At 41.3% G+C, this 144,179-nt stretch overlaps 3 protein-coding genes across 5 annotated transcripts; 1 reads left to right on the forward strand and 2 right to left on the reverse strand.

The window, feature by feature from the left end:
• Positions 1-21,512: 21,512 nt before the first annotated feature.
• LOC122049712 (protein HOTHEAD-like) lies at positions 21,513-23,515 on the reverse strand. The gene is made up of 3 exons (XM_042611069.1): positions 23,386-23,515; positions 21,771-23,265; positions 21,513-21,634 (listed from the first exon to the last, which is right to left on the reverse strand). The coding sequence occupies exons 1-3, from the start codon at positions 23,480-23,482 to the stop codon at positions 21,598-21,600; spliced, it is 1,629 nt and encodes a 542-aa protein (XP_042467003.1). The 5' UTR covers positions 23,483-23,515; the 3' UTR covers positions 21,513-21,597.
• Positions 23,516-50,726: 27,211 nt separating this feature from the next.
• On the reverse strand, positions 50,727-97,634 carry LOC122048027 (protein HOTHEAD-like). 3 transcript variants are annotated; one of them, XM_042609630.1, is made up of 3 exons: positions 97,506-97,634; positions 95,891-97,385; positions 50,727-50,935 (listed from the first exon to the last, which is right to left on the reverse strand). In XM_042609630.1, the coding sequence occupies exons 1-3, from the start codon at positions 97,600-97,602 to the stop codon at positions 50,899-50,901; spliced, it is 1,629 nt and encodes a 542-aa protein (XP_042465564.1). In that variant the 5' UTR covers positions 97,603-97,634; the 3' UTR covers positions 50,727-50,898. The 3 variants fall into 3 exon arrangements, with proteins under 3 accessions (XP_042465564.1, XP_042465565.1, XP_042465563.1); XM_042609631.1 differs by lacking the exons at positions 95,891-97,385; positions 97,506-97,634 and adding exons at positions 51,047-52,541; positions 52,662-52,805; XM_042609629.1 differs by lacking the exon at positions 50,727-50,935 and adding an exon at positions 95,642-95,784.
• A 35,579-nt stretch (positions 97,635-133,213) lies between these two features.
• On the forward strand, positions 133,214-135,297 carry LOC122048028 (protein HOTHEAD-like). Its single transcript, XM_042609632.1, has 3 exons — positions 133,214-133,358; positions 133,479-134,973; positions 135,102-135,297. The coding sequence occupies exons 1-3, from the start codon at positions 133,265-133,267 to the stop codon at positions 135,136-135,138; spliced, it is 1,626 nt and encodes a 541-aa protein (XP_042465566.1). The 5' UTR covers positions 133,214-133,264; the 3' UTR covers positions 135,139-135,297.
• The last annotated feature ends 8,882 nt before the right edge of the window (positions 135,298-144,179 follow it).

Below are 144,179 nucleotides of genomic sequence, written 5' to 3' on the forward strand. Positions count from 1 at the left end.
GAATTCACTGAGAGCTGGTCGCCCCAACAGACGGCGCCAAATTGATCCTGTCCGAAAGCTGAATCAACGGACGCTGGGCACGTGGCGCTCCCCGAGTCACTGACGTGGATCTCCGACCGGTCGTACGGTCCTCCGGCGAACCTGTACAGAAGTCGTGCCGGGAAGGGGTTCCCAGCGGCGACCCTCCGACACTCAAGTCAGGCAAAGCTCTACAAGAAAGTGGCTCCAGGAATCGTAGAATGCGTACCTCCGTCGAAGGATGAGAGCCTTTATATAGGGCTGTGGAGAAGCGGGTGCACACATACCGAGGTGTACACGTGTCTTCAGCCCATACCTGAGTAAAGGCCAGTCAGTGAGCTTACCTGATCCCATACTGCTACAGTCCAAGCACGTCTTCGATGGGACATCGGAACCTCTGGTCGTAAGATTTGGAGTATGGCCGAATTATAGAGCATGCCCGTTGTCAGAAGATGTCCCTTGTCCTTTTCTCCTTACTCCCTGCCGGGTGTCCGACCGGCCAGCATTCGCCTTACGTCCGGCCGGTCATATATAGTGGTCTACTTGGGAGATTCTTGATAACGTGTTCTGTGGAGACTGTTAGCAGTATGCTACCTTACGTCTTTGGCCAAGCGTGACATCCGCTCAGCCCTGCGATCCTGTTTAATGAGCGTCAGAACCCCGACTCCTGCCGGGGCGCCTTTTGTCATCAGTCAGACACCGGTCGACCGGTCAGTCGGTCGGTCCACCCTTATCCGGTCGGCCTATCGATCCACCCTTTTCTTGGACTTCTGGTCGAGCCATCCTTCTCCGGTCGGCCACCTGGCCTTTTGACTTCCACGTGGCATTGACTCCCCAGAACGGGGGTCCCCTGCTCTTACCGCCGGATCAGTACCCATGCTTGGACCACCTTTCTATTTGTTCTGTGTACAAGTGATAAATACGATCTATACTTCTTTTTAGGCTTGAATCAAATTCCGGATCTGTTGTATACAGCCTTTTGTTTTCCAAGAATCAGGTCAAGATTCTTGGAACCCAAAGTGAGCCATTCCAACGCGGTCTTTAAATCCTTGACTTGAATTTTCAGATTAGAATTCTCTTCCTCAAGCTTTTGGACTTGAGTTGAGGTTCCAGTCTGAACGGATTCAGACAAGGATTTGGGGTTGGTCACTTCTTTAAGGGTTGTTACCTCTTTCAGAAGTGACTTGATCCGAATATTGGATTTTGCTAATTTACATAATAAATAATTAACCAAATTGTTTAAACGCGAAATACTCACAGTGGGGTCAGGCCCTTCGGAAACGGATACAGATCCGTGGCTTCTTTCCGATTCAGCTTCCGATTCACTGTCGCTCTCAGACATATTGATCTGGTCCAGGGCCATCAGTGCAAGGAGACTCGTCTGATCGAGTTCGTCGTCATCGTCTTCTGAGGAAGATTCTTCGAATGTTGCCTTCAAGACCTTTTTCTTTCTTTGTTTCTTTACCTCCTTTTAGTTGGGACAGTTGGCCTTAATGTGTCCCTTCTGGTTGCAGTCATAACATGTCACCTCAAATTTTACCTTCGAGCTTAATTGGGCTTCCTTGGACTGAACTGCCTTCTTGAGGTCCTTCTTGTTGAACCCCTTCTTCTTCTTGTAGAGCTTCTTTACAAGGTTGATGAGTTCAGTCGTTAGCTCGTCGTCTTCATCGTCTGAGTCAAGTTCTTCATATGATTCTGGTTCGGTTCTACGCCTTGGTCTTGGTTCGCATGTTCTGCTTATACCTGCAACCAAAGCAATGCCCTTCTCGGTTGGCTATGCATTAGTCTGCTCATATAATTCAAACTCAGAGAATAACTCATCTAATTTTATAGAAGATAAATCCTTGGAGACTTTGTAGGCATCTACCATTGATGCCCACAATGTACTCCTCGGAAACGCGTTGAGAGCGTACCTTATTATATCTCTGTTCTCGGCCTTTTGCCCGATCGCGTGGAGGGAATTGAGAATGTCTTGAATACGTGCGTGGAGTTGACTTACTGTCTCTCCTTCCTACATTTTGAGATTATATAATTTATTAAACAATAAATCTCTCTTGCTTACCTTGGTGTCGAAGGTGTCATCGTGCAGTTCGATAAGCTTCTCCCATAGCTCTTTTGCGGTTGAAAATGGACCAACTCTGTTGAGCTCCTCCTTGGTCAGTCCACATTGGAGGGTGCAGGTTGCTCTGGCATTGGCTTCCACCTTCTTAATTAGGGTTGGTTCCCAGTTCTCGCAGGGTGTAGGCTTGCCTTCTCTGTCGGTTGGCAGTTGGAATCCAGTCCTGACAATCATCCACATCTCGAACTGGATCTTTAGGAAATTTTTCATTCGTCCCTTCCAGTACCCAAAATCTTCTCTGGTGAAGAGCGGCGGACGAACAGTGTTGTATCCTTCTTGCTGGGCCATTTAGTTAATATGCAAGTACAAAATAGAACGAGATGTCCCAAGACTAGGTCTTGGATTAGTAGTGTGGGAATAAAGATAAAATAACGAGCTCGAGTGATGTTGCACCAATTTCGAGCAAAAAAATTATTCGAAAAAAGAATTAGAATGTAGCTATTAAGCTAATTCTAATTGACTCCGTAAAACTGAAAATAACCACACAAAAAATGCTTGATTGGTGGTTGCACCAAATCGAAGCAACCCCGCTCTGATATCAATTGTTGGATCGAGAAGCGCTAGAGGGGGGGGGGGGGGTGAATAGCGCTCGTGGCTATTTCATTCAATTTAAAATGTATCGAGTAGATACACGTAACGGAAAGGAAAAGAACAAACGCTAACTCAAGATGGTTACTTGGTTCGGAGCCTGTGACGACTCCTACTCTAAGGCCCACGATCATTGATTGCTTCCGATGGGCAACAACTATAATATCGAAAGTTTGGTACAATAAAGAATTTACAATTAAGTGTACTAAAAATAAATTATACCGACAACAAGATTAGCAAAATTAACGCTCCGGGTCGTCGGGGTGTTGCTACAACACTTCTGAGCATCTCTTGAGCAGTAGGATGTAGAAAGGTTCCTTTTTAATCGAATGATTAACTTGCTGCTCGAGAGCTTCTTTTATACAATGCTGGAGGCGCCTCCAACACCATCCAAGGTGCCTCTAATAAGCCGAGTCAGCCGCGTGGATCAGCGCTGAAAGCTTCTTCTCTTATCCTTCTTGAGGCGCCTCCATGGCCACTCAAGGCGCCTCCAAGTCCTGGTCCAAGGCGCCTCAAGCTCCGTTTGAGGTGCCTCCAAGCTTGTTGCGCAGCTACCTTCAACCTTGCACCTGAGATGCCTCCAAGCTCCCTGGAGGTGCCTCGGGCACTGTTCATCCGAGGCTTAAGGTTGCTTCTTTGTTCCTGCAAAATGTGTTAGTCCCAAACATATACCTTGCAAAACAAAGTTAGCACATAATAGTTATAAATAAAATATTGACAGTGTCCGGACTGTTAGGGTCTGACTTCGGATTTCCTACCGGAAACCCTAGGTCGACCCGACACCTACTGTTCCCTCTGTAAGGAACGCGTCCTCACCTACTCCTCTCAGGAGAGTTACCTGTTGCCAGTATGATCCTCCAGATTGACTGAACTTTTGCTCAGCGCTCGATGCTTCCGAACTTTCTGTTGGATGCCCGCTCCCCGTCCAGTCTTCCACCTGGTTCGCGACACAAGGACTTTCCACCTAGCGTTACCACCCCCGAGGACTTTTTCCTGAAGCCCTCGACCTGCCAAGACTTTCCACATAGGGTTACCACCCCCTATGACCTAGGGTTACCACCCCCTAGGGTTTTCACCTTGCCTAACCGCAGCTAGGACTTTTGCCTAAGAACACTTAGGTCTTTCCTGCAAACTCATTCAAACTGTTAGATAACAAGATAACTTAACTTTGAACCCTTTGTCATTATCAAAACACGGGTTCGATCGTCGGATGCTTCCCGCACCAACACTCGGTGCATCTGAGGGACGAGGTGCTGCGAAAGAGTACACGGGCGGACGAGAAGGAGGCGTGCGAGGTTTCCGAGGGACGAGAAGTCAAAGCGGAAGGTTGCTCAAGAAGGCTGGAAATTGGGTTCAGGTGAGCCCTATTATGGATGGCCGAAATCACCCAAAGTAGTGGAGCCGAAGCGGAAGACCAGGACCGAAGCGAGCAACACTGGAGTAGAGGGCCCGGATCGAAAAAAGTCAACATTGTTAACTTTAAGGGTCCGGGCGCCCGAAACCCTTCCGGGCGCCCAGAATGCGATATTATCCAGATCACATTTTGATCACGATCCATTGCGAAGGGGATAAAGTTGAATCCCCTTTCAGGCGCCTGGAACCCTTGTAGGCACCTCGACCAAGGCTATAAACATAGTCTTGGTCCAAGAAGCTAGATACAACAAGCAATTCTTGATACAACACTTGTGAGTTTTTCTATTTTTGTTTAGCTTCTTCCTTTTTGAGCTTTCATTGCTGTAAAGAGGCTTCTCTGCCTAAAGGATAAATTAGTGCGCATCATTTCCCTGCAAACTCATTCAAACTGTTAGATCACAAAACAACTTAACTTTAAACCCTTTGCCATTATCAAAACTTGGATTCGATCGTCGGATGCTTCCCGCACCAACACTCGATGCATCTGAGGGAAAAGGTGCTGCGAAAGAGTACGCGGGCGGATGAGAAGGAGGTGAGTGAGGTTTCCGAGGGACGAGAAGCCGGAGCGGAAGGTTGCTCAAGAAGGCCGGAAGTTGGGTTCAGGTGAGCCCTATTCTGGATGGCCGAAATCACCCAAAGGAGCGGAGCCGGAGCGGAAGACCAAGACCAAAGCAAGCAACACTGGAGTAGAGGGTCCGGATCGAAAAAAGTCAACATTGTTAACTTTAAGGGTCCGGGCGCCCAGAATGTGATATTATCCAGATCACATTTTGATCGCAATCCATTGTGAAGGGGATAAAGTTTTATCCCCTTTCAGGCGCCTGGAACCCTTCCAGGCGCCTCGACCAAGACTATAAATATAGTCTTGGTCCAAGAAGCTAAATACAACAAGCAATTCTTGATACAACACTTGTGAGTTTTTCTATTTTTGTTTAGCTTCTTCCTTTTTGAGCTTTCATTGCTGTAAAGAGGCTTCTCTGCCTAAAGGATAAATTAGTGCGCATCATTTCCTTGGATTAACAACCTCCACGGTTGTAACCAAGTAAAACTCTCCGAGTCTCTGTCTTTTAGTTTCTTTTATTTATTGTTTATGCAAGTGTTCTTTTAAGTCCGAGAATGATTGTTTTGTTTTTGTGTAGGGCTATTCAACCCCCTTCTAGCCAGCCAACAGATCCTAACAAGTGGTATCAGAGTCAGGACGCTTCAGGAGGACTAACCGTCGATCGAAGCACCGAATCAATGGTCAGACCAAGCATATACCCACCAAAGTTTGAGAGGAAGTTCGCTAGCTGGAAAAAGCGAATGCAGGTATTGTTTAAAATTGACTTTGAATTACTTTTAATAATTAAGTTCGGTTTTGTAGCACCCGAGGGTAAGGAAGAATACTAGTGGATGAAGAAGGAGCAGGTCGATTACGTGGTGAATGACAAAGCAGAATTCCATCTGCTGAACGTCCTTCCGCCATAAGAAGTCAACCAGATCGGCACCTACAACTCAGCAAAAGAGATTTGGGAGAAGTTTCTTGAGCTACACGAAGGGACGTCCGAAGCCAAACTCACGAGACAGGACTTACTTCGCAACCAGCTCACCAACCTGCAATTCGAAGAAGACGAAACGATTGCACAACTTCACTCGAGGATTAAGCAGCTCATCACCGGACTTTTGAATCTCGGAGAAAAGGTAAGCAACCGAGATTCGCTAAGGTACGCTCTTAATGCATTCCCTAGAAATACAAAATGTGCATCACTAGTAGATGCCTTCTATATCTCTAAGGACTTAGAGAATCTATTACCTTAGAAGAATTATTTTCAACTTTTGAAGTGCATGAATTGAGATGTGCAGGTATGAAGGAGCCAAAGCACAATATCGCCTTCAAGGCAACGAGAGACGAACATGAGTCAGAATCCTCTCTCGACGATGAAGAAATGGTAATAATGGTAAGACATTTTAAAAAGCTATTTAAATCAAGAAAAACTAACCATCCGCAGGGTAGAAAGAAAAGAACAATCAGATGCTACCACTACAACGAAGATGTAGGACCGTTAGATTCGATAGAGGGGGGGTGAATATCGCTTCGAAAAACAACGAGTATAAACGCAGCGGAAAAGTAAAATAGACACAAATGTTTCACTTCGTTCGGAGCCTGTGACGACTCCTACTCGAAGGCCCGTGGTCCTTGACCACTTTCGTTGGGCAATCACTAGCAATTCGAAATGATGATTACAAAAGAACCGTACAGTGAATGCTAATGAAAACTGAAAACAAATACCGACAAGAAGGGAAAAGAATGGAGCGTAGTGTCGGAGCTTTGTTGGCGTCGCACTGAACGTTGAGCAGCAAGACCAGCAGTAGAAGAATTCTCAGCTTAATTGATTGATCTGAAGCTCCTGTCTGGGGCTTCTTTTATATGTTGTTCCAGGCGCCTGAAATGTGACGTAGCTGCACAAACCATGATGCTCCACGTGGCGACGACTCGGCTGGATAGAATTCGCCTTCCGGGCGCCCGGACCACCTTGTTCCAGAAAACTCCCTTTTCCTGCAAAACAAAGTTAGTCCGAGGCAAATATATATCCTGTAAAATAGATTGTCAGCACAGTTAAAGTTCAACGGATAAATAAATAAAAAAGAGTATAACTTAGATTCCGTCTTTCCGAGACCGGAATCTAGTCACGATCTCGACTTAGATATCCGAAATGGATCTAAGCCGGATTGACGCCTAATGTTCCCTTCAGGAACGTCTCCTCACTCTCCTCCAGTGACTTACCTTACTTACCTGCCAGACGTCCGGTCAGCCCGTCGACCCGTCTGGACTTCTCGCCAAGCGTCCGGTCAGCCCGTCGACCCGTCTGGACTTCTCGCCAGCTATCCGGTCAGCCCGTCGACCTAGCTGGACTTCTCGCCAAGCGTCCGGTCAGCCCGTCGACCCACTTGGACTTCTCGCTAGCTATCCGGTCAGCCCGTCGACCTAGCTGGACTTCGTGCCAGACATTCGGTCAGCCCGTCGACCTGTCTGGACTTCTCCTGCACACTCGATCAAAGTGTCAGACGACAACACAACCAACTTAACCTATTTGTCATTCATCAAAACCTGGGTTAGACCGTTAGTGCTACCCGCACCAACAATCTCCCCCTTTTTGATGGAATGACAACTTGGTTAAGTTAGTGAAAAAATGAAAAAGCCAGGTACATTGGTTTTACAGTTAGTTTCAGTGTTTTCAATTTGGTTTATCTAACTTAACCACCTAACCCTCCCCCTTTGGCATTCATCAAAAAACAAGGGTAAACAATCATAGTGTAGAGTTTCTTTAAAAAATAATCATAGCTAATCTTGAAGAAATCTGAGTTTGGTTTAAGAAAACAAAATTTTTTAAATCCAAGGAAAAAAAATCAAGTTGGCTTGGGGGAGACAAGTTGAATTTTGAAAAGTATTAAAGTTTTAACTTCTCAAGCGTGAAAAAAATTTTTAAATTAGGTTGTTCAACTTTTCAAAAGGTAAATTTTTCTTTTCAGGTTTGAGTAACATTTACTTCAATTTTTCAAAACAAAGCAAAAGTTAAACGAGTAAGATTAAATTTTCCAAAATAATTTTTAAGGCTAATTTGATAAGGGCTAAATTTGGAAAATTTTAATTTTCAATAGTCAACATTTTAAATCAGGTTTGAAAATTAGGTGGGATTAAACTTTCAAGTTTTTCAAACACTTAGTTAAATTTAACCGTTTTTGTAAATTAATGTTCAAACATAAGCTAGTTTTTAAAAAGCATTTGTCAAACACATAAAATTTTGATTAATTTCTCCCCCTGAACTTGACATTTAAAATTAAACAGCTGTCTAACCAATTAGGTACTAACTAACTATCAGAAGATAGTAGCTTTCACTTGGTTAGTCAGATTAAGGTCAGTGTATGACTTGACTGATGATCTTTAATCTGATTACTGTCTGATTTGTATTTAACGTCCAGACTTATGCTGATGCACTGAAATAAGCATCTTAAGTCCAGACAGTTGGCCTATGCATCTCACCCCTTTCTATGTTTGTCAAACACAAGCAAGGTAAACCTAAGGTGTTGGTGAGATGCTCAAAAACTAGTCCTATGGGTACATGCTTTCTAAGGATTCAAAACTAGTCTAAGGCCAAAACTGTTTTTGAAAATCTAAAAATGGAAGGTTTTGAAAACAAATAAATTTGACTTATAATTTGATAAAACCATTTTTGAAAGTATTTTTGAAAGATCCTAGTCTATTGAGCACATCCCTAATTTTCGTCGTAAGTTGCTAAATTCACTTTCAGGGAGTGGTTTTGTAAAAATGTCAGCTAAATTTGATTTGGACTCAATGTACTTGAGTTCAATATCACCTTTAGTAACATGATCCCTGATGAAGTGGTGCCTAATTTCAATATGTTTGGTTCTTGAATGATGCACAGGATTCTTGGTTAAGTTAATTGAACTTATATTGTCAATTAATACTTTTACATTTGTGATATTTAAGTTTAAATCTTTTAGAGTATGCATCATCCATAATAATTGTGCAACACATTCGCCTATAGCTATGTATTCTGACTCAGTTGTAGACAGAGCAACACAATGTTGCTTTCTACTGAACCAGCTAACAAGTGATGAACCTAATAATTGGCATCCACCACTTGTGCTTTTGCGGTCTAATTTGCATCCAGCATAATCTGAGTCAGAATACCCTATTAGTTCAAAATTATTTATCCTAGGATACCAGATTCCTACATTTGTTGTTCCTTTAAGATATCTAAAAATTCTTTTAACTTGTGTCAAATGGGATTCCTTAGCACAAGTTTGGTATCTAGCACACATACTAACTGCAAATAAAATATCAGGTCGGCTTGCAGTTAAGTACAGTAGGCTACCTATTGCACTTCTATAATGTTTTAAATCAATTGATTTTCCATTTGGGTCACTGTCTAAGTTTGTGTTTACTGCCATCGGTATTTTTATTTCTTTTGTATTTTCCATTCCGAATTTTTTAAGTAATTCTTTGGTGTATTTATGTTGATAAATATAATTTCCTTCATTTGTCTGTTTGATTTGTAATCCTAAGAAATAGGTTAATTTTCCCACTAAGCTCATTTCAAATTCTTTTTCCATTAGATTAATAAATTCTTCTAAAAATTCTGAATTTGTTGAGCCAAATATTATATCATCTACGTATATTTGTGCAATAAATATGTCTGTATTTAATGATTTAACAAACAAGGTTGGGTCAATTTGACCTTGTTTGAATCCTTTAGATGTTAGGTAAGATGTTAGCCTCTCATACCATGCCCTGGATGCTTGTTTAAGTCCATATAGTGCTTTCTTTAATTTAAAAACATAATCAGGGTGTTCTAGACTTTCAAAATCAGGAGGCTGACCTACATAAACTTCTTCTTTGATTAGTCCATTAAGAAATGCAGACTTAACATCCATTTGGTATAGTTTGAATCTCTTATGGGCTGCATAACTTAGTAACATTCTAATGGATTCTAATCTGGCTACTAGGGTATATGTTTCATCATAGTCAAGTCCTTCAACTTGACTAAATCCTTTGGCAACCAGCCTATCCTTATTTCTAGTAATTTCCCCAGTTTCACTTAGTTTGTTTTTGAATACCCATTTTGTTTCTATTATTTTCTTATTCTTAGGTGGTGGGACTAGGTCCCAGACCTCATTACGCTCAAATTGGGCTAGTTCTTCTTGCATGGCTATAATCCAATCTGGGTCTAGTAGGGATTCATCCACAGTTTTGGGTTCAATTTTTGAAATTAAGGAAATTTGACTTAGGTTTCTAAAAGATGATCTGGTTTGAACTCTTAAGTCTGGGTCACCAATTATTTGATCAGTTGGATGATTTGGGTTTACCCTTATTGTTTTAGGAGGTTGATTCTCTTGATGTTGTTCCTCTTCTTCATGACTTAGAGTTTGGTTGGATTCTGGAACAAACTCAGGTGGTTGTGTAGGTTCTATGTCTTGTTTAGTTTCTTTAAATTTTACATTAGTAGTTTCTTCAATTTTTAAGGTAACCTTATTATAAATTCTGTAGCCTCTACTATTTAGGGAATATCCTACAAAAATTCCATTTTCAATTTTAGAGGTGAATTTTCCTAAGTGTTCTCTTGTATTTAAGATAAAAACTGGGCACCCAAATACCTTAAAATATTTTATGTTTGGTTGTTTATTATAAAACATTTCGAAGAAAGTTTTGTTATGAGTTTTATTTATTGTTGTTCTGTTCTGTACATAGCAGGCTGTACTAACGGCTTATGCCCAAAAGTATTTAGGTAGGTTATACTCATTTAACATTGTTCTAGAAGCTTCAAGTAAGGTTCTATTTTTTCTTTCTACAATTCCATTTTGTTGGGGGGTTTTAGGGCATGAGAACTCATGATGGTAACCGTTTTCTAGACAAAAACTGTTAAAGTTGTGATTTTTAAATTCTCCCCCGTTGTCACTCCTAATTCTTTTAATTTTAATATCTTTTTCGTTTTCAATCTGTTTGCAAAAATTTGTAAAAATTTCAAAAGTTTCATCTTTATGTTTTAAGAATTTTACCCAAGTAAACCTAGAATAATCGTCTATAATTACTAAACAATATAAGTTTCCATTTATGGATTTGACTCCATGGGAATCAAAAAGGTCTAAATGTAGAAGTTCTAAGATTGAGTTAGTTTGTGGTTGATTTGTTTGTTTGTGAGTTGATTTAGTTTGTTTGCCTTGTTGACAAGCATTACATATGGTTGAATCTAAGTTAGGTAACTTTGGTAAGCCTTTTACAAGTCCATTTAGTTTACTTATATTTCTAAAGTTGGTGTGAGACATCCTCCTATGCCATAACCAAGTTTCTTCTTTTTGTGTTAAATAACACTTAATGGAAGAAATGGTTAAGTTGATGACATAGATGTTGTCTTTTCTAAAACCTTTTAGGCTTATGGTAGGATTATCTAGATGTTTGATTGAGCATTATGTAGATAGAAATTTGACCTTATACCTAGTATCACACAATTGACTTATACTTAGAAGATTATATTTAAAGTTTTCAACAAGTAAGACATTTGTAATTATAAAGTCTAATTTTAATTCAATATTACCTATACCAATTACCTTGAGTTTGCCGTTGTTTCCAAAGGCAACTGTTCCTAGGCTTTTGTAAGTGAGTTGAGTGAACTTAGTGTGATCTCCAGTCATATGTTTGGAGCAACCACTGTCCAAAATCCATTTGGTTTCCTACAGTAAGTAGGATTTAAAGTTAGTCTTTTGAGCATGCATTAATTTAAGTTTAAAATTAAGATTTTGAGATTAATTTTTTAAATTTAAAATTAAAATTTTGAAAATAATTTTTTAAGTTTTAAAATTAAAATTTTGAAGATAATTTTTTAAGTTTAAAATTAGAATTTTGAAAATAATTTTTTAAGTTTAAAATTAAAATTTTGAAATTAATTTTTTAAGTTTAAAATTAAAATTTTGAAATTTATTTTTTAAGTTTAAAATTAAAATTTTGAAATTAATTTTTAAGTTTAAAATTAGAATTTTGAAAATAATTTTTTAAGTTTAAAATTAAAATTTTGAAATTAATTTTTAAGTTTAAAATTAGAATTTTGAAATTTATTTTTTAAGTTTAAAATTAAAATTTTGAAATTAATTTTTAAGTTTAAAATTAAAATTTTGAAAATAATTTTTTAAGTTTAAAATTAAAATTTTGAAATTAATTTTTAAGCTTAAAATTAGAATTTTGAAATTAATTTTAAACCTTATTCATCTCACCCGATCTATATTATCAATCAGGGAATCCTATGATTTTGTGAGATGAAATTAGATTTTTTTTTTTTTTTTACTTATTGGAGTTTTGGTTTAACTTGTGTTAGATTCAGATTTAGCTTTGGTCTCCACAAATAGTCATTCTTCGGATAAATTTCTAAGCTTGGTGAGTCACATGGACGTCATTAGAAGTAACCAACCTTTCGAGATTTTCCGAATAGTCCTATCCACGGAGCTTAGTACTAAATCTTGGTCTAACTGATTAGGATCCATTTAAGGGTAGCTTCGGTCAGTTCCACTTGGCCAAATGCACCAGATCGAAGCCATATCTTTCTAGACATGCGATGCCCAAGCTTCCCTAACGTACTATCATCCAAAAATTTCACCAGTACCATGATTCAAGTTAAACTTGGTCTCTAATCCTAATTACCCTGTCGGGTTAGTTTGTTTTGGGTTACCCTGTCGGGTAAGTTAGCTTTTGGAGGTGCCAGCTAATCTGGAGCCTCCCCCTGAATTGTTGGCCATTAATTTAAATTTTGGTTTTAGGTTTGTGTCGATTCTTTTTATAGTTATGGTTAACTTGGTGATAATTTTGTTGATTTTTAAGGTGTTTAGATTTTGAATTTGGTTTAGGTTTGTATTTTGGATTTTGGTTTGGTTTATTCGATTTTATATAATGTATTTTTTCTTTAGGCATATAATATTGATTAATTCCTACTTGCGTGGTCAGACACGCTTTCGGGACCCAAGCTTGATTAGTTGATTTGTATTGAGTTATTAACGACTTAAAAGTTTTATTTGAGTTTGACTTGTATCCGAGTCCGGTTTTATTATAACATGCTTTTTGATTATTTAGGATTAAGTCTAAATTTTTTGATCTTGTTGTGAACTTTTCTAATATTTCCTTTAAATTGTTAATTTCATTTTTTACTGATAAATTTTCTTCCTCAAGTGTTAGATCTTGAGTTGGATTTGAATTTATGATTTGTTCCTTGAGGTTTTGATTTTCCTCAAGAAGTGATTTGTTTTCATTTTCTAATTTAGTTAATTTACTATTTAAACAGGAAATAATTCTAAAAAAAAATTTGTTTAAATTAAAGTATACCTCATTCGGGCCTTCGGAAACGAGTACGGACTCGTGGCTTGTTTCGGGTTCAAACCCGTCTTCATCTTCCGACTCGTTTTCTGTTTCGGCTTCGCGGGCCATCAGTGCGAGGTGGCTCTGATGTTTCTGCTCTTCTTCCTCCGATTCGTCCGAGGAGTCGTCCCACGTTGCTTTGAGTGCCTTCTTTTTGGTTGGCTTTGGTTTGTCGAACTTCAGTTTTGGGCATTCGTTCTTGTAGTGTCCCTTTTTATTGCAGCCGTAGCAAGTCACGTTCTTTTGTTCTGAGGGAGAGCTGATCTTTTGAAGGTCCTTTTTGCTGAAGCTCCTCTTTCTCCTGGTGAACATTTTTCTTACCAAGTTCACCAGGTATTCTTCGTCTTTGGAGTCTTGGTCAGATTCTTCTTCAAATTCAGGCTTGCTTTTCTTTTCTTTGGAGGAACCTGCAAATAGAGTTATACCTTTCTCGGCTCCAGCATTAGTTTGTTCGTGTAATTCTAATTCACAGAAAAGCTCATCTAATTTTAATTTAGAAAGATTCTTAGAAATTTTGTAGGCATCCACTATTGATGCCCACAAACTATTACGTGGAAAGGCGTTTAATGTGTACCATATTAAGTCTCTGTTCTCCATCTGGTGGCCTATCACATGAAGCCCGTTGAGAATGTCCTTGATCCTCGCGTGGAGTTGATTCGCTGTTTCTCCTTCCTGCATTTTTATATTAAAAATTTTATTTAAAAGCAGGTCTCGTTTTGTTACCTTAGCGTCGCTCGTTCCCTCGTGCAGCTCGATCAATTTGTCCCACAGTTCTTTAGCGTTTTTCTGTGGACCGACTCTGTTTAGTTCTTCTCTTGTTAGTCCGCACTGTAGAGTGTTGATCGCTTTGTTTTCTATTGACGCCTTCTTCTTCAAGTCAGCTGTCCAGTCTTCAGGGTCCAGTAGTGTCTGCCGGAATTTTGTAAGGTCTCGTAATGCTCATCCACCGGTCAAGTCTTTTTGAGGTAGACCTCCATGCGCTTCTTCCGGTATGGAAAGTCGTCCCCGATGAAGAGTGGAGGTCGACTTGTGCTGAATCCTTCTTGTTGGGACATTATGTAGGTAAATAACCAAAAATATCCCAAGACTTGGTCTTGGATTAGTAAGGCGGGAGAAAAATAGAAAAAATCTAGATTCGTGTTGCACTAATTTAAATTGATTAGAGAAATATTAAGTTAACGAAACACCGTTTTAAAATTAATTATCGAACCAAAAAAAATTCATCCCTTTCCGATTGATGGTTGCACCAAATCGGAGCCTGACTCGATACCACTTGTAGGACCGTTAGATTCGATAGAGGGGTGAATATCGCTCGAAAAACCGAGTAAACGCAGCAGAAAAGTAAAATAGACACAAATGTTTTACTTCTCAAGCCCGTGACGACTCCTACTCAAGGCCGTGGTCCTTGACCACTTTCGTTGGGCAATCACTAGCAATTGAAATGATGATTACAAAAGAACCGCACGGTGAATGCTAATGGAAAACCGAAAACAAATACCGACAAGAAGGGAAAAGAATGGGCGTAGTGTCGAGCTTTGTTGGCGTCGACCGACGCGTTGAGCGCAAGACCAGCGAGAAGAATTCTCGGCAATTGATTGATCCAAGCTCCGGGGCTTCTTTTATATCTTGTTCGGCGCTGGATCCTCCGGCGCACGGAATGACGTGTTGCACAAACCATGATGCTCCACGTGGCGACGACTCGGCTGGATGAAATTTGCCTTCCGGGCGCCCGGACCTCCGGGCGCCAGAAAACTCCCTTTTCCTGCAAAACAAAGTTAGTCCGAGGCAAATATATATCCTGTAAAACAGATTGTCAGCACAGTTAAAGTTCAACAGATAAATAAATAAAAAAGAGTATAACTTAGATTCCGTCTTTCCGAGACCGGAATCTAGTCACGATCTCGACTTAGATATCCGAAATGGATCTAAGCCGGATCGACGCCTAATGTTCCCTTCCCGGGAACGCGTCCTCACAGTAACTCCCTTCCAGTGACTTACCTTACTTACCTGCCAGACGTCCGGTCAGCCCGTCGACCCGTCTGGACTTCTCGCCAAGCGTCCGGTCAGCCCGTCGACCCGTCTGGACTTCTCGCCAGCTATCCGGTCAGCCCGTCGACCTAGCTGGACTTCTTGCCAAGCGTCCGGTCAGCCCGTCGACCTGCTTGGACTTCTCGCCAGCTATCCGGTCAGCCCGTCGACCTAGCTGGACTTCGTGCCAGACATCCGGTCAGCCCGTCGACCTGTCTGGACTTCTCCTGCACACTCGATCAAAGTGTCAGACGACAACACAACTAACTTAACCTATTTGTCATTCATCAAAACCTGGGTTAGACCGTTAGTGCTACCCGCACCAACAGAAGAAGGGCACGTTAAAGACAACTGCCCTAAGTTAAGGAACAAGGATAAGGACAAAGGAAGAAGCCTGTCTAGACGAACAAGTACAAGACTTTAAAGGCGGCGTGAGACAAAACGTCGTCCGAATCGGAAGTTGAGGCTTTCTCCGGGCTTGCGTTGATGGCAAGTCATCAAGACAAACACGAAGAAAGCTCTTCCGAAATCAGCATCGAGAGCATCAATGAAGGGGGAGCGACATCAGAAGACAACAGCAGTTCAGGAGGGGCCACAGACAACAAGATCGATAAGGTAAGTCAGGTACGATCTATTCCTCCCGATAAAATATTTAAATTTGTTAAATTATTATCTAAAGATTGTTGTAAATTAGAAAAAGAAATTAAAGAATTAAAAGTAATTCTAGCAAAATCTTGTCCATTAGAATATTTTGATAAATTAAAGCTAGAAAATGACAACTTACAAAAAGAAATTAAAAACTTGAAAAATCATACATGCATATACAGTACAAGTATTAGAAGATAAAATTTGAACTGGTATTTTAAATATCACAAAGGACAAATTAGAAAAATTTTAAAGAAATATGTTCCTAAAAAATATTTAATTAATCCAATTGGCAGGAACCTATATTGGGTTCCAAAGTCTTATCTATCTTGAACCTGAATTAGACTTAATAGTTTTCAGTGAGAAAAATAAACGTTTAAATTTCTTTAAAAGACTTTGTCTAGAAGTGGTTGATGATTCAATAACCAAGAACACCTAGTGCCTCGCCACAGCTTGGAAGCCAAATATTGAAATAAGATGTTTAATTGACTAACTGATAGAGAATTAAAATTAAAATTAAAATTAGATAATGCTTTAAATAGTTACTCAAATTTTTAAAAAAAAAACTCTCAAATTTTTCTCCGCAAATTTGTTTAAATTAGAAAATTTTCTCAAATTTTTTTTCTTAACTTAAAGTTTTAAGTTATTTTATAAACTTTGCTTTGCACAATTTTTTTTAAACTAAGAATATTTTTTTTACTGCTTGAAATTTTCTTACTTAGAAATTTTTTTAAGACTTAAAGTTTCTTTTGTAAGTAGCAAATTTACTTTACCAAAATTTCTACAAAATTATTTTTGAAAATTTATTTAATTGAGGGAATTATTGACTGTTTTTTTAAAAAAAAAATCTTAGAAAATTTTTCTAAAATTATTGTATTTTTATTACCCTTAGATTTTTTTTTGGTATCCCATTTTTTATGTGATCAAAGGGGGAGAATGGAGAATTAAGTCTAGGGAGAGGTAGCTTAAAATCTTTTTTACTTTTTGCACTTTATTGCAAAATTTATTGTTCTAAATTTATAGTTGTTTATCCTAGCTTAACTTGGGTTGCTCACATCAAAAATAGGGAGATTGTTAGTACTCCAAGGTTGTTTTAATGTGATCAAACAAGTTAAATTAGGTCCTGTTGTGTTTAACCTTATGTCTAAGTGTGCAGGAGCTTATGAGCACAAGAAGTCGAGAAAAAGACACAGCTAGCGAGAAGGACGACACGGGAGAGAGTCGACGGGCTCAATGCGTCTGAGGGACGAGGTGCTGCGGAAGACTACGCGGGCAGATGAGAAGGAGGCGCGTGACATTTCCAAGGGACGAGAAGCCGAAGCGGAAGGTTGCTCGAGAAGGCCGGAAGTTGGATTCAGGTGAGCCTTATTTCGGATGGCCGAAATCACCCAAGCGAGCGGAGCCAGAGAGGAAGACCCGGACCGAGGCGAGCAACACCGAAGTAGAGGGCTCGGACCGAAAAAAGTCAACATCATTGACTTTAAGGGTTTGGGCACCCGAAATCAATCTAGGCACCCAAAACCCTTCCGGGCGCCCGAAATGCGATATTATCCAAATCACATTTTGACCGCGATCCGTTGTGAAGGGGATAAAGTTTTATCCCCTTCCAGGTACTTGGAACTCTTCCAGGCGCCCCGACCAAGGCTATGAATATAGTCTTGGTCCAAGAAGCTAGATACAACAAGCAATTCTTGATACAACACTTGTGAGATTTTCTACTTTGTTTAGCTTCTTTCTTTCTAAGCTTTCATTGCTATAAAGAGGCTTCTCTGCCTGAAGGAGAAATTAGTGCGCATCATTTATTTGGATTAACAACCTCCTCGGTTGTAACCAAGTAAAACTCTCTGAGTCTCTGTCTTTCAGTTTCCTTTATTTATTGTTTATGCTAGTGTTCTTTTAAGTCAGAGAAGGGTTGTTTTGTTTTTGTGTAGGGTTATTCAACCCCCCCTTCTAGCCGACCAACGGATCCGAACAAACTCTCTATGGGTAAGGTACGTGTTGGAGCAATCTAGGTGCCCTAAGTTTTGATGTTTGGACAAAAGTTTAAGTTAGGCTTATTGTTGTATTTGATATGTGCTTATGAGTGTGCAGGATGCAGGTACAACTAGGAAAAGTCCAAGTGTAATCTTGGCAATGGTGAAAGTTCAAGTGGAATCTTGGTGGTGTAAGTCTAAATATGTCATCTTGGCAACATAAGTCTAAATGTGACTTGGCAAGGTTGAAATCCCGGAGGGGAGGAGTCTCTTGCCAATGGAAGACCCAACAACAAAGGACAAGGCTGAAGGAAGATCTTGAAGGTAAGTCATGAAGGATGGGGAAGTATATGAGGAATGCAAGGCTGATGGAGGAGGCTAGAAGGTAAGGTCGGGGTTGTGCAGGCAAGGATGAGTGCATGAGAAATTGTACTCAGTGTAAAATTTTAGGTTTAGAATTTTACTAGTCGACTAGGCCATGGCATAGAATGTTTCTGTGCCCGGCGGCTATGAAAACCAGTCAACTAGTCTGTAGCAGTCAACCAGTACTATAGCAATCAACGGGTATTATAGCAATTACCATAGCAGCCGACTGGTAATTATGGCAGTCGACTGATATTAAGTCATTTGACTCTAACGGTCGAATTTCACTTAGAACCAATTGACTAGTGTTTTTACCAGTCGACTAGTGGCGGAAAACACAACTAGGTGTTTCCTCCTGAGCTATATTTAAGAGAGCTTGGGGTGTTTGATCAAGGTTGACAAAATAGACTTGGTTAAAGTCTATCAGAAGTCTCATAAGTGCTCCAAGCTCTTCTTGTGATCTAAGGGTTTTTGGATCAAAGTTATGGTGAGGTTTCTCCACCGAGAAGGAGATTGAGCTAGCCAGAGTTTTTTGGGGAGTCATCCATTGACGGATCGGGATCGTCCATCTTATGGATAAGCCGTGGAGTAGGAGTAAGTTATCTCTGAACCCTGTTACATAAACGTGTTAGACTGAGAAGTTAAATGCCCTGCTTATATATAAAAAATCCCTAACATGTTTGATGAACCGGTCGAATTTGTATACCCGAGCGAAATTAAACATATATAATATAAATGTTCCTTTGAACTTTCTCCGACTGTTTAATAGACAGGCAGGATTTGTATGCCTGAGCGAAATTAAACATCTATAATATAAATGCTCATTTGAGATTTTCCCGACTGTATAATAGACCGGTCGGATTTGTATGCCCGAGTGAAATTAAACATTTGTAATATAAATGATCCTTTGAACTTTCCTCGACTGTGTAATAGACCGATCGAATTGGTATGTCCGAACGAAATTAAACATATGTAATATAAATGCTCCTTTGAGCTTTCCCCGACTGTATAATAGACCGGTTGGATTTGTATGCCCGAGCGAAATTGAACATTTGTAATATAAATGCTCCTTTGGGCTTTACTGAATTGCATGAGGGACCGGTCGAATTTATATGCCCGGGCGAGATTAAACATCTGCATAATAAGTAATGTTGATGCTAAAACTCATGATTGATCTTAGATAAGGTTTAAAGTCTTTGGTTCCCCTTAAGAGAGCCTGTCTGGTCACTCCTTAAGGTCCCCGATCGACTGTTATAGTTTAAAGTCTCTGGTTCCCTCTAAGGATGTCTGTCCAGTCACTCCTTAATGTCCTCTATCAACTGTTATGGTTTAAAGTTTCCGGTTCCCCCTAAGGAAGCATGAGCGATAATAGAGTGAAGTCGGGGGGAGTATGAGCGATAATGGAGTGTTTAATTTGTGGGAATGTCAAAACATACCTATGCCTTTGGGGGAGAGACTTTTTAGAATACTTTATAATCTCCGTATTAATTAGAGGTCATATCTGTAATAAAGAATATGTCACGTAACAGATGTCAGAGGGTTATATTACCCATGTCTTGTACTGTGGAGATCTTATGGGAGTCACACTATGATACCCATACCACATCACATGTTTGGATAATCCACGTGTTCTGACAACCCACATGAGGCCCACATGCTACTTAGTCAGCTGGAATAACTAGCGAGTCGGTAATTATTGGGAAAACTGGCACGTAGGAAGACTGGCAGGTCGACTCTAGCTAGTGAGTCGGCCTTTGAAGACAAGTAGGTCAGCTCTAACGGGTTAGCCTTGGAAGACTGGTAGATCGACTCTAGCGGACAGACCTTAAAAGACTAGCAAATCGGCTATGACAAATCAACTCTAGAATGTTGGCCTTGGAAGACTCGCAGTCGATTCTAGCAAATCAGTCCTAGCGGGTCGGCCTTGGAAGACTGACAGATTGACTCTAGCGGGTCGGCCTTGGAAGATTAGCATATCGTCTCTAGCTAGGAAAAGATGGTCCTGTTGACACCCTTAACTTTAGCCCAGCTCCCCATTCTATTGACCCTTGTTTGCATTCATGGTAGCTTTTTAATATTCTTCATACCACAATTGATCTTTGTTTGCATTCGTGACAGTTTTTTAATATTCTCCGTATCATAATTGGCCCATATTTGTATTCATGGCGGCTTTTTAATATTCTTTATATCACAAGTCTTCCCTTCAAATTTAGTCGAAGAAGATGTTAGTTTGACTGACTAAACAACCTATCATAAAGTTGAATCGTTCCCCGATTGAGGGGGTTAGGACGAGTTGAGCGGAAGCATAGCCCGGAGTCGGCTAGAACAGAGCTTAGCTGACTAGATTATATGTATGAGGAGGTTCGTCCAAGAAGGCCTTGGGAGAATTCCGATGGAGAAGAACGTAAGATAGATCGTGCCATTGATAACTGATTGGAAATTTATCCATTTGTATTGGATTGAAATTTTGCGTTGGTAATTTGGATTGGATTTGTGAATTTGATTGGATTGTGACTGATTATAGCTGATCGGATTTCGATTGGAAGTTGCCTAAATATGCTGATCGGCTAAAATTTTGAATTGCCAAACTGAATTTGATTTGCCGATTGGCATACCACTTGCATTTTACCAACCAGAATTTGCTAATTGGATGGCCGACTGAAGTTCTTAATTGGAATTGAAAGGAATTTTGCCAATTGGAATTTAATGGGAATGTACCGATCGAATTTTTCCATTTGAAGCTTCGAGATGCCGATCGACAATGCCACTTTTTGCTAATTTTGACTCTCAATTTTAATGGGAACTGGCCGATTGGCTACGTTACTTGAATTTTTGCCCATCAGAATTTGTCAATTGGATGGCCGATTGATTGAACGTTCTTAATTAGAATGACCACTTGGAATTTTGGATTGATTTGGCCAATTGTAAGTTCTTATTTGAAATGGCCACAGATTGCATGGCCGATCGGCATTCAGACCTCTAGTCTAACCGTGACCCTTAGTTGAGATTGGCCGAGATATCGATCTACTCATCTACACGAGACCTTTTTGGCCAAAACGAACCTCTTCTTAATTAGTCGAGACCTCTACTCAGGCTGAATTACGTACGCTAGTAAAGGAATATAATCTAGTTTCATTAGGACTATATATAGTCTATATATGAAAAAGAATAGTTGAATTGGCTAATATAATGGATTCGATCCCGATAATACCTGACCCATGCAAGAGATAATATATCATAGGGATGACGCTTGCAATTAATTATTAATATATATTGCTTATTAAAAATGATAAATTAATAATATTATATTAAGATTGGGTTTTTAAAGCTAGCATCTTATATATCATATGAACTTTAAAGATGAAGATGGAAATGCTACATATATAAAATGAAAAGGTCTAAATGAACATTATTCGTTTTATCTTAATAATACTACATAAGCATATATCGATCACAGCACATTAATTTATTGTGAAAATAAAAAAGTTAAGAATAAATCGGCTGCGCATGCATTTTTTGATGTCAGCAATAATAATTAAGATGAATCATGATCACTTGCGGCCGTTCCTTATCAGAAGTCCCATGTACCTACAAAAATCATTAATTAAAATGATTAGCATTAGATTAGATGCCATGTATAGTAAAGTATAATTTAATCATGCATGCATCAGTACTGAACTGAAATTCGATCGATCGATCGGTTGATTATTATTTTCGTAGGTACCTGCCCAACATCATGAGAGTAGCTTGAGGATTTGCTCCTGGGGAGAAACTGAAGGTGGATCCATCGATGACCCTGAGCCCGTCGACGCCGATCACTCTGTAGTCATGGTCGACCACCTTCCCTACTTCACAGCCGCCGTGGAAATGATAGAAGGTGAGCACGAGGTCCTTGCAGTATTGCTCCAGCGAAGTGGCGTCCTGCGGACTTCTCCCTCTGTTGTTCACCATTAAGCTCGCGGTGAGACCCTGCAAGTACTCCACCGTTTGATTCGGGTATCTGAATTCCGACATCGCTTCCGTATCCACCGTCCTCATGATCGTCTGCATTGCCTCCACGCATGTTCTCAGATCCTCAGGCTCCGCGAAGTAGTTGTAGGTTACTGATGGATTATCCTCCGGGTCCAGATTCTTGAGACGAAGAAATCCTCGGGACAGAGGCTTTGCCAATTTCTCGACTACTACGCCGATTTGGAATGACGAATTGCTGGCTCCCAAGTTGAACCCCGTCAGAGACTCTATGTAGTAGCCCGGCCGGATTCCGACGACTTGAATCGAGGTGAGAGCCAGTCGCTCCGGCGAAGGCACCACCAAGACGTTCATCGGGTTGTCGGAAATGCCCTGGCCCAACATCGGCTGGTCCAGGACCACCTCGATGCCCAAAGACCGGAGGTGGTCCGCCGGGCCCACGCCGCTCAGCATGAGCAACTGCGGGCTGCCGAGAGCGCCGGCTGACACTATGATTTCCCCTGCAGAGATTGAGCCCTGCTTCAGGCGGGCCTCGTGGATGTTGCCGTCTAAGTCCTTGTACACCACGCCGTACGCCTGCGGCTGGTTCTTACGGTGGCCGCCGGCAGTAACGTTCCTGAACAAGATCCTCTGCGCCGTGGCGCGCACGAGGACGGTGATCCTGGCTGGGTCGGCGTACTTGAGGAGATCGGCGGCGGTGTGGCGATGGCCGGCCGGGTCGAAGATGGTCCCTCCGACCTTGGTGCCGTCCAAGTGATCATAGGTGAAGCCGTTATCAGGGGTGACTCCGGCCTCCAGAAGCCCTGCTCTCAGGGCTGAAGTCCACTCCGTCAGCTGAGGCCGGAAGACCACCTCTCGCTCCACCCACCGGAACGACTGGTCGACCAGCTTCGGGTTCAGTCCCATATCCATCACCTCCTGGCGGCTGGCGCGCGAGTAGAAGCCGGCGTTGATGCAGGTGCCGCCTCCGAGGCAGCGAGCTCGTCTATTGATGACGCCGTCCTCGGAGACGAAACTCTGCGCCGGCGAGGTCGGGGTGATGTAGGCGAGGATGTCGTTTTGAGAGGCGAGGTTGGAAATGTTTGGATTCCCGTAAGCCGAACCGCCTCTTTCCAGCAGCAGCACGTCGAACCTCTCCGAGAGGGTGGCGGCCAAGGGGCAGCCGGCTGTCCCGCCGCCGACGATGATGTAGTCGTGGTAGGACACCCGTGGCGCATATGACGCATTCTTCACGAAGCCATAAGGTGGCGCTGTTCACAGAATTAAACCAAACCATGCATAAATTAACAACTAATTAATTAATTACGATAGTTAACATATATATATATATATATATATAAAAGAGAAGATCTAAAGAGGAGAAACATTACAGTCGAGAGCATAGCAGAAGCCATGGAAGCCCAAGAAGAAGATTAGAGTTGCAACAGCAGAAATAAAAATGAGCATTCTTTGACTTTCCCACCCCATGATTTACTAATTACCAACTTCCTTCTGCGCTGCGTGGAATATGGAATATGGATTGAATCCATCCTTCAACCTTATATAAGCTAAGGGTGATGCTGACTGATTAAGAACAAAATAGTTAAAATATTTTACTTCCAATAAAATATGCATGATCAAATAAAATATACGTTGGTTATATTTGACACGCATAATATTTAGACAACTTCTAAACCAAGAAATAAGAAATATAGATGATCCCGTCTAAAAACCGCGTCAGACGGAGGTCGGTCGTGTTGTCTTTAGTATTGACTAAAAGTCGTTGGAGTACCTGGATGATCTGGCACTGCACGAAAGGACTCCCACGGGCGGGTGACGAGGATGACGACGGGAATGACGGGACAAAGCTCCTACGCACACTCAGACGATCGCACGGGCGTTAGAGGCCAAAAACCAGGGGAAAAGTCCCCGGAGCAGGTCCTCCGACGCTCAAGTTAGGTACTTTTTCCTATAAGAACAGTGAAAGGACGAAAGTAAAAGACTGGTGAGAAAAAGATGAGCGAGCGTACCCGCGTAAGGACGAAGCCTCCCTTTTTATACTGCTGTGGGTAGAGTCTGACAAGTGTCAGGGAATGTCGGGTATCAGGCTTTGTCTAGCAGTGATTGACACGTGGCTTCCTCCTATAGGTCGGAGGAGGAATCAGGGGACAACGAGCCCTAAACCGTTAGCATATTCCCTGACATGTGGTGATTATTCTCTGACAGGTTGTTATGATTCCCTTACTTTGTTGTCGTATAGTGCTTAGCCAACTTGCGTGTGTCCTCGGGTAAATCCTGACCTGCACGTCTATCTAGCTCTATAAATTCTGACCTATAACCTCTGGCCTTTGCATGTAGGCTTGCAAACCATGACCTGTCATCTTGCGAGTCCCGACCTGTAACTTCCGATCTTCACGTGTAGGCCCGCAAACTGTGTGATTCCCGACCTATTGATCCTGGCCTTCGCGTGTAGGCCCACAACCTGTGTGATTCCCAACCTGTCAATCCTGGCCTTCGCATGTAGGCCCGCAACCTGTGTGATTCCCGACCTGTCGATCCTGGCCTTCGTATGTAGGCCCGCAACCTGTGTAATTCCCGACTTGTCAATCCTGGCCTTCGCGTGTAGGCCCGCAACCTGTGTAATTCCCGACCTATACGCCTTACCTCATCCTTCCTTTATCCGTAGTCGTTCTACCCTGTCATTCCCGACCTGTACACCTTACCTCGTCCTGCCTTTATCCGTAGCCGTTCTATTGGATCGAAAGCGCTAGAGGGGGGGTGAATAGCGCTCGTGGCTTTCACGTTTCGAAATCAGAAATTGTTCTAGAGTTAAAGCAGCGGAAACAGAAAAGACAATCACACACAAGTACACGAGGAGTTACTTGGTTCGGAGCCTGTGGCGACTTCTACTCCAAGGCCCGCGATCGTTGATCGCTTCTGGTGGACAACAACTATAAGCTCGTTAATATGTTTACAAAGTCAAGTACAATAGTTAAAAAGAAGTAACTAAATTATACCAACGACAGTAGGAAAAACTTAAGATTCGGAGCTCCGGGTCGTCGGTGTCAATTTGCAGCACTTCTAGGTCGTCTCGTTCGCAGCACGTTGAGGAAAGGAATCTTAGAACTTGATTATGTGAGCTCTGCCTCGAGACCTTCTTTTATACTGTGCTGAAGGCGCCTCCAAGCCTGTGCAAGGCGCCTCCAAGCCTGTCCAAGGCGCCTCCAGGTCGTCGAGTCGCACGCGTGGATCAACACAGAAGTGGTCGCAACTTATCTGGTTTAAGGCGCCTTCAAGCCTCTTCAAGGCGCCTTCAAGCCTTGGTCCAAGGCGACTTTAGTCCCCATGAAGGCGCCTCCAGCTCCTCTGGACAGCTAGCTTCGGCTTACACCCGAGGCGCCTCCAAGCTCCATGGAGGCGCCTCGGATATTGATCATCCGAGGCTTAAGGTGCTCTTTTGTACCTGCAAAGTATGTTAGTCCCAAAAATACCCAGCAAAACAAAGTCAGCACAAAACAATAATATAAATAGAATATTTTGACAGTCTACAGACTGTCCGGTTTTAACTTCGGATTTCCGTCTGAAAACCCTAGGTCGAACCGACGCCTACTGTTCCCTCCGCGGGGAACGCGCCCTCACCTACTCCACTCGGGAGAGCATACCTGATGTCAGTCCGGTCTTCCAAACCGACTGGACTTTCTGCCTAGGGTTACCACCCCCTAGGGTTTTTCTCCACCTAGGGTTACCACCCCCTAGCATCTAAGGTTACCCCCCCCCCCTCCTTAGGATTTTCCTCCACCTAGGGTTACCACCGCCTAGGACCTAAGGTTACCGCCCCTTAGGGTTTTCCTTCACCTAGGGTTACCACCCCCTAGGACCTGAGGTTGCCGCCCCTTAGGGTTTTCCTTCACCTAGGGTTACCACCCCCTAGGACCTAAGGTTGCTATCTCTTAGGATTTTCCTTCACCTAGGGTTTCCACCCCCTAGGATCTAGGGTTACCACCCCCTAGGGTTTTCACCTTGCCTAACCGCAGCTAGGACTTTTGCCTAAGTATCACTTAGGACTTTCCTGTAAGCTCCATGAACCTTGTTAGATAACACCACAGCTTAACTTTGAATCCTTTGTCATAATCAAAACTCAGGTTCGATCATCTGGTGCTCACTGCACCAACACGTTCTGCCCTGTCACGTATCTGTCCTGCCCTGTCGTTTATCCGTCCTACCCTGTCGTTCCCGACCTGTATGCCTTACCTCGTCCTACCTTTATCCGTATCAATTCTGCCCTGTCGTTCCCGACCTGTAAGCCTTACCTCGTCTTGCCTTTATCCGTAGTCGTTTTGCCTTGTCATTCCCGACCTATACGTCTTACCTTGTCCTGCCTTTATCCGTAGCCGTTCTGCCCTGTCGTTCCTGACCTGTACGCCTTACCTCGTCCTACCTTTATTCGTAACCGTTCTGCCCTGTCGTTCCCGACCTGTACGCCTTACCTCATCCTGCCTCTATGCTTTACCCCGAATTTCCCGATCCAACCATCCTATTCTGTATGTTCCAACCTGTGCTTCCTGCCTAGTCAATTCTGACCGGTAGATGCTGACCGGTAGGCCTTATCGAGATTACGACCCTAGTAGGCCCTGTTTTCCCTGGCTTGCAACCGCCACCTCCTCCTGACTTCCGTTGGCCATATCACCCTAACTTCTGACCATCACGTCACCTTGACTTCTGACTGTCATGTCAGCTTGACTTCTGACTACCACGTTACCTTGATTTTTGGACTTCTGACTGCCACGTTACCTTGACTTTTAGACTTCTGATTGCCACGTAAGCTTGACTTCTGACTGTCATGTTAGCTTGACTTCTGACTACCACGTTACCTTGACTTTTAACCTCCCCATTACCTTGACCCTTGACTACCATCTCCTCTCCATCCGGGGCCCCACTATCATGCACCGTATCACAAGCCTCCCCTACAAGTCTAGTCGAAGGAGGCCCAAGTCCGACTGACTAGACCCCAACCTGCTTCCTTGTTCTTCCTGCTGCAATAAACGCGACACATTCCTCTATGCCCTGCCTCTTAGGGTACTCCATCTACTTAATTGCTTCATTAGTCTGGGAATAACGACCTCATTAGCCTAGGGAACTGTATCTCTTTAATTCGGGTGTCAGTAAGTTCCATTATCCTGGTCCTTTAAAAAGGCACTGAGATAATATGTCCTCATTGTATCTTCCCTCTGTCGGCATGATGCCTTCACCCTCTCCTGACGGGGATGACAAATCACCCCTCCAACTGCGACTAGATCAGCTTGTTCAACAGCTTGCTCAGAAAGAAACAGAGCTAGATGAGATGACACGAGACCGGGACCTTCAAATTACTCTTTGTTGGGATATGGAAGCTCTTTGGCATACCGCTAAGTCCCGAGCCAGGGCTGGAATAGCGTTGAAACACAAAGCATGCTCCAACTTGCAGAGCCAAATCAATTACCAGGCTTATCTGAAGCTCAGTCATGAGGACGACTTAGCTCTACTTTATGAACAAATAAGTATCAAGGACGCCACTATCGCTCAACAGCAAAACCATATCCAACTCCTCAGAGCTGAGTTAGAAAAAGCCCAAACTACCTCCGTACCCCCTAACCTGAGAAGAAACTTTAACCAGAGGAATGCTCCCTCCACCAACACTGCTCATATCCCTTAACTATCTCATATAGCTTTCGAAAGAAATAACATATATGTACGAAGTAAATAAGAAATTTGTAAGGGATGTTTTAAATTATTGGGTCCTGAAGTTATACCTGCATACTGTTAGTAACATATGAATTATACGAACGAACCTGTTCTGAGCTTTGTGTTGAAACTAACTCTCGGGACCTTGTAAAGGCTTGCTCCTAGTAAGAGAGGAGTTAGATAAGACTGACCAGGGGTGCGGTAAGAACGTGGGGGTGTGTCAATCGAAAGAGTCATTGAGCGTGAGAGCCTTGCTCACTTATAACTCGCACTGGGGCGAGAGTCTGGGACGCCGACCGGGAAGGTCGTTGGGCGTGAGAACCGTGCTCACTTATAACTCGCACTGGGGCGAGAGTCTGGGACGCCGACCGGGAAAGTCGTTGGGCGTGAGAGCCTTGCTCACTTATAACTCGCTCTGGGGCGAGAGTTTGGGACGCCGACCGGGAAGGTCGTTGGGCGTGAGAGCCTTGCTCACTTATAACTCGCACTGGGCAAGAGTCTAGGACGCCGACCGGGAAGGTCGTTGGTGTTGGTTGCTACTCGGAAAACCTAATGGTTCCACTGTACAAAAATTTTTATACAAAGGTCTGAACCTTTTCCTAGCTACCATGTGTTCTTTTAAATTAAACTTGAATCGCTTGCGGAACTTAACATGTTTGATCCAAAGTTTAATTTATTTGTTCTTTTAGGTTTAGACTTGGATCTCCTACGGAACTTAACGCGTTCGATCCAAATCACCTAGGTTATTAATTCCATTAAATATTAATTTCCAAAATTGACTTCCAAGACTGCATGGCGAGGCGCATGGCCTTCTTAGATATGGGAACAACCACCACCGCCTAGACAAAGTCATTTAAGGAAAGCTAATATTTAATTTCCTTAAATAACTTTAGGTCAACCAAAAAGAACAATCAAATCACAAGGAAAAGAAAAATAAAAGAACACAACATCGAAAACAAATTCGAAATACTAGAATCGCGTGCCTCTTGTATTTGGCATTTTTACAAAGAAATAAAACTAGTATGATGCGGAAATTAAATACTAGTATACATTTTCTTTTGCAAGCAAAAACCTCTAGGTCTTCTACCGTATTCCTCTTCTAACCTCGGACGTTGTGTGGGCAACGATCTTCCGAGATAAGAAACCACCAAAGCACCTTCTTCTCTTCCTTGCAAGGTTCGGCCACAACAAGAGCACCTCCAAGGATGAAGAGAAACCACCACCAATGCTCCAAGGGATGCAAGCTTTCTCTCCTTCTTCTCCAAGCTAGAATCCGGCCACACCTTGATCTCCAAGAGAGAAGAGAGTTTCGGCCACAAGGATAGAGAGAAGAGAAAGGGAAGAGTCGGCTACACCAAGGAAGAAAAGAGGGAGAAAATAATAGAGGTTGTACACCTTGAAGGCACCCAAATCCCCCTCTTTTATAATCTTTAGCTTTGGCAAATAAGGAAATTTAATTATAATAAAATTTCCTTAACTTTCCTTGACATGAATTAATTAAGAAAAATTAAATAAAATTTCCTAATTGATCATATCATGGTCGGCCACCTCATGGAGAGCAAACAAGACAATTTTCAATCAACAATTAAAATTCTTTATTTGTCTTCAGAAATTTTAAAAAATAAAATTTCCCTTTAAAATCTCTTCATGGTTGATAAAAAGAAATCTCTATAATTTTAATTTTTCAACATGTGAATAATTTACAAAGAAGAAAAATAAAATATCTTTCCAATCTACAAATAAGGAAAGAGATTTAATCTCTTTCTTTAATCTTTTGTAGAACCTTATAAAAGAGATATTTTAATTTTTAATCTCTCCAATAAATTATATCTTTCACATAAGAAAATTTTAAAATTATAATTCTTTTTTAATTTAATAGGGTCGGCCACCTAAGCTTGGGTTCAAGCTAGGGTCGGCCACCCATGGACCAAGGCTTGGCCGGCCCTAGCTTGATCCACAAGCTAGCTTGGCCGGCCCCTACAACATAGGTATGAAGGTGGGTATAGGTGGATATAGTACTCTATAAATAAGAGGCTACGATAGGGACCGCGAGGAGGAATTGGTTTTGGTCTCCCGATAAAATTAAGCATCCCGTGTTCGCCCCGAACACACAACTTAATTTTATCAATAATAATTCATTCCACTAGAGAACTATTATTGAACTACCGCACCAATCCTAAATTATATTTTTGGGCTCTTTCTTATTATGAGTGTGTTAGTCTCCCTGTGTTTAAGATGTCGAATGTCCACTAATTAAGTGAGTTACTGACAACTCATTTAATTAATATCTTAGTCCAAGAATAGTACCACTCAACTTTATCGTCCTGTCGGATTAAGTCCACATGCAGGGTTTAACATGACAATCCTTATGAGCTCTTCTTGGGGGCATTATCAACCTAGATCACTAGGCCACAGTTTCCTTCTATAATCAACAACACACACTATAAGTGATATCATTTCCCAACTTATCGGGCTTATTGATTTATCAAACTAAATCTCACCCATTGATAAATTAAAGAAATAAATATCAAATATATGTGCTTGTTATTATATTAGGATTAAGAGTACACACTTCCATAATAACTGAGGTATTTGTTCCTTTATAAAGTCAGTATAAAAGAAACGACCTCTGATGGTCCTACTCAATACACTCTAAGTGTACTAGTGTAATTATATAGTTAAGATAAACTAATACCTAATTACACTACGACCTTCCAATGGTTTGTTCCTTTCCATTTTGGTCGTGAGCTACTGTTTATAATTTATAAGGTACTGATAATATTATCTTCTGTATGTGACACCACATACTATGTTATCTACAATATAAATTAATTGAACAACTACAAACAAATGTAGATAATTTGACCAAATGTGATTCTTTATTCAAAATAAATGTTTACAAAAGCTTAGACTTTCAGTATACACTCTAACAGTTGGGCGTGAGAGTCTTGCTCACTTATAACTCGCTCTGGGCGAGAGTCTGGGATGCCGACGGGAAAGGTCGTTGGGCAAGAGAGTCATGCTCACTTATAACTCGCATTGAGGCGAGAGTCTGGGATGCCGACCGGGAAAGTCGTTGGGCGTGAGAGTCTTGCTCACTTATAATTTGCACTGAGACGAGAGTCTGGGACCCGACCGGGAAGTTCGTTGGGCGTGAGAGCCTTGCTCACTTATAACTCGCACTGGGGCGAGAGTCTGGGACCCGACCGGGAAGGTCGTTCGGCGTGAGAGTCGTGCTCACTTATAACTCGCACTGGAGCGAGAGTCTGGGATGCCGACCGGGAAGGTCGTTGGGCGCGAGAGTCTTGCTCACTTATAACTCGCTCTAGGGTGAGAGTCTGGGATGCCAATTGGAAGGTCGTTGGATGTGAGAGTCGTGCTCACTTATAACTCGCACTGGGGCGAGAGTCTGGGACGCCGACCGGGAAGGTCGTTGGGCGTGAGAGTCGTGCTCACTTATAACTCGCACTAGGGCGAGAGTCTGGGACGCCGACCGGGAAGGTCGTTGGGCGTGAGAGCTTTGCTCACTTATAACTCGCACTGGGACGAGAGTCTGGGACGCCGACCAAGAAGGTCGTTAGGCGTGAGAGCCTTGCCTCCTTTGGGAAGCCTGCCCGGGGAAAGATTTTGCCGACCTGATGGTGATTTCCCCACCAGGGATTATTTGTTGGGAATATCCCGCCCTCTCTTTGCAGTCGCGAGATATATAATATCAGACCTAAATGAAGATAAAAAATATTTAAATCTTACTCATCATTAGAGAAAATGATGCAAAGTAGTGTTGTAGCATTCAAATCGTTTCCCTCCATTTCCTTTGCCGCTTCCCAAGAGGATCGTGTGGCCGCTTCAGTTTTCTTGGCTTAGTCTTCCAGAATAAGGTGTTTCCGTACACATATCCCCTTTTCATGATTTTCTTGTCACGTCCATCATTAATACGCTTCCTAGGGGCCTAACACGTGTCCTCGGCCTTTATTGCTTACGCCGCATGACTCCTCCTGATTAACCCTTTTTGTACACAACTCCCGATGCGCGCATGCCTTTTCGATCTGACGGCAATCAGGCACCTTACCCAAAGAGTTACCCGACTTATTTTTCGATACTTCCTAGGAATTCCCATCTTTATAAACTCTAAAGGTCGTCCACCGTCCTCTTCCTACCGCTTCGACTGCTTGCGACTCTTCCTCTTCTTCCAACTTTCGTGCTTTGAGTCCTTCTCCTAGTTCTTGCTGGCTGTTAGTGTCTCTTTTCCTTTTGTCTGCCTCTTCCTCTTCAACCTCTTTGCTCCGATCATGGATGATGGTAAGGAAACGTCCTAGTATTCTTACTATATTTCTGACCTAGACAATCACAACCTGTCCCTGATCTAGTCTAGTTTAGAACATAACAAAGATTATGAACTTCGACTCCCCATGCCAAACTAACATCCTTTTTCCCCTCCGGAAGGTTTCATGACGGTCTTTAAGGACCAGCTTCTTGGTGGCCTTCGCTTTCCCCTTCATCCATTCTTCTCTTCACTAAGTCGATATTTTGGTATCTGCCTCTCTCAATTCGCTCCCAATGTATTCAGGGCTGTATGTGGAACCATCATTCTCTGCCGAGTTTACCAAATCCCCTTAACTGTTCAATTGTTTCACCATTTTAATTCCTTTAAGAGATCTGAGCCAGGAGTGTTCATGGTGCAAGCCAAAGTAGGCTATAAGTTCTTCTCGGATATGCCTTATTCCAATAAAGGTTGGAAGTCCCGTTTCTTCTTCATTAGGTTACCTGAACCCCTGATCGGGCCAACCCAATGGCACTCCGATCTTCCTCCCAATCTTTCGGTGCACAAACATCAATCCCTCTGTGATGTCGCTTCTAAAAAGCTAAACGGAGTGCGCGTTCTTTTGTCTGTGCTATTGCGGGATGGCTTCTTGTACTCTTTTGGGCTTAGCCCGGTTTATACAGAGATAGGAGCTCCGCTTGGTAAGATCCTACTTCCCTTTCTACTATTCTTCGTTAACTGAGGTATTTCTTTCCAACTTCGCAGAGGCTGCTATGCTCCGGGCCTATTCATCAGAGACAAACCAACAGTCTGTCGACATTCTGAAAGCCCTGAGTGTAGAGATTAAGCAGAATTTGGCCGCTTCTTCGAAGACCATCTCAAGCTCGAGTGCGGCAGCCCGGGCTGAGACTTCCACTCCTCTTTCCCTAGAGGCTGCCACTCTAGAAACTGACCCGGCCATACCAGAACAGATTGAGGAGCGAGCTCCTTCTCCTCCCCCAGACAAACGCTTGCACCTCCAACGCAAGAGGAAAAGGGTCACTCCATCGGTCCAGTCATCTCCTCCTCCTCCTCCTCCTCCTGCGGGTCGGCCCTCTTCTGAAGCCTCCAAATCTTCCACATCTAAGGCAGCAACCCCCGCCCGGGACCCTACTCCTGTCGCGGAGGTTCCTGCCCTGCCTTCGGTAATACCCGCGCCTACTCCCGTTCGAGCCCTGGCCCCTGAGCAGACCACTTCACCCGTTGGGGACCGACCCGAGAGTTTAGAAACCCTTGCAGTTCTACCTCCTGCCACCACTTCAACATCTGTCGCTCGTGTCGGGGAGCGATCTTCACAGAAATATGCATTCACGACCTCTTGGAGCCTACCTTCCGCAACCGGACCATTTGCCCTTCCCCCCCCCCGTTTGCTGAAGACACCCCTCCTGTCAGTGGCTTGGTTCAGCTGTACGGCGACTTAGCCACCGCTTGGCGATCAGCCAATCGGAAATTCTGGAGGAGTCCACCGATAGAGGGGCTAGACTTGGCTGCACAACACATAATATCAGTGAGTCTTTCTTTTTCTGACTTAACCATTTATCCTTACTTTTGACCCTTCATTCTGTCTTTTTGCAGGCCTGCTCTGCGAGTCTGAGCGCAGTCCAATGTGTCATCGACCTGTTGCAGGAGAACGAGCTACTAAAGGCTCATATTCAGGAATTAGAGCCGTCACTTACTCCTCGCGACACTCGCAACTCCCCCACTGATGATCTGGCTTCATATCTTCAAACGATAGGGGAGTCCTCCCAAGTCGCCCGGAGAATAGCCCACGCTGCTTTTGACAAAATAAAGTCCCTGGAGGCCGCCCTGCAAACAAGCGAGTCCAAGTTAGAATCTTAGGGGAAACATCGCCTGCAAATCTTGGTCGGGCTAGATGAAAAGGATGCTGAGATAGCAATCTATCCACCCAACTGAAAACCCTACAAGAAGCCCATGACATTCTTAAGAAGGATCTGGCTGCTAGTTCTGCCTAGGAGAAAACTCTCCAGAGCCAATGGGAGGAAGGGCAAGCCACCATTAGGTCTCTACAGGCTGATCTTCTGAAAGCTCAAGAAACCGCTTCCCAAACCCAACGAGAGTTGTCTCTGTCCTGGAGTGCTGCTGATGAACTAAAGACAGAGATGGTGGACTACCAGGCCGGCGAGACCAGTCACCTTAGAGCATATAAATTATCCTACGTCACGTCTCCCTTCTTCTTGAAGAAGATTGGGGGTCTGATGAACACAATGTTGTGCTATGGAGTTGCTGGCGGCGCGCACTAACTATTTGAACAGAATCTTCTCTACTCCACACCTTCAGAGGACTTTCTGGACAGGGCTCGTCTGATGAAAGAACTTCCGGCGGAGGCTTACCCTTCTTTTAAAAAAGATGATGACCTTTTTCTTGCTTCTTTACCTCCCCCTGAGGCCCAATCCTGATGTAAAAAAGGTTAACAAACCTTGGTTGCTGCTATTATGTTTGTAATGATCAAGTCTATTTTTAGTCTAAGACTATTTTAGTGAACTCCCTACACATCTGTCGTAAGCGCTTCTCCATTCCAATTTGCCTTCGCTTAACCCAGTTGTAGTTCGAATTGATATCCTCGCCCGAGATCTCTATCTGCTACCGGCACGACCTGTACCTTCAGGACTCCCGACCTGCGCCTTCAGAGCATTTCCTGACCTGTGCGACTTGTGCCTGCGCCTCCAGAAATCTCAAGGGACTTGTGCTATAGTAATGCTTTTTCCCAAGGTGCCCCCGCCTCACTCCAGCCCTCGTTTTCCCGGCCATTAAGTTTCCCAAAATACCCTTCTGGCTTTGCTTTCGCTGATAATCCAACGATCACCTTCACTTAAGCCACTTTTTGTGAACCGTTGGGTGGTAATTGAGTATATTGCCCTTCCGCCCAGCGGCTATAAATACTTTCCCCTCTCTTCCGCTTCCGAACTTTTCACAGCCTTCACCTTCCTCTAGCCCGAATCTGCTGCTGTGTTTAAGCCTTTTTTCCTCCGCGGGTAACTCCTTGCTTGACTCTTTCCCTATTAACTTCCTTCAGGATGACATCTTCCTCTCATCTGGCTTCTCTTGCCTCGATTTACTTTCCTGGCTCATCCACGTTTGACGAACTCGACCTGGATGATCTGTGCTATAATTACGGAGTCCCTGCCAATATTCATGCAATCATCCCGATCGGAATCCACCAATTTTCATCTCCTCGCACCGGCTATAGTACCTTCTTTAAGGAACAAATTGCCACCGGCCTTCGTTTTCCCATTCACCGCTTATTCTCTAAAGTGTGTCGATACTTCAAAATTTCTCTGGGCCAGCGGACGCCCAACTCTATAAGGCTCATCTGCAGCTTTGTGATACTCTATGAAGTCTGTGAGTTATCTTGGTCCGCCCACTTGCTCCACTGTTTCTATGTCCTTGGTCGGGAGGATGAAGGTTTCTTTTACTTTCAAGCCCGCATTCACACTACTTTCTTCTCCCCTCTTCCGCCCTCAGAAGCGACCTGGAAGAGCAAATTCTTCTTCATTCAATTTCCCCATGAGGTCCAGCCTTACTCTTGCATATGCAACCGCTACCCTAACCCGTGCCTCGGAAGTCCAGCCCCTTCCTTTAAGCGATCCGGAGATAATTCGACCAGGTCGAGTCATCTTAGAGAGGAGGTCACTCCCCCATTCAGCTTCAGCTCAGGTCGTGACCGCTGCTCGGACCACTTCGCGACCCAGCCTTCCTCCGAGAGCTCCATCTACTTCCCGGCCAGCTCGCTCAATTCCTACCCAACCTGCTTCTAGACCTGGTCGCAGGTCAGCAAATGTAACTTATACCAATCTTGCCTTCAGGGAAGCCTCTCAGGCGGCTTGTTGTGCACGCTCTGGGGCGGACCGCTTGAGTCGAGGTGCTTCGAGTCGAGGTGCTCCATCTTCCTCTGGGTGTCGGTCCCACTCCCTGTCTGAAGACTCTGACTCAGATAATCAGCCTCCAACACACAGATTCCACCGCAGGCCTGCCAATATGGCCCCAGTCTCCGGCCCTTCCTTTACTCCTCAACCTTCACCTTCTGTTGCAGCCGCCATTCCAAACCTGAACATATTTGATGCTCCTACTCCTTCGGAGGTTCCAGCCAGGCCTTCACAAGGAGAGCCTTCGACATCCCAGCCGCCCAGGAGTACCGAGGCTGGCACTTCAAATCGCCCTCCACCTGCTGCATCACAACCTGGGCCTTCCCGTGTGCCTCCTTCTGCTCCCTCGGGCTCAGCCGCCGGGACTTCACAACCTCATTCTTCTACTCCTCAATATTATCGAACAACTGCCCCCTCTGAGGTAATGCTGAGAGACAAGCGGGTTGTCCCCACTAGCATCCTATCTATGAAAGGTCGTCTGGCTACACTGTGGTTAGAAAGTATGACTCATATGGAACACTTGCCAGGACCCGCCCAGATGGATAGATTTTTCGAGTTGTATACCAAGGTAAGCTTTAGTTATTCCTATATTTGCTACTTTTTATTCCCTATTAAATGCTCACTTTCTTGCCCAAGCTCATGCAGAGTCCCTGATGATAAACTAATCTTTCCATGCCACTTACCATCATAATAAGATGCTGAGGGACAGGGTAGCAGAGTTAGAACTTCAACTAAATGATCCAGCAACAGCCAGCTATGCTTTGCGAGCTGAGATAAAGGCTCTGACAAGACAAAATACTCAACAAAAGCTGTCCCTGGCGAAGACCCAACATGAGCTTAAAAGCCTTCAAGGGGAGAAGAGACAAACTGAGGTCTCGTACCAACAACATATAGATCAGCAGGCTCTGATGCACCAACAGGCCATGGACCAGTTAACCCAAGAGATACATTCTAAGGAGGTCCTACTGCAGGAGCAGAACAAAAGGTTGGAGTCTCAGACAGCACAACTAGAATCCCAACCAGCAGAACTCCTAGCCGTCAAGGCAGAACTGTCTCAGGCCCGTGCTGCTATAGCTGGAGTGTCCACAGCTCTAACAGTGTACAGAGAAGGGGAAGACGAACGATGTAGGCAGAGCCGCGAACTATACTTGCGATCTTAGGAGTTCAACATCCAAGTAGGAAACCACATTTCAACAGCTGTCACTTATGGCACAGTGGGGGCTCTGCGACAACTGTATAAGCAAGGGTTCCTGACCTCTGCCCCTCCCGCAGATTTCTTGGACCATCGCCGAATTATCCGAGAGATACCTGACGAGCTCTTTGCCCCTCTTAGATAATCTGTACTTGTTGCCTAAGCGAACTGTGATCCAGCCATGTTGTACTGAATGTTTTACTCCTTGAGTGACTATTTGAACTTTTTAGTTTTTGACTTACTGAAATGCCTTAGTTTGCTGAAAGAAAGGTTAAGACATGAAAAACTCCTGCCCAAGCGTATCTTTCTATTGCCTGGTCGGGTCCACATCTCCGACATGACCTGCTATCCCTCCGTCATTCCAACTATCCCTTAGACTTTAAAACTTACAAGAGTAAAGACCTCCTACATCCGGGTCGGAGGTAGTTAGCACTCCAAGGCCTATCTAGTTTCCTACCCCAATCATCTTGCAGATAGTAGGCTACGGACGTCAATTTTTTAATAACTTTGTAAGGTCTGTCACATTGCGGTGCTAGCTTGGTCACGTCCCCTACGGGCTTCACTTGCTTCCAAACCATGTCGCCTTCCCCAAAGAACCGAGGGATCACTCTTTTATTGTAATTCTGCCTCTTCTCTGTCGGTAGGCCTCCAATCTAGCTATTGTCCGTTCGCGGACTTCACTAATGAGATCTAACTCAGCCAATCGTCGCTCGACATTTCCCTCATCATATATCATTCTCCTAACTGACGGCACTTCGATCTCTATATGTACTATTGCTTCATTACCAAAAACTAGATGGAATGGTGTCAGTCCTGTGCTTTCTTGGGGTGTTGTACGATAGGCCCATAGGATGCTCGGTAGCTCTTCCACCCAGTTGCCTCCGACATGGTCCAGCTTAACTTTCAAGCCATGCACTATTTCCCGATTGACCACCTCACTCTGACCGTTGCTTTGAGGATATGCTACTGAAGTGAAGGCTTGAGTTATGTCGAACCCCTTACACCAGGCCTAGATATTTCGACCTTGAAATTGCCTTCCATTGTCAGATACCAATTTGTGCGGTATACTAAATCTACAAAGAATGTTCCTCCACAAAAACTAAATGATAGCCTCTTCCGTAATCTTGACCAGGGCCTCAGCCTCTACCCATTTAGAGAAATAGTCTACTGCCACTAACAAAAAGTGTCTTTGGCCTAGAGCTGTAGGAAAGGGTCCTACTATATCCATGCCTCACTGATTAAAAGGGCATGAAACTAAGGATGTTTTCAAAAAATCAGTGGGATGATGCGTTAGGTTCTGATGCTTTTGACAGGATGGGCAAGTATTTACTAATCGTTGGGTATCCCTTTGCAACGTTGGCCAGAAATAACCAACCAGTAACACTCGTCGAGCCAATGTTCTGCCTCCAGCATGACTACCACAGCATTCAAGGTGTATTTCGTGCAAGGCTTGATCCGCATCTTCCATACTTTTACATTTGAGCAATGGTCTAGAAAATGTCCTCTTGTATAGCTGATCTCCGCTCATAGTGTAAGCATGGGCATGTCTCCTGACCCGCCGCGCTTCCTCCAGGTCAGAGGGTATGACACCTTGTTGGAGAAAGCTGACCATTGGTGCTCGTCAATCAATCAACTCTTCTCTGTTGTTCTGCAAATCTATCTGAGCGATGAGGATGGTCTGGGCTATGGATTTATCTAACACCCAGGTGGTCAAAGAACTAGCCATTTTAGCTAACTCGTCCGCTCTTTCATTCTCAGCCCTGGGAATCTTGGTCACTGTGATTTCCTTAAACTCCTCTTTCATCTTCTCATAAGCCTCTCGATATACTTGCAACTCATCACTGTTTACTTCAAAATGACCGGCTACTTGCTGAGTCACTAATTGGAAATCTGAATAAATTATGATCCGAGTAGCACCTACATGCTGAGCTGCTTGCAGACCTGCCAACAAAGCCTTGTATTCTTCCTCATTATTAGTGGCTCAGAAATTCAATCGAACGGCCAACTGTAGTATATCCCCCTGAGGAGATATCAAGAGTATTCCCATGTCACTCCCTTGTTGAGTGGCTGACCCATCTACATAAATTTTTCAAATTTCTCCGGAGTCAGTCTGATGAATTTCTGTTAAGAAGTTCGATAGGGCTTGCGCTTTGATGGTCGTGCGTGGCTGATATTGTATATCATACTCTTCCAGCTCAGTTGCCCACTTGATAAGCCGGCCTGCTACTTCCACATTAGTGAGGGCTCTGCCCATGGTGTTGTTCGTCAGGACCGTGATAGGGTGCGCCAGAAAGTATGGCCTCAAACGCCGAGCCATGAGAACCAGTCCATAAACCAATTTTTCTAGGGATGTGTACCGAGATTCAACCCTTTTTAATAAATGATTGAAGAAATACACCGGTCGTTGTACATTATGTTGTTCCTTAACCAGCACCGCCTCCACAGCCCCAGGGGTGGCCGACAAGTAAACCCAAAGTGGTTCTCCAGTGACAGGCTTGAACAACGATGGCAAAGCCTCCAGATACTTCTTCAATACTTCAAAAGCTTGTGTGCACTCCTCAGTCCATTGGAATTTGGAGGCTTTCCTGAGCACTTTGAAGAAAGGGGCAGCCCGGTCTGTAGACCTGGAAATAAACCTTGACAGGCCTGTTATTCTGCCTACTAGCTTCTGCGTTTCCTTTAGATTTTGAGGAGCTTGCATATCTTGGAGTGCCTGAACTTTCTCTGGATTAGCTTCTATTCCTCGTTCAATCACGAGATAACCCAAGAATTTCCCTCCCTTGGCTCCAAATAAGCACTTTAATGGGCCCATACTGTCGGAGAGTCCCACAGGTTTCCTTCACATCAGCTATCAGATTTGATGATAGGGGCGACTTAATGAGAATGTCATCAACATAAATCTCCACATTGCGCCCGATCTGCTCCTGGAAGATCTTGTCCATCATCCTCTGATAGGTTGCTCCTGCATTCTTGAGTCCAAAGAGCATGACAGTATAACAAAAAGTACCGTCTGCCGTAATAAAACCAACCTTTTCCTGATCGTCCACAGTTAAGGGAATCTGATGATACCCTTGGTAAGCGTCCAACATACAGATTCTCTCACATCCAGCAGTTGAATCGACCATTTAATCAATCCGAGGAAGAGGATAACAATCCTTCGGAGTGGCAAGGTTGAGATCTCGAAAGTCTATGCACACCCTCCACTTATTATTGGGCTTCTTCACTAAGACCACGTTGGAAAGCCAGGACGGGAATTGCACCTCCCGAACATGACCTTCCTTCCGGAGCTGATCCACTTCAGCTCGGATTATCTTGTTCTGGTCGACCGAGAAATTCCTCTTCTTCTGCTTGACCGGCCGGCAGTCAGGCAGGAGATGTAACTTGTGCTCTGCTACTTCAGGCTTAACTCCTGGTAATTCTTCTAGTGACCAGACAAAAACATCTTTGTTACGGACTAGGCATTGGGTCAACGCTTCTTTAAGGCCAAGGGCAAATCACTAGCGATGCGAGTTAGGCTTTCTGGTCGGTCAAAATGCAATTGCACCTCTTCCCAAGGGATGGACTCCTCAGCTATAGGTAAGGGCTTCTCTTGAATAGCATGAACCCCACCATCTTGGGTTCTTTGGTTCTTTCGAGCCTCTACTCTGACCTTGTCAATATAGCATCTACGGGAGACCCTTTGCTCCCCTTTGACTTCTCTGACCTGCTCACCAATAGGGAATTTAAACTTTTGGTGGAAAGTAGAAACTGCAGCTCTGAACTCATGCAGAGCTGGCCTTCCCAGGATAACATTGTAAGAAGAAGGGGAATCCACCACTATGAAGGTGCTTCTCCAAGTGCGCACCAACGGCTCGCTGCCCAGGGATATGACCAGCTTGATATAACCCATGGGCTTCACTTCGTTGCCTGTGAACCCGTACAGAGAGGTGGTCACGGGCTGTAGTTCATTGGCGTGAATTTGCATTTCCTCGAATGTAGATCTGAACAAAATATTAACCGAGCTGCCGGTGTCAACGAAAACCCAGGCCACTCGGCTATTGGCGATGATAGCTTTGATAATGAGAGCATCATCGTGGGGTAACTCCAGACCCTCCAGATCATGTGGGCCAAAGCTGATAACGGGGCCAGCAGCCTGCTCCTGGCTGCATCCAACGGTGTGGACCTTCAAGCGACGCACATGAGACTTGCGCTCTCTCCCCGAATCGCCATCAGTCGACCCTCCTAAGATCATGCCTATCTCTCGAACGGTGGCATTGCCATGATTTTCAGCTTCCCGAGCTTCTCCCGGTTCACCAGCCCGACCAGTCGGCTGAGCACTTGGTCCCGACAAGTCAGGACGGGGCCTATTCACTTGTTCATCTACGGTGTGCCGTTCCTCCATCATTTTTAATACTTGAGGAGCCAACTCCGGCGGTGGTAATCCTAGTTTGGCGGCGCGACGAGAATCTCGAGTGAATTGAAAACAATTGTTAGTGTCGTGAGTACGGGATATATGATAGGTGTAGTATTGAGCATCTCACGGTCCAGGTCGGGGGGCATGAACTGCGGCGACTCGTGGGGCCGGTTGAACTTCCTGACCAGGCTGAAAGAAAGACTTGATCTCCCGAACTCTGGGAAGGGGTTGGGCCGGCTGTTGAGGTGCGCGCCTTTCTGGCTCATTAATAGCAACGGGCGTCCGATCAGCCTTCCTTCGAGCAGCCTGGGCCTCCTCCACGTTGATGTAGCTGGCCGCCCTTTCCAGCATGCTATCAAAATTCTTGACTGGATCTCGGATGAGATCCCGAAAAAATTCTCCCTCGCCCAATCCATGAGAGAAGGCGCTCATCAGTATCTCCAAAGTGGCTGATGGAACATCCTGAGCCACTTGGTTGAATCGCTTAATATAGCTTCTAAGGGGCTCGGTCGACCCCTGCTTGAGGGCGAAGAGACAGTGGTCTGTCTTTTGGTACTTCTGACTGCTGGATAAGTGGCGCAGGAAGACGGTCTTGAAGTCCTGAAAGCAAGTAATGTACCCGTGCGACAATCCATCAAACCACTTTTGTGCCGAGCCGGACAGGGTGTTCAGGAATACCGGGCACTTAACAGCGTCGTTGTACTAATGTAGTAACGCCGCGTTCCTAAATTTGCGAAGATGATCTTCAAGATCCTTACTACTATCGTATTTTCCAATAGCTGGGGGTCGGTACCCCTTATGTAGCTTTTCCTCCAATATCCTCCTAGAGAAGGGTACTTTCTCCTCGAGCTCTATATGGGACTCTTCCCTTAGAACTATAGATTTTCCTTTTCTTGAGTCCTTAGGGAGAGAGCTCTCGGCCATCGATACTTGCAGTTGTTCTTTCTTGAAGCTGGAGCCATGGGGCCCTGGCTGATAATATCCTCGGCCAGGTTCACGATAGGGAGCCTGGGGAAGCTCCTCAGGCTGTTTCCTTTTGGAGCCCCGATCTGAGACGAGGATAGGCCCCCTAGAGGCTTCAGGCCCCTTACGTGGTTGGGAAACAGTCACTTGCTTTTCAGAGGCAGCCCGCCTCTTGACTTCTTTGAAGTGCTCATATTCTCCGGCTGTCATGGTGACGTTGATCCGACCAGACTCCTCCATCTTCACGTTCCGGAACAGGTAGTTGTGTTCCCACAGACGGCGCCAAATTGATCCCGTCCGGAAGCTGCGTCAGACGGAGGTCGGTCGCGCTGTCCTCAGTGTTGACTGAAAGTCGTTCGAGTACCTGGATGATCTGGCACCGCACGAAAGGACTCCCACGGGCAGGTGACGAGGATGACTACTGGAATGACGAGACAAAGCTCTTGCGCACACTTAGATGATTGCACAGGCGTTAGAGGCCAGAAACCAGGAAAAAAGTCCCCGGAGCAGGCCCTCCGACGCTCAAGTCAGGTACTTTTTACCCAGAAGAACAGTGAAAGGATGAAAGTAAAAGACTGGTGAGAAAAAGATGAGTGAGCGTACCCGCGTAAGGACGAAGCCACCCTTTTTATACTGCTGTGGGTGTTTCTGGAGTCTGACGAGTGTCAGGGAATGTTGGGTGTCAGGCTTTGTCTGGCAGTGATTGACACGTGGCTTCCTCCTATAGGTCGGAGGAGGAATCAGGGGGCAACGAGCCCTAAACCGTTAGCATATTCCCTGATATGTGGTGATTATTCTCTGACAGGTTGTTATGATTCCCTTGCTTTGTTGTCGTATAGTGCTTAGCCAACTTGTGTGTGCCCTCTGGTAAATCCTGACCTGCACGTCTATCTAGCTCTATAAATTCCGACCTGTAACCTCTGACCTTTGCACGTAGGCCTGCAAACCATGACCTGTCATCCTGCGAGTCCCGACCTGTAACTTTCAGTCTTCACGTGTAGGCACGCAAACTGTGTGATTCCCGACCTGTCGATCCTGGCCTTCGCGTGTAGGCCCACAACCTGTGTGATTCCCAACCTGTCAATCCTGGCCTTCACATGTAGGCCCGCAACCTGTGTGATTCCCGACCTGTCGATCCTAGCCTTTGCGTGTAGGCCCGCAACCTGTAATTCCCGACCTGTCGATCTTGGCCTTCGTGTGTAGGTCCGCAACCTGTGTGATTCCCAACCTGTATGCCTTACCTCGTCCTGCATTTATACATCCTTTATCCGTAGCCGTTCTGCCTTGTTGTTCCCGACCTGTACACCTTACCTCGTCCTGCCTTTATCCATAGCCGTTATGCCCTGTCACGTATCCGTCCTGCCCTGTCGTGTATCTGTCCTGCCCTGTCGTTCCCGACCTGTACGCCTTACCTCGTCCTGCCTTTATCCGTATCTGTTCTGCCCTGTCGTTCCCGACCTGTACGCCTTACCTCGTCCTGCCTTTATCCGTAACCGTTCTGCCCTGTCGTTCCCGACCTGTACGCCTTACCTTGTCCTGCCTTTATCCGTAGTCGTTCTGCCCTGTCGTTCCTGACCTATACGCCTTACCTCGTTCTGCCTTTATCCGTAGCCGTTCTGCTCTATTGTTCCCGACTTGTACGCCTTACCTCGTCCTGCCTCTATGCTTTACCCCAAATTTCCCGATTCGACCATCCTGTTCTGTATGTTCCCACCTGTGCTTCCTGACTAGTCAATTCTGACCGGTAGATGCTGACCGGTAGGCCTTATCGAGATTACGACCCTGATAGGCCCTGTTTTCCCTGGCTTGCAACCGCCACCTCCTCTTGACTTCCGTCGGCCATATCACCCTAACTTCTGATCGTCACGTCACCTTGACTTCTGGCTGTCATATCAGCTTGACTTCTGACTGATACGTTACCTTGACTTTTGGACTTCTGACTGCCACGTTACCTTGACTTTTGTTACCTTGACTTTTGGACTTCTGACTGCCACGTAAACTTGACTTCTGACTGCCATGTAAGCTTGACTTCTGACTACCACGTTATTTGTTACTTTGACTTTTGACCTCCCCATTACCTTGACCGCTGACTACCATCTCCTCTCCATCCAGGGCCCCACTATCATACATCGTATTAATATAAAAATAAATAGGCCAATAAGATTAAAAAAAAACAAAAATAATACTGGTGGTTGAACCTTAATTATCTACATTACGAATCTGGATGTGCTCCCGTTTTAAAAATTCTCAAACTTTGACTTTGTCGTCGAAATAAGAAATATAGAAAACGTAATAAATCAATAAGATTAAAAAAAAGAAGAAGAAAAAGTCAGGTCAATAATAACCATGCACCATACTGGTTGTTGAAACGTTCTATATATTACGACGGTGTCGGTCTAATCTTAAAAAGGTCTCCGTTGATAAATATTTTAAAGGATATTTATTTGTAAATCTTTGACTCCTTAACGAGACCCGACTGAAAAATTATTAAAGATCACATAGTTTTCAATGACTTAAAGGCATAGCTTACCCGACAGATCCAAGAGGGGTTTCGAAGATCCGAAAGTCAGTGTGGGCTTAGCAAGAAATTGCCTCAAGCTTGTGAGAGAGAATCCTGGGATCAGAATTGACCAATTAAATGTTGGAAGTTCATTGTAGCGAGATAGATCGATGGACCTTCGGTGAAGCCGAATTGACCAATAAAATGGCAGCTAAGTCTGGACCTATTTTCAACGAGGCTTTGAGGGAGCTATAAAATAATTTTAAAAAACCGAAAAAAAGGTAGATCAATAAAAACCACCCTACTAGTTGTTGAAACTTCTATGTATTACGGCTGTGTTGGTCTAATGTTATAAAAGTCTCAGTTGATAAAGATTTTAAAGTATATTTATTTGTAAATTTTTTACTCTTAAGGAGATACGACTGTGTTGGTCTAATCTTATAAAAGTCTCAGTTGATAAAGATTTTAAAATATATTTATTTGTAAATTTTTTACTCTTAAGGAGATACGACTGGAAAAAAAAATTATTAAAAATCACAAAGTTTTCAATGTTGATGCGTTGATCCTCTTCCTAGTGAACTATATGTATAAATTTTTATCTTTAAGAGATTGTTCTATATTCCATATTGCGTGGGATTGATATAATGTCTAATTATTTCTTAGAAAGGGAATAATATATGATTTTTTACTTATTTCTTAAAAGATATTGAACTAATGTTAGATTGTTCCCTAAAAGTAACGCGTTATAGGGTGTAACTGTAACGTCTCAATAATGACTACTATATCTTCACATATTTAAAATTCATCGTAAATTTTACCATGAAATTATAATCTAAATTTTTCCATGAAACTGAAATTCATCGCAAGTTTTTCTACGAAACTGAAATTCATGGCATATTTTGTGATGAAAGCGAAATTTGTGCCAAATTTTACTATAAAATTGAAAATCTTCATAAATTTTGCCACAAATTTAAATTTTGTCACAAAGATTAGTGACAAAATTGAAATTCGTAGTAAAAAGTTGTAACAAAATTGAAATTCATAGTAAAAATTTCCCACGAAAGTTAAATCGTTGCAAATTTTATAATAAAACTAAAATTCATTTAAAAATTTACCATGAAAATTAAATTGGTTGTACATTTGCAACAAAACTAAAATTCATCATAAAAATTTGAGAAAATAACATTGTTAACTTGCATCATTTTCAATTTTAATCTTGTTATAAGTCAATTTACGTTTTTAGTTCTGTAACTTATAATATTTTCTAATTTCAATCATTTTTCCTCCAAAATTAAAATTTTTTAACAGAAAATGTCCCGTTTGTGGTTGGAATATAAAAAACACATGGGTCATAAAAAATCAAAATCCCCAAATTCAATTTACAACTCAGTATTTTATGTTGAAAAATTTCAATTTTAGTGGAAAAAAGACTGAAATTGAAAAATATTACAAGTTAGAGGACTAAGAATGTAAATTGACTCATAATAGGACTAAAATTAAAAAAAATGTACAAGTTACCAGACTGAAAACATAATTTTCCCTAAAAATTTAGCCCGAAAGTTACATTGCCTCGGGCACCACAATTATGGAACTCTCCACGGTCAGGCCATGGAGTGATATGTGAACGCTTGTTCTATCGGTTGTTGGCACACGGCGGTGGGGAATTCCATAGGTAGAGTTGTGCAATTGGTTTAAACTGAACCGACCAAACAGATAAGCCCTAAATCAAATCGGCTGAACCTTTTCGAGCAGACCGAACTTTTCAAAAAAATCAAACCAACCGAACCGATAAAACATTGGTTAATTCAGTTTTCGACCGAAATAATCAAAATTTTCTATCCGATTTGGAAAGTCCAACATTGCAACAGCCAAGTCATGGTTCTCACCATGATCATGCTGTGGTGCGATCATGTACCGGTTCCGGTCTAGCCGTGGTGAGCAGTGAGCACCATCATCACCATATCACTCTTTAGAGATGCAACCTTCATACTCTTCCACGTTCTAAGCTAAGTGCGATCATGTCAGGTTCTGTTGCGTGCTTTCTATTTTTATTTTTTTTGTTATTTTTTTTGGTAATATTATAATCTTTATCTTTATCCTCACTTAGAAATGTGAGAACAATTATTCAAGGTGTTTGGAAATCCTAGTCCTAAGGGTCTGGTGATGACGATTAGCACGGATGCCGATCGCAGAAGCAAAGAAGACAAGATAAAAAAGACAAGATATTAGTTTAATAGTTTGAGATGGGTTTACAAGAGTGGACAGTGGGCACGGAAAGAGTTGTAAAAATAAAATCTGCAAGAACTGTCACAGTTTAATAAATTATAAAAAAAAAAAATCAAAATAACTCCTCTATACTCAAAGAATTAATTTTTCTGTACATACACAAAATTAACTCAATAAAATACCTAAAAACTATTAATATATTTGCATATCACAAAATTAACAAAGCAAATAACATTTTTACAATCAACCATTAAAGTGCTACATGTTCCAATCAAGAAGTTAAAATAGCTATTTACCATCTAAACCAGATAATTAATTTAAATAAAATATAACATTTAAAATATACCATTGATTATTATGTCATCATCTATGTATCGAAGAAGACGAATCCATTATAATTTTGAGAATTCTGGGAAAAAAAAAAAAAAACAAGTTAAATACATAAATATTTTGTAAGTTTACAATTATATATAAAAATCTAATTATATTTTTCTTAAAAAGAAAAAACTTACCTTTCAAATGTCACTACAATTTCAAAGTTCAAAATTAGGAAATTACAAGTTTTGCCAAATGTCAATTGATCCAGTCCATGAGTCGAGGCGATGGATGTTAGGAGATGTGGCGTTCATGTTGACCGTGCGTGGACTCCGAATAAGGCGAACCTGCAACCACAGCAACGTCAGTGCCGAGCCAGAGAGTCGTTCCCCGGCGATGGCCCTCCGACGCTCAAGTCAGTCACCGGCGATGTACGTGGAAGCAAGGAAGAAAAGGAGTGGAGCAAAAAAAGCAGAGTAACAGTAGCAACAGTAATCTTGGCATACCTCCATTGAAGCTTGGGGCTCGTTATATAGGGTTTCGAGGGCGTGCGTGCATGCTTCTCAAAGCTTTTCCTGAAAAGACATGTCAGGAAAGTATCCCTGATACTATATCTTAACAATCCGAGCATATCTCTGACGTGACAGTGGAAGTTTCCATCGTACGATCCTCTGCCTGATCCTGCCGCCAACCGTGTTGTCTGTCGATGGCACGGGCTCCCAAAAGGATATTGTCTGATCCTCCGTTTGTCCGTTACTGGGCCGAGCGTGAGAGCCGCTTGGCCAACCATCCGCCATCCGGATGATCTTGTCCTTGGGCCGAGCGGAGTCACCGCTCGGCCAACATTCCACTGTCCAAGCTCCACTGTTGTGCCGAGTGGAGGAACTATGTTTGAATGCAGTCTGCACGGTCATGATCCTTCTTTGCCGATTCTGACGCTCGATGTAAGTCTGAGCGAGTAGGTTGTTTGGCGCATGCTTCGCCGGTACATGGTTTTCTGAGCATCACAAACTCGGTACGTGGCCGAACTATGATAACGTCGAATTCATATCGACAACAGATTGTGCAACATTATCAATGGAATAGGGCATGCATCCACATTAATTTTTTCCTTTATTCGATGAGGAACAAATTATGATTCTTCCTCTTTCTTGAAGTTTAATTCATTAGTGAATGTAACAAACACTTGTAATGCATCATGACGATAAGTTGCAATGAGATTCATAGAATCACACTCCGTAAAAAGAACAATTTGCTCTAACATTAAGCCCCGCAATCACACAATAATACCGTTTTAGAATTAGCTTCCCTTTATTTTTTCCCTGGTGTTGGCCACACAGTCACTAACATACAGTAAACTTGCAAGTGCTGCAGAAAGGCTTCTTCTTTATAGTGAAGTTGGCAAAATGTTCCCAAAGAGAACCCACCAGTGAGCTGGCTTGAAGGTGGAGTGCTGACTGAAAGAGGACCTCGAATAAGAAGTGCATGTGAAGACATGGAGAAGAGAGGAAGAAGAATGTAGGTCCCTAGCATAACTACTCCAACGCTGATCCTAGTGAAGTTAAGGGAGTGTGACCGATACTGGAGTGTTTAATTTGCGTGTGGATGTCAAAACAGACCTGTGCCTTTGAGGGACAGATTTTTTTATAATACTTTGTAATCTCCGTATTAATTAGATGTCCCATGCTACTTAGTTGGAATAACAAGCAAGTCAGGCTTTACTAGGAAAACTGGCACGAGACAGACTGGCAGGTTAGCTCTAGTGGGTCGGCCTTGGAAGATTGGCAAATCGGCTCTAGATAGGAATAGATGGTCTCATTGACCCCCTTAATTTTAACCTAGCGCACCATTCGATTGACCCTCGTTTGCATTCGTGATAGCTTTTTAATATTCTTCATATCACATTTGACCCTCGTTTACATTTGTGGCAGCTTTTTAATATTCTCTGTATCATAATTGTCTCTCATTTGCATTCATGAAGGCTTTTTAATATTTTCCGTATCATACGTCTTCCTTTCAAGTCTAATCGAAGAAGATGCTAGTCCGACTAATTAGATAGCCTATCGTAAAACTGAATTGCTCTCCGACTGAGGGGTCAGGAAAAGTCGAGCGGGAGTAGAGCCCAGAGTCGACTGGAGCAGAGCTCAACTGACTGGATGATGTGTTTGAGGAGGTTGTCCGAGAGACCTTTGGGAGAATTTCGATGGAGAAGCTCATAGATCGTGCCATTGATAACTGACTGGAAATTTATCCATTTGTATTGGATTGAAATTTTGCCTTGGTAATTTGGATTGGATTTGTGAATTTGATTGGATTGTGACTGATTTTAGCTGATCGGATTTTGATTGGAATTTGTCTAAATACGCTGATCGGCTAAATTTTTGAATTGCCAAACTGAATTTGATTTGCCGATTGGCTGTTGCCTGTTGTGGATGCTGCCACTTGCATTTTGCCAACCAGAATTTGCTAATTGGATGGTCGAGTGAAGTTCTTAATTGGAATTGAAGGGAATTTTGCCAATTGGAATCTAATGGGAATGTACCGATGGAATTTTTTCATATGAAGCTTCCAGATGCCGATCGGCTTTGCCACTGTTTGCTAATTTTTAATGGGAACTTGCCGATTGGATTTGCTTGGAGCTGCCGATTGGCTTTGTTACTTGAATTTTTGCCAATCAGAATTTGTCAATATATTGGATGGCCGATTGATTGAACGATCTTAATTAATTAATTAGAATGGCCACTTGGAATTTTGGATTGATTTGGCCAATTGTAATTTCTTACTTATTTGAAATGTTAGTTAAGATTGGCCGAGATCTCGATCTAAATGAGACCTTTTTCGCCAAAACGAACCTCTTCTTAGTCGAGATCTCTACTCTGGCTGAATTATATACCTACGCTAGCTAGTCAAGGAATCTAATCTAGTTAATTACATTCGGACTAAATATGAAAAAGCCTAGCTGAATTGGCTCCGATAATACCTAACCCATGCAAGAGATAACATATTAGATGAGGCTGCCAATTAATTATTAATATATATTGCTTATTAAAAATGATAAAATAATAATTACATATTAAGATTGGGCTTTTAAATTAAAGCTAGCATCTTATATATCATATGAACTTTACAGATGAAGATGAAGATGAAAATGCTATATATAACATTTTTTTTAAAAAAAAAAAATTGAGCTGAATAGCAGCAAATTAATTACTTAATTCACTCGAAATGAGCCAAATGAAAAGGTCTAAATGAACATTATTTGTTTTTATCTTAGTAATAAATAAAATAGTACATAAGCATATATCGATCACAGCACATTAATTTATTGTGAAAATAAATAAATTAAGAATCGATCGGCTGCGCATGCATTTTTTTATATCAGCAATAATAATTAAGATCGTCAATCATGATCACTTGCCGCCCCTTCCTATCAGAAGTCCCATGTACCTACAAAAATCATTAAAATGATCAAAATTAGAATAAATGCCATATATAGTATAATATAATTTTATCAAAATTAAATTCGATCGATCGGCTGATTATTATTTACGTATATACCTGCCCAACATCATGAGAGTAGCTTGAGGATTGGTTCCTGGGGAGAAACTGAAGGTGGATCCATCGATGACCCTGAGCCCGTCGACGCCGATCACTCTGTAGTCATGGTCGACCACCTTCCCTACTTCACAGCCGCCGTGGAAATGATAGATGGTGTTCACCAGGTCATTGCAGTATTGCTCCAGCGAAGTGGCGTCCTGCGGACTTCTTGCTCTGTTATTGACGACTAAGCTTGCAGTGAGATTCTGCAAGTACTCCACCGTTTGATTCGGGTATCTGAATTCGGAAAACGCTTCTGTATCCACCGTTCTCATGATCGTCTGCATTGCCTCCACGCATGTTCTCAGATCCTCAGCCTCCGTGAAGTAGTTGTAGGTCACTGATGGATTGTCCTCTGGGTCCACATTCTTGAGACGAAGATATCCTCGGGACAGAGGCTTTGCCAATTTCTCAACTATTACGCCGGTATGGGATGAGGAATTGCCAACTCCGAAGCTGAACCCCGTCAAAGACTCTATGTAGTAGCCCGGCCGGATTCCGACAACTTGAAGCGAAGTGGGACTCAGTGGCTCCGGCGAAGGCACCACCAAGACGTTCATCGGGTTGTCGGCGATGCCCTGGCCGACCATCGGCTGGTCCAGGACCACCTCGATGCCCAAAGACCGGAGGTGGTCCGCCGGGCCCACGCCGCTCAGCATGAGCAACTGCGGGCTGCCGAGGGCGCCGGCTGACACTATGATTTCCCCTGCAGAGATTGAGCCCTGCTTTAGGCGGGCCTCGTGGATGTTGCCGTCTAAGTCCTTGTACACCACGCCGTACGCCTGCGGCTGCTTCTTACGGTGGCCGCCGGCAGTAACGTTCCTGAACAAGATCCTCTGCGCCGTGGCGCGCACGAGAACGGTGATCCTGGCTGGGTCGGCGTACTTGAGGAGATCGGCGGCGGTGTGGCGATGGCCGGCCGGGTCGAAAATCGTCCCTCCGACCTTGGTTCCGTCCAAGTGATCATAGGTGAAGCCGTTATCAGGGGTGACTCCGGCCTCCAGAAGCCCTGCTCTCAGGGCCGAAGTCCAATCCGTCAGCTGAGGCCGGAAGACCACCTCTCGCTCCACCCACCGGAACGACTGGTCGACCAGCTTCGGGTTCAATCCCATGTCCATCACCTCCTGGCGGCTGGCGCGCGAGTAGAACCCGGCGTTGATGCAGGTGCCGCCTCCGAGGCAGCGAGCTCGTCTCATGATGACGCCATCCTCGGAGACGAAACTCTGCGCCGGCGAGGTCGGGGTGATGTAGGCGAGGTTGTTGGTTTGAGAGGCGAGGTTGGAAATGTTGGGATTCCCGTAGGGCGAACCGCCTCTTTCCAGCAGCAGCACGTCGAACCTCTCCGAGAGGGTGGCGGCCAAGGGGCAGCCGGCTGTCCCGCCGCCGACGATGATGTAGTCGTGGTATGAGACCCGTGGCGCATGTGTCGCATTCTTCACGAAGCCATACGGTGGCGCTGTTCACAGAATTAAACCAAATTAAACCATGCATAAATTAACAACTAATTAATTAATTACGAAAGTTAACATGGCTTAATCATATATATAATTAAAAGATCGAAGAGGAGAAACATTACAGTTGAGAGCATAGCAGAAGCCATGGAAGCAGAAGAAGAAGAGAGTTGCAACAGCAGAAGCAGAAATGAGCATTCTTCGACTTTCCAACCCCATGATTTACTAATTACGTAATATACTAATATGGATATGGAATATGGATTGGATCCATCCTTCAACCTTATATAAGCTAAGGGTGATGCGCATAATGTTACTTCGAATAAAATATGATCAAATATACGTTAGTTATACTTGGCACGCATATATAATATTTAGACAACTTCTAAGCGAAGAAATAAGAAATAAGAAACTTAATTATCAGGTCAATAATAGCCACCTACTGGTTGTTGAAACTTAATTATCTTCATTAAGACACTGTAGACGTGCTCCCATTTTAAAAATTCTCAAACTTTGAGTTGGTCGTCGAAATAAGAAATATAGAAAAAGAAATAGATCAATAAGATATAAAAAAAAAAGAAGAAAAAGTCAGGTCAATAATAACCACTCTACTGGTTGTTTTCTATATACTACGACCGCGTTGGTCTAATCTTAAAAAAGTCTCAGTTGAAGAATTATTGATCATCTAGATGGCTTGATCCTCTTCCAAGTTAGTGAAGGTCAACTATATGGATAAATTTTTATTTATCATTGTCCACATTCAATATTGCGTGGGGCTAATATAATTGAAAACTTGAGAATGATTGATCATCCAGATGTGTTGATCCTCTTCACTAAGGTCAACTATATGAATAAATTTTTATTTATCTTTATGAGATTGTCCAAAATTTCATATTGCATGGGGATTAACATAATATTTTTTTATTTCTTAGAAAGGGAATAATATATGTTTTAAATATGGCGACAATATTTTTTATAGCAGAATTTAAAATATTTAGATGGGGCTTTTATCCATCGTATCTTTAACCTCTATGTAAGGCAGACAATTATTGTATTAATTACCCTTTAAACATTCTTTATATATATATATATATATAAAGTTAATATTTTAATTTGAGATTCGGTATGCGTTTTGAATTTGTGATTAGTGGATAGCAAATATATTAATAACAAATAACTCCTTGCTGCCGGTCCCAAACTTAGATGAGAAAGGAGGACTGTATTAGGTTGTCATGATCAGTGTTAAACTTCGACAAATCTCAATAAATTAATTCATCAAGATATTGAGTTAATATTATATTATATTGTTTCTAGGAAAGAATGTTGTAGGGTCAACATCTCATAAATGACTACTACATCTTAACAAATTTAAAATTCATCACAAATTTTACCACAAAATTATAATTCGTAGCAAATTTTTCCATAAAACTTAAATTCATCACAAATTTTTCCACGAAACTGAAATTCACGGCATATTTTGTGATGAAAGTAAAATTTGTGGCAAATTTTACGATAAAAATGGAAATCGTCATAAAATTTGTCACGAATTTAAATTTTGTCGCAAAGATTAGTGACGAAATTAAAATTCATGGTAAAAAGTTTGTAACAAAATTCAAATTTATCACAAAATTTGTATCGAAATTGAAATTCATCGTAAAATTTTCTCACGAAAGTTAAATTTGTCACAAATTTTACATTAAAACTGAAATTCATCACAAAATTTACCACAGAAGTTAAATTTATTGCAAAATTTACAACGAAACTGAAATTTATAAAAAACAAATCCACGAAAGTGAAATTGCCTCGAGTACGACGGCTGTGGAACTCTCCACGGTCAGGCCATGGAGTAACCTGTGAATGCTTGTTCTATCGGTTGTTGACCCATGGCCGTAGGGAACTTCACGAGTAATCCATGGACCACACTATTTCATTAAAATTTATGATGAATTTATAAATTCTTGATAATTTTCTAAAAAAAAATGAATATATGAACGACATGGCCATAGAACTAACCACGAGTAAACTGTGTTGTGTACTGTGGAGACTGTCCAGTGCAACACAAACGTGAAAATCACCACGGTCAGGCTGTGAATGATCTGTGAAGCATGTTTCTATCCCTTGTTGCTTACGACGGTGGGAAATGCCACAAGTGACCCGCGGACTACACGGTTCCTTCAAAAATTTTGATGAATTTATAAATTCGTGGCAAAATTTATGATGAAAATTTGAATTAATGGCCAAATTTCTAGTGAATTTTTGAAATGGTGGCCAATTTTGCCATGAAAATTTAAATTTGAATTTTTCATCGCAGAACAACACTTATACACAATGTCTTTTCTTATTTCGTTCACAGAAAATGTTCAACGCCGAGTGATGATCCGCTTGTCCAACAATGCGATGAGGATTCAACGATGGGAAAGTTGTCGGTTTTATTGGGTCGGTGTCTGGGCCCCTTGAGGGCGTAAAAGACCAGATCCAAGAGGGGTTTCGATCTGAAAGTCAGTCTGGGCTAGGGCTGCAAATGAGCCGAGCCGAGCCGAGCTCGAGCCTGGGTCGACTCGAGCTCGAGCTCGAGAAAATTGAAGAGGCTCGGCTCGAGCTCGAGCTCGAGCGAGTTTCAGAATTTAAGCTCGAGCTCGGCTCGACCATTTAATGATCGGCTCGAGCTCGGCTCGAGCTCGACTCGAAAATGGATTGTAATGTAAAAATAAGTTGCGGAAGCTGGGATTTGAACCTTCAACCTCTAACAACCCAATAAAACACTCTAACCACCAGCACCCCTCAACTTATTAGATTATTTGAAAGTAATAATTGTTTTAAACATTAGAATATTAAATTTTAGCCTGGCTCGAATAGGCTCGACGAGCCCTCGAGCCTATGTTAAATAAGCTCAAGCTCGGCTCGAACGTTAAACGAGCCGGCTCGAGCTCGGCTCGAGCTCAGTCAAATTCGAGCTCGAGTCGAGCTTTGACCGAGTCGCTCGCGAGCGGCTCACGAGCGGCTCGGTTCATTTGCACCCCTAGTCTGGGCTTGGCAAGAAATTGCCTCGAGCTTGTGAGAGAGAAATCCTGGGATAGAATAATAATTAAAAGGATATTTATTTGTAAATTTTTTACTCCTAAGGAGATACGAATGGAAAATATATATATTAAAAATCACAAAGTTTTCAAAGAAATGTGAGAATTATTGATCTAGATGCGTTGATCCTCTTCCCAGTGAAGGTCAAGTATATGGATAAATTTTAATCTTCAAGAGATTGCCCTACATTCCATATTGTGTGGGGATTAATATAATGTTCTTGTTGTTTCTTAGAAGAAAGGTAATAATATATGTTTTAGGAGGAGGATTGTGTTGGATTGTCATAATCAGCGTTGAACTTCAATAAATCTCAACAAACTGATCCGAAGATATTGAGCAAATGTTAAATTGTTCCCTAGAAGGAACGCGTTATAAGGTCTAACTGTAACATCTCAGCAATGACTACTACATCTTCACATATTTAAAATTCATCGCAATTTTTCCCATGAAATTATTATTGGAAATGTGAATGAAATAAAGAGGTGGAGACAAAGAGACTCTATTGTGTATGGGTTTAGTCCCACATTAGAAATCTCTTGGCTTTATTGTTGGCTTAAATTATGACACATGCATTGATGTTGTAAACATATGCATGGGGAGAGACTCTCTCACGCGTGAGTGTGCAGGGGTGGGTGCAAATCCAGGGGCCGGATTGTACTGAACCAACGTTGACTCGTGCGCGAGCACGACTTGCGCATGTCGAATGCCGGACCAGTTGAGGTAAAATTTACCCAAAAGAACGAACCAATATATTACCACTTTAATCTTACTCAAGGGTGTAATGGAAACATTAATGTAAAATTATGTTGATTCTGTAACGTCTCGACATTAATGTAACGTCTCAATATTAATGGAGACATTAATCTCATTAATAATGATTTTGTAAACATTAATGAAGACATTAAACCCATTAGCAACGAAATTAAACTCAGCATTAAATGATCATAATTTGATCATTTATTGCAGGCAAGATGAAAGCTCCTATATAAGGAGGTTGGATCTTGTGCAAAGCAGAGAGAGAAAAAAAACAAAGCGAAAGCGAAGCAAAAGCAAGAAAACTCCTCCACTTTCGTTCCCCGATTCTTTTCTCTCAGTCGTGCATCCGCTCGGCTAAACTACTTGTGATAGTACTCAGGTGCACTCTCAGTTCACCACGAACAACCAGTGTTTGGTTGCGTTCGTGGTTTTGCCGTTGTATCCTGAGAAACAGACGATCCGAGAAAACCTCGAAGCACAGCCGGAGGTGGGACAAATCTGTTTCAAGGAAACTGCGTCGATCACAGGCCTCGGTCCGCTGCTCTGTTTGTACGCTCGGTTGGACTCTTCATTTGCTGGGTCGGCCACTTGCCCTTCTGATCTGCCCGACCGGTCTCCCGCTCTGCCTGTCTATCCTTCAGTCTGCTCGGACGCTTTGATTGCTCAGACTCTGAGGTCAGAAAACAGCCTCTGCTAGCAGCCTGAGATTATCTGCTCAGGTCATCTTAACTGTGAGTTGAATTTAATTCAAGTATTTAGATTCAGCTAATTTCCTGTAAATCTCCGGCTACAGATTGTTTGGTTTCCAACAATCTTGAAACAGACTCGATTCTGTTGAGATGGTCACGGAACGAAATGTTGAGGTGCAACAGACTCAACACGTGCAGGCCCCCTCCGCCCCGATTGGAACTGTGCCAATCAGTCATGGGGAAAAGCCAGAGAAGTTCATGTTGGACCCCGTGGTAGTTTTGATGTGATCAACCAAGTTAGTTAGGTCCTGCGTTTTGTCTGAACCCTGTGTCTGAGTGTGCAGGAACTTAGGAGCGCAGGAAGTCGAGCGGAAGACGCAACTAGCGAGAAGAACAGCACGGGAAGGGAGCCGACGGGCTCGGTGCGTCCGAAGGACGAGAGAGCTATGGAAGAGTACTCCCATGGAGCGAGAAGAACGTGCGCGACGTTCGAGGGACGAGAAGTCAGACGGAAGACTGCTCCAGGAAAAGGCTGGGAACTGGGTTCGGGTGAGCCCTATTCCGGATGGCCGTAATCACCCAAGAAGCCGAACCGGAGCAAGTCAACTGGAGTTGACTTGTCAACGGTTCGGTCGACCGAACCTATTGATCGGTCGACTGAACCCTTCATTAACCGAAGTCAGCCGTTGGTGTCACGTCAGCAACACATCTGCCAGCGGTGAAGTGATCGGTCGACCGAACCTCATGATCGGTCGACCAAACCCAAATTTATCCAGAGACTGAGTCGAGCGTTTTCATCGGGCCAGCGCAGAGGAAGACCGTTGGCCGATCGGTCGACCGAACACAAGGATTGGTCGACCGAACCTGAGCTCGATCAACAGAGACTACACCTGGACGGAAAGCCGGGCAGGTACAGCAGGTTCGATCGCCCGAACCTGGGGATCGGTCGACCGATCCCTCTCGAGTCAAACCTGATCCCGAAGGATCAGGTGATCTGATAAGCTCAAGAATCCCTATATAAAGAGGGTCTCGGGCAGCTTTAGAGGACAACGATTTCGAAATACAACTGTACTCTCATTTCCTAAGCAACAATTCTGTGCTCTTCAAGTGTAAAAGGCTACTCCGTCTTCAGAGAAGGAGACTTCTTTTAGTGCGCTCTCTTACTGTCTTGGATTAACAACCTTCTTGGTTGTAATCAAGCAAATAACTGAGTCTTCTATTTCTGTTTATTTTAGTTCTGTTGAATTTCATAACTGTTACTTTATTATTTAAATTGAAAAGCTTTGAGGAGGGTTATTTTTATTTGCAGGCAATTCACCCCCCTCTTGCCGGTCCCCGCTGCGCCTACAAGTGGTATCAGAGCCCAACAGCTTCAGTAGGACTAACCGCCATCTGAAGCACAAAGATCAGAACAATGGCTGACGCGAACATTCATCCCCCAAATTTCGACGGAGATTTCGCTACATGGAAGCGAAAATGGAGGTATTTAAAACTGAATTTGATATACTTTTAATAATGAAATATGGATATGCAGCGCCGAAAGATAAAGAAGAAAACACGTGAAGCAAGAAGGAACAAGCCGACTTTGTCGTCAACGGAAAGGCTGAGTTCCACCTGCTCAGCGTTCTGCCACCTCAGGAGGTGAACCGGATCGGAAACTATGACTCCGCGAAGGATCTCTGGGAAAAATTCCTGGAGCTTCACGAAGGTACTTCCGAAGCAAAGCTAGGCGCGACATCCTCCGGACCCAGTTGACGAACCTCCGGATGAACCAAGGCGAAAAGGTAGCGTAACTCCAAGCAAGGATCAAAGAGCTGATCACGCAACTAACCAACCTTGGAGAAGAAGTAACGAACCGGGACTCGATCCGGTACGCGCTCAACGCCTTCCCGAGAACTCCCGAGTGGGCCTCCTTAGTAGATGCGTACTACATCTCTAAGGACTTCGAGGTAAGTACTCTAGAACATTTGTTTTCTACTTTTGAACTTTACAAATCTCGAATTGCAGAGCCCAATGGAGTAGAAAAGATTAATCAGAACATCGCTTTGAAGGCAAGAATAAACGATTCTGACTCCGAAGCCTCGATCGACGGATCGGAAGCGGTACTATTGGTAAGACGCTTCAATAAATTTTTCAAGTCTAATAAATTTAAATCGCAAACAAAGAGACATTAGCAAAAGAAAAGGGTGATTCGTTGCTACAATTGCAACGAAGAAGGACATATCAAAGATGATTGCCCAAAACTGAAAAACAAAAGTAAAGAGAAGAGTAAGAAGCTAGCTCGACCTAAATACAACTTAAAAGCCACGTGAGATGATTCATCATCCTCCGAATCTGAAGTCGAAGAATTCTCGGGGTTAGCACTGATGGCCTTCCATCAGCTAGAAGAAACGTCTAGCTCAGAAATGAGCATAGATGAAGGGGAAGGAACAACAGAAGAAGACGAAAGCTGTGATGAAGGGGGAGCATCGCAAGATGAGCTAAGTAAGATACGTGCCCTAAACCCTAAACAGTCCTTTCGTTTTATTAAAGCTCTTTCTAAAATATTAGATAAAGTAGAAAAGGAAAATGAATACTCGAAATCAGAAAATGAGGTTTTAAAATTAGAAATTAAAAAATTGAAAACTGATGCATGTTTTAAAAATAATTTTCCAAAATCAAGACTTAAAATTTATGAAAAATTAAATTGGTATATAAGGAAGCATCAGGGTCAACTTAGGAAAATTCCTAAGAATTATATATCCCCTAAGTTTTTGACTAATACTGTAGGAAGAAACCTTTATTGGGTTCTAAAATCTGTGTTATACTAAACTCTTAAAATTAAAAGCTTTATAGATAAAAAATTAAACATTTTCCTTATGAAGGCTTTGTCTAAGGAAGTGGTTGTTGCTTCAATAACCAAGAAGGCCTAGTAGCTCGCCACGACCTGGAAGTTGAAATATTGAAACAAAATGTTTAATTGACTTTCTGAAAAAACATTAAAAGTAAAACTAAAATACTTTGAAAGTGCACAAACATTTTTTTTCTAAGTTTTGAAAATTTTTTTCTTAGAAAATAGATTTTTAACTTAGAAATTATTTTTGAAAAATTCTAAGAAATCATATTAGAATTTTTATTTTCCCTTAAGAACTTGCTTCCCCGTTTTTGTTGTGATCAAAGGGGGAGAGAAAAGTGTAACTGCAGCGGAGGCCGGCAAGAGGGGGGTGAATTGTTGAAAACAAAAATAAAACTACCCTCCTCGGATTTCAACTCAGAAATAAAATCAGCAATAAAATAACAACTAAATTAAGGAGACAGAAAAATAAACAGAAATAGAATTTAACCTGGTTATAACCAATGAGGTTGTTAATCCAGGACAATGAAAAGCTCCACTAGCAGAATTTCCTTTAACTGTAGGCAGAGAAGCCTTTTTACACTTAAAACGCTCACTTAGTTGCTAGGAATTGATTACAAGTTGGATGCTTGAGTTGTTGTTAAATTCCTAGCTCTAGGGGTCTTTTTATAGCTCTTGAAAATTCTATCCCGAGGGTCCAAGGCGCCTCCAACAAGGTCCAAGGCGCCTCCAGCTCGGTGAGTGGATAGAATTCTATCCGGTGCTCGAACGGTCATTCTGACCTGGCTCAAGGAGCCTTCAACAAGCAATGAAGGCGCCTTCAATGCTTGTTTAAGGCGCCTTCAAGCAACAGTAACTTCTGCTACAGTAACTTCCTGCTACAGTAATTTCCAGCCTCTTTTGACTCCTTTTCTTCTTCGCTTTGGCTTCCGAAGCTCCGTTCTTTTGGGTGATTGCGGCCAACCGGAATATGGCTCACCCGAACCCAATTCCCGGCCTTCTCCTCGAGCAGCCTTCCGTCCCGGCTTAACGTCCCTCAAACACCGCGCACGCTCTTCACGCCCACCGTAGTACTCTTTCGCAGCTCTCTCGTCCTTTGGACACACCGAGCCCGTCGGCTCCCTACCCGTGCCGTCCTTCTCGCTAGCTGCGTCTTCCGCTCGACTTTCTGTGTTCCTAAGCTCCTGCACACTCAGACACAGTGATCAAACATAGCAGGACTTAACCAACTTGGTTGATCACATCAAAACTACCACGGGGTCCAACAAAAAGTACAAGTTTAGGGGGAGTTAGGGGAGTTAGGAAATTTAAAAAGAAAATTTAAAAGTTTAAATTTTTAATATTTTTTTCTAAATAATGTTGCAATTTTACTTATTGCAAAACTTATGCTTAATATGCTAGTTTAGTAATTTTTCTTTAAAATTACTTTTTGTCTGTTTTACCCTAACTTGAACTTGGGTTGATGCACATTAAAAAAGGGGAGATTGTTGGACCCCGTAGTAGCTTTGATGTGATCAACCAAGTTAGTTAGGTCCTGCGTTTTGTCTGAACCCTGTGTCTGAGTGTGTAGGAACTTAGGAGCGCAGGAAGTCGAGCGGAAGACGCAGCTAGCGAGAAGGACGGCACGGGAAGGGAGCCGACGGGCTCGGTGCGTCCGAAAGACGAGAGAGCTGCGGAAGAGTACTCCGATGAAGCGAGAAGAACGTGCGCGGCGTTCGAGGGACGAGAAGCCGGACGGAAGACTGCTCCAGGAGAAGGCCGGGAACTGGGTTCGGGTGAGCCCTATTCCAGATGGCCGCAATCACCCAAGGAGCCGAACCGGAGCAAGTCAACTGGAGTTGACTTGTCAACGGTTCGGTTGACCGAACCTATTGATCGGTCGACCGAACCCTTCATTAACCGAAGTCAGCCGTTGGTGTCACGTCAGCAACACATCTGCCAGCGGTGAAGTGATCGGTCGACCAAATCCAAGTTTATCCAGAGACTGAGTCGAGCGTTTTCATCGGGCCAGCGCAGAGGAAGACCGTTGGCCGATCGGTCGACCGAACACAAGGATCGGTCGACCGAACCTGAGCTCGATCAACAGAGACTGCACCTGGACGGAAAGTCGGGCAGGTACAGCAGGTTCGGTCGACCGAACCTGGAGATCGGTCGACCGATCTCTCTCGAGTCAAACCTGATCCCGAAGGATCAGGTGATCTGATAAGCTCAAGAACCCCTATATAAAGAGGGTCTCGGGCAGCTTTAGAGGACAACGATTTCGAAATACAACTCCTGTACTCTCATTTCCTAAGCAACAGTTCTGTGCTCTTCAAGTGTAAAAGGCTACTCCGCCTTCAGAGAAGGAGACTTCTTTTAGTGCGCTCTCTTACTGTCTTGGATTAACAACTTTCTTGGTTGTAACCAAGTAAATAGCCGAGTCTTCTATTTCTGTTTATTTTAGTTCTGTTGAATTTCATATCTGTTGCTTTATTATTTAAGTTGAAAAGCTTTGAGGAGGGTTATTTTTATTTGCAGACAATTCACTCCCTTCTTGTCGGTCCCCGCTGCGCCTACAGTTCAGTGGACTGAACTTCAATAGGTGGCTGCAGAAGATGCTCTTCTACCTGACCACGCTCAATCTGGCTCGGTTCTTGATCGAGGATCCTCCCAAGCACACTGAGGATGCTGATGCGCAAACCATTAGTACAGTGGAGGCATGGACTCATTCAGAGTTCCTTTGCCGAAACTATATCCTCAACTGCCTTGCCGACTCGTTGTACGCTGTGTATAGCATGAAGAGAACGGCTAAGGAGCTGTGGAAGTCCCTGGACAAGAAATACAAGACGGAGGATGCAGGGGCAAAGAAGTTCATCGTGGGCCGATTCCTGGACTACAAGATGGTTGACTCCAAGACGGTGATCAGTCAAATCCAGGAGCTTCAGGTGATCTTGCACGAGATCCACTCAGAAGGGATGGTTCTGAGTGAAACCTTCCAGGTGGCTGCTATCATTGAGAAACTGCCTCCCGGCTGGAAGGACTTCAAGAACTACCTGAAGCATAAGCGGAAGGAGATGAATGTGGAAGACCTCATTGTTCGATTTCGCATCGAAGAAGACAACAAGAGTTCAGAGAGGAAACTGTTCTCTCAGGCTACTATGAAAGCCAACGTGGTCGAGCTCGGTTAAAGCTCGAAGCGGAAGAACCCCAAGTCTTCCAAAATGGGACCCAGAGGAGGCATCTGCAAGAAGAGGTTTTCTGGGAAGTGCTTCAACTGTGACAAAGTGGGTCACAAATCTTCGGAGTGCAGAAAGCCGAAGAAGAAACAAGAGGCCAACCTGAATGAGGGATCAGAAATGGACGACCTCTGCGCTATGGTCTCTGAGTTGAACTTGATCGGTTCAAACCCGCGACAATGGTGGATCGATACTGGAGCCACCAGACATGTGTACTGCAACAATGAGCTGCTCCACAACTTCTAGGAAGTCACTGGAGATAAACTGTTCATGGGGAACTCAGCAACCTCGGACATCATGGGTCAAGGAAAGGTGGTGCTGAAGATGACCTCGGGAAAGGACCTCACTCTGAATAATGTGCTGTATGTTCCTAAGATTCGGAAGAATCTAGTGTCCGGATCACTGTTAAGCAAGCATGGCTTTCGCATTGTTTTTGAGTCGGACAGAGTTGTATTGTCCAAAAATGGAATGTTTGTTGGAAGAGACTATGTATCTGATGGACTGTTTAAGCTCAATGTAATGGTCATTAGGCCCAAGATAAATAAAAATGAAAATTCTTCCACTTATATGCTTGAATCTTCGTGTTTGTGGCATAGTAGACTAGGACATGTTAACTACGATATATTGCGTAGATTAATAAACATGCAAAGCATACCTACATTCCACATTGACCCAAAACACAAGTGTGAGATTTGTGTTGAAGCAAAAATGACAAGGTCATCCTTTCAACATATTAAAAGAAATAATGAACCACTTGACCTAATCCACACTGATGTGTGCGACCTAAAAGGTACACCAATAAGTGGTGGTAATAAATAGTTCATCATTTTTGTAGATGATAACACAAAATATTATTATGTGTATCTTCTCAAAAGTAAGGATGAAACTATAGAGAAATTTGCTCTCTATAAGAATGAGGTTGAAAAATCAACTTAATAGGAAAATTAAGGTAGTTCGAAGTGACTGAGGCGGTGAAAATGTGTCACCATTCACTGAGTTGTGTGTTGAACATGGGATCAGACACGAAACAACAGCTCCATATACTCCTCAGGAAAACGGAGTTGTTGAGCGAAAGAATCAAACTTTTAAGGAGATGATGAATGCTCTTCTATTAAGCTCTAGATTACCAGAGCTCATGTGAGGGAAGCTGTGTTAATAGCTAATTACCTTTTAAATAGGATGCCCCGGAAGAAAATAGATAAGAGCCCTTATGAGTTGTGAAATGGAAGACAACCGTCCTACAAATATTTACGAATGTGGGGGTGTCTTGCCAAAGTGTTGGTACCTGATCCAAAAAGAATTAAAATATGACCAAAGACTGTTGATTGCATATTTATTGGATATGCACATAACACCAGTGCTTATCGATTTTGTATGTATGAGTCACACGTACCGGAGATACACAAGAACTCGATAATCGAATCTTGAAATACCTCTTTCTTTGAGCATGTGTTTCCGTATAAGACTCGTGAGGATGATAGCTCCTCAAAACGGGCAACCGAAACACAAGGCGAAGAAAAAGATGATGACGACGAGGAACCCGTGGAGGTTGAGCCTAGACGGAGCAAAAGAGCTCGAGTAGAAAAATCCTATGGATCAGATTTTATCACTTTCATGTTAGAGAGTGAGCTCCGAAGTTACTCAGAAGTTGTAGGCTCTTCTGATGGACCTCACTGGAAAAAGACAATTGTATCTGAGATAGAATCTATCTTGCAAAATCACACTTGTGAACTTGTGGATCTTCCTCCGGGAAGTAAACCACTAGGTTGCAAGTGGATCTTCAAGAAAAAAATAAAATCAAATGGCACAATCGATAAATACAAGGCCAGATTGGTAATTAAAGGATACCGACAACGAGAAGACATTGACTACTTTGATACATACTCTCCGGTATCGAGAATAACTTCCAATAGAGTATTGTTAGCTATTGTCACTCTATGAAATCTCGAAGTACATCAAATGGATGTAAAGACAGTCTTTCTAAACGGGGATTTAGAAGAAGAAATCTACATGGACCAACCTGAGGGATTTTCTGTGCCAGGACAGAAAAATAAGGTCTGTAGATTGGTGAAATCATTGTATGGCTTGAAACAAGCATCAAAGCAGTGGCATGAGAAATTTGATAATGCCATGATAGAATATGGATTCAAGATCAATGAATGTGATAAATGTGTCTACATGAGAGCTACGGAGAGTGACTATGTCATCTTGTGCCTCTATGTAGATGACATACTTATCATTGGGAGTAATGATAAGATCACAAAAGATATGTTGAACTCAAGATTTGACATGAAAGACATGAGCCTAGCTGATGTGATTCTAGGAATCAAAATTCTTAAAACGGCAGAAGGACTTGTTCTTAGTCAGTCCCATTACGTGGACAAGATTCTTGAGAAATTCACCAAGGATGATACTGCGTTGACACGAACGTCGATAGATATGAGTCAACATCTATCGAAAAATCGAGGTAAAAGAAAACTCAGTTAATTAGCAAGACGGTTAAGTAGGCATAGAACAATAGCAAGTCGTTTGTTTTGCTATTGTTCTAATTGTGTGGACGGAATGGTGATAACTCAAGCCTTAATCGATGATACCTTTGCATTTTCCGATTGTTAATGAGCTATGTTTCTTCGATTTTCCTTGTCAGTTTGAGATTGAGATCAATTTCTCGATGAGTTGGTTAACTTTAACGTTTCTGTCACTCTCTGTGAACTTCAACGAAATGTTTCTACATCACGGTGTTGTTTTAATTCGTTGACAGATTTGGGTTCATGAATTAATTTTGATGGTTGCTTACGCCTTGACAAGGTAGATTTGCTTTCCCTTGACAAATGGAAATTTCTAGTTTGATTTATAAGGTTCGTTCGATTCATTAAAGTTCTGTATTGAATCCGAAAGTTGTTCTCCATGTCATGTGAAGTTGCTGGATTGAGTGGTAGATTTATTCGATTGTGGGTTTCTGTTTCACAGGGTTGTTGTGGAAGTAGTATGGAATCAAGTTAGTGCTAGGTTTTCTTTGTTTTGCCGAAGACTTCCAGATCAGATTCTTCGTTTCTTAACTATTCGGAGTTTTGATATTCGATGTTTCTTTCTCCTTATACACCGGGAATTTGATGCACGCAGGTGAGTTAATCTGAGATTGCTGTAGAGATTAATACTCTTAATCGGTTCCGAAATTGTTCTACAAATTCATGTTTCCATGCTTCCAGTTGGGTGAATTAACTGCTACTTTGTATGCTTAGTTCCTGATCACTGATATATTATGTTATACTTGCCTATTCCATGTTGGTTTTGATCGTTGTAAACTATTCTCCATTTTTATTAGGTATGCGTTGGGTTTTCACTTAGTAGTTTTCTTATGCTATGCATGAATTGGGTTCTGGATGGATTCATGTGAACTGATATGCTTTTGGATTAACTGAATTATGCTAAAGTTATAGAAACAAATATAGAAGGAATGACTAGATTTTGGCGAAGCGAGGGATCGGGTCGGACAACTTATCGGGCGAGCGAAGTGAAGTGAAGGATCCTCGGGCGAGCGAAAGACGATGGCGAGCGAAGGATCCTTAGGATCGAGGCTTGGTGAGTACATCCCCCTGTCGTTCCCCCCGCATGTGAGTTTTCATCTGTTTATCTCTTGCTAGACAATCAGACCATTTTTTGTGATTTACAAGGAAGCTGAAGCTTACTCAAAAATATTAATCACTAAACCAATTCTACCAAAATATTTAAGATTAGTATGCTTTCTAAGAATCCAAATTATGTGAAAACTACTATTAGAAGTGTCAGGTTCAAGCAAACCTATGTAATGACAAAAAATAGCACACAATTACGAAAATAAGACATCTAATAAAATAAATTCACAAGGAAGAAAATATTCAATGTACCTAGAATAAATGATATTTAATTATTTAGACTCGAAGAACCAATGCAATAAATAACATTTAGATATTTACAAAGTAATTATTCATAATAGCACTTCTGAAATAATCAGCGGTAAGTGATAAAAATTTTAACAAATATATTCACAAAAGAAACATAAGGTAGAATGGATCATATTGAAATCAGAGCATACAACCTTTTCAGCATACAACAATAAGGAAGATGGATAGTTCACAGCAAGAAGTTCAAAAAATTTGAAAACCACTAGTCTAATATCAACTGTCATATGTGCAATTCCATTGAAAATGTACCTGCAAAGAAGAAAATGGTCAATCTGTTCATTATAGAAACGTAATTTATTCATAAAAAAAATTGACCTAATACAGATATTAAAAGAAACAAAATTAGAAGAACAATGGGGAATACTAAAATAGGTAATTGTATGACCTAAAAAAAATCAAATTCTTCGATGAAGTTTTAGCAAGGGTGAATGAAAAAAATACAAAGGATCTTTTTACTTGACAACCAAAATTTCAATCAGAAATGCACATTATGTAAGAGTGTAGCACCAATAAGTTCTCAAAATTGTAGATTAATGAGCTTAAGTTGGCAAAAAAAAATGATAGCTTTGATTACTAATGCTCGTTATATACTTTTATGAGATATACTATATTCTCCCTTAATATCAATTTGTTTATGCTCACGTTCTAAAGTTTTTGAACTCTAAGTTGTTTGCTGAGATTTATGCATAGTATTGATAGAGTTTCTTCATGTATGTATTTTGTTAGTTATGTAATTTTTTTCGTCAAACATTATTGTTTTTCACACACAGAGAACTTAGCTGGTGCATAGTAGCCTTGATGAAGAGAGAGTATGAAATTTATTCTATTTTTTTTTGTAAATATGAATCATGCCCTTCTCTATCGGCACTCTGAATTCATGTGTACTGTTCGGAAAGAAAAGATAAACTGGGCAAAAGAATTTCACTCTGAGTTGTTTTTAGTTTAATTTTTCTAATTGATATTTTCTTTTAAATTGATCTTACATATTGCATCTCATATGTGCGGGAGATTACGAATGGCTAGGAAGAGGGATATAAAGCAAAATATGTGCAATATGATTAACAAAAGAAAGAATATTTGCAACGTTTGGATGAGACAGAAGAACAATTGAATCTATATGAATCTTTAAAGATAGATTATAAAATAAAATTAGTGGAGTTAGAAAAATTGTATACTGCTGTTGGAGGAAAAGAAGACTAAGATGAAAGAGCTTCTGTTGAAAAAAATGGCGTTCTTGGAGGACGAGCCCGAAAAGCCAACCGAAGAGCTAGCTGAAGAGCCAGCTAAACAGCCAACCGAAGTTAATATTCCTGAAGACAGAAACAAAGCAGAAAAGCAAGCCGAAGTTCCTGAAGAAAGAAATGAAGAAGTAGATGTTCCAAGGAAGAGTAAGAGGAAAAAAGATAATTGAGATGCTGGCTTATTGTTTTCCTTATGTTTGTTTTGTTCTTCTTTCATTCCATCTAGAAGAGATATAACTTGCCACTTTAAAGCGCCGCTTCTTTCTTTAAAGATTGTCCAACGACATATAGATAATGACAGTGAACATGGATCCAAAGTTTTATTTTCCATTTGCATACCTTTTGATTTTGCTATATTAAATGGCTAGAATTCAAAGGATAAGATCATATTTAGAATCCATGCTGCATGACTGTAGAATGATTTATAATTAATTATCAATAAATTCTATCTAAAATTAATCCAGCTATTTTCGCCGTGTCTTTCTTTAGTGGTCTTATTTTTTATTCTCTCTTTCTATTTTATATATATATTGTTTTGCCATATATAATTTTAAATAGAATTTATTGATAATTAATTATAAATCATTCTACAGTCATGCAACATGGATTCTAAATATGATCTTATCCTTTGAATTCTAGCCATTTAATATAGCAAAATCAAAGGTATGCAAATGAAAAATAAAACTTTGGATCCATGTTCACTGTCATTGTCTATATATCGTTGGACAATCTATAAAGAAAGAAGCGGCGCATTAAAGTGGCAAGCTATATCTGTTCTATAGATGGAATGAAAGAACAAAACAAACATAAACAAAACAATAAGCCGACATCTCAATTGCCTTTCTTCCTCTTACTCTTCCTTGGAACATCTACTTTTTCATATTTTTCTTCAGGAACTTCGGCTTGCTTTTCGACTTCGTTTCTGTCTTCAGGAATATTAACTTCGGCTAGCTGTTCAGCTGGCTCTTCGATTGGCTCTTCAGCTAGCTCTTCGGCTGGCTCTTCGATTGGCTTTTCGGGCTCGTCCTCCAAGAACATCATTTTTTGCAACAGAAGCTCTTTCATCTTAGTCTTTTCCTCCAACAGCAGCATATAATTTTTCTCTAACTCCACTAATTTTATTTTATAATCTATCTTTAAATATTCATATAGATTCAATTGTTCTTCTGTCTCATCCAAACGTTGCAAATATTCTTTCTTTTGTTCATCATATTGCACATATTTTGTTTTATATCCCTCTTCCTAACCATTCGTAATCTCCCGCACATGCACATATGAGATGGGTAATATCAATTTAAAAGAAAATATCAATATCAATTAGAAAAATTAAACTAAAAACAACTCAGAGTGAAGCCCTTTTGCCCAGTTTATCTTTTCTTTCCGAACAGTACACATGAATTCAGAGTGCCGATAGAGGACATGATTCATATTTACAAAAAAAAATAGAATAAATTTCATACTTAAATTTCATACTCTCTCTTCATCAAAGGAGGCTACTATGCACCAACTAAGTTCTCTGTGCGTGAACAACAATAATGTTTGATGAAAAAAATTACAGAACTAACGTAACTAACAAAATACATACATGAAGAAACTCTATCAATACCATGCATAAATCTTAGCAAATAACTTAGAGTTCAAATTTTAGAACGTGAGCATAAACAAACTGATATTAAGGGAGAATATAATATATCTCATAAAAGTATGTAACGAGCACTAGTAATCAAAGCTATCATTTTTTTTTTTTTACCAACTTAAGCTCATTAATCTACAATTTTGAGAACTTATTGGTGCAACACTCTTACATAATATGCATTTCTGATTGAAATTTTGGTTTTAATGTGCATTTCTGATTGAAATTTTAGTTGTCAAGTAAAAAGATCCTTTCCATTTTTTTCATTCACCCCTGGCTAAGACTTCGTCGAAGAATTTGATTTTTTTTTTAAGTCATACAATTACCTATTTTAGTATTCCCCATTGTTCTTCTGATTTTGTTTCTTTTAATATCTGTATTAGGTCAATTTTTTTCATGAATAAATTACGTTTCTATAATGAACAGATTGACCATTTTCTTCTTTGCAGGTACATTTTCAATGGAATTGCACATATGACAGTTGACATTAGGCTAATGGTTTTCAAATTTTTTTGAACTTCTTGTTGTGAACTATCCATCTTCCTTATTGTTGTATGCTGAAAAGGTTGTATGCTCTGATTTCAATATGATGCATTCTACCTTATGTTTCTTTTGTGAATATATTTGTTGAAATTTTTATCACTTACTACTGATTATTTCAAAAGTGTTATTATGAATAATTGCTTTGTAATTTGTAAATATCTAAATGTCATTTATTGCATTTGTTCTTCGAGTCTAAATAATTAAATATCATTTATTCAATTCTTCCTTGAGAATTTGTTTTATCAGATGTCTTGTTTTCGTAATTGTGTGCATTTTTTGTCATTACATAGGCTTGCTTGAACCTGACACTTCTAATAGTAGTTTTCACATAATTTGGATTCTCAGAAAACATATTGATCTTAAATATTTTGATAGAATTGGTTTAGTGATTAATATTTTTGAGTAAGCTTCAGCTTCCTTGTAAATCACAAAAATGGTCTGATTGTCTAGCAAGAGATAAACAGATAAAAACTCACATGCGGGGGGAACGGAAGGGGGATGTGCTCACCAAGCCTCGATCCTAAGGATCCTTCGCTCGCCATCGTCTTTCGCTCGCCCGAGGATCCTTCACTTCACTTCGCTCGCCCAATGAGTCGTCCGACCCGATCCCTCGCTTTGCCAAAATCTAGTATAATCCAGTCATTCCTTCTATATTAGTTTATATAACTTTAGCATAATTCAGTTAATCCAAAAGCATATCAGTTCACATGAATCCATCCAGAGCCCAATTCAGAACTTCAACGAATCGAACGAACCTTATAAATCAAACCAGAAATCTCCATTTGTCAAGGGAAAGAAGATCTACCTTATCTAGGCGTAAGCAACCACCAAAATCAATTCATGAAACCAAATCTGTCAACGAATTAAAACAACACCGTGATGTAGAAACATTCCGTTGAAGTTCACAGAGAGCGACAGAAACGTTAAAATCAACCAACTCATCGAGAAATTGATCCCAACCTCAAACTGACAAGGAAAATCGAAGAAACATAGCTCATTAACAACCGGAAAATGCAAAGGTATCATCAATTAAGGCTTGAGTTATCACCATTCCGTCCACACAATTAGAACAATAGCAAAACAAACGTCTTCGGCAAAAACCCAAACAGTCCACAGCTAAACCCCAAAGCTTTCCGATGCGATTGAGAACAAGCACCAACACTAGAAATTCCCAACGAGGAAGCCCGATTCAACATACCTGCCCAGATCCATTTGCGGAAAACGGAAAGAAACCATGCGACGAAGCCAGACACTATCAAAAACGCAAATCGCAACTCATTCAAACAATCTGCATGACGAACAAACACTCTAGACTCCCCTAGCCATATTTCGCTTACCCCACAGATCTCGTTTCAACATATAGGTTTGAACTTGCTTCTTTCTACTTCGTCTCGCCTCCACCCGCCCTCGCGATGTGCTCCGTCCAGCTGAGGCGTCGCCTGCGAAACTCCGCTAGGCAGTGAGATGCTCAGTCGGACTCCAGAGGCGACGAGTGGCTCCGTCGATTCGGGAAAATGAGGAGAAGAAAGGGTCGGCGGGATTAGGGCAGTGAGATGTGGCGAGTGCCGTGAATAGTGAGCTCTTATACTTAGGTCATGTTATGTTGGCATTAACGTAGGGTAATAAAGGTCGATCATCTCCTACTTATACGGTACCATATGTTTTCCCTAAGCTTCCTATTATAACCCCCTTTAATACTATTGAACAAGTTCATTTAAAATTTCCGAAAATCCTCAAAATTTCTAAAAATTTCATAATTTATTTCCCTCAATTAACGGTCGTGTGATTCTGTATATAAAATTTTTAATTATACTTGTGAGACTTTATAATTTTCTCCCTATAAATTTTGTCCTCAAAATTTGATTTACCAAATAATTCTGGAGAGTAGTTATGTATATGTGTCAAAATCTCAAAGTTATTTTTGTATGATCTAATCCAATCTAATCATGATCTAAATACCCTAAATGTTTCATTAATTACGGTCTATATCCATATTTCTTCAACCTTTTTCTTTCAAATTTTGTTTCTACTGTACTTTTCTATTATTATTAACAATTCCTGCATTATATATTGAAAAAAAAGTATTATTATCTTTTATACGAATTTATATTTGGCATTGTTCATACAACTAAAAGGCTATAAATATGGCTCCTTATATAGGGTTCCGAGAGCGCGCGAGCACACTTCTCGAGGCGTGCATGTTTCCCGAAACTTTCCTTGAAAAAATATGTTGGAACACCAAGGTTATTTTGGTGTGATCAACAAGTTAAGTTAGATCCTGTGTATTTTTAACTTTGTTTTAAGTGTGCAGGAACTTAGGAGCATAGGTAGTCGAGCGGAAGACGCAACTAGCAAGAAGGACGGCATGCGGTGCGTCCGAGGGATGAGGCGCTGCGGAAGAGTACACCAGCGGACGAGAAGGAAGCGTGGGGTGGTTCCGAGGGACGAGAAGCCGGAGCAGAAGACTGCTCGAGGAGCAAGAGACGTAGCTAGCGAGAAGGTCAACACAGGGCACGACAGAGGGACGAAGACTACAGATGAGTACGCTGGCGGGCGAGAAGGAAGCACACGATGATTCCGAGGGACGAGAAGCCGGAGTGGAAGCCCGCTCGAGAAGGCCGGAAGTTAGGTTCGGGTGAGCCCTTTTCCGGATGGCTGAGATCACCCAAACTAGCGGAGCCGGAGCGAAAGACCCAGACCGAGACGAGCTGAACCGAAGCAGACGTCCCGGACCGAGAAAAGTCAACCTTGTTGACTTTCGTGGTCCGGTCGCCCGAAACCATTCCGGGCGCACGGATCAGTCTGGGGCGCCCAGGATGCTTCCAGGCGCCCAAACCATACTTTTTGACCAGATCGAGTTTTGACTCGATCTGAACGTTAGGGGATAAAGTTTATCCCCCCAGGGCATCCGGAACCCTTCGGGGCGCCTCGACTAAAGCTATAAATAAAACCTTGGTCCAGAAGCTTTTCAACAACTCAAGAAATTCATTCTTTCTACACTTGTACACTTTATCTGTAGTTAAGATTTTGTTCTCTGCGCTTCATCGTTGTAAGGGGCTTCTCCGTCTGAAGGAGTTCTTAGTGCAATCATCTTCCTTGGATTAACAACCTCCCCGGTTGTAACTAAGTCAAATCCGGTGCCTCGACTTTTTGTTATTTTATGTTTAATTAATTTATGCAAGTGTTAGCTTAAGAAGTTCGAGAAAGGTTGTGTTTGAATTTGCAGGTTATTTAACCCTCCTTCTAGCCGGCTCAGCGGTCCAACAGACATGTCAGGAAAATGTCCCTGGCAACATACCTCAACGACCCAAGCATATCACTGACAAAACAGTGGAAGTTTCCGTCGCACGATCCTCTGCCTGACCATGCCGCCAACCATGCCGTCTGTCAGTGGCACGGGTTCCCAAAAGGATATCGCTGGATCCTCCTTTTGTCTGTTCCAGGGTCGAGCGGGATGGCCTCTCGGCCAACCATCATCCATCCGAAAGCTATCATCTTCGGGTCGAGCAGGATGACTGCTCGGCCAACATTCCACTGTCCGAGCTCCTCTGTTGTGTCGAACGAGGGAACCATGTCTAAACGTAATCCGCTCAATCGTGACTCCATGTTGCTGGTTCCAAGGTTTGATGTAAGTTCGAACGGGTCGGCCACTCAGCATGTGCTTCATCGATACTTGGTATTCTGAGCGTTGGAAGCTCGGTACATGTCCGAGCTGTGATGATGTCGGATTGGATATTCTTTTATTCCGGTCGGGCAAGTGGGTTGCCCGACCGGCCGATGATATATGGGCGTTGATCGCCTTGACCTTGACCTCCAATGTGGTAATGACCCTCTGCGGAACGGGCCCCTCCTTACCACCAGATCACATGCCTCCCCCTCAAGTCTAGTCGAAGGAGGTTGCAAGCGGGCCAGCCCGGTGCGTGGGGTTGATCCTTTGGGCCACTCGGCACTTCGTTTATTTGTACTTAGCTTTCTCCTTCGGCGCTCCGTGAACGAGTGTGATCAACGCATACATCACTCATATCTCCTCAGAATTCGTACAAATCGCCACCATTAAAATCAAGCATGCGCTCATGTCTGATAATGACACCCATTAAATGCATACCACTGAGGACCTGCCATGTGTCGCCGCCGCAATCACTGCATGCCCGAAGCGACAAGCGCTGATGTGACGTTTGACAGTTTGAATTCTACGGCTGGATCTTTGTTCCAATTTCTGTGACCTAGATTGGGCGGTCCCGGTCAGTCGAGATTGAGGTTTATATAGACCCGCAGCGCCGCCTTCTGTCTTCCTTGAGTGATGTCGGCGACTTCTTGTGCGATCAGTGCTCTGGTGTCGGCCTTTTTGTATGTCACAAGGCACCCCAAATTGATAAAGATTGGAACTCACATAAACTAAATGAAACACGTGTAGTAAGGAGTCCCAAGTCGTATTTTTCCAAGGACTAACTAGTAAATGTGTGTAAATTCTAGAGTTGGTTCCAATCAAATTCTAATATCAACAAAATTCAACTTAGTACTTCCATTTATCTCATAATTCAAATTAAATTCTTCCACAATCATAAATGGATCAAAGAAGGTCCATGCATTATTGCAATAATTTAATGAATCACTCACTCTCAACTTCTCAATCACAGTAGCAATTAAACCATAAGCTCAAACACACTTGTATAAACCATATTATCATCAAACTCACAATCTCAATCGAATTCAACTATTAAACATCAAAAGCTCAATCAGTAACAATACACCCATTGGAAGATCTAAGGTTTGCTAGTTACATGAATGTCACTCAACAATTTGTAATAATCAAGTCATCTATGTCAAAAACATAAACTAGATTATATCCTAAGTTAGTAGCTAAACATGGTTTAGAATGCAGAAATTCAAGAAATCAGAACTATAAGCAAGAAAACAGAATTGCAGAAAACATGAATTAGAGAAGAAATAGCTAGGCAAAGGAATCAGATCTTCCGATCTGAGCAGATTCAAGTACACTACAAAGACAAAAATAAAGAAATCTACAACCCTAAGCATTCCATATCCAAACCCCGTAGCAATCTTCTTCAATCTGCCAGGAAACCTCCAAAACAGAAGTGCTCTCCGAAACCTCCTTTCATGCACCCAACAAACAATTCCCGAGCTTCCAGCTATTACCAGAGAACGTTCACAGATCCAGGAAACCTCCTTTCAACTCACATCCAGCTGGTAACCTCACAATCCGAAGAAACGGAGCAAAGGTTCTGTGATTTGCAAAGCTAAGTAAATTGATCAGATCTACTTAACCTCGCTGTGGAATGACGGTCGGAAAGAAATCAGTAGCTCCCGAGAAACCTCCCTGAAGCTCTGGTGGATGCGAAAAACGCCGATCGGGAGACCTCCCTTCAATCAGGTACGCGGCGGTGGAACAGACCCCAAAACGCAATCTGGAAACCTCCTCGATCGCTCTCTGCCCTCGGAAGATGAACGCCGGAGCTCAGTGGTCGTCGTCGGTGAAGAAGAAGAAGCCACCGGATTGGGAAATTGGAATGGGAACTGCGGCGCCGCGGTGAAGAAGAAGAAGCTACTGTAGAGAAATCGCGAACGCCGAGTCCGTCTTCTGCACTGTAGCTTCTCAGATTTAAATCAGATCTGGATCTGATCGGACGGCTGAGATGATTCCGGGCTAAATCAACGGTGAAAAGTCATTCAAAATATGATCTGAAGGTACTGATGTTGATCTAGGGTCTGGATCTACTCTCCTGTAGGTCGGATCGATCAGATCATCACTGGATGGTCCATATCCGCCCAGTCTTCAATGAACGGTCCAGATTAATCCGGCTGGATCAATGGCTGGATGAACTCAGATATGGATCAAAACTTCTGGATCTTCATAAATAGCTCAGATCTGCTCCCCATTAAGTTGGATCAGCCATATCTTCAACGGATGGCTCAGATCTGCTCAATCTTGGATGAACGGCCTATAATGCTCCGAGGCTTGATCGCCTCGTTTAGCCCTTGATTTGAGCCCAGATGTGGTCTGATTTGATCGGGTCCATGACCCTTTTGATGCTTACAAAATAAGAATCAAATATTAGCATCAAATACCATAATTATAAGTCAATTTGCAATTAAGTCCAAATTCAAATGCAATTTATGAAATGCAATCTAAATGTGAGAATATGCTGTGAATAATCCAATAAAAACATGCATTATGAATTAAAATAATGCAATGAAAATCATGGTTATCAAATCCCCCACACTTAACCTTGGACGTCCCGTACAAGTCAATAAAACTAAAAATCATCTCCAAACAAATTCCCTAACAATACCTAAAAGATAGTAAAAAGAATTTAACTAAGATCATCTTAAAGATCACAAACAATCATGAATACAATCCAAACAATAATCAGTAAGTATGGTAGTTCCAATCCAATTGAAAAATTAAGCAAGTTGCAATCTCACAAGGTATTCACCTATTCTAGCCCTCACACTCAAAAATGCATATTAGTGGAGTTCAACTCAATGCAACTCACAACATTTCACTACCATAAGCTTGCTTAGTGTCTAATTCTCCACCACTATAAATATAGCATACATGAATCAAAAGGAATTTATCATGAATAATTGAAATGGAAGCATAAAGAACAATTGAAATGGATGAAATAGGCAAAAGAAAAGGCATTAATGAAGAAAATGAGAAGATGAGAGTATTGGAGGAGTATACTTGATGAGTTGACCATTTTAATGTATAAAGAGATGAATACCATTTGTTATTACCAATTCAAAAGACCAAGCTAACCTCCCCTTCAATTTGATGGCAAACATAGAATCTTGATACTCTCTCTTCCACTTGATACTCTCTTGATGTGCCAATTTTTTTCTCTCGCTGTTTTTTTTTGCACTTCAATTCCACTTCAATTCCAGCATTTGAACTCAAATCATCTCAAATCAACTATAATGAATAAGGAATCCCTCCCCCACACTTAAAGCATTGGCCATCTCGGACAATGAAATACATCACAACTACTTGAAACACACACAGGCACACTTCTTGTTTTCATTCTGCATTCTGCAGAATATGTTCTATTTCTCCCTCTATTTCTGTGGTGAATTGCAGGTACAAATTTCTCATAATGCAGCAGCTCTTGAATATGTTATCCAACACATATTTTCATTGAATTTAAATAGATAGGATCATCAACAACAGGGTTTGCTGGTTAGAAACAGAATAAATTTTACAAGAGTTCCATATCTGCAGAAATAGAATCAAATGTTGCAGAAAATTTGAGTTTAGATTCTGGAATCGAAAATCAGCAACAACTTGAAAGCAATCTAACTGAATTCTCCAAGATTCAATTAATTTTGACTCAATGAAATTTCAACAATCAAATTACATCCTGAAATTTCAACAACCAAATTGATACTTAAAATTCAGAACTGAATTTCTGCCGAAAAACATTACTGGTCAATCAGATGCAACAACAGTCAACAAAATCAGAACCAAAGTATCAAAATCCTATTAAGAATATCAACTTAGGTTGTCAGCTTGTGTATCACAGTTGGGTTTGCAGATCACTGAATTTCTGAATCCAGAATGTAGTTCCATCTCGGTTACTGAACTTCAGTTCAGAATTCACAACTCCAGGTGACATCAATTCAAATCATGGAAGGTTAAGCATAGAGTAAATAACATCTTATAACATTTCCACTTGAAATCTCATTGATCAGAAAAATGAAAAGCAACTTGGATCATAACATTCAATGTAATTATTTCCAGCAACAAAATCTAAAACCAGCTGCAATTCTGAAACCAGCAGCAGATTTCAGAACATTTCTGTTCTTATAGCCCTTAGCACAGATTCTCTGGACACCAACAGCCATCAAACACCTCTGATTTCTGGTCTTCAATTAAAGAATATATAACTCAAGGAAATAAAATCATGTTTGCTGTTCAGAATCAGCATGAAGAATTTTGCACCAATAGTCAATCCAATTCCTGCAATTTGGTTTCAATAAATTTGCAGATTTTTGAATTCTGAATTCTGAAACTTGACATTCTAAAGCTTCATTTGATACAAAAGATTTCTGAATTCTGTTTCTGCAGTTCCTGATACTTTTCTCTGTTTCTGTCTTTTTTTTTTCTGTGGTTTCTCTTCAGTTACAGATTTCTCAAAAATACAGTAGAAAAGTTCAAGATTTCAGAAGTTAAGCATTCAAGTAAATCTTCATTTCAACTACCATTCCAAGGCTTTATCAATAATACCCTTCCAAATTCAGTAGCTCTGCTAAAGAGGTTTAGAACACAACTCTCTTAAAATTCCAGAAATCAGTAGCAAGAAAAGATATAACCTCTTTGCAGTGCAGTTAGATTTGTAAACAGATTCTGTTTCATTCTCACTTGACCTCTGCATTTCAGATATTCAATCACCAAGTTAATGCATCTTATGAATTCTGAAATTTTTTCTATCAGCAAATGCCTTTTGTGTCATGAGATATCTTGAAGATTTGCATCACCTTGAACATAAATAGAATTCTGGAACTCTGCATTTCAAATTCCAGCAACTCATAATTTTGTTGTCTAACACATACACTTCATTGAATCACAGACATCATGTTTATTCAAACTAATTATCAGTTTCCTCAGCAGTAATGACAATAAGAGAAAGAAGCAATTAAAGCTTCACAAGTTCAGCAGCAAAATTCAATAACTCAGCTCAACAAATCCTTACAATTTCAGGATTCCCAATCTGAATTTGCAGATTATAAATTTATAGAAGTGTGAGAAACTACTTCCATTCCCAAATTTCAAAAGTATTCCCGCAAATTCTTCGTGAATAAAATGGTACTTTACAAATGAAGTTCGAATCCTAACTCATAGTAATCAGATTCCATATTCTCATATTTCCTTCACTGTTTTGAGCATTTCCAGCAATCTGATACTATCAAAATTCTGTCCAACAGGTTTATAAAGAGATGGAAAGGAAGTGAACAACATTTTCTACCGATGATACGAGAGTTTCACTTAATTTTCCAATGATCTTAAGGGCTAGTGATGAAAGATTGGTACACACTTGATACACAATTAAAACTGCATTCTGTTTTGTTTATTGCTTCCCTTACTGCATTCTCCATTCAAAAACAGATTTTTCTCTTCTCTGTTACTACAGTTTTCCTTTTCTAAAAATCAGTCTCCTCAACCAATTCAGAAATTAATTTCCTGGAATTCCTCTCTGATTTTGTGATTTAGCATCTAGCAGGCATTAGTAGTCCCTGCAATTTCAGTAATTCAGGTTCTCCTTCAGCATATCCAGATTTGTTTCTCCATCTTTGTAAAGTTAACTTCACAATTCATAATTTTCTGCAGCTATCAACTAAACTTTCAGAATTCCTGAATCCAACTTTAAAATTCTTGCTGAATTTTTATAGCTGTCAGCAATGAGCATAGGCACTAAACAGTTTCTATTTCTGCACAATACATCAATGAACTTTAAAGGTCTTGGAAGGCCAGATACTATTTGTTGCTGCACAATACAGGACTCCACTTTAGTTTCTCACTTATTTACATTAGTAACTGAATTTTGATACACCATGTGATACACAACAACCTCACCTTCCTTGTTTCTGCACCTCAATGTTCATTCCATTTCTGCATTTCTGCACAATACAATGTCTAGAATGGCTACAATGTCTAGAATTTAGCCATTCCAATCTGCACAGTTCTTCATTTCCATGTTCCTGAAATCCACCATCAACTTGACTTTCATTCAATTCAGCTCCTAAATCAGTTCATTGAAGACTTGATCCAAACCGCAAAATTCCAGCAATGACTAATATGCATACTGATTCTGCTATAATGCAGGACAAAATTCTGCATTTTCACCAACGATACAATTTAAAGTGTTTTTATTAAGCAATGTCATATGTCATTAGCACTTGAATGTTTCAAACAGCTTCCTGAACTCACTGTTCACAGCAACAACAAAAACAGTGCTGCTCACCTTTCTCATTAACATTCTATCACTGCTATGGTATTTAGTAGCTGAAATTGTCTTCATTCCTTCATAACTAATGCCTCAATCTGACTGTTTCATTAGTGGATTCAATAAAAATAACATTTTATATTATTTCCACTTATGCACAGAAATGATCTCAGCTTCCATTAAAATTACTGAAATTTTCAGCTCCTTTGAACATCTTTGCAGCTGATATATCTTGACTCCAAGCTCACTGACATCTCCGTGAACCAAAGAAATATCCAAATACAGTCCTTGTTCATTCTCCTATTGCATTTCCAATTCAGCACTACTTTCCAATTCTGAACCAATCTGCTGTGTACAGATTTTCCAACCATCCAATAGTTACAATTCTCAAATTCTACAACAATTCCATCTTGCTTCTTGCATTTTGACACTTCAATCTTGAGAACTTGAATTCATAAACATACTGTTCACAAACACATCACCAATTTGTACAGCTAGTTGAATTCAAAAATGCAAGTTTGGATCCTGAAAGGCTTCCTTCAACAAGGACAAAATTTGAAAATACATCCATTTAACAAACTCACACTCAACACCTCCCCCACACTTCAATCTTTGTTCATCTAGTCAATCCAACTCATCAAGAATTCAACCAAAACTTCTAATGGAATGAAGGCAAGGCAAAGAGATCAAGGGTTAAAATGCTAGATAAGAATGTTTTAAGAAAATTGTGGAAAAGGAAATGGAAAATATGATGGAACAAAAATGACAAATATCCTTTATCACCATGCACACAAATGCTATTGTGACTTTGAAAAGAAATTAAGCAAGTTCTAGAGTTTCAATTGTTGTAAGTGCATGTCACACAAAAGGAATTAATGAAGTATATGCTTTAAAGTGGTCCTCTCTAGGTAATATTCATGCTAACAAGCTCAATCGATCAAGATAGATTCCACCACCATTTTAACCAATTTCATGTAAGAAAAGCATCCAATCATGTCACATGACCTAAAATTGATGATCAAATTTAAGAAGCTTTTACCATCTTAAAAATATTACTAGAAAATTCCCATGAAGAATTTATTCAAAATAAAATGCTATGTAAACTAAACAAAATGTAAAGTATGTAAGCTAATGTGGAAATAAAATGCAAAATGTAAAAAGAAAGTGCAAATGCAAAGTATGAAACTAAAGAAATGCATAAAAAGGATTTATTAACAAAGCATGAATTAAAATGCAAAAGAAAATGAAATTAGAACCAACTCCCCTTTCATTCCGGTGGTCGAAGGAGATTTAGTAAAAGAATCCACGCCGGAAATGGAGTAATCGTTGTTCTACTAAAATTCTTTTTATTCTTCATTTTTCTTTTCCAAGCTTTTTCTGGAGGACGGAGGCGGTTCAGTTCAAGCATCCACTCCGGAAGCTTGTGTTTCCCTACAACATCATTAAAAGAAGATCCCTCCCATGTACATGTGGGGTAAAAAGAAAATAGGAGAATATTAGTGTGGGTAGAAAATTTAGCAAAGAATGATTCACAACTAATGAAATCAATGAACAGTACCTCTATTGAATTTTCTGATGAATCACAAAAAATACTCACCTTGTCATCTTGAATGGTACCTAGAGTGGTGATTGTTACCTTCTCTTCATTAAATAATGGCTCAAACTGTGGTTCTGGTGATGGTTCATCCTCATGTAGTGATTCTTGGGTGCTTGGCTCCATAGCACAAGTCACTACACTTACATCTTCAACTCTTGGTGATTCTTGAGGTAATGCTTCCAGAAAGCATTCCCCTACACTTAAATCATCTTCAAAAATATGTTCAGAACCTGAATCACTAACAACATCTTCAACAACAAAATCATTAGGATCAGAAATTTGCATAATGACATAATCATCACAAAAATTACTAGAAAAATCATGTGAATTAATGGAAGTAGGGTCAGGCCTGACAGAATCGCTACTTTCCATCTCTCCACTGGAGTTTTGTGCTTGCGGCTGATTGATGGATGATGCAATTTGATCTAACTGAATCTGTATGTTCTGTATCTTTGAGAATTGTTGCTCTTGATGTTCAATCATTTGTTGCATCATCTCCTTGAGTTTCCATGTTGACTCATCCATCTGAAGATCATTTTGTTGAAAAGAATTTGGCATCAAATTTGTTGAAACCTCTTGAAATCCATATGAACTTTGGAAAGCTGGATATGGTTCAACAAATGGTCCTTGTGCACTTTTATACCTGAAACATGAATTATCTACCCAATTAGCATTAAAACCATTTGAAAATAAATCATACCTATTTTGTTGATCCATTGTTGGGTAAATTTGATACTCAGGTTGAAAACACTGATAATTCTCCATTCCACCTCCAAAATTCTGAAAATATGGATCCATGCTAAAGAAATCTCCTGTTCTTACAATTCAACACTAAAAATATATGTTAGAAGATCCAAGAGCATAAAGTTTCAATCTCATGAAAACATGAACAGTAGAAGCATTTAAAAATTCAAGAATAAGCCAACAAGAAAATACAAAAAAGAATAGGCAATCAAATCAATCAACATGCTAACAAATAAAATCAATCAATGCACAATCTAAAATAAAACACACATTACTAGTAAGTTGTTCCCCGGCAACGGCGCCAAAATTTGGTGTCGGCCTTTTTGTATGTCACAAGGCACCCCAAATTGATAAAGATTGGAACTCACATAAACTAAATGAAACACGTGTAGTAAGGAGTCCCAAGTCGTATTTTTCCAAGGACTAACTAGTAAATGTGTGTAAATTCTAGAGTTGGTTCCAATCAAATTCTAATATCAACAAAATTCAACTTAGTACTTCCATTTATCTCACAATTCAAATTAAATTCTTCCACAATCATAAATGGATCAAAGAAGGTCCATGCATTATTGCAATAATTGAATGAATCACTCACTCTCAACTTCTCAATCACAGTAGCAATTAAACCATAAGCTCAAACACACTTGTATAAACCATATTAGCATCAAACTCACAATCTCAATCGAATTCAACTATTAAACATCAAAAGCTCAATCAGTAACAATACACCCATTGGAAGATCTAAGGTTTGCTAGTTACATGAATGTCACTCAACAATTTGTAATAATCAAGTCATCTATGTCAAAAACATAAACTAGATTATATCCTAAGTTAGTAGCTAAACATGGTTTAGAATGCAGAAATTCAAGAAATCAGAACTATAAGCAAGAAAACAGAATTGCAGAAAACATGAATTAGAGAAGAAATAGCTAGGCAAAGGAATCAGATCTTCCGATCTGAGCAGATTCAAGTACACTACAAAGACAAAAATAAAGAAATCTACAACCCTAAGCATTCCATATCCAAACCCCGTAGCAATCTTCTTCAATCTGCCAGGAAACCTCCAAAACAGAAGTGCTCTCCGAAACCTCCTTTCATGCACCCAACAAACAATTCCCGAGCTTCCAGCTATTACCAGAGAACGTTCACAGATCCAGGAAACCTCCTTTCAACTCACATCCAGCTGGTAACCTCACAATCCGAAGAAACGGAGCAAAGGTTCTGTGATTTGCAAAGCTAAGTAAATTGATCAGATCTACTTAACCTCGCTGTGGAATGACGGTCGGAAAGAAATCAGTAGCTCCCGAGAAACCTCCCTGAAGCTCTGGTGGATGCGAAAAACGCCGATCGGGAGACCTCCCTTCAATCAGGTACGCGGCGGTGGAACAGACCCCAAAACGCAATCTGGAAACCTCCTTGATCGCTCTCTGCCCTCGGAAGATGAACGCCGGAGCTCAGTGGTCGTCGTCGGTGAAGAAGAAGAAGCCACCGGATTGGGAAATTGGAATGGGAACTGCGGCGCCGCGGTGAAGAAGAAGAAGCTACTGTAGAGAAATCGCGAACGCCGAGTCCGTCTTCTGCACTGTAGCTTCTCAGATTTAAATCAGATCTGGATCTGATCGGACGGCTGAGATGATTCCGGGCTAAATCAACGGTGAAAAGTCATTCAAAATATGATCTGAAGGTACTGATGTTGATCTAGGGTCTTGATCTACTCTCCTGTAGGTCGGATCGATCAGATCATCACTGGATGGTCCAGATCCGCCCAGTCTTCAATGAACGGTCCAGATTAATCCGGCTGGATCAATGGCTGGATGAACTCAGATATGGATCAAAACTTCTGGATCTTCATAAATAGCTCAGATCTGCTCCCCATTAAGTTGGATCAGCCATATCTTCAACGGATGGCTCAGATCTGCTCAATCTTGGATGAACGGCCTATAATGCTCCGAGGCTTGATCGCCTCGTTTAGCCCTTGATTTGAGCCCAGATGTGGTCTGATTTGATCGGGTCCATGACCCTTTTGATGCCTACAAAATAAGAATCAAATATTAGCATCAAATACCATAATTATAAGTCAATTTGCAATTAAGTCAAAATTCAAATGCAATTTATGAAATGCAATCTAAATGTGAGAATATGCTGTGAATAATCCAATAAAAACATGCATTATGAATTAAAATAATGCAATGAAAATCATGGTTATCATGCTCCGGCGACCTTCTGCTCTCTTCTGCGGCAACTTTCTCCTTCTGTAAGCTCTCTTCAATCTTTTGTAATTCTTTTCGCTCCCCGCAACTTTCCAGTGTTCGTTGTGTGTTATCCGTCTGTCTTTCTTTCCGTCGAACTCCTTGTTTCCTCGTATTACGTCAATGGCAAGCTCCTCGCAACTGCCAAACCCCTCTCCTGGTCTCTAGTATACTACCATAAAGACTAGGTTCGATGCAGGCGACGCGAAGAGCCTCAAGAACATTTTCAAAATTCCCTCTGATCATGAGATTGTTTTGGCTTCTCCATCCGATCGGCCCAATAACCTGCCGACCGACTCTATCTATCTATTCAGAGACCATTTTGTAGGTGGTCTTCGCTTCCCTATCCATCCCTTCATTATTGAAGTTTGCAATTAGTTTCGCGTTCCCCTTCCCCAACTTGTGTAGAACTCCTTGCGCCTTCTGTGCGGCGTTATTGTCTTGCTTCTGCTGCAACACATCCCTCTGACCTCTCGCGTCTTCCACTACTTTTATTACCCCAAGCAGTCCGAGTTAGGGACTTTTCTTTTTCAATCTCAGGTAGGGTTAGTTTTCTTTGATAAGATGTCAACTTCCAACAAACATTGGAAGAAATATTTTTTCTTGATGCGTCTTCCTGAATGGCCGAGCTTCTAGACCCGCTGGCAAGTCAGACTACCACCTTAGCCCGATCTGAAGAAGTATAAGAGCCGATCGGACTACCTGCATGCGACGTCCATGATGGTCGATCAAAAGTATGACATCCACAAGCTGCTGTTGGAAGGTGTCATGTACATCTTCGGCCTGAGTCCGCTCCGCACCTGGCTCTCGAGCGACCTAGGTATGGAACTACTAACTCATTTCCCTTGAGTCTAACTAATTTCTTTTTTTCTTTTACAGCCGAAATCATGATGCAAGCATGGGTGGCCAGTCTGACAAAGCTCAAGGACGTTGAGATCGAATCAGCTGTTGCAAAGGAATTAGCGAGCCGCGGCCTGACACCGGTCAACTCCCATGAAGGCACGCTTGGCGAGAGCGAGGAGACTCCTGCGGTGGGTGAGGGCGTCGCTAGCCAAACGCCCAGCCTTAGAGTGGCTGTTGAGCCGCTACTTCCCTCGGAGTCACAGTCCGCCACCCGGACCGAAGGCTCCGGGTCTTCCGGCGAGCCACTCTCTACGCGCAAGAGGCACCAGACGGCCGCACCCTCTCATCCACCACCTATGTTGTGCGGGCCTTCGAGCGGGTCGGTACTTCGTCTACGGTGGTCCTTCCTGAAATAACAGAGGCCACTTCATCTGATCGGACATCATCCCTTGCCGAGCTACCTCCAGAGACCATAGCCGCACAACCGGTCGCGTTTCTACCCCCGACCTGTCGGAGGATCTTGCGATCCGGTATCCTTCCAGCCTCCACAGCTGAACCCTCTGATCCGGCGGCATCTTCTCATTCGGCGTTGAGCGGCCGACGATCCGTAACGGCGATTCTCCGCCTACCAACGAAGGATTACCTCGCGCCTAGTGACCAGCCGTGCACTCCCGAGCATTAAATCCTCATCCGTGGGCCACTCGCCGGCATTTAGGAGGAAGCCAGGGCACGAGCGGCAACGATGCCCCCAAGGACACTCGCCAACAACCACCTACAAATGTCCACTGGAGTAAGTACTCCACTACAAAGTCATGGTTTGCTTCCGATCGGTGCTAACGTTTTCCTGTTCATTTGCAGTAATGGGTAAAGAGAGTAGCCATGTGTCAACGACTTGTTTTTGTGGAGGATGAGCTGAAGAAGCTCAAGATCTTGGGCGGCGCATCCTCCTCCCAAGGGTCATCGGTCGCCAAGTTGAAGGCCGGCCTGGAGAAGGCAAATAAGCTCCTTGAGGCCGAGCAGAAAAAGTCCGTTGATCAAGAAATAATGTTGGGTCGGCTCGAGACGCAGGTAAGCACTTATGACAAAAAGATTGAGCTGGCCACGACGAGGAAGAACCGAGCCATCGCCGATCTGGAGCTGAAGAACCAAGAAGCTCGGACCCTCGCCCAGAAGCTCAAACCCTCGCCTAGAAGCTCAAGGAAGCTGAGGACTTCCTAGTCACCAAACGGAACAGCCGCTCGGCTGAGGAGGTTGCCCTTCGGGAGCAAGTGAAAGCCGCCGAGAACACACTGGAGGCCGCCCATACTGCTTTAGCGACCTATCAAGAAGACGAGCCGGGCAAGTTTGAAGCGATGAAGCAGGCTTACCTCCGCTTTGACAAATTCACTGATAAGGTCATCCAGTGAATCGTTCGGGTCTTTGAATTGGCCATCGATGGGACGCTTGGTCATCTCAAGGCGAACGACCACCTCCCCGTCATCCTGATAGACAGCGTCATTAACCGTAGCCAGTTGAACGACTCGCTGCCTGATGATGTTTTCGACTATATGGAGTGAGGGGCGTCCTGTAAAAACTTTAGTGTCTGAATGTATGCCTGCCGCTCGGCGGTACCCCCTTTTGAGCAATAAATGTTCGCCCGCTCTGCGATACTTTCTTTTTATAATTTTCTTTATTTGTTTGTATGACTGACCCCGATCCTCCCGCTCGGCTATAATCATCGTCTGTATTTACGGACAGTAACTCCTAGGATGTGGATTTAAGATCACCGCTCGACCATTGGTGAATTCAACATGGTTTACCTTCTCTTGGGTTTAAGGTCGTCGCCCGACTATCTACGATGACTCGCGTTTAACGTCGCCGCTCGATGATTTGATGAAGACTTGGATTTAACGGCGCCGCTTGACCGTCGATAGAGGCATGGATTTAACGTTGCCGCTCGACGATTTGACAAAGACTTGGGTTTAAGTTCACCGCTCGACCGTCGATGGAGAAATGAGTTTAATGTCGCCGCTCGACGATTTGACGAAATCTTGGGTTTAAGGTCACCGCTCGACCGTCGATGGAGACCTGGGTTAAACTTCGCCGCTCTACTATTTGACAGAGACTTGAGTTTAAGGTCGCCGCTCGACCGTCGATAGAGACATGGATTTTGTTGATGCAATATTCCCTAGGTCAAGGTTGACCTGTTTGACTGGGCTTGAAGTGAGTCAAGCTCGAGTCTTGATGATTTGGTTTCGATGCTTGACAATACTTGTAGACAACACATGAACATTGCAGGTGCAATTGTTCATGTGGGGAGATTGTGAAGGAGAGTCAAGTAGGTCAAGGTTGACTGGATACTTGACTGAAAATCCTAGTGAGTGAAGCTTGGTGAAAGTCCTGGTGAGTGAAGCCAGGCAGAAGGAAATCCTAGTGAGTGAAGCTAGGTGAAAGTCCTGGTGAGTGAAGCCAGGCAGATGAGAAGACCTAGTGAGTGAAGCTAGGCAGAAGGGAAGTCCTGGTGCGTGAACCCAGGCACGGGGAAATCCAGATGGGTCAAGGTTGACCAGACATCTGGTGAAAGTCCAAGTAGGTCGAAGGGATTGACCGGATACTTGGCAAGAGGAGAAAAGTCCAAGTGGATCAAAGGGACTGACTAGACACTTGGTGAAAGAGTCCTAGCTGGTCAAGGGTGACCGGATGCTAGGTTTTATGTACCAACAAGTCATGGTTGACTAGATGTTGGTTTAGGGGGCTTTGGACTTGCTTTTGGGCAAAAACCAATATCTGGATTGATCAGCCGATTGATCCAACAGATCTGGATCGATCAACCAATCGATTGGATCATGCCCAATCGATCAGCTGATCGATCGGGTGAGTCCCCACGAACAGAACCCCTTTGGATCGATCCAGAGGTCCCAATCGATCAGTGAATCGATTGGGAGTTACTGTTTGTGCACGATAAGCCCTGGATCGATCAGCCGATCGATCCAGGCTATTCCAAAGAGCACAAAGGCACTCTGGATCGATCGGTTGATCGATCCAAAGCCTCCCCGATCGATTGGGAGCAATCCAATCGATCGGGATCCGACCGTTGGCGTCATATTTAGCTGCAGGCGAGCACTTCCTTCAGTAGTGCTTACATGATTCATCTCCGATCTTCACCAAAGACTCCACAGCTCTCTCTCAAGTTCAGATCGCCAGTTCTTGAAGATTCTTGGAGGTTCTTCCAAGTTAAGAGGCGAATCAAAAGCAAGAAGAGAAGTTAGGGTTAGGGTTTATTGTAAGTTTTTGCTTGTATTTCATATCCTTTCCTTTCTTCTTGTATTGAAAGTTTGTAAAGGCTTCTCCGCCTTCGGTAGTTACCATAGAGGAGTATGTTTCATAGTGGAGGGTGCGTGAGTGTGTGGATCCTTGGATTAGTCACCTCTTATGAGGTGGATACCAAGTAAAATCTATTTGTTAGCATTGTATTTTGTTTCTTGTACATTTCCGCTGCACATCTTTGAAGAAACAAGCAACGCCAACCACGAAGTACACGACGAGCTATTCACCCCCCTCTAGCTACTTTTCGATCCCAACAGGTTTAACGTTGCCGCTCGACGATTTGACGAAAACTTGGGTTTAAAGTCGCCGCTTGACCGTCGATGGAGACATGGGTTTAACGTCGCCGCTCGATAATTTGGTGCACCGTTCTGGGCAAAGCTCAGAATCCCCTTGTTTTTTATTTTTGTCCTGCATTTAAGGAGCACATAGATGCAAAGATACATTGATTATTACATTGCGCACCTCTCACCCCGCTCGGTAATGTTGAAGATGGTTCACGCTCTACGGTCGCTCTAGTCGCCGTCCGTCCTCGCCCTCCAAGTAGTAGGTGTCCGAGTGGAGCTTCTCCACAACCTTAAAGGGTCCAGCCCACGGGGCTTCCAACTTGATGACGTTGTCGACTGGCTTCACTTTCTTCCATACCAGGTCACTGACCTGGAATAACCTTGGGATCACCCTCCGATTGTAGCTCTGTTTCATCCTCTGACAATATGCCATCAGCCAGACGACGGCTTTAGCGCGTGATTCATCTACCAAGTCTAGTTCCAGAAGTCTCTGCTCAGCGTTATCTCCACTGTAGCCTTGTATCTGATCGGATTCTACTCCGACTTTGACGAGGGCGACCGCTTCACCGCCATACACCAGGTGGAAAGGAGTTGCCTCGGTCCCCTCTTTGGGAGTCGTGCGGATTGCCCACAGCACGCTGGGAAGTTCATCTACCCAATTCCCTCCCACATGGTCGAGCCGAGTGTGCAGGATTCACAGAATTTCATGGTTGGCAACCTCTGCTTGCCCGTTGTTTTAAGGGTAGGCCATTGAAGTGAAGACTTGCTGGATGTCATATCTTCCGCACCATTCTCTGAGTTTCTGACCAGCGAATTGCCTTCCTTTATCTGAGACGAGCCGGCACGGGATGCCGAACCAGCAAATGATGTGCTACCAGATGAACTTCATGACCATCTGTTTGGTTATTCTTGTCAACGACTTGGCTTCAACCCATTTAGAGAAGTAATCCACTGCGACGAGTAGGAACTTTCAGTGACCTGTCGCCATAGGGAATGACCCAACAATGTCCATACCCCACTGGTCGATTGGGAAAGAGACTGTGGACACCTTCATCTCCTCGGTTGGTCGATGCGAGAGGCTATGATATTTCTGGCAAGACAGACAGGTAGCCACCGTCCGAGCGACATCCTCCTGGAGGGTCGGCCAGAAGTATCCAGCCAGTAGAATCTTCCTTGCCAATGAGCGGCCACCCTGGTGTCCTCCACAGGAGTCTTGGTGTACCTCTCGTAGTATGTAGTCAGCGTTTTCCAATCCAACGCATTTAAGTAGAGGCCTGGAGAAGGCCTTCTTGTAAAGCTGATCCCCGATCAGGGTGAACCGACCAACCCTTTGCCTCAATAAGCGAGCCTCCTCCTGATCGGACGGTGTAGCTCCCGACCGCAAAAACTCCGTCAACGTTGTCCTCCAATCATTTGGGAAGGCAAGCCCCTTCATCCGGTCAATATGAGCCACTAGAGATATATGCTCAATCGGCTGTGATAAGACGATCGGCGATAAAGAACTCGCTAGTTTAGCCAGTTCGTCTGCAGCTTGGTTCTCCGATCGAGGGATCTTCTATATGACAACCTCCTGAAAGTTGACTTTCAATTTTTCGAAGGCTTCGGCGTAGAACTTGAGTCACGTGTTACTTATCTTGAACGCCCCGGTCAGCTACTGAGTGGCCACCTGAGAGTCCGAGTGAATGAGGACCTTGATGGCTCCGACGTGCAGGGCGTCTTGTAGGACGGCTATTAGCGCCTCGTACTCGACTTCACTGTTTGTTGCCTTGTAGTCTAACCAAACGGACAGCTGCATCCGCTCTTCTTGGGTGGAGATGAGTAATATGTTGATCCCACTCCCCTGCCGAGTAGACGAACCATCCACGTATATCTTCCAAACGACTTATGGCTCAGGATTTTATACCTCAGTAATGAAGTCTGCTAAGGACTGCGCTTTGATGGTTGTTCGAAGCTGATACTGGATGTCGAACTCGCTGAGCTCGGTCGTCCATTTAATTAGTCGTCCATTTGATTAGTCATCCGGAGGCCTCTGGATTGAGGATGACTCTTCCCAAGGGACTATTAGTCATTATGATGATGGAATGTGCGAGGAAATAAGGATAGAGCCTCCGAGCAGCGAGTACCAAAGCATAAGCCAGCTTCTCGAAACCGATGTAGCGGGATTCAGCGTCTTTCAATATATGACTTAGGAAATACACCGGTTATTCCTCGCTGTTCTGCCTAACTAGCGCTGAGTCGACCACATGCTCGGTCGAGGACAGGCAAATTCAGAGTGGCTTGCCGACAATCGGCTTAGCAAGTACAGGCAATGAATTGAGATATTCCTTAAGTTCTTCGAACGCCCGGTCACACTCCTCGTCCCATTGAAATTTGGTAGCTCAACGTAGTATCTTGAATAATGGTAGGCTTCGGTCGAAAGATTTGGAGATAAACCTGGACAACGCTGTTATCCTATCGTGAGACGCTGAGCTTCCTTCAAATTTCTAGGCAACGACAAGTCTTGTAATGCTTTCACTTTGCTGGGGGTTCACCTCTATGCCCCACTAGGTGATGATGTAGCCCAGGAAACATCCGCTTCTTGCGTCAAACAGACACTTGTTCGGATTTAGCTTAATTCCGTATGTTCTGAGTGTCTGGCAGGTCACCTTGATATCTACACATAGGTCAGCAGCTCGGAGGGATTTGATCAATATGTCGTCAACGTATACCTCCATGTTACGACCGATCTGCAGTCAGAACACCTTATTCATCAGCCTTTGATAAGTAGCTCCATCGTTCTTCAGTTTGAATGACATGACATTGTAACAGTACGTTCCATTGGCTATAATAAAGCTGACATTTTCTTAATCTTCGCGGACCAGTGGCACTTGATGATAGCCCTAATAGACATCGAGCATGCAGATCAGCTCGCATCCTGCGGTGGAGTCCACCATCTGGTTGATCCACGGAAAAGGGTAGAAATCCTTTGGGCATGCCTTGTTTAGGTCGTGGAAGTCGATGCCGACTCGCCATTGTTAGAGTGTATACTAAAAGCCTAGCTTTTTATAAACATTTATTTTTGAAATAAAGAATCACATTGGTCAAATGTCTATATTTATATGCTAAGTGTAGTTGTTCAATTAATTTATATTGTAGATAACATAGCGTGTGGTGTCACACACAGAAGATCATATTATCAATTCCTTATAAATTATAAACAGTGGCTCATGATCGAGATGGATAGGAACAAACCATCGAAATGGTCGTAGTGTAATTAGGTATTAGTTTATCTTAACTATATAATTACACTAGTACACTTAGAGTGTATTGAGCAGGACCATTTGAGGTAGTTTTTTTTATACTAAATGAATAAAAGAACAAGACCTCGGTTATTATGGAAGTGTGTGCTCTTAATCCTAATATAATAACAAGCACATATATTTAATATATATTTCTTTAACTTATCGATGGATGAGATTTAGTTCGATAAATCAAAAGGCCCGATAAGTTGAGAAATAATATTAATTATAGTGTGTGTTGTTGATTATAGAAGGAAACTGTGTCCTAGTGATCTAGGTTGATAATATCCCCAAGAGGAGCTCATAAGGATTGTCATATAAATCTTGCAAATGGACTTAGTCCGACATGATAATAAGGTTGAGTGGTACTACTCTTGGAGCTAGATATTAATTAAGTGAGTTGTCAGTAACTCATTTAATTAATGGACATTCGAAATCTTAAACATAGGGAGATTAACACACTCATGATAATAAGGAGCCCAAAATGTAATTTGGGATTGGTGCGGTAGTTCAATAATAATTCTTTAGTGGTATGAAATATTATTGATGAAATTAAGTTGGGTGTTCAGGGTGAACACGGGAAGTTTAATTTCATCGGGAGACAAAAACCAATTCCTCCTCTTGGTCCCTATCGTAGCCTCTTATTTATAAAGTATTATACCCACCTTTACCCACTTTCTTACCCACCTTAAGGTGGTCGGCCAAGCTAGGGCCGGCCAAATCAAGGCTAAGGGGTGCAAGTTAGTGGACAACCCTAGCTTGAGCCCAAGCTTGGTGTGGTCGGCCATATAAAAATAAAAGGGATTTTATTTAAAATCTTTTCTTATGTGGAAGTCATGATTTTAAAAGAGAGTTTAAAATTTAAATATTTCTTTTATAGTTCTCTACAAAAGATTAAGAGAAAGGTTTAAAATCTTTTCTTATTTGTAGTTAAAAGGAAGATTTTAATTTTGACAAAAAAAATTTTTTTTTTTGTAAATCATCCACATGTTTTAAAGGAGAAATTTTAATTTATAAAATTTCCTTTTATAACCAACCATGAAGGAAAATTTAAAAGAGAATTTTTTATTTTAAAAATTTCCGAAAACAAATAAGGAAGTTTTAATTTTGTGTTTAAAACTTGCCTTATATGGAGCTTGTTGATGTGGTCGGCCATAGCATGAATTGAAAGGAAATTTTAATTAAAATTTCCTTTTAATTCAATGGCAAGGAAGATAAGGAAATTTTAATTATAATTAAATTTCCTTATTTGTCATGACCAAGGATATAAAAGAGAGGGTAGAGGTGCCTTCATGAGACACAACTCTCTTCTATTATTCTCCTCTCTTCCTTGGTGGTGGCCGACCCTCATCCTATTCTCTTCCCCTTTTCTTCTTCCATTGGTGGCCGGCGGCATTAATCCTAGAGGAGGCATTGGCGGCCGGTTCTAGCTTGGAGAAGAAGGAGAGAAAGGAGGCTTTGCTCTAGCATCCCTTGGAGCTTGGTGGTGGTGGCCGAACCTCTACATCCTTGGAGGAGTTTTGGTGGCCGAAACTTGCAAAAGAGGAAGGAGGTTTGGTGGTTCTCATCTCGGTAGATCATTGCCCACACAACATCCGAGATAAGGAGAGGAATATGATAGAAGATCAAGAGGTTGTTGCTTACAAAGAAAGGTATAACTAGTAATTTTTTTCCGCATCATACTAGTTTTCTTTGTATGAATTCTAAACATAAGAGACTAGTGATTCTAGGTTTCGAATTTGTGTTTCGATTTGTGTTTCTTTTCTTTTTCGATCTTGTGATTCGATTGTTCTTAGTGGTTAACCCTAGAGTTATTATAGGGAGATTAAATATTGAATTTCTTTAAAAGGCTTTGTCTAGTCGGTGGTGGATGATCCCATACCCAAGAAGGCCTAGTGCCTCGCCACGCAGTACTGGAAGCTAATTTTAGAAATAAATATTTAATTGACTTTGTAACATGGGTGGACTTGGATTAATAATGTTAAGAATCGTTTGCAATCCAAGTCTAAATCTCTAAGAACAGATAAGTTAAATTTAGAATCAATAATGTTAAGTTCTATTTGCGATTCCAAGTTTAATTTCTAAAAAACACAATAGGTTGTTAGGAAAGGTTTAACACTTGTACAAAAAATTTTGTGCAATGGTACCGATACGATATTCCGAGTAGCAACCAACAATTGGTATCAGAGCTAGGGTTTCCTCTGTATGTTTGGTTTTCAGTTTAATTATGCACATGTCATACATAATTTAGACATGATAATAATATGATATACTAACTCTGTGGTTGCAGACTACACTTATTATGGATTATGGTTATTGTGTGTGATTGGACCCTTGGGCATGTTAAGGACATTTTATTGTGTGTGCATGATTGTATTTAACTAATACAGCAGGAGCTGTATTAGCCCTAGGATTTTTACATTTTGTTTCGACCTAGATTTTATGTACATTTCCTTGTGGAATATAGGATCGACATATGTAAAAAAAAAATTATTTTTACCGCGGATCGTATCCTTGAGAGGTGTGGTGCTATTGGAGGACCAGAGGCGCAGCGGAAAAGGAAGCTCGATGAACCCGACGACATGAACCCTAGGGCTGGCGGCACGCAAAGGACAATGATGTAAAATGTCATAATAGTTGGAAAATTAATTTTCATATTTATTACTTTTATTTACTTTGATGTGTATGATGAATGCTTGCATAGTTAAAATTCCTTACCTTAAATAACTAAGTGGGAGAGAAATTTTAAATAAAATTCCATAGTCTCCATTACTGATTTGTAAGTGATGCAAATATATAAATAAAGAATCACACATAAGCATATAAATAAAATTTCACGGTCTCCATTATATAAATAAAATTTCACGATCTCCGTTATTTGTTTTATCTTAGTAATAGTACATAAACATATATAGATCATAGCACATTAATTTATTGTGAAAATATATAAATAAAGAATCGGCTAGCTGCGCATGCAATTTTTTATATCAGCAAAAATAATTAAGATCAATCATGATCACTTGCCGCCTTTTCTTATAAGAAGTCCCATGTACCTACAAAAATCATTATAAAAATAAAAATTAGATTAGATGCCAGAGTATAGTATAGTATAATTTTATCATGCATCAGTACTGAAATTATTGATTATTACGTAGGTACCTGCCCAACATCATGAGAGTAGCTTGAGGATTGGTTCCTGGGGAGAAACTGAAGGTGGATCCATCGATGACCCTGAGCCCGTCGACGCCGATCACTCTGTAGTCATGGTCAACCACCTTCCCTACTTCACAGCCGCCGTGGAAATGATAGATGGTGTTCACGAGGTCCTTGCAGTATTGCTCCAGCGAAGTGGCGTCCTGCGGACTTCTTGCTCTGTTATTGACGACTAAGCTTGCAGTGAGATTCTGCAAGTACTCCACCGTTTGATTCGGGTATCTGAATTCGGAAAACGCTTCTGTATCCACCGTTCTCATGATCGTCTGCATTGCCTCCACGCATGTTCTCAGATCCTCAGGCTCCGTGAAGTAGTTGTAGGTCACTGATGGATTGTCCTCTGGGTCCACATTCTTGAGACGAAGATATCCTCGGGACAGAGGCTTTGCCAATTTCTCAACTATTACGCCGGTATGGGATGAGGAATTGCCAACTCCGAAGCTGAACCCCGTCAAAGACTCTATGTAGTAGCCCGGCCGGATTCCGACAACTTGAAGCGAAGTGAGACTCAGTGGCTCCGGCGAAGGCACCACCAAGACGTTCATCGGGTTGTCGGCGATGCCCTGGCCGACCATCGGCTGGTCCAGGACCACCTCGATGCCCAAAGACCGGAGGTGGTCCGCCGGGCCCACGCCGCTCAGCATGAGCAACTGCGGGCTGCCGAGGGCGCCGGCTGACACTATGATTTCCCCTGCAGAGATTGAGCCCTGCTTTAGGCGGGCCTCGTGGATGTTGCCGTCTAAGTCCTTGTACACCACGCCGTACGCCTGCGGCTGCTTCTTACGGTGGCCGCCGGCAGTAACGTTCCTGAACAAGATCCTCTGCGCCGTGGCGCGCACGAGAACGGTGATCCTGGCTGGGTCGGCGTACTTGAGGAGATCGGCGGCGGTGTGGCGATGGCCGGCCGGGTCGAAAATGGTCCCTCCGACCTTGGTGCCGTCCAAGTGATCATAGGTGAAGCCGTTATCAGGGGTGACTCCGGCCTCCAGAAGCCCTGCTCTCAAGGCCGAAGTCCAGCCCGTCAGATGAGGCCGGAAAACCACCTCTCGCTCCACCCACCGGAACGACTGGTTGACCAGCTTCGGGTTCAGTCCCATATCCATCACCTCCTGGCGGCTGGCGCGCGAGTAGAACCCGGCGTTGATGCAGGTGCCGCCTCCGAGGCAGCGAGCTCGTCTCATGATGACGCCATCCTCGGAGACGAAACTCTGCGCCGGCGAGGTCGGGGTGATGTAGGCGAGGTTGTTGGTTTGAGAGGCGAGGTTGGAAATGTTGGGATTCCCGTAGGGCGAACCGCCTCTTTCCAGCAGCAGCACGTCGAACCTCTCCGAGAGGGTGGCGGCCAAGGGGCAGCCGGCTGTCCCGCCGCCGACGATGATGTAGTCGTGGTATGAGACCCGTGGCGCATGTGTCGCATTCTTCACGAAGCCATACGGTGGCGCTGTTCACAGAATTAAACCAAATTAAACCATGCATAAATTAACAACTAATTAATTAATTACGAAAGCTAACATGCCTTAATCATATATATAATTAAAAGATGGAAGAGGAGAAACATTACAGTTGAGAGCATAGCAGAAGCCATGGAAGCAGAAGAAGAAGAAGAGAGTTGCAACAGCAGAAGCAGAAATGAGCATTCTTCGACTTTCCAACCCCATGATTTACTAATTACGTAATATGAATATGGAATATGGATTGGATCCATCCTTCAACCTTATATAAGCAAAGGGTGATGCGGACTAATTAAGAAGATATTTTACTTCCTATAAAATATGATTAAATATACGTTAGTTATATTTGACACGCATAGCATAGTCTAAACGAAGAAATAAGAAATATAGAAAAATAAATAGGCCAATAAGATTAAAAAAAACAAAAAAACAAAGTCAGGTCAATCATAACCACCTACTGGTTGTTGAAACTTAATTATCTACATTAAGAATACGCGTGTGGTCCCCTTTTAAAAATTGGCAAACTTTGAGTTGGTCGTCGAGACAAGAAATGGAGAAAAAGAAATAGATCAATCAGATATCACAAAAAAGAAGAAGAAAAAGTCAGGTCAATAATAACCACCCTATTGGTTACGTTGTTGAAACTTCTATATATTACGACTGTGTTGGTCTAATCTTGTAAAAAGTCTCAGTTGATAAAAATTTTAAAGGATATTTATTTGTAAATTTTGACTCTTTAACGCGACACGATTGAAAATAAATTATTAAAAATCACAAGTTTTCAAAGAAACGTGAGAATTATTGATCATCTAGATGTCTTGATCCTCCTAGCTAGTGAAGGTCAACTGTATGGATAAACTTTTATATATTTTATGAGATTGTCCTGCATTTCATATTGCGTGGGGATTAATATAATGTCTAGTTATTTCTTAGAAAGGGTATAATATATGTTTTAAATGTGGCGAAAAAAAATTCTATAACCGAATTAATAAGATTTAAATGGGGCTTTTATCCATCGTATCTTTAATAAAATCTAGAAATTATTATAACTCAATAATAAATTCATCAGTTAAATTTAGACATTTAGATAAGTTTATAAACCCTACTCCTTTCTTTCTTTATTTTTCCTATTTCTAAATTTAAAATTTGAAGCTAATACACTAATATCATTACAATTATTTTGATCCACATACAGCTAATACGTAAAGCATGAGCAATTGATGTTGATCCTGTCTGAAAAATGACGAAGACGACTAACTAGGTAGGTGACTTTTAGGTTGACTTCGTGAAGATTTCGCTCCACTCTGTAACACAAAAAACGTCAGTGCCGAGCCAGGGATGGAGCCCCTAATGTTGACCCTCCGATTCTTAAGTCAGTCACCGGAAAAATAGTGGAGTAATATAGATGCAGGCGATAGTTGTGCGCGTACCTCCTTCGGTGCTTGGATCCCACCTTTATATAGAGCGTCGGTAGCTTATGTACTCGCTTCCCCAGGCAGGCATACTTTCCTAAGTTTCATATGAAAAGACTTGTCATGAAAGTACCTCTAAAATCATAACTTAACAAGGTGTTCAGCTCCCTGAAATGACAATAGAAGCTTCCCCGTACGATTTACCTGTTGGGCATGCCTCACTGTTATTGGCGTTAACTCTCAGAAGGATATGATGTGCTAAGTCGGGGGTCCCACTGTTTGGCCGAGTGATGGGGCCGCTCGGCCATGAGCCTCCGACCGATCGTTCCTGGATGCCTTCTCGATCGCTCTCCGTAGTAAGCTGCCTCGTGCCCGGCCGACCAAGCGGCCTGGTCGGGCTAGACTCCATGGTCACCTGGCTTAGTTGGTTGCCTGTTGCCCAGTCGGACAGGTGGTCTGGTTGGGCTAGCTTCCTTTTGATTCGCTGAGTGCCCAGTGTACTTTATGTAATCGTCCCGCTCGACCGCCTGTTTTGTTTAATGGGGTGCGGGCCGATCGAGCCATTAGGTTGGGTCGGTGGTGTCACGTTGGATCTGCTCAGCCCCACGACATTGACCGCCTATAACTTTGACCATCTTGATTTTGACCTCCACATTCTTCTGACCATTGCATCACAAGTCTTCCTCTCAAGTCTAGTCGAAGGAGACTATAAGTCTGACTGACTAGACGAGTAGCACCCCTAGCGACATCACCTCCCCCTTGGGCACTTGTTGCTATGGCACTACTGATCGACTCATCTTTTGCTGAACCGGGGTTTAAGTTCTTGCTTGACTTTACACAGGTTCCGAGCCTCCGTTCGGCCATGATCTAGGTCGGTGTTGTTGTTGCTTGGCTGCTTCTTAATCATTTGCCGATCGAGATGTATAACGGTGACACTTAGCGAACTTTCCATTCTCCGTCGCTTCCTCAAGTGCACGTTGCATGGCTGTTGACGTACTCATAATTTCTCGACGATCGTGTAAATTTTCGATCATTATTGTCGAACGCACCTCCCATGTCTTTTAATTAATTTGCGTTAATGACTCCCTATCCCTGACCGCCACGTTCCCCACTTTCTGCCGTCGCATGCTTGATGTGATAGGCGGACATCCTCGGTTGATGTGACAGGCGCCGCTTCAAATTCAACAGCCAGATCTTATCTTTGTTTTGCACAACCCTTGATCGGACGACTAGGGGCAAACGACCCCAAGGTTTATAAACCCTTACTCGTCATTTTTTCTCCTCCACCCCAACTACACGACGTGAGCATTTGAGCATTTAAAAACTAGTATCACCTTGGACAGTAGTTGCTACAACATATAACAGCTACATTTGGCTACTACAATGTGTAGCAATTGCATTTGGACAGTAGCTACTATAACATGTAGCAATTACGTGGACAGTAGTTGCTAAAACATGTAGCAGTTATTTGGACAGTAGCATTTACAATGTGTAGCAGCTACTGTGTGCAGTAATTTAACTAATTTTAAATATTTTTTTTTTACCAAATTAGTAAAAATTTCAAAAATCTTATTATAAAGTGTGTGTGTGTATATATATATATATATATATATATATATATATATATATATATATATAATATTTTAAATTAAAAAATTTAATTAAAAAAATTAACATTTCCTTATATAAATTTTTAATACATTAATATATCCCCTCAACATATTACAATACTCAATAAATACTTAAATTAATTTTATTTTAAATTTTTTTAAAAAATTAAACACTATAACTTAATTGGGAAGCCTGAACCTAGAGGTAAAATCTAAAAAAAAAATAGCTTTGATACTATAACTCAAAGCCTGAACCCTGAGGTAAAATCTAAAAAAAAAAAATAGCTTTGATACTATAACCCAAAGCCTGAATCCTAGAGGTAAAATCTAAAAAAAATAGTTTTGATATTAAAACCCAAAGCCTGAACCATAAATAGCTTTGATACTATAACCCAAAGCCTGAACCCTAGAGGTAAAATCTAAAAAAAAATAACTTTGATACTACAACCCAAAGTCTGAATCCTAAAAATAAAATTTTTAAAAAATATTTTAATTATTTTTTTAATTCAAAAATTTTTAAAAAAATAAAAAAAACTAAAATCAGTGATATCCTGCGCGCGCACAGTCGCGCACTGTGCGGGCGCGCAGGATATCAACTTTGTATATATATATATACATCACAAAAAATTAAAATTTATCAAAAAAAAAGATTATTCGCATTGTGAGAAAAGATTGTTTGGTCAATATTTTTTATTAAGGTTTATGATCCAATGTACAAGCCCTAACTGCTATAACGCGTAACAGCTATCTGTACAAATAACTGCTATAATGTGTAGCAGTTATTTGGACAATTAGTGTTGGTGCAATCGACCTTTAGGGTTTCGATGTTTGACAATGCACTTAAGTCTGGTCAATTTGATCATGGGTTGATTCAAATAGGACTTGATGTTTATAAGAGAGAAGTCTATGTTGGTGCAATATTCCCTAGGTCAAGGTTGACCTGGTTAACCAAGCCTGAGTCTTGGTTTGGGTTTCGATGTTTGACAATATATTGGGTTTAGATGATATGGACAATGCAGGTGCAGTTGTTCATTTGGGGAGATTGTTGATACAATTCCCGTTTGGTCAAAGTTGACCAGTTAAGATTGTGAAGGAAAGTCAAGTAGGTCAAGGTTGACTGGATACTTGACTGAAAGTCCTGGTGAGTGAAGCTAGGTGAAAGTCCTGGTGAGTGAAGCTAGGCAGGAGGAAAATCCTGGTGAGTGAAGCCAGGTGAAAGACCTAGTGAGTGAAGCTAGGCAATTAGGAAAGTCCTGGTGAGTGAAGCCAGGCAAGAGAAATCCAGATGGGTCAAAGTTGACCAGACATCTGGTGAGAGTCTAAGTAGGTCAAAGGGATTGACCGGATACTTGGCACGAGGAAGAAAAGTCCAAGTAGGTCAGAGGGATTGACCGGATACTTGGTAAGAAGAGAAAAGTCCAAGTGGGTCAAAGGGATTGACCAGACACTTGGTGAGAGAGTCCTAGCTGGTCAAGGGTGACCGGATGCTAGGTCTTATGTACCAACAAGTCATGGTTGACTAGATGTTGGTTTAGGGGGCTTTGGACTTGGTTTTGGGCAAAAACCAAGATCTGAATTGATCAGCCGATTGATCCAGCAGATCTGAATTGATCAGCCGATTGATCCAGCAGATTTGGATTGATCAGCCGATTGATCCAGCAGATCTGGATCGATCAGTGGATCGATCCAGCAGACTTGGATCGATCAGTGGATCGATCCAGCAGATCTGGATCGATCAGCCGATCGATTGGATCATGCTCAATCGATCGGCCGATTGATCCGGTGAGTCCCCGCGAACAGAACCCCTCTGGATCGATTGGTGGATCGATCCAGAGGTCCCAATCGATCAGTGGATCGATTGGGAGCTGCTGTTTATGCGCGATAAGCCCTGGATCGATCCACAGATCGATCCAGGCTATTCCAGAAAGCACAGAGGCACTCTGGATCGATCCGTGGATCGATCCAAAGCCTCCCCGATCGATTGGGAGCAATCCAATCGATCGGGATCCGACCGTTGGCGTCGATTTAAGCCGCAAGCGTTCATTTCCTTCGAAAGAACTTCACGATTTCATCTCAGATCAACACAGCGACTTCTCCACACTTCTCTCAAGCTCAGATCGCCAGTTCTTGAAGGTTCTTGGAGGTTTCCCAAGTCAAGAGGCGGATCAAAAGCAAGAAGAAGAAAGCTAGGGTTAGGGTTTTCATTCCATATCTTATAAGATATCTATTGTATTTGTTTCCCTTGCTTTCTTCTTGTATTGTGAGGGTTGTAGGGCTTCTCCGCCTTCAGTAGTTGCTGAAAAGAGTGATTTCATAGTGGAGGGTGTTTGAGTGTGTGAATCCTTGGACTAGTCACCTCTTGTGAGGTGGATACCAAGTAAATCCTCTTGTTAGCGTTGTGTATTTTGTTTCTTTGTATTTCCGCTGCACATCCTTGAAGAAACAAGCAACGAAGAGCACACGAAGAGCGCAACGAGCTATTCACCCCCCTCTATCTACTTTTCGGTCCCAACAAGTGGTATCAGAGCGAGGTTGCTCTTCACCGGAATCATCGCCGGAAGGGGCAAACAAAACAAGCAAAGCTAGAGGGTGAAGAAGTTGAAGCAAATTCATCAAAAGTCAAAGATTTCAAGAAGCTCAACTTCAAGATGCAATTCCAAGATGGACATGGATTTGACACAAGGGTGGCTCCACCGTACACATCCACAAGCTTCGATTCTTGGAAATCAAGAATAAAAAATTTTCTTATGATGGAGATAGAGCAATGGTTTGCTCTAATGGAAGGCTTCAAAGCTCCAACAAACTCCAAGGGTAAGCTTCTTAAGAAAAGCAAATGGAGCTTGGAGTAAATTCAAAGGAGCAAGGCAAATGATAAAGTGACCAAGCTTTTGGTCAACTTATTACCTAGCCACATTTTGGCTCAAATCGGAGAATTCAACGATGCCAAGGAGCTTTGGAGCAAATTGGCAACAATCCATGAAGAACCCTCCACTGTACCGAATCAAGAGAAATCCAAAGAGGACGACTCATTGGAGCAAGATCAAGAGGAGGACTCTGAAGTTGAGAGATGCTCAACTTCCGAAGAAGAAGAAGTCCAAGAAGCTTCATCCTCAAAGGAGTGCAATCAAAAGAGCAAGGAAGGAGCATATTCCTTGTTTCATGTACAAGAGGATGAAGAAGAATGTGAAGCCTCCACCTCTAGGATTGAGGGGGAGCAATCTTCATTGACACCGGATCAAGAGTAAGAAGAATCCTCCACATCCGGGTCAAGAGAAGATGAGGATGAAGAAGCTTCTACCTCCGGATCAAAAGGAGAAGATGCCACCCCACAAGCAAAGGTATAAACATTTCAATTAATGATAAAAATCATATCATATGCTTTGAATGTAGGGAACATGGGCATTACAAAAGTAAATACCCTAAATTGGCCAAGAAGAAGGGCCAAGTGGCACAAAAGGGCAAGGTGAAGCCCAAGGAGACCATCCCCAATACAAAGAAGAGCAAGAAGCATATTATATGCTTCTCTTGCAATCAAAAGGGGCATTACCGAAGTCAATGCCCCAAGGGGAAGAAGATGGTCAAGGCTCAAGGAGGAAGCTCAATTCAAGGGGGAGCCTCTAAGGTAAAAAGAAAGGTAACTTTCATTGAGCCTATTCGCTTGCATAATGGTAAAAAACATGCTAATTCAAGTTTATATCATTTTAATGCTATTTACCATGAAAATAGGAAGCATGATAAAATTAAAGAAAATCATGTAGCTTATCATGCTAAGACTACCACACCTAGGATTAGGAAGATAGATAAAAATCTAGGTAATCACACTAAGGACCATAGTTATAAGCCTAGAAACAAAAATGCTCATGGGTGTAATGAAAAATCAAAATATAAGGATTTAATGATAGAATATCAAGTCTTGAGGTCAAGACTTGACAAACTAGAAAGGACCCTAAAAAGGATGGAAAATATCCTTAAAGGGCAAAATGAGCAAAATCTAGGTTTAGGACAACAAGGGTCATCCAAGGGCCATAGAGGTTTAGGATACAAACCTAAAATCAAAAAGGATGTACCTACTTACCATAGGGTTCCATATAGCTATGGAACCAACCCTAAGTCTAGAAGTCAAGTCAAGGATACAAGGGAAGTCATCCCTAGCAGTATCTTTGCAACAACAAATGTGACTAAGACTTCTAAGAAGTCTAAGAAAGTCACTAACAAGGTCACAAGGGAGGCTATCCCTAGAGTTGACCTAGAAAAAGTGACCAAGGCTTCTAAGAAGTCAAACAGGGTCACTAGGAAGGTATCTAGGGAAGTTATCCCTAGTGAATACCTAGAGCATCCAAGGAGCACCAATGAGTTTTGGGTTCCTAGGAGCATCTTCTCTATCCCATAGAAGGGTTAGAGAGTGTCAACTCTAAGAAGAAGGGTAGTTAACCCAACTTTGAAGAAATTGACACTCAAGGAGCATTTTCAAGGTTATTATTAACCTTTGAAAATGAAATGGACTTATGTTTACTCTTGGGAAGAGTAAAATGTGTCACAATTTGATAAATTGGATGATATATTAAGTGACACAAATTGAGAGAATCATAGGAACTGCCAAGTTGGGATTTTGGTATGTTCTTAGGAAATTTAAGGTCAATTTAAGCCTTAATTTAAAGTGCTACCCTTGTGAAAAAATGAAATTTGCCAATATTTGAGGAATACACTTAATTTCAATTGGCAAAAATTAATCAAGAGAATTAGAAATGTCAATATAGGTTTTGGCATTTTCTTGAAGCACTTTTGGGCAATCTAGGTTTAATTTTTAAGTTAGCTAAGATTAAGGATACTTAGATAGGTAATCTAGGCAATTTTATTTATGCTAAACCTTGCCATGTTATGTTTGCCCATCACATGCCATGACACCATATTTAGTTTTATATTTTTCATTCATGACTTATTATGAAAAATATAAAAATACCATGTCATGTCATACATACATCATGTAATTATAGGAATCTTTCTTTTGAAAGCTATTTCATTTTGATGTATGCCATAACATTATCATGCATTATGTTTAATTCCTTAAAAGCAAGGACAAATGACATTTATCAACAAGTGTTTTCAACAAGTGTTGTTAACAAGTGGTATTAACAAGTAACATCCTAAGTGGATATTCAATATCCACAAAATGCCTAGATAGATATGTATGATCCCTAGATTAGGGCAAAACCAAACTTTATATCTCACAAAGACCAATAAGATGACTTGTATGTGTTTTAGTGCACATTAGATACAAGTGAGATATTAGGATGATGAACAAAACTCAAGATGTTGATTTAGTGCATTCTTTTGAGTTTTAAGTTCATCAAAACATATAGTTATGTGTTTTCCCATCATTGGGAAAGCTAATGTACAAGTAATGTGCATTAAGCCCAAGGAATATGGTGGGATATTGGTTTTGAAAATATTTTTAAAATAATTTTGGAAAACCTTGGTGAAGGCTATCTTTTGATAGTAATCACCATTGAATAGTTAGACACAAACTTGAAGAAAACACTAAAGTTTTTGTAAGTTCTCAAGTTTGTGTCAATCTTTGAAAATATGATGTATTTTCATAGAAAACTATTTTTACATGATAAATTATACCCTAAATAATGTCTACACAAATTTTTATGATTTTTAGAATTTTGTAGAATTTTCTAGGGGTTTCTGAAATTGGCTGAAATTGAATTTCAGCAATTTCAGGCCTTCAATCGATCAGTGGATCGATTGGAGTGCCTCAATCGATCAGCCAATCGATTGAGAAGGCATTTCTCGCGAGCAGAAGCTCGCTGGATCGATCAGCCGATCGATCCAAGAAGACTGAATCGATCAGTGGATCGATTCAACAGGGTTCAATCGATTGGAACTCAACTCTAATCGATCGAAGATGCTGATTTTGGCTGGGAAGGTCTGATTTCAGCATCTTTGAACCTATTTTAGTCTAGGTAACCATTCCAAACCCCTGAAAATACATTTGTATACATAAAAAGGGTGTTTTCGTGTAGAAAACAAGGATGTATTGGTTAAGGAAGGCTAAGTTGAAGTTTAGGTTGTTTCAAATTTTGAATATTTGAACCTCAAAACTTCTAAAATTGGGTTTCCTAAAGTTTTAGGGATTCCAAGTCATTGTTGGTGCAATGACAGAAGTTACCACCATGTCTTTAGGGGGAGGGACTCTTTAAAGACATGAAAATTATTTTTCATGAACCTTGGAAGGTGGTTAACCTTCCGTTAAGAACATGCTCAAGGTTGAGCGTTTGAACTTTAATGGGGAGTGGATATCCTCATTGTTTAAGTGGTTTCAAGTGGATAATGCTCAAGGATGGACATTTGCCTACATTGGGGGAGAATGTAGGGTTAAGGATAATGAAGGGTATGAGATCTTCATTATCGTGTTGATCACAATGAGTGAAGTTGTGAACAACGATGAGCAACTCTTCAGGGGGAGAGTTTTCAACAAGTGAATTTGTTGATGTGTGCCTAAAAATGGGGCATGGTTTGATGTGTGCCAATAGGGGGAGAATGAAAGGGAGTAAGTTAGGATTTCATTACCTAGAGGGAGTTTGCCCTCTTAGGGGGAGAATGAAGGGCTTAACTTATGGATTCATATATTGGCATGAAGGGAGTTGAGGCTATGGGAGTAGCCTAATTTCCTAACTTAACAAGAGGTATTGTCAAATATCAAAAAAGGGGAGATTGTTGGTGCAATATTCCTAGGTCAAGGTTGACCTGGTTAACCAAGCCTGAGTCTTGGTTTGGGTTTCAATGTTTGACAATATATTGGGTTTAGATGATATGGACAATGCAGGTGCAGTTGTTCATTTGGGGAGATTGTTGATACAATTCCCGTTTGGTCAAAGTTGACCAGTTAAGATTGTGAAGGAAAGTCAAGTAGGTCAAGGTTGACTGGATACTTGACTGAAAGTCCTGGTGAGTGAAGCCAGACAGAAGGAAGTCTTGGTGAGTGAAGCCAGGCAGAAGAAAGTCCTAGTGAGTGAAGCTAGGCAGAAGGAAAATCCTAGTGAGTGAAGCTAGGTGAAAGTCCTGGTGAGTGAAGCTAGGCAGGAGGAAAATCCTGGTGAGTGAAGCCAGGTGAAAGACCTAGTGAGTGAAGCTAGACAATTAGGAAAGTCCTGGTGAGTGAAGCAAGGCAGGAGAAATCCAGATGGGTCAAAGTTGACCAGACATCTGGTGAGAGTCCAAGTAGGTCAAAGGAATTGACCGGATACTTGGCACGAGGAAGAAAAGTCCAAGTAGGTCAGAGGGATTGACCGGATACTTGGTAAGAAGAGAAAAGTCCAAGTGGGTCAAAGGGATTGACCAGACACTTGGTGAGAGAGTCCTAGCTGGTCAAGGGTGACCGGATGCTAGGTCTTATGTACCAACAAGTCATGGTTGACTAGATGTTGGTTTAGGGGGCTTTGGACTTGGTTTTGGGCAAAAATCAAGATCTGAATTGATCAGTCGATTGATCCAGCAGATCTGAATTGATCAGCCGATTGATCCAGCAGATTTGGATTGATCAGCCGATTGATCCAGCAGACCTGGATCGATCAGTGGATCGATCCAGCAGACCTGGATCAATCAGTGGATCGATCCAGCAGATCTGGATCGATCAGCCGATCGATTGGATCATGCTCAATCGATCGGCCGATTGATCCGGTGAGTGCCCGCGAACAGAACCCCTCTGGATCGATCGGTGGATCGATCCAGAGGTCCCATTCGATCAGTGGATCGATTGGGAGCTGCTGTTTATGCGCGATAAGCCCTGGATCGATCCACAGATCGATCCAGGCTATTCCAGAAAGCACAGAGACACTTTGGATCGATCCGTGGATCGATCCAAAGCCTCCCCGATCGATTGGGAACAATCCAATCGATCGGGATCCGACCGTTGGCGTCGATTTAAGTCGCAGGCGTTCATTTCCTTCGAAAGAACTTCACGATTTCATCTCAGATCAACACAGCGACTTCTCCACACTTCTCTCAAGCTCAGATCGCCAGTTCTTGAAGGTTCTTGGAGGTTTCCCAAGTCAAGAGGTGGATCAAAAGCAAGAAGAAGAAAGCTAGGGTTAGGGTTTTCATTCCATATCTTATAAGATATCTATTGTATTTGTTTCCCTTGCTTTCTTCTTGTATTGTGAGGGTTGTAGGGCTTCTCCGCCTTTAGTAGTTACTGGAAAGGAGTGATTTCATAATGGAGGGTGTGTGAGTGTGTGAATCCTTGGACTAGTCACCTCTTGTGAGGTGGATACCAAGTAAATCCTCTTATTAGCGTTGTGTATTTTGTTTCTTTGTATTTCCGCTGCACATCCTTGAAGAAACAAGCAACGATGAAGAGCGCAACGAGCTATTCACCCCCCCTCTAGCTACTTTTCGGTCCCAATAGTCTAATCAAAACTAGATAACTAGCAAGGGTAAGGTAGGTGAGAAGTCTACTAAGTAACTAGTCTTAACTAGAGGTTAGGCAAGGAGAAGTCTTAGTAAGTGAAGCTAGACCTTAGTGAGTGAAGCTAGGTGGTGGAAGTCCTGGTGAGTGAAGTTGGATCATAGTGAGTAAAGTTAGGTAGTGGAAGTCCTGGTGAGTGAAGTCAGGCCCTAGTGAGTGAAGCTAGGTGGTAGAAGTTCTGGTGACTGAAGCCAGACAATGGAAGTCTTAGTGAGTGAACTTGGACAACCTTAAGGGAAGGTAACCCTAGGTAATGAAAAGTCTTAGAAGAGTAAACTCCAAGCATGTGTGATCGGTCAACCAGACTAGCGAATTATTAATAATGCTAACACTATTTTTCTTTACTATTCTATATTTATTGTGTTAACTCAGTATTGCAGATAAATCTTAGTAGATCAGCTTAGTCAGATACTAAGCAAGACCAGAAAAAGTCTAAACAGATCTGGAGGATCAGATATTTGACAGGTAAGTGGAGGTAAGTCACTATAGGAGAGTGACTTAGTGAAGACACATTCCGATTGAGGGAACAGTAGGCGTTGGTCCAATTTAGATTCATTTCGGAAACTAAATTGAGACATTGACTAAATCTTGATCTTAGAGAGACATGATTTAATTACCAATCAATATTATTTTTATTGTGCTAACTCTATTAACTTACAGGGCAAAAAGAACACAAGTTGACTTGGATGAACAATACCCGAGGCACCTTCTCGGAGATGGAAGATGTCATAGGTACGGTTCATGGAAGGTGCATTTGGGAGCTTAGAAGGTGCCTTCAATCGGATAAAATCAGACTTCGTTGATGATAAAAGGTGAGCTATTCAGAATAAACTTTAGCTGATGGAAGACGTTTTCAGGGCTATGGAAGGCACCTTCAATGCTCAATAAAAGAACATCTCAACCAAGGCTTCAAGAACAACTCTTCTACAAACTTCTACACGTCCGTTTGACGTTCCGACTGCACCAGCTTTGCATTGTTGCTCTGCTACGACACTACTGCGCTCGATTGCCATTGAGGAGTCGTCCAATACCAAATCTGATCTGATCATCTTTGAAGGTGTTGGGTAATGAAGTTCTTTATTGTACTTAATTTCTGTAGAAAAAGAAAGTGAAGCGTGCTACACTTGTCCTGATTTTTATTATACTTGATCCTCTCTTTTGAAGGTTCCGAAAGAGGTTATTAATGGATTACCCATTGATAGGTCCGCGGGACTTAGGTCTTGGAGTAGGAGTCGTCAAAGACTCTGAACCAAGTAAAACCAACCAAACTGTTGGTATTGGTTTTAAAATTAAAAATCAACACCGCCCAACATCTTAGCGGTGGTTGGTGTAATTAAGTTGTGTTGTTGATTTTTAAAAACTAGCATCATATTAATTGTGTCATGCAATAAAGACAAGAGAAGAAAGAATTTTATTTTAATTTAAGAGGAAAAATAGAAAAGTTATTGCATGTAGATAAGAGAGATTAAAAAAAAATAGATTTTGATTGCGTCATATCGCTTATGTCGGATGTCGCTCATGGTCACTCACCCAAGGGTGTGAGGGGTATATATATATATATATCTATAATTTGAGATATCCTTATGTTTTTTGATTTTCTGATTAGTGGATAGAAAATATATTAATAACAAATGACTCCACCTTGATCCCCAGCTTAGATGATAAAGAAGAAGGGTTGTCACGATCATGATCAGTGTAGAACTTTGATAAATCTCAATAAATTGATCTATCAAGATACTGTGCTAAGACTAAATTATTCTCTGAAAAAAATATATTATAGAATCCAGCTGTACCGTTTCAATAATGATTACTACATCTCTATAAATTTAAAATTTGTCATAAATTTTACTAGAAAATTATAATTCTTCACAAATTTTGTCATGAAACTGAAATTCATCTCAAATTTTGTTATGAAAATGAAATTAGTGGCATATTTTGTGACAAAAGTAAATATGTGGCAAATTTTAAGATAAAATTAAAAATCATAGTAAATTTTGCCATGAATTTAAATTTTGTCGTAGAGATTAGCGGCGAAATTAAATAATTGTAATAGAATTGAAATTCATCGTGATGGTGCCCCAACGCGGCCCGCGCGATGCATGCACAGCAAGGCCACATGACGCCTTTGCGGAGGGGCCCTCCGACGGTGGCGTTAGCCCCTGCAGAGAGATTGTTTGGTGATGGCGGCGTTGGCCCCTGAGCATCCCGATCGCGTGCTCCCCCCTCCGGGTGCCGGTCGCGCGACGCCACTCACGTCCTGTCTCCTCCGCGTCCTGGTCATATGCTGCCTCATGCGCATCTCGGTTGCCTGCCCGATGGGGCGAACGTCGCACCCTGCGTGTCCCAATCGCCCAATGGGCCACTGCCCCTGCGTGGTCCCATCCCATTATTTATGTATTTTGTTTTACAGATTTCCTACATAGGATTAGTCCGTGCGATGTTTGAAAGTGCTAAGATTGTAGAATGCCTGCAAACCTACGAGGAACTTATATTGTTTAAGAAACGAAATCTTGGAAGTTTTTTTTTTTTTTTGGTTTTCTTCTATGCATTTATAAATCGCTTTGCTTCTGTTCTTCTTACAAAGTATTTTCAGATCAAAACATCTATCGAAGCCATGCAACTCAGATATACATGGCTATAGAATATTTTGGAACACGTATTATGAATTTTTGCATCTGATGTGATAGTCAAAAAGCAAAAGAGATAATAAAAAGAATTATCAAAATGAATTGGATTAAATTATCAAATCATATTAAATTAGTATTTAGATTATTCTAAAAATTCTCTTATAATTATTAGAATAATTCTTATAATTATTTTTAGAATAATTTTATTATTTATTAATTGGTCAATTAATCAAGTACTTTTTGAATATTATATATTGTATTATACTTAGGGTAAATATCAATGAACAATAGATTTTATTATTCTCATGTTATTTTTTGTTCTCTCCCTATTCTTCTTTTTTCATGATATCAGAGTCAAATCTTTTTATCTTCACTCAACTTCTTAAGGCGGAGATCTAATAAACGATGAATCTTTTTTAATTTTTTCCCTCAGACATCTTCTTTCCTATGTGCTTTAATTTTCTTGTTATTCACGGTTTTCGATAACAAACGAAAAATACTTATTTTATTCTGCCGCCAACCCCTTTGTTTCTTTTCCAAAAAAATAGTTTCCTTAATGATTCTGTCTCTGTGATTTTTCTCCCATGGCCACCGGACAAGTTATTTTTTTTTTACTTTAGATGTCAAATACTCAACGACATCAAAGATGCCAAAAGCAAAGTTCAGACCGATGTCAGATTTATCATATCGCTAGTTATACTAGAAATATATACCCTAAAAGACTTGATTGGTCTCGGGTAAAATATAAAATTTGTCTCGGAAATAGACATTTTGATATTCAATGTCTTAGTCAATTTGACTCAAATTTCATTGGTGGTCCTACAGCCTCAAGACAATCATCTATTTTACAAGTATATATCCTAAAGTCCTCTCATCTGTGCCTACTTGTGGTAAAACCCCAGAGTTTTCATCTACTGATTGATATCTTGACACTGGAGCAACTCATCATGTCACATCAGATTATAATATTCTTATAGCCATAATGTCATATTATGACTCATATACGGTTTAAGTAGGCGATGATTTAGGTTTGCAAATTGTTAATCTTAGAAACACATATGTTCATATATCTAATCGAACTTTTCACATGCACAATGTCTTTCATGTTCCATCTATCACTAAAAATTTACTTTCTACACATCAGTTTTGTCTTGATAATAATGTCATTTTTAAGTTTCATCATAATCATTATCTTATAAAGGATAAAGGAATAAATGCTATTATATTTTATGGGAGAATAAAAAATGGCCTCTACTATCTTCAGAGTTCTTCAATAAAAAAAATATAGATCCGCTACATTAATGACCCTCTTAGTGTCGACCCCACAGATATGGAGAGAGGTACATGCAGGTACATAGACATCAGGTGCATTGTGGGGTAAACCCCAAGTAGTTAGTTCATGAGAATCGACTCCTGGTCATTGCGCCAGAGATGTCATGCGCCCACCGTCTGTGCTACACCCTGGGAGTCAAAGTTCTTCAATCAAAGCTTTTGTTGGTGAACATACAAATAAACCAGCTTGGCATGCTCGACTTGGTCATCATTCCCTTCGTATTGTTCAGTCAATCATCAATAGGTATGGTTTACCTACTTCCATTACCTCCTCTCCATCTCATTCATGTAGGGTATGTATGGAATCTAAAAATCATAAGCTACCTTTCTCTTCATCTGATCATGTTTCTAATTTTCCACTTAAAATAATCCATTCTGATGTTTGAGGCCCTGCACCTATTTTGTCTAATCAAAGTTTCTAATATTATGTTACCTTCATTGATTATTTTAGTAAATATACTTGGCTCTATCCTATGAGAAGGAAATATGATTTATTTGATTTATTCTGTAATTTTCAAATTCAAGTTAAACGATATTTTAATCATAAAATACTCTCTTTTCATTCTAATTGGGGAGGTGAATATCAAGCTCTCCATCGTCATCTTGTCTCTTATGGAATTGTTCATCGAGTTTTTTGTCCTCACACTCCAGAACAAAATGGCTCTGCTAAGAGAAGACATAGACATATAGTTGAAACTGCCTTAGCTCTTCTTCATCATGCATCGGTTCCACATAAATTTTGGGAAGAAGTTATTAGCACTGTAGTATATCTCATAAATCGACTTCCTAATCCATTACTCAATCATAAGTGTCCTTTTGAAAAACTTTATAATCAAATCCCTTATTACACTTTCCTTCAAATTTTTGGGTGTGCATGTTATCCATGGTCACGTCCCTATTCTAAAAACAAACTTGACTCTCATTTACTATAATGTGTTTTTCTTGGTTATAGCAATTTGCACCATAGTTATCATTGCTTACATATACCAACAGGACGAATTTATATTTCACGATATGTTATTTTTCATGAGTCTCTATTCCCTTTTTTGGTAGTTTCTTCAATCTCTCCTCCATATATAAGTGGCACATTCTTAATGCCACCTAATATTGTCAGAAGTGATGACATCATAGGTCCTACTCCTGAGCTCTCTAATAACTCTCCTATACCATCAAAATCACCTCAGGTTGCTGCTCCAATCTTGGAAGCCTCGCCGATTGAAGATAATATGCTCTTTAGTTCTGGATCCTCGAATAATGCAAGTCTGTCATCTACATCACCATATCAGTCTACTTCCTCATCGCCATCAACAAGTGATTCAGATGATAATGTTCCTCATCGCATGCTTCCCGTTAGTGACATTTATGAGCGTTGCCCACAAAATGCAACTCGATATCCCCTTCCACAAGCTCTAGTGGTCTCTTCAAAATCTATTGAACTAACTTGTTTTACACAAGCAAACAAGGATCAAAACTGGCATAGTACAATGGCTACAAAATTTGATGCACTTCTTCGCAATGGAACATGGAGTCTAATTCCGCACACTCCCTCAATGAATGTTGTGGGCTCTAAATGGGTATTCCGTTTTAAGCATCGAGCTGATGGTTCTCTTGAATGACACAAAGCTTGACTTGTAGCTAAAGGATTTAGTCAACAACCAGGTATTGACTTTAATGACACTTTTATCCCAGTCATCAAAATTACATATGTCAGACTATTATTATCAATAGTTGTTAGTTCTAATTAGCTTGTACAACAATTGGACATTTCAAATGTGTTTCTCCATGGTTATCTTGAGGAAACTGTATTTATGGAGCAACCACCTAGGTTCATTCATCCACAATTTCCATCTCATGTTTGCCAACTTAAGAAATTCTTATATGGTCTTCGACAAGCTCATCGTGCATGGTTTCATCAACTATCTAATTGCTTACAAGTTCAAGAATTTTCTGGATCAAAGACTGGCTCATCTCTATTTCACAAATATAATGATGGATATATGATATTTTTTTTCTTATTTATGTGGACGACATTCTGATAACCGACAATGATCACAAGGGTATAATAACTTTATTAAGGCTTCTCAATCAAGAATTTTCTACTCGAGATTTGGGTATTGCTCGTTTTTTCCTTGATATTGAGCTTATTCCACATGAGGACAACTATCTTCTCTCTCAGAGCAAATACATTACTGGACTTCTTCAAAGAGCCAAAATGGATGGAGCATGTCTGGTCTCTACACCAATTGCTATAAACAACTCTCTAACTTCATCCTCTCCTGCTCTGTCTAATCTACAGATTTATCGAAGTATTGTTGGGATTGTTGGGTTCTTCGGGCCGCGAAAACCGCTTTTCGCGTCGCGGAAACCCCGAATCACCCAAAGCCGTAGATCCGTGCAAAGAAAAAAAACCGAACGAAAATACGAGTACGAGTTTCAAAGACTCTAGATCTACACTAGATGAGAGTTATACCTTCGAAGCGTGCCCTTTCGCATTCCCGCTCGTCCAAGGAATTGCCGGATCTCGAGAGTGTCAACGTAGACACTCCTCTAATGATATCCACACGAACAAGGAGTGTCTCTCACACTCAAAGGATGGAGAAGAGAGCTCCAAGTGTGCTAGCACTTTCTAGAGCTCTCGGATGGGATTGGAAAGGAAGAAAAGAAGAAGATACAAAAAGGAAATCTTATACACTCACTAGTAGTATCCTCCTTTGTGATCTTCACTCTTCCTAATGCTCTTGGAATCAACTCAACCATCTTCTCCTCCCATGAAACCCACGGCAACAGTAGCAAGGAGGAAGAAAGACAAGGAAGAAGATGATAGCATCAATGAACACATAATGCCACAAAATCAAAACCCCTCCATTGCATTAGTGTGGCCGGCCACACAATGTAACCCCCCCCCCCCCCCCCATTAATGTGGCCGGCCACATTAAAACCAAGGGAAGAGTGTAACCCCCATGAGGTGGCATGCCTCATGAGGTGGAGGTGATGTGGCAATACATCAAGTCAAACTTGATGTTTCAACTTCCATTTGGTCAAGTCAAAATTGACCAATTTCTTCCTTGTTGAGTTAAATCCAACCTTTGATTCAAGTCAATTTCAATTTAATGAATCTCAATTCATTAATATAAATTGACTCAATGAATCAAATTTAAATTAGACTCATTCAACAATTGAATCTAATTGAGTCTAACTCAATAAGTCTAATTTGAATCCAATCTTTGGTGCATCATATGAACCTAATCAAATTGGTTCATCATATGAACCCAATCTCCATCCACTTGTTCTTTGTGTGTGACCCAATAGGTTCTTGTAACGTCGACAATGTTTCTAAACTCCTTTAGAAACATAAGCAAAGAGCGGCATCTAGCAATACATCATTGCTACCCAAGTTACAAGAAATGTTGAGATCCAACATTACCTTGTGACTACTAATTGTGACTCCTCATAATATGTGACATTGTCCTTCTATCCTAGACATCTAGATTGATCAATATGAGGCATAGACCGTGTCATCCTCTAATCAATCTAAATCTTGAACTCCAAGTAGACTCACTCGATCAAATGAGCTCAACATCTAATGTTGACTCATTTTGGCATGGCCATGCACTTAGTGGTCTCACTCTATCAAGAATACCGATGTCTCTCCCGTCATATGGGAGGGATAGATCCCATCTACATCACTCACATCCCTCTACATAATTCGTTATATACCCAGTAATCGCCTTTATAGTCCACCCAGTTACGGGTGACGTTTGACGAAACCAAAGTACATAACTCCTTATGTAGGGATCCATGGTGACTTCAGGTCTAAGGACTAATAGTCATACTAATAGCCACATGAGAAAGTATATGACACTCATATAACGATCCATGATACTTTCTCATGGCGAGTCATTCAGTATACATTCTCCAATGTATACCCATGTGTCAGCTTGATATCTCTATATCCATGACTTGTGAGATCAAGTCATCGAGCTGACCTACATGCTAGTCTTATTGCATTAACATTGTCCCTGAATGTTAATACTCGACTAGGAATGATTTAGAGTAGTGTTCCCTATATCATCTCACTATCGATTCAACTAATCGATTGATATAGGTATGAACCTTCTACTCAAGGACGCTATTATACTTAGTCTATTTGGCACTAATACAAATAAGTATAATAACCAAACAAATATCTTTATTAATATACAAGAATATGATACAATGAGTCCATACAATCATCAAATGATTGGCTCTAGGGCTCTAACTAACAGGGATCTTACAATATGTCACTATCACACTCTTTGATATTACTTTTATGGTAAATCATGCTTGTCAATTCATGCATGCTCCAACTGAACAAAATTGGGATAATGTAAAAGAATACTTCGCTATCTCAAAGGTACTATTCTACATGACCTTCTTTTATATTGCCAATCGTCTCGAGATTTGTATGCATATAGTGATGCGGATTGGGCATGTTCTCCTAAAGATAGACACTCTACTAGTGGATATGCAATATTTCTTGGACGAAATTTTATCTCATGGAATTCGAAAAAGCAACGTACGATATCTCGTTCAAGCAGTGAGGCAGAATATAAAGCTATAGAAAATACAACATCAAAAATTATTTGGCTTCAATCACTTCTCTTTGAACTTCATCTTGCATCAAATATTACACTAAAAATTTGGTGTCACAATATTGGAGCAACATATCTCACAGCAAATCCAATCTTTTATGCTCGTACAAAACATGTGGAAATTGATTTTCATTTTGTTCGTGAACATGCGGCAACTCAGTAGTTATCCGTCTCTTATATTTCTGCTAAAGATCAAATCGTTGATATCTTTACTAAGCCATTATCTAGACAAGTTAGCAAGTAAACTTAACGTTAAAGATCTCCCGTTAAGTTTGTCGGGGGGGGGGTAAAATAGATAAAAAAGAATTACCAGAGTTGATTGGATCAAATCATCAAATCAAATCAAATTAGTATTTAGATTATTCTAATAATTCTGTTATAATTATTAGAATAATTCTCAGAATTATTCTTAGAATAATTCTATTGTTTATTAATTGGTCAATTGACCAAGTATTTTTTGAACATTATATATTGTATTGTTCTTAGGGTAAATATTAATGAACAATAGATTTTATTACACTTATATTATTTCTTGCTCTCTCCCTATTCTTCTTCTTTCAAGAAGGATGTGGAGGTCAAAATCAAAACGATCAAAGTTAGAGGTGGTCAATGTCGTGGGGCTGAGCGAATCCATTGTGACACCACCGACCCGACCCAATGGCCCGATCGGTACCCCGGTTAAACAAAGCGGTCGACCGAGCGGGATGATTACATAAAGTAAACCGGGCACTCAACGAATCAAAAGGAAGCTAGCCCAACCAGACCACCTGTCCGACCGAGCAACGGGCAACCAACTAAGCCAGGTGACCATGGAGTCTAGCCCGACCAGACTTCCTGCCCGGTTGGGCATGAGCTAGCTTACTACATAGAGCGATCGAGAAGGCAACTAGGAATGACCGGCTAGAGGCTCATGGCCGAGCGGCCCCATCGCTTGGCAAAACAGTGAGACCCCTGGCTTAGCACATCATATCCTTCTGGGAGTTAACGTGGATGACAGCCAGACATGGACAACAGGTAAATCGTACGGGATAAGCTTCAACTGTCATTTTAGGGAGCCGCATGCCCTGTTAAAGTATGGTGTCAGAGGCACTTTCCCGACAAGTATTTCCACAGGAAACTTGAGAAAACGTGCCTGCCTGGGAAAGCGAGCACGCGAGCTACCGACACTCAATATAATCCACTATTTTTCCGGTGACTGATTTGAGCATCGGAGAGTCAACGTCAGGGACCCCTTCCCTGGCTCGGCATTGTCGTTTTTGTGTTGCAGAACAGAGCGAAGTCTTCACGGAGTCAACCTAGAAGCCACCTACCTAGCCATCCATCTTCGTCTTTTCCTTTTGTGGGAACATAGCCTGCATCCGAAATGCGAAGATAGAGGGCGCTATACGACTCACCACCATGACTTTAACAAAGGATGAGTTAGATATGCTGATACAAGCCTGAGCAGTGAAACTAGTGGAGCAGCAACAGCAGCAGACGCTAGCTGAGCAATAAGTACATGAGCCTGCGGTATCAGCAGCGGGGTAGCCGGTCGAATGTAGAAATCGAGCGAAATATGCCATTCGGGGGCAAAACAAAAGGCCAACCTCACATATGGGGACGCACCCAATGCGTCGATACCTCTCATCGCGCACTATTTCAGACTCCATTATAGGAGTAGAGATAAGCGGAAAAGGATCCAGGATCCTCATTGGACAATGCACATATTCAGGATGCACGGAAGGGGAAAGCATCGAGAAATGATGATTTACTCGAGCGGATTAACAAATAGTTCTCTCAGGAGATCTTGGACGATCTCCTACCTCGACATTACACTTATTAATGATCGGGGAATATAATGGAATGACCAATTCGGACGATCACCTGGTCATGTTTGATAATGCGGCCACACTTCAACAGTACATCGACAGAGTGAAGTATCGGGTCTTCCTCACCATCCTCTCAGGATCAGTGGTTCAGAAGAATACCGATCAGATCGATTCATAATTTCAAAGATTTTCGAGTGGCATTCTTTCACCACTTCGCTAGCAGTCACCGATACCAAAAAAATAAGTCTTAACTTATTTGCTACAAAGCAAGAGCCTAAGGAAGCACCGAGAGCCTACATCAAGTGGTTCAACTAGGTGGTCATGGATATCCCATCGGTCTCCTCGGAGATATTGGTGAGTACCTTCTCACAAGGACTCGTGGAAGGTGAATTCTTTTAAGCACTCATCTGAAAGCCCCTAAGTGCTTTCGATCACTTGCTCAGGCGTGACATTGAATATATAAATGTGGAGGAGGCCTAAGCGGCTAAAAGAAAGGAGGTGTTTGCAGAGCCTGCAGTAGTTCCTAAGCGTCAACTAGCGGGTAGCCATCAGCCAATGAGGGGCCCTTAAGCGAGAGTAGGACATCAACAGTAGGAGCCACGAACCCATGCCATGTAGCATGTTGTGGCAGATTGCCCGAAAGCACCGAAAAGCAAGAAGTGGACACCGTTGTTCTGCTCCTTCCATTAGTCGACGACACACAACAAGCACAACTGCTATGACCTAACGCCAATTACAAGCCCACTGGCTCCTCGAGGATATCACCATCGGTCGCCATCACCTGATCGACATTAGAGGCGTCGATCAGCGGGGTGACAAGATGATGAGAGAACGACGGTTGAGCAGCAATAGCATCAGCCTCAATGAAGGAACGACCAAGTCCCACTCGAGCTTCTACTGAATGGAGGGTTTCAAAAGTAGGAGAACCAAAATAATGCCACTCGGGAGATTGGAATGATCGTCAGTGGGTCGATCAACGGTGATTCCAACCGAACGAGGAAGTCACATGCTCGGTGACTAAAAATACATGTTGTTGGATGCAACAAGGATAAGGTTGAGGAGCCTGAGGTCAGCTTTAGCCCTCGAGATTTTGAAGGAGTAGAGATCCCACACGATGACACCTTGATCATCCAGGTGATGATAGCTAATTATACTATTCATCGGACTTTTGTTGTTACATGTAGGTGAATATTATATTCAAGAAGACGTTCAACCAGCTGCAAATTGATCAAAGCGAGTTACGGCCAATAATGACCCCGCTCTATGGGTTCACTGACAATGAAGTGTTGCCGATCGGCCAGGCTCAACTGGTCATATCACTCAGAGAAGAGCCACTCTAGAGGACAAGAACCATAAATTTCATTATGGTTGACGCCCCGTCCGCCTACAATGTCATATTGTGTAGACATACCTTTAATGAGTTCCAAGCTATAGTGTTGACCTTCTGTTAGAAAATAAAGTTCTCGGTAGATAATAACGTAGGCAAAGTCAAAGGTGACTAGTTGACCGCTCGAGGATGTTACGTCGAGATAGTCAAGACAGAGGTGAAGGCAACACGAAAGATTTAGCATTTGGAGGTGAACACCATCATCGAGGAGCCTCCCGCATTGGTCTATGAAGAAAAGGAGGAGGTCCAGATCCATCCTAGCTAGTTGGAGGCCACTACCTTCATCGCCGCCAACTTGATATAAGAGAAGAAGGCAGAGCTAGTCACTTGTCTCAGGTGAAATCATGATGTGTTTTCCTGGTCGACCTATGAGCTCCTGGGCATTTCACCAAGTGTAGCTCAGCACGAACTTCACGTCCGACCGGACACTCGGCTAGTGAAGCAGTGAAAGATGGACTTCAGTGTGGAGCAGAATCAAATCATCCAAGCGGAGATAGAAAAACTGCTAGAAGCCGATCACATTCACGAGGTTCAGTTTCCGAGCCGGCTTGCCAAGGTCGTGCTAGTTTCCAAATCGGGGCAACAAGTGGCGAGTCTGTATCGACTTCCATGATTTGAATAAGGCCTGACCAAAGGACTTCTATCCACTACCCCGGATAGACCAAATGGTGGACTCCATGGTGGGTTGCGAGCTAATCTAAATGCTCGATGCATACCAAGGTTACCATCAAGTATCGCTCGCCCGGGAGGATCAAGAGAAGGTCAACTTCATTATGGCTGACGGGACTTACTGTTACAACATAATACCATTCAGATTGAAGAATGCCAGCGCAACCTATCAGAGACTGATGAGCAAGGTGTTCCAACGGTAGATCGACCGCAACATGGAGATATATGTCGATGAAATATTAATACAATCTCTCTGAGTCATTGACGTTTGCGCAGATATTCAAGAAACTTGCCAAACCCTATGGGAATATGGAATAAAGCTAAACCTGAACAAGTGCATGTTCGGTGCAAAGAGTGGCCGCTTCCTGAGCTATATTATCACCGAGCGAGGGATCGAGGTGAATCCAAGCAAGGTGAAGGCACTACAGGACATGCCCTCGCCCTGCAACTTGAACGAGGCTCAATGGTTGAGGAACTTAAGGAGTACCTTACCTCCCTACCTGTATTGGCGAAACCCAGCGTCGATAAGCCGCTTTGGATTTAATTGTCATCAACAGAGTTTGCGGTTGGCTTGGTGCCGGTGAAACAGAACGACTTTGAGCAACAACTTGTATATTTTCTAAGCCATATATTAAAAGATGCAGAATCTCACTACACCGGTCTCGAAAAATTAACCTATGTAGTCGTACTTGCCGCTGGGAGACTCTGGCCGTATTTCCAATCACATCCCATTGTGGTGATGACCAACAACACACTTGGAAGAGTCCTCTTTAATCCAGAAGTGTCCGGGTGACTGATCAAATGGTGACTGATCAAATGGACCAGGGATCTAAGCGAGTTTGACATACAATATCAACCGCGAACGGTGATAAAGGCCCAAGCCTTAGCTGATTTTGTCACCGAGGTCTAGAACACCAAGCCGGGTACGACATGGAGAATATATGTAGATGGTTCATCCACTCAGCATGGCAGTAGGATCGACCTTCTTTTGATTTCGCCATAGGAGGACAGGATGTGACTGTCCGTACGGCTGGATTATCGAGCTACGATTAACGAAGCTGAATATGAGGTCCTTTTGTTTTATTATTATTATTATAGTTGTTTTATTATTGTTTATTATTATTATTATTTACTTTTATTATTATTATTATTATTATTATTTACTTATTATTATTATTATTATTATTGATTAGTTTCATAATTAAATGGTACATGATTAAAATTAGGTTTTTGGGAGTTTAGATTTGGTTTTGATTTATAACTTAAATCTAGATTTTGTAAGTTGATAAGATTATTAATAAGTTTTCTAGTTCATCAATTTTATTTTTCAAAACATTATTTAGTTTTTCTAGTTTTTCAAAATTTGATTTTATATTTAATTTATAGTTTAGTTCTTATTTTTATTTTCTAAATTTTTAGTTAAATTTTGTTTGTTGTTAATTAATTTTAGATAATTATTATTTTGATTTAAATTTAAATTATCTTGAGAAAATAAATTTTGATTAAGCAGATCTAGGTCTTGATTAAGGTTTGAGTTGATTTGATCAATTTTAATTATATTTGGATTAGTTAAATTTTTATTAATTAAATTATTTTTGTTAGATAATGTTAATGTAGGATTTTCATGCTTTTTAAAATTCATAATACAATTTAAACAAGAAAGATCTAAAGCATATAAATTTTCATGTAATTTAAATTTATTTACCTTAATTGCTCCCCTATCATTAGATCTTCTTTTCGAGCATTGAGATTTCTAATGACTCATTCTTTTGCATTTGAAACATTCGATATGATCCTTCCTTTTCCAGACTCTAGGCATCAGTTTCTCCTTTGCCTTCGGTTGTGCAGATAGGTTCTTTGGACATTTATTTTTGTAGTGTCCTTTTTCACTGCACTTAAAACATGTTATGTGAACCTTAAATTTAGAATTGACAATTTTACCTTCTGAATCCTCGTTAGGATCCCCCCTTAACCATTGTCATCTCAGATTCGAGTTTGGACACTTGTTCTGACTCGAGTTCAAATCCATCAGCCTCCTCTTTAGCCACTAGTGCAATGAAGTTGATTTGGTCTTGTTCTTCTAGGTCTAGCTCTGAGGATAGCTCTCCAGATTCGGACTCGGATTCGAGCTCACTTTCGCCTTGATCTTCTAGCCTTGACGGAGTCATGAAGCTCGATCAATTTGGTCTATAACTCAAATGCGTTCTTGTAATCTTCTAATTGACACGAAGCTTTGTTAGGCAAAACACTAATTAATATATCTATTACCTTTGTGTTTACTTGTGAGTTTCATGAAGGTTATCTCAGTGCGATCCAGTTGTCAAAACTCTCACTTCCTACAAAGATTCCATCATTCACCTCCAATAATTGAAATAAATAGAAAACAAATTTCCAAAACTTTCGTCTTGGGATTAGTTGTGCGGGATAAAGAATTAAAAAAAATATATATTACTTAAGAATTAAGAGAAAACACTTTTAAAGAAAAAGAATTTTTTTAAAAAATTTCTCAAAAAAATGGTTAAGTAATTTCAGAGTTACCAGACTCTAATACCAATTGTTGGATCAATAGAATGTGATAGGGGGGATAGTGAATATCGCACGTTTAAAAACTCTTTTCTTTTTCAACGTTTAAATCAAAGTAGTGCAGCGGAAAGTAAAGAACAATTTTGGTTATTTGGTTCGAAGCCTAAGTCGACTCCTACTCTAAGACTCACGATCCTTGATCGCACCGTTGGACAATTCACTATAATTCTTGTTTCCGAAACCTTCATAAAGAAGCAATTCGTATAATGAGTAATATAAGATAGTAACATCCTACTATCTTATTGAAACTAAGTACAATGCAAGTAATATAAAATTATATCGACAGTAGATAAAAGCTGAAGCTTGATCGACACTTGATTAAAGTAGTAGCTTGCTTGAAGATGAAGCGCAGAGTAGCAGTATAAGCAGCTTTGCACATAGATGAACTGGTGAATGGATTCGTTGCTGAGCCTCGGACCTCGAGCTCTTTTTATAAGAATGATCAACGTTTGGTAGACCGATCCTTGGGTTTAGTCGATCGAACCCGCTCCCTTCCTTCTTCACTGAGCTCCTATCAGATCCAATCTTCGAGCATTGATGACACTTAATGATTCGATCGACTGATCCCATTGTTCGATCGACCGAAAGATGAGCTTTCCCCGTTCATCGAGATTCTTTATTAATGCGCCTTTAATGCGATGATCGTTCGGTCGATCGATCCTCTTCTTCGTTCAATCGATATGGCTAGCTTCCATCTTTGCTTCTGATCTATCTGTACTATGCCACATCATTAAGGTTCGGTCGACCGATTCTTTTGTTCGGTCGATCGATCAAGCTTCGATCGGAATGTGCTCTACTTTGGTCTAAACTGATCTCTGGTCTAAGTCAAAATAGTTCGGTCGACCGATCCCTACATTTGGTCGATCGATCAGGCAGAACCTGCAACATAGATTTAAACAGAATAATCCTGCAAAACAAAGGTTAGTACAGTATTATTATATTTGACGCATGAGTAGTATTATACAATAGAACTGTCTTGATCTTAACTTGGAAACCTTTTCGGTTTCTTCAGTTGGATCAGCAACCTTAGATTGTTCCTTTCAAGAGCATGATCTCATTGTTGCTCCTCCAGTTGCATACCTCAACTTACCTGCCAAACATTGTTCCTCCAGACCTGTTTGGACTTTGCCTGCTCAGTGTTTGATCACTTGATCCACTAAGACTTTTCCTGCAATACTACATTAGTCAACAACAATAATAGTAATACAGAATACTATGATAAATATAAACTTAGATTTATCGAGATCCGTTGGTTCGGTCGACCCTCCTCCAAGACTTTTGATTACCTAAGGATATCTCCCCCTAAGATTTTCTCCATCTGGCTTCACTCATCAGAACCTAAGGTTACCACCTCCTAGAGTTTTCTCTACCTAGCTTCACTCACTAAGATTTAGTATTCGGCTACCCACGGATCAGGTCCTCTAGACCTATCAAATCCACCCGGCTTCCACGATCTACCAAGATTTCCCTTGCCTAGCCTATAACTAGGACTTTCCTAGCCTAACCATAGTTAGGACTAGTCACTCATTTGACTTCTCACCCTTGCCTAGTCACGACTAGGACTTCCCATGATTAGGCTCCATTAAACATACTTAAACATATTTGTCGGACATTAAAACCTTGGAGGTCGATTGCACCAACAAGTTAAAGAGCCACAGGATCCGGTCAGAGAAGAGCTGGTTGAAGCCTTTCGAGCGGAGATACTTAATCCGGAAGTCTTCTAGCCGAGTGGGCTCGTCAGCTTTAAGCTTGGCCATTTGAGCCTTGAACTCTTCTAGTGTGACTCTCAAAGACTTCAGTTCGGAAGTCTGATTGGCAATCCTTTTTTGCTCCGCTGATCGACCCGAATGCTCTTGGGATAAAGCCACCTTTGCCTCCTCGAGCTCCTTGGCCAAGGCCCAAGCCTCTAGGTTTTTCTTCTCTATGTCCTCGATTGCCCGGAGTTTCTCAATGTTAGCTAATTTGATCTTGGAGTCGAAGTCCTCGGCCTGCTTCTGAAGCCGCTCTAGCTGATGAGCCTGCTCTTGGCTCTTGGTTTTCTCTATCGATAGTGCCCACTTGGAGCCAACCAGCTGCTCAGAGGTCTTCTCCAAGTCCTCTTTGAGTCAAGAGACCTCGGAAGGAAGTACTTCAACAGCTGTACGGGAGGCACTAGCCTCGCTTGTTGGAGCTCACAGTTGCCTATTCTCGTGCTCGAGGAGGCTAAGCACTGGCACAGAGTCAAGTTCTCCACCCAGTACTACAGAAGTAAGCAGTGAAAACAACATGCCCAATATAAAACAACAACCCAGGAAGAACGTTGCTTACCATAGTTGATTTTTGGGTGAAGCCATCAGCTAACTCCCTGGGCGGGATAGTCATCACCCTCTCCTTGCCCTCTGCCCACACATCATCCAATGGACCTTGGATGAGGATAGTGTGCTCGGGCGAGCGTCGTGTGTCACTGTCGGGCTCGCACCATGCGTCAGTCGGTAGGCGAATCAGGGTTGTCAAGTGCCTGTGGTTGGCCTAGTTAGAAGACGTCGAGGTAGCCTAGCTCTTGGATTGGGACTGTGGGGGATGAATAGTGGAAACTGGAGTTTCCTGATTGGCCGGCGGGGGAAAGAAAGAAACTGGCTCGCCAGGGCCACTTCGACTAGCAATTCCAGCAGCGAAGGGGTGTGATCAGATGAAGGAGGCGTGGGAAGAGCAGCCGGTCTCTCGAGGACAGCGGAAGACAAGCTCTCTCTCCGCTCGAATGGAGGTCGAGACGGCTGGACTTGGGTGGGTGTCGTTGTGGATACACCCGAGCAAGAGGTGCCCTCCGAGCGCAATTTCTTGCGCCGCTGGCGATGAATCAAGGGCTCCCCAAAGCCCGCTGAGTTGGTCAGTAACGACTCGGATGGAACAGCCACGAGAGCCATGGATGATCATTCGGCAAGAAGATCTCCTGTGGTGGTAGTTGTGCTGCTCCCAACCACTCGGCTCATTTCCTCTGTGCGATCAGCCGAGCTGCCGACCAGTCTGTGTCCACAGTTTTCCAGCTTGGCCACACTGTGAGTGCTGATTTCATTGGTAGAAAGCTTTCTCTTGTTGCTCAGGAGAGACTTCAGCATGACTTCGGTTGTAAAAGATGAAAGAAAAATCAGTTAGATCCCAAGGCAGCCTAGAATGAAAAGGATTACCTAAGGAGCTGGGCAACCTTGAGTGGAATGGACTTAGGCCGAAGATGTACAAAATGCCTTCTTGTAGCAGTCTGTGTATGTGGTACCGCTGACCGACAAGATGAGTAGCTACCTCTAGGTAGGTCGGCTCCTAGTTATACTTGCGCAGAGCGGGAGGCGACATAAGCTCCATCTACCAGCCAGTTAGGAATATAGGCCACTCGAGAAGACGAATGAAGAAGTAGTGTTCCTTCCCATGCTTGTTGGAAGAAGATATCTTGTCAAAAAATACAAAGCCCAATCGGGCCTATAGCAAGAAGGTCCCTGGTTCGGAAAGTTTGGGGTAGTAGAAGTAATGAAATATACGAGTGACGAGCAGGATACCGTGCAGACGGAATAATATCACCGCCCCGCATAGGAGCCTAAATGAGTTTGATACTAGCTGTGATAGAGGAATGTGGAAGTATATACAAACTTCGGAGAAGAAAGGATGGATCGGGAATCACAGAACGACCATAAATTGGGAGGCACGCTCGGTGATAATGACCGAAGATTTGCACGGTCTTCGAGAAATTTTGAGTACGCCAGCAACCATGCAATGTGCGCTCGAGGAAGCAACAGAGAATGGAAAGTTTGTTAAGTGTGACCACCATACATCTCGATCGGCAAATGATTAAGAAGCAGCCAAGCGACAACAACACCGGCCTAGATCATGGCCGAATGGAGGCTCGAAACTTGTGTAAAGTCAAGTGACGACTTAAACCCTGGTTCGGCAAAGGATGAGTCGATCGACAGTGCCATAGCAGCTAGTGCCCAAGCCGGAGGTGATGTCGCAGGGGGCGCTACTCGTCCAGTCAGTCGGACTTATAGTTTCCTTATGATAGACTTGAGATGAAGGCTTGTGATGCGGTGGTCAGAAGGATGTGGAGGTCAAAATCAAGACGGTCAATGTTAGAGGCGGTCAATGTCGTGGGGCTAAGCGGATCCATCATGACACCACCGACCCGACCTAATGGCCCGATCGGTCCGCACCCTAGTTAAACAAAGCAGTCGCCCGAGCGGGAGGATTACATAAGTACACCGGGCACTCAACGAATCAAAAGGAAGCTAGCCCAACCAGACCACCTGTCCAACTGGGCAATGGGCAACCAACTAAGCTAGGTGACCATGGAGTCTAGCCCGATCGGACCGCTTGGCTGGCCGGGCACTAGGCAGCTTACTACAAAGAGAGATCGAGAAGGCAACCAGGAACGACTGGCCGGAGGCTCATGGCCGAGCGACCCTATCGCTCGGCCAAACAGTGGGACCCCCCGCTTAGCACATCATATCCTTCTGGGAGTTAACGCCAATGACAGCGAGGCATGGACAACAGGCAAATTGTACGGTGGAAGCTTCTACTATCATTTCAGGGAGTTGCATCCCTTGTTAAGGTATGGTTTCAGAGGTACTTTCCTGACAAGTCTTTTCATAGGAAACTCGAGAAAGCATACCCGCCTGGGGAAGCGAGCACGCGAACTATCGATGCTCTATATAGGGGGGGGGGGTCCAAGCACCGGAGGAGGTATGCGCACAACTATCGCCTGCATCTACATTGCTTCACTATTTTTCCGATGACTTAAGCATCGAAGGGTCAACGCTGGGGACCCCTTCCCTGGCTCCGCACTGACGTTTTTTTGTTGCAGAGCGGAGTGAAGTCTTCACAGAGTCAACCTCGAAGCCACCTACCCAGCCGGCCGTGTTCGTCGTTTTCCGGATAGGATCAACATCAATTGCTCATGCTTTACCCTCTTATTAGCTGTATGTGGATCAAAATAATTGTAATGATATTAGGGTATTAGCTTCAAATTTTAAATTTAATAATTTTAAATTTAGAAGTAGGAAAAATAAAGAAAGAAAGGAGTTGGATCTATAAAAAGAACGTATCTAAATGTCGGAGTTTAACTTATAAGGTTATTATTGGGTTAGAATAATTTCTAGATTTTACTTATAGTAATGTTGAGTTTATGGATGGAAATAATTTTAAGTGTTTCTGTAGAAAGTGTTATAATAATAGTTTTTTTTCAATGTGATAAAGTTTGAGAATATCTATATAAATTTGATTTTTACCTTGAATTACTATAATTAGATGTGTTATGGTGAAACATTCATTTTTTATGAGAAGTATGGAAGAAACATACAAGTTTTAGTTAATTAGGATCAAAGTTATTATGCTCACTTAAATCTATATCAGAAGATGAAAATTGATACAACAGGTTAGAATTTTATTTCCCAATAAAGCGTTGCAAATTCTAATTTTCCTCCAATATTTGAACAAATGTATACTAGTTATGCATCACCATTGAAGGAAGTGGAAGTACAAAGTGTTGATGAAATTGCGAATAATGAACTATATCTTTAATTTCAGGAAGTCTTGAGAGCTGTAGATGAACCTGTGTGGGCTGGTTGTGATAGTCAAAATAAATTATCTCTAACTATAAGAATGTTGAATGTCAAAGCATAGTATAATGTGTCTGGAAATTATTTTAATAATTTTGTTCAAGTTATTGGAGAGGTATTATTGTGTGATCACATAATACTCAGGGGGCGTTTGGTTCTTTCCTAGGAATAGGAATCGGAATGGGAATCATTGTATTGTGGAATGAGAATGGGTATGAGCATGGATATCACTCTTAAAAGCAATGTTTGGTTAGTTGTATATCTTCTATCGGAATAAATCAAAGTTTCCTTTTTTACCCTTAAAGAAAAATAAGAGAAAAAATTAGATGTGAGAGAAAGATGAATGTGAGAGAAAAATATGATGAAAGAGAATGATGAGAGAGAATGTATTATGAGAGAGAAAGTGTGATAAGAAAGAATGAAGAGAGAGAAAGTGTGATGAGAGAAAATGAAAAAGAGAGTGTGATTGGAGAGAGCATGATGAGAGAAAATATGATGTGAGAGAAAGTATGATAAGAGAGGATGAAGAGAGAGAAAATATAGTGAGAAAAAATGAGGAGAGAGTGTGTCATGAGAGAGATTGAGGAGAGAGAAAGTATGGTGAGAGAAAAAGAGAACAGTGAATATGATGGGAGAGATTGAGGAGAGAGAAAGTATGATGAGATAGAAAGTGTGTTGAGGAAAAAAGTAGTAAGTGTGATAAGAGAGATTGAGGAGAGAGAAAGTATGATGAGAGAGAAAGTATAATGAGAGAGAAAGTGTGTTGAGGAAAAAAAGAGTAAGTGTGGCAAGAGAGATTGAGGAGAGAGAAAGTATGATGAGAGAGACAGTGTGTTGAGGAAAAAAGGAGGAAGTGTGATAAGAGAGATTGAGGAGAGAGAAAGTATGATGAGAGAGAAAGTGTGATGAGAAAAAAGAGAGTGTGATGGGAGAGATTGAGGAGAGAGAAAGCATGATGAGAGAGAAAGTGTGATGAGGAAAAAAAGAAGGAAGAGAATGCGATGGAAGAGATTGAGGAGAGAGAAAGTATGATGAGAGAGAAAGTGTAATGAGAAAAAAAAGAGGAAAGAGAGTGTGATAGGAGAGATTAAGGAGAGAGAAAGTGTGTGATAAAATGATGAGAGAGAAATTATGATGAGAGAGAAAATATAATGAGAGAGAATAAGGAGAGATAAGTGATATGAAAGAAAAAATAAATAAATATATTTTGATATTTGATATTAATGGAGAAAATTTTAGTTTTAAGTCAAGGGTATTTTTGGAATAAGGGAATATTTTGATTGATGAAAATAGGGTAATGACTCATTGAAGGGGGGGTACATGGGAATGAGTTATTACCCAATTTCAAGGATTCATTCCCTTATTTGTATTCCTATTCCTATAATCCAAACATTAATAATGGGAATCAATGATTCTCATTCTCATTCCCATTCCCCACTCCTATTACCGTAAACCAAACGCCCCCTCAATGATTTCTATAGTATGAAAAAAATTTATGAAAGAATTAGGTCTTCCGGTGAAAAGAATTAATGTGTACAGAGATAGTTATATACTATATTAGGGAGATGATAAAGATGTAGATTTTTATATTGTAATAAATGTAGGTACAAGAGTATCAAGATGTCAGGTCTTAATAAGTAACATTAATCATATAGACAAATGTGTTATTTGTCTTTAACTCCTAGGTTACAAAGACTTTATGCATCAAAGGTCATTGCAGAATACATGACTTGACATGCAAACGATGACACAGAAGAGGACATAATGTGTCATCCATCAGATGCAGAGGTGTGAAAATATTTTGATAGAATATATCCTGAGTTTGTGAAAGAGACTTGAAATATTAGGTTAGATATTTGTGTCGATGGATTTCCTCCATTTGGCAATCAAAAAGAACTTATTCTTGTTGACAAGTTCTCTTAACTTCATATAATCTTCCACCTAATATGTGCATGAAAACACTGTATATTTTTTTTTTAACATTGATCGCACTTAGCCCACAAAATCCAAAAAAGTTGATAGAGGTTTACATGCAACCACTAATTACATAGTTGAAACAACTATGAGATGAAGATGTTCTTACATATGATGTTCATTCCAATTAGATGCTTGTAATGAAGGTTGCTCTTTTTTGGGCAGTAAATAATTTTCTAACTTATGATATGTTATCGGGATAGAGTATCGCTGGAATCTTAAGATGTCCAATATATATAGAGACATCAAAGTTATTTAGATTGAAGCATGGGAAGAAGCCTAGTTATTTTGATTGTCAAAAATAATTTTTACCACTGAATCATAAATTTAGAAAGAATATAGAAGAATTCACTAAGAATATATTTAAAAGAACATCTCTATTATTGAGATGACCCGATAAACAAATTTGATATAAAATGCTTAACTATTATTTAAGGTGGTGTTGGTTTTTAAAAATTAGTATTGCCTAGTACCATAGCGGTAGTTGGTGTAATTAAGATGTAATGTTGATTTTTAAAAACAGTATCATATTAATTGTTGCATGAAATAAAAGTGAGAGAAGAAAATTTTTTATTTTAATTTAAGATGAAAAAGAGAAAAAATGTTAAATGTAAATGAGAGAGATTAAAAAATTAATTTTTGAGTATATCATTATATATAATATTCTATATATTCTTATATGAGTGTATACACGCGCGCACATTAATTGTCTGCCTTACATAGAGGTTACGATGGAAAAAAGCCCCATCTAAATTTTATAAATTCGGCTATAAAAAAGTATTTTCGCCATATTTAAAACATATATTATTCCATTTCTATATAAGAAATAAAAAGACATTATATTAATCCCCACGCAATAAGGAATTTTGGACAATCTCATAAAGATACATAAAAATTTATCCATATAGTTGACCTTAGTGGAGAGGATCAACGCATCTGGATGATCAATAATTCTCAAATTTTAAATTATATTAATCCCCAGGCAATATGGAATTTTGGACAATATCTTAAGATAAATAAAAATTTTTCCATATAGTTGACCTTAGTGAAGAGAATCAACGCATCTGGATGATCAATAATTCTCAAGTTTTTCATTATATTAATCCCGACGCAATATTGAATGTCGGACAATCTCTTAGAGATAAATAAAAATTTATCCATATAGTTGACCTTCACTAGCTAGGAGGAGGATGAAGGCATCTAGATGATCAATAATTCTCACGTTTCTTTGAAAACTTGTGATTTTTAATAATTTATTTTCAGTTGTGCCGCGTTAAGGAGTCAAAAATTCACAAATAAATATCCTTTAAAATATTTATCAACTGAGACTTTTTTAAGATTAGACCAACACCGTCCTAATATATACAAGTTTCAACATCAAGTAGAGTGGTTATTATTGACCTGACTTTTTGTCCTTTTTTTTTTTGGGGTTTTTTTTTATATCTTATTGATCTATTTGACTATTTCTTTTTCTATATTTCTTATTTCGACGACCAACTCAAAGTTTGAGAATTTTTAAAATGGGAGCACGTCCACAGTGTCTTAATGAAGATAATTAAGCTTCAACAACCAGTAGGTGGCTATTATTGACCTGATAATTAAGTTTTTTATTTCTTATTTCTTCGCTTAGAAGTTGTCTAAATATTATGCGTGTCAAGTATAACTAACGTATATTTGATCATATTTTATTCGAAGTAACATTATGCGCATCACCCTTAGCTTATATAAGGTTGAAGGATGGATCCAATCCATATTCCATATCCATATTACGTAATTAGTAAATCATGGGGTTGGAAACTCAAAGAATGCTCATTTCTGCTTCTGCTGTTGCAACTCTCTTCTTCTTCTGCTTCCATGGCTTCTGCTATGCTCTCAACTGTAATGTTCCTCCTCTTCGATCTTTTAATTATATATATGATTAAGCCATGTTAACTTTCGTAATTAATTAATTAGTTGTTAATTTATGCATGGTTTAATTTGGTTTAATTCTGTGAACAGCGCCACCGTATGGCTTCGTGAAGAATGCGACACATGCGCCACGGGTCTCATACCACGACTACATCATCGTCGGCGGCGGGACAGCCGGCTGCCCCTTGGCCGCCACCCTCTCGGAGAGGTTCGACGTGCTGCTGCTGGAAAGAGGCGGTTCGCCCTACGGGAATCCCAACATTTCCAACCTCGCCTCTCAAACCAACAACCTCGCCTACATCACCCCGACCTCGCCGGCGCAGAGTTTCGTCTCCGAGGATGGCGTCATCATGAGACGAGCTCGCTGCCTCGGTGGCGGCACCTGCATCAACGCCGGGTTCTACTCGCGCGCCAGCCGCCAGGAGGTGATGGACATGGGATTGAACCCGAAGCTGGTCGACCAGTCGTTCCGGTGGGTGGAGCGAGAGGTGGTTTTCCGGCCTCATCTGACGGGCTGGACTTCGGCCCTGAGAGCAGGGCTTCTGGAGGCCGGAGTCACCCCTGATAACGGCTTCACCTATGATCACTTGGACGGCACCAAGGTCGGAGGGACCATTTTCGACCCGGCCGGCCATCGCCACACCGCCGCCGATCTCCTCAAGTACGCCGACCCAGCCAGGATCACCGTTCTTGTGCGCGCCACGGCGCAGAGGATCTTGTTCAGGAACGTTACTGCCGGCGGCCACCGTAAGAAGCAGCCGCAGGCGTACGGCGTGGTGTACAAGGACTTAGACGGCAACATCCACGAGGCCCGCCTAAAGCAGGGCTCAATCTCTGCAGGGGAAATCATAGTGTCAGCCGGCGCCCTCGGCAGCCCGCAGTTGCTCATGCTGAGCGGCGTGGGCCCGGCAGACCACCTCCGGTCTTTGGGAATCGAGGTGGTCCTGGACCAGCCGATGGTCGGCCAGGGCATCGCCGACAACCCGATGAACGTCTTGGTGGTGCCTTCGCCGGAGCCACTGAGTCCCACTTCGATTCAAGTTGTCGGAATCCGGCCGGGCTACTACATAGAGTCTTTGACGGGGTTCAGCTTCGGAGTTGGCAATTCCTCATCCCATACCGGCGTAATAGTTGAGAAATTGGCAAAGCCTCTGTCCCGAGGATATCTTCGTCTCAAGAATGTGGACCCAGAGGACAATCCATCAGTGACCTACAACTACTTCACGGAGCCTGAGGATGTCAGAACATGCGTGGAGGCAATGCAGACGATCATGAGAACGGTGGATACAGAAGCGTTTTCCGAATTCAGATACCCGAATCAAACGGTGGAGTACTTGCAGAATCTCACTGCAAGCTTAGTCGTCAATAACAGAGCAAGAAGTCCGCAGGACGCCACTTCGCTGGGGCAATACTGCAAGGACCTCGTGAACACCATCTATCATTTCCACGGCGGCTGTGAAGTAGGGAAGGTGGTCGACCATGACTACAGAGTGATCGGCGTCGACGGGCTCAGGGTCATCGATGGATCCACCTTCAATTTCTCCCCAGGAACGAATCCTCAAGCTACTCTCATGATGTTGGGCAGGTACGCGCGTAAATAATAATCAACCAATCGATCGATCGAATTTAATTTTGATAAAATTATATTATACTATACTATATGTCTATATATGGCATCTATTCTAATTTTGATCATTTTAATGATTTTTGTAGGTACATGGGACTTCTGATAGGAAGGGGCGGCAAGTGATCATGATTGACGATCTTAATTATTATTGCTGATATAAAAAAATGCATGCGCAGCCGATCGATTCTTAATTTATTTATTTTCACAATAAATTAATGTGCCGTGATCGATATATGCTTATGTACTATTTATTAATAAGATAAAACAAATAATGTTCATTTAGACCTTTGCATTTGGCTACTTTCAAGCGAATTAATTAATTTGCTGTTATTCGGCTCAATTTTTTAAATTTTATATATAACATTTTCATCTTCATCTTTATTCGGCCAAAAAATCTCATTAGACTAGATCGAGGTCTCGACCAATCTTGGCCAAGTGGGTTTTAGTCACAATCATATTTGAGGACACAGCTAAAATAAGATAGGGCTTGAAAAGAGGATCATTCAATGATTATACTAAAATAAAATTAAAATCTATTAATTATTTTTTTAATTTATTACTCTATCAATTAATGAAGTCTTATAATACTTTCTTTATTTATTACTCTATCAATTAATGGAATCTTATAATATATCTATAAATTATCCAACAAACCAAAACAATCTACAATTTTATTATTTCATACCAAAACAATCTATAATTTTATTATTTCATACCAAAACAATCTACAATTTTATTATTTCATCTCGATCGTCTTAGTACAATCTTATTTCTTTCATGGTATCATAGTATTGATCTTCTCTTTCTTTGCCAGTGTTGAGAATTAAACTTTAATTTTTTAGAGATAAAAGTTAGTCTTGATAAGAGTTTGTGATAGAGATAGAATGGATGAGGTGGCAAGTTTGACTAGACTTCGCGATAGGATAAAATTGTTGAGTTGTCATGATAAGGATAAGAGTTTCGTAGAGATAGAATTAAAAAAAAATCTCTAGATTATTAGTGCTTATTCAATAAGCCTATAAATATGTACCTCTTTTCAATGAATGAAGCAAGTTGAGTTTGTTTGTTTTATTCTCCTCCTCTTCTACGTAGAGTGAATTCTTCTCCCATAAGTCTTTTATTTTCTTCTCCATAATTTTTTTTTCCAACAAAGTGGCATGAGAACCATGGCTAATGGAGGTATGGTTCCCTTCCAAGTTCCAGTACTCAAAGCGAATAATTATGACAATTGGAGTATCAAGATGAAGGCGCTTCTTGGAGCTCATGATGTTTGGGAGGTTATAGAAAAAGGCTACGTTGAGCCGCGTGATGACTCGACGCAAACTCTGACTGAAAAAAACAGTCTGAGAGATTTAAGAAAGAGAGACAAGAAGGCTCTTTTCCTCATTTATCAAGCTTTAGATGAGGATGGTTTTGAGAAAAATCTCAAGTGCGACTTCGGCCAAGCAAGCATGGGAAAAGCTCCAAATCTCATATCAAGGAGAAGAAAAAGTAAAAAAGGTATGACTTCAGACATTAAGAAGTCAATTTGATGCTCTTCGTATGAAAGAAGGTGAGTTAGTATCCGATTACTTTTCTAGAGTCTCTACCATTTCCAATCAACTAAAGGGAAATGGTGAGAAACTAGAAGAAGTAACTATTATTGAGAAAATTCTTCGATCATTATTGGATTCAAAATTTGATAGCATTATAACCATCATCGAAGAGACCAAGGATCTACAAGTCATGACGATTGAGCAACTCCTGGGTTCATTACAAGCCCATGAAGAAAAGAAGAAGATGAACGAAGAAATTACTCAGCAACTTTTAAAGATGACTCTTCAACCGACAAAGAAAGATGAAAGCTTCAGTAACAATAGAAGTCAACGTGGAAGAGGTGTGGATATGGACGAGGCCGTCCTAATAAGCAAGGATGGGTTTCCAACAACAACAATGAAAGAGGAGAACATTCAACAAGAGGACGTGGAAGAGGGTACACAAACTCGAGGTACGATAAATCTCAAGTTAAGTGCTACAATTGTGGTAAATTTGGACATTATGCAAAAGAATGTAGATTGCCCAAGAATAAAATTTATGAAAGAGCAAATTATATGGAAGAAAGGAAAGAAGAAGATGGCACCCTACTGCTAGCGTATAAAGATAATGAAAGAGAAGAAGATACAATTTGGTATCTCAACACTGGTGCAAGCAATCATATGTGTGGGAAAAGAAACATGTTCGTAGAGTTTGATGAATCAGTTGGTGGTAATGTATCCTTCAGAGATGAATCAAAGATTGAGGTAAAAGGCAAAGGTAACATTCTCATCCGTTTGAAGAATGGAAAACATGAATTTATCTCAAATATTTTCTTTATGCCAAATATGAAGAGCAACATCCTAAGCTTAGGACAACTTTTGGCAAAAGGATATGATATTCATCTAAAAGATGGTATGCTCATCTTGAAAGATCATATTGATTGCTTAATTGCTAAGGTGCCAATGTCAAAAGATAGAATGTTCTTACTAATATTCAAAATGATGTTGTCAACTGTCTCAAAGCTTGTTACAAAGACATCACTTGGCTATGTCATCTTCGATTTGGACATCTCAATTTCGGAGGACTAGAACTACTTTCAAAGAAAGAGATGGTGAGAGAACTACCTTACATCAAACATCCTGATCAAGTATGTGAAGCATGTCTACGTGGGAAGCAATTTAGAAGAAGTTTTCCAAAGAAATCAAGTTCAAAAGCTCAAAAGCCTCTTGAACTTATACAATCAGATGCTTGCGGTCCGATAAAGCCAAGTTCACTTGGTAAGAGTAATTATTTTATTTTTTTCATAGATGACTTTTCTCGAAAAACTTGGGTATACTTCTTAAAGCAAAAATCGGAGGTCTTCAGCATATTCAAGAAATTTAAAGTTACCATAGAAAAGGAGAGCGGTCTCAAGGTCAAAGCTATGTGTTCTGATCGAGGAGGAGAATTTACCTCAAAGGAGTTTCAAGAATTTTGTGAAGCTAACAGAATACGACGACCCTTGACGGTTCCAAGATCCCCTCAACAAAATGGAGTGGCAGAAAAAAAGAATCGAACCATCCTTGACATGGCAAGGAGCATTCTCAAAAGCAAGTGGCTACCAAAGGAACTTTGGGCAGAAGCGGTTGCATGTGCAGTATACTTATCCAACCGATCACCAACAAGGAGTGTGTCGGGCAAGACACCACAAGAAGCATGGAGCAGAAGGAAGCCTGGGATTTCTCATCTAAAAGTTTTTGGAAGTATAGCCCACGTTCATGTGTCTGATAAAGCAAGAAGCAAATTGGATGATAAAAGTAAGAATTTTATTTTTATTGGTTATGATACTAACTTAAAAGGGTATAAGTTATACAATCCAGATACTGAGAAGACAATCATCAGCCGAGATGTCATATTTAATGAAGAAGAAGAATGAAATTGGGAATCTCGAAATGAAGATTACAACTTCTTCCCGTGCTTTGAAGAAGAAGATGTGGAGCAACTAAGGGTGGGGCAAACAAGAGAGGAACCTACTACTCCACTAATAACACCAATATCAAGTACTCAAGGAAATTCATCTGCATTAACTTCAAGTGAGAGAGTACCACGCTTTAGAAGCTTACATGACATTTATGAGGTAACTGAAAATCAAGATAATATTACTCTATTTTGTCTCTTTGCGGATTGCGAGCCTATAAATTTCCAAGAACCTATAAAGAGCAAAAGGTGGAAAGATGCGATGGATGAAGAAATCAAGGTGATAGAGAAGAATGACACATGGGAGTTAACTGCACTTCCTAAAGGACATAAGGTGATTGGTGTGAAGTGGGTGTACAAAATAAAGAAGAATGCCAAAGGAGAAGTTAAAAGATATAAAGCAAGATTGGTGGCAAAAGGCTACAGTCAAAGATCTGGCATTGATTATAATGAGGTATTCGCTCTCGTTGCTTGATTAGAAACTATCAGACTAATCATTGCTTTAGCAGCTCAAAATAAGTGGAAAACACATCAAATGGATGTAAAATTTACTTTTTTAAATGAAGTTCTTGAAGAAGAAGTCTATATTCAGCAACCATCAGGTTATGAAGTTAAAGGACAAGTAGACAGAGTTCTAAAATTGAAGAAGACTCTCTACGGGCTAAAGCATGCACCAAGGGCATGGAATAGCCGAATAGACAAGCACCTACAAGAGAAAGGCTTCATCAAATATCCTTATGAACATGCATTATACGTTCAGAGTAAGGATAAAGATGTTTTAATTGTATGCATATATGTTGATGACTTGATCTTCACAGGAAGCAATCCTAGTATGTTTGGAGAATTTAAATAAGTGATGACTAAAGAGTTTGAGATGATTGATATTGGGCTCATGGTATACTATCTGGGCATTGAGGTGAACCAAAGGAAAGATGGAAGCTTCATCTCACAAGCAGGTTATGCAAGAGAGATATTAAAGAAGTTCAAGATGGATAACAGTAAGTCTATAAATACCCCAGTAGAATGTGGAGTCAAGCTGTCAAAGCATGATGAAGAAGAAAAAGTTGATCCAACATTTTTTAAGAGTTTGGTTGGAAGTTTACGATACTTGACGTGCACAAGGCCTGATATTCTTTATGATGTTGGACTTGTTAGTCGCTACATGGATGATCCAACTACTACCCACTTTAAGATTGCTAAGAGAATTTTGCATTATATCAAAGGTACGATAGATTTTGGATTACTTTATTCAACATCTAACCACTTCAAACTTGAAGGATATAGCTACAGTGATTGGGGTGGAGATATAGACAATAGAAAGAGCACTACAAGATTTGTGTTCTTTATGAGAGATATAGCTTTCACTTGGATGTCGAAAAAATAGCCTATTGTCACACTTTCTACTTGTGAAGCGGAGTATATGACTGCGACTTCATGTGTTTGTCATGCTGTTTGGCTCAGAAATTTGTTGAATGAGTTAAGTTTACCACAAGAAGAGGCAACCAAGATTCGAGTTGATAACAAGTCTACAATAGCACTAGAAAAAAAATCCAATCTTCCATGATAGAAGCAAGCACATTGATATGCGCTTTCACTATATCAGAGAGTGTATTATAAGAAAAGAGGTGCAAGTGGAATACATAAAGTCTCAAGATCAAGTTGTTGATATTTTTACCAAGCCATTGAAGTTTGAAGATTTCATCAAGATGCGGAATCTACTTGGAATCACAAAATTAAGTTTAAGAGGGGGTGTTGAGAATTAAACTTTAATTTTTTAGAGATAAAAGTTTGTCTTGATAAGAGTTTGTGATAGAGATAGAATGGATGAGGTGGCAAGTTTGACTAGACTTCGCGATAGGATAAAATTGTTGAGTTGTCATGATAAGGATAAGAGTTTCGTAGAGATAGAATTAAAAAAAATCCCTAGATTATTAGTGCTTATCCAATAAACCTATAAATATGTACCTATTTTCAATGAATGAAGCAAGTTGAGTTTGTTTGTTTTATTCTCCTCCTCTTCCACGTAGAGTGAATTATTCTCCCATAAATCTTTTATTTTCTTCTCCATAATTTCTTTTTCCAATAGCCAGCACTTACAATCTTCTCTTTACAATGAAACGATGCTCCTTCTCAACACTACCAACACTTAAAAGCTTCCTCTACTTTGTGACGAAAATAGATTTTCGTCACAAATGATCTCCTCTTCGGTGTCGCCATCATCGCTCGAAAGCGGTGGCCAGCGTCTTCTCCTTTGTGCCGCCTATACAGCCTCGTCACCGCCTCTCCCTCGCTATCACCACTGTTGACACTTCACTGACTTTCTCCCTCTTCTTTCCATGCTTCTTTATGTCCCTGTCAATTTTTTATCGTTTATCTTCCTACTTGTCCTTTCCCTTTGTGCTTTCTTTTAATCACACCGACTTTTTCTTTGTCTTTCCTCACCGTATCCTCTCTGCAGCCTCTCTATTTTTTTATCTTTTCCAATAAGCCCTTCTTTTTTTTTTTTCCTTTCTTTTCCTAAAAAAAAAAAAAAAAAAAAAAAAAACTAACAAAGCCTTGACCTTTTCAATCCCATCTCAAAAATCATCCCTTTCCAACGTTAGCTGCCCTCCTTCCTATGTCTTTGTTCCTTTTTTATGTTATATATGATGTTAGATAATTAATAACATCATGACTTGCCTTTAGAATAATATTAATCTGTCACACCATTAAATATACTCGAAATCTATTAGTATTAGTTTTAATACTAATTATGAGATGATTAACAAGGACACTTTTTGTATCATATTTCATTTCGTAATAAAAGATAAAATTAGTTATTATATTTACTTCAGTTCAGTGCTGAATGAATAGGTATAATAATATCCTAGAGTAGTAGGTTCTATTCTACAACATATCAATTGGTTGAATTGATGGGATGCTGTGGATATATAGAACACTACTCTTAACTATGTCTAGTCAAACATTAATATTTAAGGATAATATTAATGTGTTGAAACTAGCATGTAGATCAACAGATGACTTAATCTCACAAGTTATGGATATGAGATATCATGTTAACATATGGATATATATTAAAGAATATATACTGAATGACCCATCATGAGAATGTTTCATTATGAATGCCATAAATATTCTCATGTGACTATTGGTATAAATAGTTCTTAGACCTGAAGTCACTACGGTTCCCTACATAAGGAGTTTTGTACTTTGGTATCGGCAAATGTCACATGTAACAAGGTGGACTATAAAGTCTATCATTGGTATGCAATAAGTTATGCGGAGGAATGTGAGTGATGTAGATGGAATCTATCTCTTCCATATGACAGAAGCGATATCTATAGGCCCCTTAATTAGTAGGACACAAGAATGTATGGTCATGCTCAAATGAGTCAATATGCGATATTGAGCTTATATGATTGAGTGTGTCTACTTAGAGATCAAGAAATACAAAGTTTGATAAGAGAATGACACAGTTTATATCTCATTAATCAATCTAAATATCAAAGATAGAAAGATTGAGTCATACAAGATAATAGACATAGAAAGGTTAAGTCAAATCTCAACATTCTCGTCACTTGGGTAGCAATAATGTATTGTTAGATGCCACTAATTGTTTATATATATAATGATTCTAGATACATCGCCAACGTTACAAGAGCATATAGGGTCACACACAAAGAAGATGTTGATTTGTAGACGGATTATAGGATTAAGTCTAATCTGAATTATACACATTGAGTTAAACTCAAATGAATTCGAATTAGACTCATTGAGTAATGGATTAGACTCATTGACTTATTAGGTTAATAGTTAATCCAATATATTAAATTCAACCCATTAAGATTAATAGAGATTAATACATCATTAATCAAAAGGAAGATCAAGAAACAAAAACTTTTTATATTCATTGGATGAGTACAAAATTCATTTATAAAGTAACCTTTTTGGTAAAGTAATCTTTAGGTAAAGTAACTTTTCTGGTAAAGTAATGTTTAGGTGAAATAACCTTTTTGGTAAAGTAACTCTTTCGTTGAGTCACCTTATATAGGTGAAGTAACCTTTTGGGTGATGATGATCCTTTTGGTTTTTGCTCTTCTTCCTCTTCTCTTGGCCAAAAACAACCTTGTATAGTTGCTAGCACAACAAAGGTTGTTTCTTCTCCAAGTCATAAGTTCACGAGACAAACGGAGAATGTGTTCGTGTGGATACTGTATAGGGGGGGATGTGTCGATCGCCCTGAGATCTGCACCGAATCAAAGTTGCTGTCGGGAGTACCGATTCACGCAACAAAGGTAACTATTTTATATAATAGAATAAGAAAACATAGTATATAGTATTCGCAAGGATCTCTGAAGGGATCATTTTTTCGTTGCGTTATATATTGTTTTATGCATCAGATCCATACAGTGGTATTAGAGCCATTTACAAATGTGTATACATCATTTTAATTCTGTTTTATATGTGATATAGAACAGCATGTGTTTAATATGACATGGTGCATGGTTATTGTTGGATCGAGACGCGCTAGAGGGGGGTGAATAGCGCTCGCGGCTATTTCGTTCGTATCGGAATTGTAAAAACTATCGGAGAAGTAACGCAGCGGAATAAAGAAAACAAGCACACAGAAAGACAAGCTATTTACTTCGTTCGGAGTCTATCTCGGCTCCTACTCGAAGGCCCGCGGTCGCTGACCGCTTTCGGTGGGCAACAACTATAGTTCATAAAGATTATTACAATCTAAGTACAATTTAAGCAGTAATAAAAATATACCGACAACGAAAGATTAAATCTGAAGCTTTGGGTCGTCGGGGTGTTCTTGCAGCACTTGGGGATGGTCGTATTCGCAGCACGTTGTAGAAGATTGCTTGAGAAAGTGTAATTTGAGCTGCTGGTCGACCACTGCTTTTAAACAGTGTTCAAGGCGCCTTAAACAAGCTCCAAGGCGCCTTAAACGAGAATTTTATCCCGATCTGCTCGCTGCGATAACCCTTTGACTGCCGCGACCTGAAGGCGCCTTCAAACCCTTCAAGGCGCCTCCAAGCTGTCTAAGGCGCCTGCAACCCATCCAAGGCGCCTTAAGCTTGCTCCTCGCGCCAGCTCAGGATTTTGAACCCGAGGCACCTCCAAGCCTCATGGAGGCGCCTCGGACACTGTTCACCCGAGTTCTTCTTTGTGTTTTTGGTACCTGCAAGTATGTTAATCCAAAAATACCTGCAACACAAAGTTAACACAAAATAATAGTATAAATATGAAGTTATGACAGTCTCCGGACTGTCCAGGTCTGACTTCGAATTTCCGACCGGAAATCCTAGGTCGACCCGACGCCTATTGTTCCCTCTACGGGGAACGCGTCCTCACCTACTCCACTCAGGAGATTTACCTATTGCCAGTGCGATCCTCCAGATCGACTGGACTTTTGCTCAGCACTCGATGCTTCCGGACTTTCTGCTGGACATCCGCTTCCCGGCTAGTCCAGTCTTTCACCTGGTTCGCGACACCAGGACTTTTCACCTAGGGTTACCACCTCCTAGGACTTTTTGCCTGAAGTCATCGACCTGCCAAGACTATCCGCATAGGGTTACCACCCCCTATGACCTAGGGTTACCACCCCCTAGGGTTTTTCCCTTTGTTAACCGTAGCTAGGACTTTCCTGAAATCCTCAAGTAGACTTGTTAGAATACAAAATACCT

Source organism: Zingiber officinale, chromosome 2B (assembly GCF_018446385.1).
Source record: "Zingiber officinale cultivar Zhangliang chromosome 2B, Zo_v1.1, whole genome shotgun sequence".
NCBI classification, from domain to species: Eukaryota; Viridiplantae; Streptophyta; class Magnoliopsida; order Zingiberales; family Zingiberaceae; genus Zingiber; species Zingiber officinale.

Excerpts from the sequence above, each read along its gene's own strand:
- LOC122048027 (XM_042609630.1), bottom strand. The coding sequence starts at position 97,602 with ATGGGGTTGGAAAGTCGAAGAATGCTCATTTCTGCTTCTGCTGTTGCA. Across the intron at positions 97,386-97,505 it reads CTTCTGCTATGCTCTCAACT|CGCCACCGTATGGCTTCGTG; the intron begins GTAATGTTTCTC and ends TTCTGTGAACAG. Across the intron at positions 50,936-95,890 it reads ACTCTCATGATGTTGGGCAG|GTACATGGGACTTCTGATAG; the intron begins GTACCTACGTAA and ends TGATTTTTGTAG.
- LOC122049712 (XM_042611069.1), bottom strand. The coding sequence starts at position 23,482 with ATGGGGTGGGAAAGTCAAAGAATGCTCATTTTTATTTCTGCTGTTGCA. Across the intron at positions 23,266-23,385 it reads CTTCTGCTATGCTCTCGACT|CGCCACCTTATGGCTTCGTG; the intron begins GTAATGTTTCTC and ends TTCTGTGAACAG. Across the intron at positions 21,635-21,770 it reads ACTCTCATGATGTTGGGCAG|GTACATGGGACTTCTGATAA; the intron begins GTACCTACGAAA and ends TGATTTTTGTAG.
- LOC122048028 (XM_042609632.1), top strand. The coding sequence starts at position 133,265 with ATGGGGTTGGAAACTCAAAGAATGCTCATTTCTGCTTCTGCTGTTGCA. Across the intron at positions 133,359-133,478 it reads CTTCTGCTATGCTCTCAACT|CGCCACCGTATGGCTTCGTG; the intron begins GTAATGTTCCTC and ends TTCTGTGAACAG. Across the intron at positions 134,974-135,101 it reads ACTCTCATGATGTTGGGCAG|GTACATGGGACTTCTGATAG; the intron begins GTACGCGCGTAA and ends TGATTTTTGTAG.